Raw genomic sequence first — 144179 nt, forward strand, 5'->3', positions numbered from 1 at the left:
AAAAAACGTTATACGGAGGAAGTCTTTCAGATTTGTGGAGACCTGTCTAGTCTGGAACCACAAAAAGCACACTAGACAGCTGGCAGTTCGAACCTAAGGAATGAACTTAGAGTTAAATAATAATTAAAAAAATAAAAAAGGACGATTTTCGTGGCATTAGAGATACCACCTCTGAAGGCCTTGTCAAACGGGCAATTTACCCGCCATCTTTTACAATCATGCCTTTGAGCGCCTCAGTGGAGTGATCGGTATGGTCTTGGCTTGCCACCTCGGTGGCCGCGAGTTCGATTCTCAGGCATTCCATTGAGGGATTAGAGATGTGTATTTCTGGTGATAGAAAGTTCACTCTCGACGTGGTTCGGAAGTCACGTAAAGCCGTTGGTCCCGTTGCTGTATAACCACTAGTACCATGCAACGTAAAAACGCCATACAAACAAACAAACAATCATGCCTTTGAAGTGTGGGCAGAGAGACCTATATTAAAGTAAGGTTTGAAGATATGTTATTCATCGTGCAGTCAAAAATTGGCACCGGTACTTGTGCACATATAGATCAGGGGGAAAGACGTTCCAGGTATACTACCTCATTGAATTAGTCCAGGAACGAAATGTATCGAATAGACCTAATCATTTTTTGAGATGGTAAAGTTCAGCCCTATGGTATGCAGCCTTGCTATTTGCAATGTACCCAACGTTGCCGTTTTTTCTTCACAACAGTGGCTTTTAGCAGTGTCGCCATACGCAGTTATTCTTTCTAAGTTAGTTATTATTTAATGGTTAGAATGTGGACATTTTAATGGTTAGACTACGCATTTTCCGATGTAGAATTATTTCCATGACGTAAATAAACTACACGTCACTAGCTTAGCATAAAGTATGTTTGACGAAGAAAAGTAAAGGATTTCAATGAAATTCTTTCCTATAAATAAGCAGGATATGTTTTATAACTTTATTTTCATAATAAAACATAAAAAGGCAAAGTAAAAAATCTTATTCCTCAGTGCCGTGGCCTGTGGTCGGAAAAGCCACGGAGGTTGCCAGATGTCACCAAAAAGCCACACTGGTGGACGAAATTCCTCAAAACAGCAACCCTGAATGTAACTATAGTCTGCTTTTTTCCATCTGTCCATCCGCCTGTGGTGTTTGCGCATGGAAACACTGCGTCCCGGACTTTATATAATATCCTATTTCGAATATTAACTTAGTTTTTATTAAAATTTTATTACAAATATCAGTTAATTATATACAAACTTTTCATAATTATATCAATAATATAACATACTAAGTATATTAATTATATGAATTCAAATATTATTCACATACTTATTTGTGAAATGTTTTTCAAGTTCATATGCATTTGAATTATAATACCCATTTTGTGTTCTTCATTTTACATTTTAATATTGAAATTATTTGACTTGGTAACACCTCTTCTCTGCTTTACCACAAACAATTTACATACCCAATAATAAGCATACTTAATGTATTTTTCTTCTTCTTTTTTCTATAATCGAAATCCAACATCAATACTTTTATTGGATACTGAACTTTTATATCACATACCTCTTCAATCAAATTCTGGAACCACTTCCAAATTTTTTTTTAACATATTTACAAAAATAAACAACATGCAAATGATTTTCATTATTAACGGTGTAATTCGCATAGAGTAAATTAATAAAACACTTTTCACCCAAAATTTAGACATAGCGTAACTATTTAAAGCCGGGACGCAGTGTTACCATGCGCTACCACCACAGGCGGATGGACAGATGGAAAAAAACAGACTATAGTAGATTCCCATCAACCGTGCATCTGATATCTAGGCCTGTCCCTTACGACCCTCTTGACTGGCTGTTGATAAGCCAATCACAGGGCTGGAAACTCAGTCTCTCGAGAGAGTTCACATAAGCAGAATGCATGTTCCACTTTTCCTGAGGGATACGTATTTCAAAAGTATCCCCCAGGAGAGGTGGGACATAGATTCTTAAGTGAACTTTCGAAAGAGACTGAGTTTCCAGCCCAGTGACTGGCTTATCAACAGCCAATCAGGAGCGTCGTAAGGGATGGGCGTAGACATCAGATGCACGTTGATGTGAGTCTACTATAGCACTAGTTAGTCAATATTTTGTTATTCAACCATGAATTTTATTCTCGTCTGTTGGGAACTAGTGAATAGGCTGTTCATTCAAGTATGAATGCCGATCATTGGATGCAAGATAACCCCACTGTTAAGTACTTAGCATGAACCTTTGGTCACAATATCATAAAAGAAGCCGGAAATAAACAAATAAATAAAATGATTAGAACAAAGTCAATTCGCGACCTGAATCTCAATACACTGTCATCATCTTATGGATCCAGTTGTTCGAAGTGGAAACATTTTACGGCTTGTATTAAATATGCATGAAGCTAGCTCTCTCTCTCTCTCTCTCTCTCTCTCTCTGTTTACAAGGACAGTCTTGTCATCAGTGAAGGGCACTGCTAACACTAACTTTTCATTTTACCATTTTCTTGAAGTTCCGGTATATTCCTTTTCCCATTTATTGAAGGATATTACATGTCCATAGAGAAGTGTTTGCTTTAGCAGACTGTTTTTTTTCTCTCTTTTTTTTTATCAGCGCGTCGTATGAGAATAAGGGGTGATATACGTGTATGTATATGTATATATATATATATATATATATCTATATATATATATATATATATATATACATAATATATGTATATATATAATATATATAGATAATAATATAATTTAATATATAATAAACATATATAATTGTATATAAATATACATATATATATATTACATACATATACATATATATATATATACATACATATATATATATATAATGCATATGATACAAAATGTATATTAATTTGTTTGTATGTGAATGCCTGAACCTAGGCCGATTGCCAATCTGTATTTCGTGGTGCACAATCTAAAGGTTGCGTAACCTATAAAAAGTTTTGCTGTCAAATAGTCTCTAGACCTAGCTGCTTTTCAACAGTCTGTCGGACTGATTTTGTACATGTTACTACGTAAATAACAGATGAATTGCTTTTAGACCCATAGCGACAGGGATTTGGGCATAGTTGAAGCTTATGTTTTCGATCGAGATCATATTCGCTTGAGTGATTGGCATATTGGGGGTCTTTTCTTTTTAGTAAGAAGACAATCTGGTTGGCTGTCATAAAAAGCTGGCAGAGCGAAAGAGCATTGTAAAGGAGATAGTTTTAAGACAAAAAAGATTTATTTAGAGAGAGACGTTCATACGTCTCTCTCTCTCTCTCTCTCTCTCTCTCTCTCTCTCTCTGCATATACGTATCTTGCTCATACGTCTCTCTCCTCGCCGGCCCTTTGTATATACGTAGTACCATGTTCGTACGAATCTCTCTCTCTCTCTAAGTAGAATTCTCCCCAAGGCTATTTTTCAAAACCGTCGGCATGGAATGGGAGTTAAAATAATAAATTTGCCATCCAGCAGAGAAACGAGGAAAGAAACAAGATGCAAATTTAATACTCTTCTTCCGTTGTCTCCGGTAGCATTGAAGCGGTCATCTCTGTGAGAGAGAGAGAAAAGAATAAGAGTTCTCATTTTCCTTTCAGAGAGGTAAGACATTACGGAAGAACCCACAAAATGTTCGGTTTTTATTTTAATTGGAAGTGCGCCCGAGGCAGTTTTCTTCTTCACAAACGAATTAGTATACGAACGCGCAGGAAAACGCTAAGTTATTCTGTAGACTCATTTTCAACTCGTATTACCTTTTAGGATAGGTTGCTAGACTCATGCTAATGGTCGTTTCCACTATGGGTGCGATTACCGGTGTCGACTAAGTGGCAGATTTACTACACTGTTCGCTGGTTGCATCAGTCAAGGCCAAATATGGTTTAGTAATGTATTTCCGTATGATTAAATCTGTGGCTTATAGCTGGTGAGTAGAACACCGTTAGATACACATCACGTGTGTATGTGTAGCCCATGTATCTAGACCGTGGTGTAGCCTATGCATATGCGTATGCTCCATGTGTATGTATATATGTGTATGAATGTCATGAAATTAGTCAAAAACACCTATTATACGTATAAGTTTAAGACCAAATTTGTCTCTTATTCAGTGTTTGAATAGATCAATTTCCCCACCCGACCGAGGTGACAGATCAACTGGAAGAGTGAACCTGGGGTAGGCCCATAACCACTTTTAGGCCACTGGATGCCTTGGTTTTATAGGGATGAAGTTGAAACAATTGTACTGTAGCAGCGTGTGTGTAGAGACGAGAGACCAAACTCGTTCTAATGGAGTCATTGGACGCACTGTGAAGTCGTGTCGACCATAATTCAGTGCGAATTCCATGTACTCGTACAGCGTAGCAAAATTCTCTCACTTGCTGCTGTATGTAGCCATGTACTTGCAAGAACAGAAAATATTACTGTCCACTTTGCTTAATTTGTATCATGTCTCTTGTGGACAAATTTGTACTAATAATTGTATATTTTTTGTCAATAAAATAACAAAATCGACTTAGACCGATGTCAAATTCACTCGTTATTTTCTTTGTCTGATTTGTCTTGGAATGAAAGCAAGATGTATTCTTTGAAAGATTATTAAATTCAAAGTTTAAATAAGAATGGGTTGATCTCAAGTTGGCATGCACTCTTTTGGCATTTAACGTCAAAAGAAACGAAAATATTCTAGGGTCGGTTTTGATAGCCTAGTCTTAGTAACTTGGCGTCTCTGACTGAACCAGTCGATATGAAAAACAAATCTAAGACAGAACAAAACGACTGTTCAACAGGCTGAATTATTTTTACCTAAAGTTTGTGTAAAATTTTCTTGTGAATATCGCGGAAAATATACAAGTCAATCAGACCACGACTTCGTATATTTCGTTCTCCACTGACTCTTAAAATTAGGAATCGGCTTTTAAATGTTATTCCGACTTCATAGCTCCAAATAAATCTTGGTTTCGTCTAGATTTTGAAGCCGATGTATCTAAACGTATACTAGGTTCTGTTCAAGAAAACATTGAACACGACTCATTTATTTTTTTTTATCTTTTATTAGAGAAGATGTACAATATTTTACAATTTTAACAATTGCATTCAGAATTTTATCCGATGAGAGTATTCTTCTTTCTTGTAACAATACATAACTAGTTTAGACTCTACATATCTTTTTTTTATATCTTAGTTATTACATACTAGAATTTACTGTTTATTAGGTTGTATTTAGGAAAGTGGTCTATTGGAGAGAGAGAGAGAGAAGAGAGAGAGAGATTCAGTCTTTCCTTGTAATCGGCTTATTATTCACGGCTGTCAAAATGCCGGCTCCGGCCACTGGAAGGAGGTTTTTGAACTCTTACTGGTCTGTATTCAAGAGTTGGCTTTCAGTCTTGACTATTTATTCTATTATGTTCTAATTTGATTAATGGTTAGTAACCCAAGGTTAAAAAGCTTAGGCTAATATAGTTATAACTCCATGCTACGTGGGAGATTATCTTTCTTTTTTCAAATATTCCTTATTACCTATTCAGTTTTGGTCATTGTAGCGTTTCGTTGATGGCTTTGCTGTTCACAAACGTCTATTCGCTCGTTGTCAAAAATTCTACATTTATCAGAAACTTGGGTATTGTATGTAATTTTCGTTTTCATGCAAATTCCGTGTCAGTCACAATCGAAGGACTTTTGCTTCTGAATTTAAATCTCTCTCTCTCTCTCTCTCTCTCTCTCTCTTGCGTGTGTGTGTATGCAATATATATTATATATGTGTCTATATATATCATATATGTACATGTATATATATATATATATATATATATATATATATATGTGTATGTATATACAATAATTATATATAATGTGTGTACTATAATATAATGTATATATATATATATATATATATATATATATATATTCTTGCAAGACAATATCCCCTTCGACAAGCGCTGTCAGTCTCCTCCAGCCAATCTGCTTCCCTCTCGTGTGCAAGCAAAGGCAGGCAGGCAGGCCCCCTCCCGGATGTTGTGCCCTCCGAACTATATTTAGCCGCCAGGTACTGCTGAATGATATATAAGTCAAGACCAAATACCGGAGTTAAAGGAGAAAGGGGAACGCAGGTCACGCTGACGCTGCGGAAATTCCCTTATCCGATATTATCTAGGGGCCGAAAATAAACCGAATTGGAAGGCGAGGTTTGACGGACAACGGAGGGTTATGTTGACCCGAAATAATTCAGGTTGGGTTTCCTGGTTCTCTTATAAGACTCATTTTAGGGTGAAAGTTCATTTTAGATCTTGTGTACTAACAGGCGAATTAAAGAGCCATATACGATTGTAGTTTGCCCCATTAAGAAGGCGTGGTTCCAGAATGTGTTTAGCCATTCCGTTTTCTGCAGTTCTTTGGGAGGTTGAGTGGAACGCGTCTATATTTATTTTGGTCTAGCCTATAGGAATTGAACTCGGCCCTTTCGTTATCGCTGTGAGTATCGTGAATTGTGTCTATTTTTTCCAAGTCTTTTTTTTTTTTCCATTTGCAGAGATGCCTCTAGAGTAAAACAAACATGCCGATTACTGTAACAGTCATATTTTGAATGCGGAATCGTGGTTGAATTACTGGTTCAAGATTTTTTTTTTTAATTGCTTAATAAATATACTTGAAAGGCCGGCGAAGATTCACTATGTCGAAACAACCTCCTACAATCACTCGTCTTCCTTCACTTTTATTTTGTGCGCACACGCTTATGCCACTGGATACGTAGGCCCTTCTTTTTCAATACCTTTTATGTACCATTTATCCAGTCAGGGTTGAGTTTTATTTTTTTTCTTCATGCCAGACTTCGGAATTCTACGCTCTTTATCATCCGCCTTTATTTCCACAAAACCAGCCATTTTAAAGACCGCCCCACCCTTTCACCTGCTCCAATCTTTTTTTACCACTAATCCGCATCTCCACATTTGTCAGTTTGATTACTATGCCACATTTACCAAGAATAGTTTTTCTCGACATGGCAACCCACCCCAGCATCCAACTCTCACCCCAACTTTTTTTCTCCATTTAGGATCCACACAAAACTGTTTTTTTTATATAAAAGAGAGAGTTCAACAATCTCAACATCTACCCCTTTACTTCGCTTACTCCAAGTTTCTTCAGCCTTGTGCACACGCCCTGCTCTTTCCCTGAAGTATTCATCGGTGATGTGTCATCTGCAAACATCAGCCATTGTGTGCACTCCTTTCGTGAATCTTTTCCTTTGCAGTGAGCTTCATCTCCTTTCCGAATCACGTCGTATTCCGTGGAAAAAAAGTGAGAGGATGAAAACAAAACCGCTTCGTATTGTTGTCACACTGACCGGTGTCAGAAACGTTTCAATTACTTTCCAATATTAACTTATATTTTACTTGAAGTTATTTTGAAATTGGCCTTTCCCGCCACATTGCATTATTAGTATGTATATACATTGTGGTTTTATAATGGTAAAAGAAATCAGCTTGTGGTAACTGACGTACAAAATAGGTCTGAAACGACTTTGTCGAATGGTACACATTTTAGTTGCTGCCATATTAGGTATTGACTGCCACTTCGGTGGCCGCGAGTTCGATTCTCGGGCATTCCATTAAGGGGTGAGAGCTATGTATTTCTGGTGATACAAGTTCACTCTTGACGTGGTCCGGAAGTCGCGTTAAGCCGTTGGTCCCGTTGCTGAATAACCAACCAATGGTTCCATGCAACGTAAAAACATACAAACAAACAATTTGGTATTTACGGATGTTAGATTTGCATTATACAGTTACATGTTAAGAAAAGCATTCAACGACTTCAGTATTAATATTTATTACTTTGATATGGATAAATATCAATCGATTCATTGGATAGCTGATGACTGTTGCGCCATAAGTATGGATGACGCAGCCGTTTGGCAAAAGCTAATCATTACCTATTAACCGCTGTTCAGAACAGTGAAGGCTTAGCTGAAATGCACAAGACGAGCTTTCCTTGCAATTTATTCGTACATCACCGGTTTATAAATGATTCTGAAGGTTAAATGTAGTTTTTTTTCTGGATGTGTTTTTTATAACAAAGGGAAAAGGGGTGTTTTCAGTTAGCTCTGAAGGTTTTTTTTTCTAAGACCAACATCGTCAGCATCTGTAAGGGCTTCAGAAACCTAGCCCGAACGTACAGAAATTACTGTGTATCGTATCTTGATATTCGCGTCGTTAGATATTGTAGCACTTCCTTGCATTTGGAGCGATTCAGAAGGCTCAAATTCGCCTTAAACTTCCTCCATTTCAACCCTACGATTTTTATCATCGTGAAGTGCGCCCTCTTGAGCAGGGAAAGAGTGCTGCCACTTAAGAGCGAAATTCTATCCGCGCTGCTTTCTCCCATTTGCTCTTGATGGCGTTTCTAATGTTGCTGTTATCTTGTTAAAAATCCACAATTATATATTAAACTATATTTATATGTAAAAAACAAAGACTTTCGGACACCTGAACGGTGTTTTTTTAACGATTTTTTAATAATTTGTTTTCACGAGACTGTGAATTTCTTAACATTGCTGTTATCTTTAGTGCAAATAGATATCAGCAAAGTTATATATACGCGTTAGGGTAAATATAGTCAATATATATGCTTAAATATACACCATACAGAGAATGTAGCTATATATACGCATTCAGCATAGTATTCATATACGTTCAACATACACATTACGCTTTCAACACCACTAATACACATTCACACGGCTTAAGTATCCACACACACAAAGCACACGTGTGCATGAACTATAGTATGCACAATTACACAAGTAACATACACAAATACACATCTGGTGAAGTAATATAAACACAGGTACCTAATACCGCTTGTCCACCCCCTGCGAACCTCTCTCTCTCTCTCTCTCTCTCTCTCTCTCTCTCTCTCTCTCTCTCTCTCTTTGTGGTTAACAGTTACGAAAGTCATTGCTTAGGTAAATGGCCCTGAATTTGAACCCAGTTCCTTAAGAGAAAATAATAATTTGCATTTCTTGAAAGTAAAAAACTTTTTTCTCTCTCTTTTACCAATAGTACTCCTGTAATAACCTCTTTGACATTTGGTCAGTTTAAGAAAAAAAAAAAGTCATATATTTTCACTTTTCTTCGTTGATCTGATATTCATTAGAATTTTTAACAATTGTGAATGCGTTTTCCTCGAAGCTGAGAAATGCTGACAAAACCACCAAATCGTAAGGTATTTTCCTAGATTAATGGAATTCGGGAAAGAAATTTCACCTTTATTATTATTATTATTATTATTATTATTATTATTATTATTATTATTATTATTATTATTATTATTATTATTATTATTATTCAGAAGATGACTTCTATTCATATGGAACAAGTCCACGGGGGGCCATTGACTTATAAAATTCAAGCTTCCAAAGAATATTCACTGCTTGGCGCTCAAGTTATTCATAGAACAATACTAAAAAGAACAATAAACGCAAGTACAGTTTTCAGTTGAAACTCGGTGACATACTAGGAAAACTAAACTAACGCCAGAAATGAAAGTTCCTACTGTCCAATTCAGGTCCAGAGTGTGACCGGTGGAAAGTTGCCGAACCTGTTGACCCTGGTCGTACCTACCAAACATGAACCTCGCCATTGTGGTTTAGTTGTTAGTTGCAGTTAAAAAAAATAACATTACAAAGTCTCTGGGTTTCTTATGATACAAGGTCTCTGAATTTCCTGTTAGTGTTTTATGAATGCTGAATAATATTCTGGTCCCCGTAGGAGGTTAGTGCAGTCAGTGGACCTCATGTGGTACACTGTAGGCATTACTTAACGTTCTTTGCAGCGAGCCTTCGGCCCCTTGCTGCAACCACTTTCGTTCCTTTTACTGTACCTCCTTCCATATTCTCTGACTTCATCTTACTTTCCCCCTCTCCTAACACTTGATTCATAGTGAAACTGCTTTGAGGTTTTCCTCCTGTTACACTTTCCAAACCTTTTACTGTCAATTTCCGTATCAGCGCTGAATGGCCTTAGTTGCCCCAGTGCATGTCATTAAGCCTAAAACCTATAAATCAATCAATAATGTTCTGGTTGATTATGATGCTTTACACTAATATCCCCTTGGCTCTTGCTTCTGTCCCTGGTTCCTTGTATCTCACTTTGGGTAATCTGCAAAGCTCTTCATTAGTTACCTTCTGCGCAGACGGCTTTATTTGTTTACAATTACGTACTTCCAACGAATACCATGAGCATTGTGCTACTTCCATTTATTTCAGTAACCCTTGCTGTGTGTTAGTACTACAAGAATTTCTCAACTCCCTCCAGCATCACCTCTCTCATAAATCTCCATTTCCACCTCCTGTCATTTTATTTTATTTATTTATTTATTTATTTTCAGCTTTAAAGCTTCCCTGCTTACTGTATTCCCTTTCAAGCATAACTTTGATCTGAATAGCCTAGACTGCCTAATATGTCTTATCATTATTTCTTGTGTTACCCCATCAAACCGTTAATTATTGCCTCGCCTTTTCCATTCAGTCTGTAAATTAGCGTGCCATCACTTGTCATCACTTTGTCTTAACTCTCTTCTGCAATCTTTCCCCGATATAACTTTTGAAAACATAATGCAAGCATGACCAAACTTCATGTCGGCGGAAATGTCCAAGTGACTTTAATCTATGACTGCATTCAGCGTGACAAGGTGCTGCTGTAGATCTTCCTCCCTGTACAACGCCCTACATTTTACTTGGTGTTTATGCTAAATAATCCCTTCCTGTCTATGTTAGGCCCCCCCTTCCATTGGACTTCTCCAGTGATGAAATTTCTTGTGTATCCTCTTCGTCTGGCATTTCAGTTTTCTCCGTCGTTTCATTTATCCTGGCCCTTGTGCTATTCTTCATGTCTTAACACTTGTTTTTCATAATTCTGTTCCTGATTTGTTTCAGTTCCTAGTATTCTTGTTTTAATTAATGGATTGCTGCCTATCTCTTTCGTTGTGTAGATTCTCAACCATATCAGTATTGTTTTAATGTTATGAGACATCCCTCGATCGCAATATCAGTTCATTCATTACTGCTCCTCGCTTTTGTTCTTTGGCATTTAGACCCTCCAGTTGAAACGGACTCTGCACAAATGTTGTTCAAATGCCTTTATTATGTCCTTCAACGTTTTCTATTATTTTTTAATCTTTAGAACAGGGGACAGTCATTACAGAAACATTATGGCCATTCATCAATTTTTCCTGAAGCCCTTTTACCTCCACATTCTTGTTTAATCTCAATCTATAGTCTCCTCTCTCTTTTACAACTTTCAGTCTGGTCTTCTTCATTCTTTGTACAGCTTTATCAGTTTTCTTACGCATTAGTTTTTGTTGGTCCTACTTGTTAACCGTCTTACGACAATTCTTTGTCCTACTAACCTTTAGGCTACTTGTCATTTTGTAAAATTATCTTTCGTGGCCGCACTCACTCGTACTCTTTTCGCTAGAGTCGTTTCTTCAGTCTCCGCTGCATCATCCTCCAGACCATTTCAATCATCATGGCGTTGTTGTCTCACTTATTTTTTTTTTATCCTCATTTGTGTTGGTGGGTTTCTCATTCTTCAGGTTCCTTTCTGATAAGCCTAAAGTAAGCTCCTGGTTTCGTATGTCATTTCCAATTCATATATATTTTCCAGCATACTATTTCAGATTATCGTTTCTGTTGCCCTAGTTATTGTTCAAATGGTAATAGTAGTAGTAGTAGTAGTATCATAAAGTCGTTGTAACCGCTCGATATTTCTGTAAATGTTTCTTAATGAAGAGAACAATTTCATTGCACAGTTCAGATCCCGTTTCACCCGTCTCACATTCACTCGCTTTTTACGGCAGGTTCGGGATGCTCGTGTGATGCCATCTTGGAGGATGAACTGTACGACTCCATGGGGTGGAATTTCATACGGTGGAAGGACCTGCATATGTTAGTACTCGCTTTTGTAGGACACAGGAGAACCTTCGAGGTGTAAGTGTAACCTACTTTTACGTGTACATGTGCACACACAACATTAACGTTGGCCAACGCGCGGGCTGATACGCAACACACACACACACACACACACACACACATATATATATATATATATATTGTACACATAATTAAGTGTCGAGAGAAAGTATTATTGACTTTCACTTTTTTATTTAGTATTTCTCCGTCTCAGGACATTTGCTTCGTTTGTTATCTTTCTTGATTTCTGAAAAAAAAAAAAAAAAAGTTCTTCTGTCAGTGTACTAAGTTCTCCCTCGTTACCAAATCTTCAGTCATGTCCACCAGCAGTGAACGAACAAAGTCGCTTTCACTTTCAGTACGAGAAAGCTCAATTTCCCTTTACCTGCTGATTCCAGCCGTTATTTGTCAACTGCTTTGTGAAACCTGTTCTACCAGCATGAAAACTCCGCTCGGTAAATAGTTTTCAAGATACTCTTCACCTTCGCTGGCCTCCTGTACATAAAAAAATCTCTCTCTCTCTCTCTCTCTCTCTCTCTCTCTCTCTCTCTCTCCCCGCGTGAAAGTAAACCAAAGTTCATGGTACTAAACCCTTACCAAAAGTGTAGTGTACTCCAATTTGTCAAACGCCAGCTCGACCCATGGATGGCTGTGAGTGGAACTTTTAAAATTTTTAGATGACCGAGAGGGAATTTCATCTGCATGGAGCCTACTTGCCAATGTCCCTTCACAAGACTTAACTGCTCTCGAAGAGTAAAACCGTACCATCTCGGTAGCCGCGAGTTTGATTCTCGACCATTCCATTGATGGGTCAGAGATGTGTATTTCTGGTGATAGATGTTCACTCTCCACGTGGTTCGGAAGTTACGTAAAGCCGTTGGTCCCGTTGCTGAATAACCACTGGTTCCATGCAACGTAAAAACACCAAACAAACAAACAAACAGCTATTGTAAACGAGAAACAGTAAGGCAACTGGAAAAGTATGTGTGTGCAATGCTTGGCTTTACGCTCTCGGTGGAGATAGGGCAACTGGGAAAAATCAGTCAAGAAATAGGGGCTTATTGTTCATATTAATATTATTGTTTTTGCAAATGTTGTGTAACCAGATTTGGTCTTTTGTCACACCGGACATCGCTTTCAATCCCCCCTTATCCCCCTTGCCCTCTCCCCCCAAAAAAACTACTATTATCACCTGTTGCTATAGGCGAGACTGTTAGCTTGTAGGCTCACGGTCTAGTTATTTGTAGACTAAGACAACTGACCTCTGGGCCTTGATATATTTTCCATGCATGCTCGGTACAATTTTGTCGGTGGTAGCCTTATGCATTTTTGTTACCTCAATGTTGACCTCATTTCTCGTCTCGAAACAGTTTCTTCTTTAAAGTGTACCGTTTTATACAAATGCGTACACCAATATTTACATACTACATAAATGTGGTACATCTTATTTCTACTCTTCATAGAACCTACGTACATATTCCAAGTATCCAAGTATGGGGTCTTAAATATTTTCTCACATATTGGCCAAAGGAGTACAGGGGATTTATTTTCTGGTATTGCCAAGACTTTGACAGAAAACAGTTTTCCTGTTAAAAGGCCTCTGGCGAAAAGCACTGGTTCTCCGTGATCGGAAACTTCTTTAGGATCTCCGTTCTTACACTCGAATCCACGTCACTATTATTTAGAGGAACCAAGTTTAATCCTTTTGTGCTGTATTATATATAAATATCTATATATATATAATATTGTGTGTATTTACGCTGCATATATGTGTGTATAATGCATTAGGGAAGACATATATAGTGTGCTCCGATTAGCGTTAGTCAAATTCCGTGGCAAAAGAGTAACCGCTGGACTTATCTGGGCATTTTCCACCGTAATTGATCGGTAGCCGACTTTGACTTTCACTCGCTGCTATGACCTGTGTTGGGCGACCAAGTAGGATCGATTCCCCTTCGAAGGTCGCTTATATTTAGACTTTTTCGATGGCTGCCAGGCAAAATTGGTTCTAAAACTAGACTGCTGCTGGTAGGGGGGTGTCACAATTCTTGATACTGGGATGCGTGGGTTTATTCCAAACGAAAATAAATCTCTCTCTCTCTCTCTCTCTCTCTCTCTCTCTCTCTCTCTCTCTCCTCTCTCCAGTGTATTTAATCAAACGTTTCCTTATAATGGTTGGCGGTTTTCCGTCAACTCGCTGCTGGAACTAAATTTCACCGAGAATCTTTGTGAAGACGTTTGAAGTGACAAAAAGAAAACTTGCTTGATTCTGATAGAATCCGAATATGAACATCTCATTGTGTTGTCGTTTCGGATTCTTTAAATTCAGAAGTCGGTATTCGTTTTTTTTTCTTTCTTTTTTTAAGAAATCTTAATTTGCTTTCGGTGTATCCTAAATGATTTTTGGCGGCAATACTAAGTGTTACCTCTGACTATGGGACCGATTACATTCCCACCAGTCCTAACTCCTGTGGTTGAACAATTCCCACCAGGCCGAATTCCCGAATTCCTGTTCCTGCCGGTTTAATAACGACCGTTTCTTGACGGCCCATATTCCGGTTACGTTTATTTTTAGACTATAGATCAATAACTTAATGTCATCTAAGAACAGAACGAATCGGGAAGAGAGAGAGAGAGAGAGAGAGAGAGAGAGAGAGAGAGAGAGAATATATAAACCATTATATTGTTTGCTCTGCAGATTGCATTTTCCCGCAGTGGACACTTAATTAGCTGAGAGAGAGAGAGAGAGAGAGAGAGAGAGAGAGAGAGAGAGAGAGAGAGAGAGAGAGTCTTCAACCACAGGACTTCCTGATTAACGTAGAATCCGAGTAATGCCTCGCACATGGATTAATAGAGAAATATTGCGTCCAAATTTTGTAACATGCACATCAATGTGTCCGGTCAACCTTAAAACAAAGTTGAGTTTCGAGAATTTAATCCGCAAATTCGCTCTAAGTTAAAATAGTTGTCACTTGAGAATTTTTATTCTTAAGATGAATTACATAGTATACTTTGTCGAAATTCTCTCTCGGTTCTGCATTGTTCCAATGCATATGTATGCATTTTTCAAAATTGCATACATACACATGATTGTATTTGTCTAGCATGATCCATGCACAGTTACACAAGCATAGCGTGTATATGTATATATATATATTATATATATATATATATATTATATATATATATATACACACATATATATACATATATATATATATATATATATATATATATATAATCATATCATAATGTGTACCCTGATGCATGAAGACATATATATCATACTATATATCCTAAAGTATGAAGCCAAATATTTATCATGTATACTATAAAGTGAAGCCAAATATTTATAATATATATGTGCCCTAAAGTATGAAGCCAAATATTTATAATATATATGTGGCCTAAAGTATGAAGCCAAATATTTATAATAAATATGTGCCTTAAGTATGGAAGCCAAATATTTATATATATATGTGCCTTAGTATTGAGCCAAATATTTATCAAAATATGTACCCTAAAGTGAAGCCATTAATAACATACGCAACTGAAATTTCTATAAAAATATATAATTCCTATGACAATCAAAGAATTAACGGAAAGTATTTGTTATCAAAGAAATTATATCTCCCCCGGGATGACAGTATATACCAAGACATATATATATATATATATATATATATATTATATATATAATATAATATATATATATATATATATATAGGTGTATAGATCATGGGCTTTGATTATTTAAATAATATATATTTTGTATATATATATTTATATATATATATATAATATGTATATGTATAATTTGTATATATATGTATATATATGGATATATATATATATATATATGTATATATATATATATATATATATATATATATATATATATATATATATTATGTATATATATATATGTATGTATATATATATATATTATATATATATAATATATATATATATATGTATAGATATATGTATACTATATATATATATATATATATATGTAACCGTTATATATATATATATATATATCTATCTATATATATATATATATATATATATGTATATATATATTTATATATATGTATATATATGTATATATATGTTTAATATATATTGTATATATAATATATTTATATATAATATATGTATATATATATATATTCTATATATATATATATAGAATATATTATATATAATTATTTGTATATATATATATATTATGTTATATATGTATATATATAATATTAATTATATATATATATTTTTTTTTATTATTATATGTTTCCTAATATATTTATATATATATATGTATATATAGTATGTATCTAAAAATTAAAAGAGCCATAAAAACGCCAAAATGTAGAGAGAAAAGTACTATATTTCAGAGACTGCTGTCTCTCTCTTCAGGTATATGAATGAGAAAAGTTTACAGAAAAGGTGTATTTATACCAAGAGATTCGTCCACAAGTAAGCCAATTTAGGTCACCCCCCGCTGATAATCTTCCTTTAATCTTCTTAAGCGTTGGTTGAATGAACACTGCGTCGACGATATCTGATATCCAATTCCCTTTTGAGATGTTTCAATTACCTGCTTGCCTCTTTTATTTAAGGCCGATTCCATCATTTGACTCTTGTACCGGCAGTCTTGCTGCTATAAATTACACGTGACATATTCCAGTTTATTCTATGGTTATGTTCATTTATATGGTTGAAAATAGCCGAGTTCTGTTGTCCATACCTAACAGAACTCGGCTATTTTCAACCATATAAATGAACATAACCATAGAATAAACTGGAATATGTCACGTGTAATTTATAGCAGCAACTGCGGGGTACAAGAGTCAAATGATGGAATCGGCCTTAATAAAAGAGAAGCAGGTAAGTGAACATCTCAAAAGGGAATTGGATATTCAGATATCGTCGACGCAGTGTTCATTCAACCAACGCTTAAGAAGATTAAAGGAAGATTATCAGCGGGGGTGACCTAAATTGGCTTACTTGTGGACGAATCTCTTGGTATAAATACCACCTTTTCTGTAAACTTTTCTCATTCATATACCTGAAGAGAGAGACAGCAGTCTCTGAAATATAGTACTTTTCTCTCTACATTTTGGTGTTTTTATGGGCTCCTTTTATTAGATGGAATTCTGTTGTTACAGAACATTTTACCAGTCATATGTATGTATATATATATGTATATAAAATATATATATATATATATATATATATATATATATATTATATACTATATATAATATACACACCATATCAATAAACATCCGTGACTCCCTGAGATTTGCCTCTGTCAATTGTGGATCGATGAACCAATCTCCCGTGGAGCTGTGCCATTATTTCCCTGATGATGGGAGGACGCTTAATGGGTTATTATTATTTGTTTGCGAATCCGGGTAATTTGATTCAGAAATCGTCTTGGTATAATCATCTGTCATCGGGAGATTATAATTCTTTGATTACAAATACATTTGGTTAATTCTTTGATTGTCATAGGAATTATATATTTTTATAGTATTCAGCTGTGCGCGTTATTAATGGCTTCACTTCAGGGTACAAATTATAGTTTTTGGCTTCAATCGACGTACATATTATGATAAATATTTGGCTTCATACTTTAGGATATATATAAATATTTGGCTTCATACTTGAGGATAAATATGAATATTTGGCTTCACTTTATGATACATATGATAAATCTTTGGCTTCACTTTATGAAACATATGATAAATTTTTGGCTTCTCTTTGCCATATTATGACAAATAATTGGCTTCATACTTTTGGGTATATATTGTAAATATTTGGCTTCATACTTTAGGGTACACAGTATGATAAATATGTCTTAATACGTTAGGGTAGTACGTATTATGATAAATATTTGGCTTCATATATTTGGGTACAAAGTATGATAAATATTTGGCAAAATATTTGGAAAAAAAAAAAAAACACTCAGTGCATCTCTCCCTTCGACTAATTGGGTGTGGTCTCTTCATAATCCTTGGCTAAGTTTTCTTCTCTCCCTCTCATTTAACGCTTGGCTGTTGACCCTCTTTTTGCATATACTATCAAACCCTATCCGTAAGTAGCCTACAGCGTGGCACTTTCTCTCAAGTCTCTTGGCTATGGCCGTCTCCATATGCATACCTGTTTGACTTGTTTTCCTGTCAATAACTCGCTTGTTTGACCTCCTATCTTGATATGTTAAGAAGCATAACTTGTCACGTAGGCTTTGATTAGAAACTCTCTCTCTCTCTCTCTCTCTCTCTCTCTCTCTCTCTCTGTATTCTTTAGAAAGGGGTTTCATTTCGGTTTGATACCATTCATCTATAATCATTGGATGGGCTTTCATCCCTCCCATATATCAGGTTGTTTGAGAACCCTCCCGTGTATCCTTTGCCATGTTACCTCTCTCTCTCTCTCTCTCTCTCTCTCTCTCTCTCTCTCTCTCTCTCTCTCTCTCATAAATATTTCTGTACGTATATTGGGAACAGTTTCCGAATCAATAAAATATCAATTGTAGCATGGTAATCAACAGCGTCTCTCAAATCTACCCCATGAGTCTCTCTCTCTCTCTCTCTCTCCTCTCTCTCTCTCTCTCTCATAAATATTTCTGTGCATATATTGAAAACGGTTCCCGAATCAATAAATATCAATTGCAGCATAGTAATCAACAGCGTCTCTCAAATCTGCCCCATGAAGACGCTAACTTTTATTAAGAGGCTCTCCGATATTGAATCAGTTCACCGACTGAATAAGCAAAATCCACTATATTTATTCAAGTGTTTTAGTGTGGATTTCAGCATGTGCAGGCACTTGCGTAATACATCGTTATTATCACAATCATCCCATGTTTTGATCATTTACAGACTATGCATATGAAATATATAATCAGCGTCGTTACTACAAGAGCATTCCCTATGAGGAGATACAATGGTATCATTTATTTTATATATATTACTTTAATCTTTCCCGGAGTGTGACCTTGACCGGCTTCGAAGACGTGGCCTTCGAAAGTGGAATCGCAATCAACCATATGACGGCGGAAACGAAAATTCCCAGGCACCACCTGTCACTATGGACGCTCCCCCACTCCTCACGAGAACATAAAAATAAATTGTGGTAATAAAACAAGTAAAAAATGCTGCGATTTTTCTGTACAGCGAATACAGCTGTATTAATCTCTCAGCTGCGACCCATGAAACTTTCAGCTAAGGCCCGGTGGTGGCCTGTGGAGCCATAGGTGGCAGACGCACGATCATGACTAACCATAAATAAAATAAAAACTACAGAGGCTATGGGGATGCAATTTGGTATGTTTGGTGATTGGAGGGTGGATGATCAACATACGAATTTGCAGCCTTGTAGCGCCAATAGTTTTCAAGATCTGAGGACGGACAGAAAAAGTAAGACGGACAGACAAACACATGTCATATTGGCAGACAAAAGCCATGTCAATAGTTTTCTTTTACAGAAAACTAAAAACAACTCTCACTCTCCTAGATAAACCCACTGAACGAACTGCCGTTAATTCTGGGTCAATATACCTCGAGATAATTTCATTGGTCAGTAATTTTATTGAAGAAATAAAAATAAACAAATGCGATCCTGCTGTATCTGGGTTAATGGCGCCGTATAAATGAACAGAAAATCATTCCTCGGATGTCCACAATAAACTGAACATACTTTGCTTAATGTTATCAGTTGAGCTATTTTAATGGTCAACGTCGTAGTCCGTTTAGATACAGTAATTATCTTTCTTCCATCTTATTTTCCAACCTCTCCTAACAATTGATTCTTGGTGCAACTGTGAGGTTTTCCTCCTGTTACACCTTTCAAATTTTTTTTATTTACTGTCAATTTCTGCTTCACTGCTTTATAGGTCCCAGTGATTGGCCTTTGGCCTAAATTCTATGTTCAGTTCAATTCACTACAGCAAACGTGAGATCACTATTGAAAAGGAAACTTATAGAGTGACAACTTCAGAGTAACAAGCAAAAGTAAGTTGTGCTCCTTATTTTCAGAGTTTGGTCTAACACTCATTTCCGAAATAAAATACATAATTTTCTTTAGCATCAACGAATAATATTTTTAATTATTCGTGCGACATTTAATAACAGTAAAATAATGAGAGATTTAAAAGGCGGAAACCCCAACACTCAAGGTCATTAGAGATTTTTAACAGAAAAATTAAAATCCATAAATAATCGTTATCGCTCGTAGATCATTTTCATAAACTAGTAGCCAGAATTTTTGTCATGAAGGAGCGCAGACTGGCACAATTATTCTGTTAGCGAGTATTGGAGGAGTAAATGCACAAGCAAATAGTTAAATGAGTGTGGGAATACTATTAATATTAGTTCGTTCCCTCTCTCTTGCTTTGTTCCTCCACACACACTCACACAGTTACATAACCAGAGCGTATATGCAAGATTCTCTCTCTCTCTCTCTCTCTCTCTCTCTCTCTCTCTCTCTCTCTCTCTCTCTGCGTATCCTTCTAATGTTATATATGTCATTCTTTCTTAGCGTTAAGACATTATTTATTTCCTGAATTGTATATGTTTATATTATCAGTTATCATTGTATCCTGAACGCTGTATTCAATAGGCTGATCTAAATATCTTATCTATCTATACACATACGCCACTGCTAGAGAGAGAGAGAGAGAGATGGTGGTGAGAGCGAGAGATACAAAGAAAAACATGAAAGAGATAGAGAGACAGAGAGAAACATAAAGAGAGAGAGAGAGAGAGAGAGAGAGAGAGAGAGAGAGAGAGAGAGAGCAGCCAGCCTGTGTTAATCCTTCGGATTCCCTGACAGTTCCTCAGATTCAATTGATTGTTTTGTTCCCACCAGGTGGCTGAAATGCCGACGGGTAAATGGTCCCTTGTATGTGGGCTAATTGCGCCTGATTACCCAGGCCGATGCTAATGACAGTATTCTACGCGTCTCTGGAACGCTGCTGTTGGTCGCATTGGAATATTCACGCGTAAAATGCGTGGAATTCGGCCGGCATTTTGGAATTATTTGGCGTCAGATTGAGTTATAATTGGATATTTGTATATGGAATAGAGAACCTGGTATTGAACGATATTTGTGGGTTAATATTTGCTGATTTTATATATATATATATATATATATATATATATATATATATATATATATATACATGCTTTAATAATCACAGTAGATGCAAGCGACCTCATCATATAAGTGAATACCACAAGGAAAATGATAACCAGAATGTCAGTACCGAGCGCTTTCGTCTTTATTCAGTCATTGTTGATGCACAGTGCCTGAATAATGACGAAAGCGCTTGGTATAGACTTTCTGCCTGTCATTTTCCTGTGGTATTCGCTATATATATATATACATATATACAGTTTGTGTATACTTTTATACATAGACACGTATGTATATATGTTTACATATATATATTATATATATATATATAGTTATATATATATACACACACGTGAATAAGCATACATGTATATATATAGTGTGTGTATATATATATATATATATATATATATATATATATATATATATATATATGTATATATACATCATTAAGTGTTAGTTATATATGCGTTTACAAATTAACGTTCGATCAACCATAAAGAATCAATGTTAATTTTTGGATAACCCACGATGATGGGAAAGGAACTGTAAATATTAACAATTCAGAAGTGACAGAGAATTTAGAAGTATTGAATCTCTATTGAATCGATTACAGCAAACACAGCCTTGAACCTTGATTGAGATTAGCTCATTTTCATTTTACATGGGCAGTTTTTCTTTTATTCTTCACATTTTTGTTTTTTTATTTAGAAACTTCCATGTCTTTCTGAGCATTTCTTTGCTGGTTTTGAAAAAAGCCACCTGGTATGGTCGGATCATCAAAATATGCTTCGTCGTTCCTCGCCCGAAAATGTATTGTCTACTGGGATTACAGTTTACGATATATATATATATATAATATATATATATATATATATATATATATATATATATGTTTTGTGTGTGTGTGTGTGTGTGTGTGTGTATGTATATATAATACCATATTATATAATATATTATATATATCTATATATATATATATATATATATATATATATATATATATATAATATATATATATATATATATATATATATATATATATATATATAGTATGTATGTATAAATATATATATATATATATATATATATATATATATATATATATATATAACATATATATATACATATATATTTGTGTGGTATATAGAGAGAGAGAGAGAGAGAGAGAGAGAGAGAGAGAGAGAGAGAGAGAGAGAGAGAGAAATTGTTTGTTTGTTAAATACTAAAAGCAATTTTATCAGAGACTTACTCGTCAATGTTTCCTTCTGAAGTCCCATAGAAGAGGAACAAAGTTGCCAACGTGACCAACGTCGCTTTTGCTACCGGCGTTTTAAAATGCATCTTTTTCTTCAGTTAAGATCCACTGTTCGTGTAAGAGCCGATGATAAATAACAGTTAATAAATACAAATCAGGAGGCGAGCCAATAGCACTTTCACTTTCGATAAGTAATGAACGATTTCAGTGACGCCGCAAATTAAATCAGCTTTTCTCCGACGGGTCTGGCGAATGGGGTCAACATCTTCCCCGCAAGTTCCCAGACGGACAACCTCTTTGCACGACTACCAAAGCCTGACTGACTCTGTGACTGAGAGAGTCTGACAGACTTTGACTCTGGCTGGCTCCCGCATCTTGGCCAGACTCAGACTCCTCCTGTGCAAACGTTTGCTTGTTGGTGCAGTTGTTGAGTAGGCCTACTATATTTGTTTCGGGTTTCGTGTCCTACGCTTGAGAAATGTTGTCCCTGCAATTATCTTCTAACTAGTGGGATGCGCGTTAATTTTTCAACCATTTGTGGACTTCTGAAAATGGGCGTTTATTAATTGTTATATCTGATAATTACTCAGATTGCTATCTTAGGTATGTTCACCTTCAGCTAGATTAGGTACGATCCTTAAACATACGAAGAACATACGAAGGCGTTTACATTATTAACTGTTTGGGGAAGATACCTTTAGACTATATTGACTTATTACGATCGTGCGTGTACGGTTTTTATATACATTTTTTTTTTATTTATTCTTTGCCACAACAGCTCGTAAGTTATTCGTTATGTCAATATTTCGACATTTATTTTAAACCTTTATGGAAACGTGATTTGCGTCGATTAAGTTTTGATTAGTCTACCTAGTATTTTTCTCCCCGAATTTTCTGGGTCACGTGAATATATGAACAAAACCTGATAAGAAGTTGGCATTTAATTCCAGCGTTCCATCCAAGTCTGACCCGAGACTGGAGAGAGAGAGAGAGAGAGAGAGAGAGAGAGAGAGAGAGAGAGAGAGAGAGAGGCTTTGCAACTTGCAAGACCGATCAATCACAGAACAGTTTCAACGAAAGATCTTCCTTCGCAGCAGTCGGCCAAAAAGAAACAGAGTTAAGAGACTAGATAATTATCTTCAAAAGGAAAAGAAGAAGCAGACGAAATATGTTCCCCTGCAAGGAACTGGTGATGACGACATTGCGACGCGAAGCTGATACCGAGAGTACCGTCAATTCAGTAAATTTAGCGCATGAAAGCCGCCATTTCTGAATAAACGAATGAAATTTATGACACTTATACAAACTTATACACGATTCTAGTGTAGATTTATAACACAACTCTACCCTGAGTATGGCTAAGGGTAAACTGGAATATTTCATGCGTTTTCAGTGTGATAATCAGTTAGAGAGAGAGAGAGAGTTACAAGGAGTTACAAGGCTTAGGATGTCTCAAAGACCTGTTGTTAGTCCATCCGAGGAGACATTGTGTGCTCCCTTATCTCTAGGAGAAGGTTTTAGTGTTCCTCATATAAACTCTTCCACACTGTTTCTGTTTACAACTTCTGGTGGCAGTTTATTCCATGTGTCACATATCTTGTATGTAAAGAAGTTCTCATAACGGGATGTGTTGTATCTCTGCAGTTCTAGTTTCCATCCATTATTTCTTGTCTGGTTTTCGATTAACGTAAATAGGTTACTGTCTACTTTTGTCCCCACCCTATCTCTCCCCCCCAACCCCCCATCGTAGATGCAGATGAAACTGATCATGATGGGGAGGGGTCTGGCGGCTGGCAGATACAACAAGCAGAAAGAAGAGAAGAACCTCCCGTTTGGCCGCCGGACCGGAGCCCAACATTCGTGTTTCACCTCGCCCGACACATGAGAAGAGATGTCACATAGTATTCCAATCTGCGCTCATCGGTGACGCTAGATGCCATAGTGGAGAGAGTCAAGTTTCTCACTGGCTCTGACCCATTCATCTCCCACGAACTCCCATGCAGGATTAAACATAAAGTGTCGTTACAGGTTACCTGCCTATTTCAAAACACACTCGACGTTCTTAAAGGCGAGAATTTCGGTCCTAATATATTAGTTTTCCAAGATACAGACTAATCCGGGATCAACCACCCCCAGGGGAACTTACTGTCACTCCAACCAGGGTCATTTCCACCGCAAGTGCCCAGCCAACCGCCCACGCGAGTGACTGCCCACTCCCCCTGGCTAACCCCCCCCATCCACCCAAATGATCAGCGCATTCATCTCCCATCTTCGTGAGTAGCCATGGATACATTAAACATAATCTCTTGGAATATCTTTGGCCTCAAGCGGAACATTCCTCTCCTAAACATGTTCTGTAAAAATTTCAAAGGCATCATTGCATTGCAAGAAACGCTCCTCTGGCCACATGACCTTGCCATATGCGATTCAATTCATGAAGACTTCAGAACCTTCTCGACTTCATCGATGCAAGTTACAGACCAAATCCTAGCCGGTCGCCCGAAAGGAGGCCTTTCTTTCCTGTGGCACAAATCGTTAGACAATACGATAAAGGTGATGACCTACAGGAGTGACAGATTGCTGGGGATTCAAGTGACAATAGGGAACTCTAAAATCCTAATTATCAATGTTTATATGCCATGGGAAAATAACAATAATTTTGATCATTACTGCATGATCCTAGGGGAGTTACACAGTATTATTCATGACTCTCCAGCTGATCATATTTGTATAATAGGGGACCTTAATTCACACCCACAAAACAATTTTATAATGAACTTACTCGCTTCTGTCAAAATCATGCTCTCCAATTAGCGATGTTATGCTCCTCCCTCCCTCCTCTTATTCATATGTACATAATAGCGGCGGGCGCTATTACAACTTCCTGGTTGGACCACTGCATCACATCCCCACAACTTCATGATTCTATTATGACCTGCAATATTTTCGCTATGACCTTGCAACGGGCTACGATCACATCCCATTACAGGTGTCATTCAGTACCCCATCCCTCCCTACGACCTGAACCCCCTAACTGATCGCCCACCAGCGGTAAACTGGGATTTTAAAACCAAGAGAAAACCAGATACTTTAGAGCGACCACGGAAACCTGGTTGCGGTCAATAGTTCACCGGCAGACGCCTTACTTTGTACTAAACACAAATTGTAGAAATGACCACCACAAGAGGGATCTGAATGAATTCTATTCGAACATAATCTCCGCTTTGCTTGCTTCGGGCAGGACTGCCTACAGATTTCGTCAAGGTAATTCTCGTAATATTCCTGGATGGAATGACTTGGTTAAAGATGTGTATACATACTCACGAGAAATGTTTTTTACTGTGGAGTCAAAATTGGTAGCCCCAGGGAAGGGCACACTGCATTGCTAATGAGACAGGCGAGAGCGCAGTTCAAACTTGCTCTTAAGCCACTGCAGGTTATATGAAAAACAACTAAGAGCCGATGCGATGTCTAGAAACTTAGAATCTGGTGATTATCCTGTCTTTGGAAAGATATCCAGTCTTTAAATCCCAAAACTAAAAAGCTATCACAGAGAGTAGGGGAAGCAGTCGGAGACGAAGCTATCGCAAGTATGTGGGGCGATCACCTCAACAATATCTTGAATTGCATAAATGATCAAGATTCCCTAAGGGATGTAGATAACCTCCTTTACCCTTCCTCCTACTGACAACATTCAATTTCATTTTGCAGACCGTTTTACGCCAGGTAACATCAGCGATGCCATAAACAGCCTACCTAATAATAAATCGCCCGGCTGTGATGGTCTTCCTGCAGAGGCCTTCAAACTCTGCCATCCGATAATTTACATTTTGCTAGCTGCCCTATTCAATGCGTGCATAATTCACGGTTTCTTCCAGACCCCCTACTCTTAGTTCACTTGATACCATTAATCAAAAACAAGCTAAAGGATGCAGTTGACCTTGGCAACTACCTCTGATTGCAATCACAACGATCGCATCGAAGATACTTAAGTCGGTTCTTCTAGTGAGACTTCTCCCCTTTCTACACACCACTGACAACCAGTTCGGGTTTAAAGCAAACCACTCAACCGACACCTGCATCTACATACTGAAAGAATTGCTGAACTACTACCTATCATCAGCCTCTCCTGTTTTCCTTTGTTTTGTAGATGTGAGAAAAGCATTTGACAGAGTAAACTACCTGAAGCTCTTCCTGAAGCTGCATAAAAGGGGCACACCCTATATCTAATTGGCATTTTACATTGCTGGTTCTCCACACAGCAATTCTGTGTCAAATGGGGAAACGTATTATCTTACTTCGGCTCCCTAAACGGGCTTCGGCAAGGGGCATTCTCTCTCCATACCTGTTTAATACGTACACAGATGCCTTGAACGTCAAACTGAACTCGCTCCCATCGGATGCACTGTCAATGAAACAACTATAAACAACCTCTGTTACGCCGACGATATGGTTCTGATTTCCCCATCAGTGCAAGGTCTCCAACGACTCATCGACACTTGCCGCCAATATGCAGAGGAATTTGATATAATCTACAACGAAACCAAGACCCAGTGCATGTCGCTGCTCCCGAGATCGCTTAAGCATATTGCAGAACCTCAAATTTTCCTCGGAAACCATCGGCTGGAATTTGTGCACGAATTTCCGTACTTGGGTCCACATTATCACCGACGACCTAAAAGAACGGCAGACATTGAACAGAGGCGTCGTAAACTATGTGCAGCGGGCAACATGATTGCAAGGAGGTTTGCCTTCTGTCACCGAGACGTGAAACTGCTGCTCTTCCGCTCGTACTGCTACAGTATCTATGGGTGTTCCCTCTGGACGAACTATACCCGAGAGACGATGCGACGCATCACTGTTGTGCACAATGACATTCTGAGACGCCTCACAAACACTCCCCGCTACCACTCCGCCACACAGATGTTCATAGAAAACCACCTGGACAATTTAAAAATCATTGTTAGGCGAACAATGTCCAGTCTGGTAACCCGAGTGAGAAACAGCAGCAACTCGCTCATACAAGCATCCTAAGGAGTGAAGCAAGAAGAAAATCAAAATTGTGGGAAAGATGGGAAAATGAGGCCTTTGTCCCCTAAAGGACTTAATCTCTGTATTGGCAAGATGTCATCTGCAGTTTTTGGCATTATTACATTTATTGCTGATATTTACTATCAAGTTAAAGTTTTATTTACATTTAATTTATGTATTAAGCCCTCTGGACCTGACTACTGTAACCACCTAAGGTCTCTAGTTGAAATTTGAGTTATATAATATATGCACCATCTGTTATTACTCTCAATGCATATTTTTTTTTTTTTTTTCTCACCAATATTATTACTGTTATTACCAGTATGATGATTACTAGCTTTTATGCTACCTCAGCTACTTTGTGGATAAGTGCCGATTATTCATTTTCTTTTTCTATTTTATCATGTTCACATGTATCTAGATTGTGTTTGCTACCGTCTGTATTTTTTTGGTTAATAATCAATGTATATGGCCCCGAGCCGAAATAAAGCATATTATTATTATTATTATTATTATTATTATTATTATGCCTTTCAGTATTCTAAATGTTTCTATTCGTTGTTCTCGCAATCGTCGAGAGAGAGAGAGAGAGAGAGAGAGATGTGAGCTGACTGCTAAATCAACTCGGAGATAACATGCGAGCTCAAGAGAGAGAGAGAGAGAGAGACTCTTCTTCACTCCATTGTGACTAATTACTACCCCTGAGTATCTTATTCATCAATTCGTTCGGCTTCTGTGCCTCTTTCGACAATATATTATGTTTGTGCGTCTCACTGCTTTACAAAATGTTTGTCATTTTCCCTAGCGACCAGTTGGGTTGGGATGGGATTTTTCATTCGGAAGTCAATTATGTACTTTATATATATTATTGTCTACTCTAGACTTATGTATGTACATATAATAGTTAGCCAGTTGAACTATCCACTCAGATTCCATTCGTGGTCGGGATGAATGCCGTAATAAAATTCCAGTGCCTGTAAAGGGGATACGTATTGCTATCAGTGCACCTCAGGCAGTGCACTGTAGGCATTACTTAAGATTCTTTGCAGCGTCCCTTTGGCCCCTACCTGCAACCCCTTCCATTCTTTTACTGTACCTCCGTTCATATTCTCTCTTTTTCCTTCTTACTTTCCACCCTCTCATAACAATCAGCGTTGAATGACCCTCATAGGTCCCAGCGCTTGGTCTTCGCTTGGATATGAGATTCCATTCCAGTCCAACAAGATTTCCGTGGGTGTGAGTTACTCCAACGATAAATCAAATTCGATATTTTGGGGTATTTGTGGCTTAAGTTTTGAGCCTATTTAAAAAGTCGTGAGTCATTTCGCGACGAATCTCATAAAACAGCCACGAGTTATATTGATAAGACTAGGATTTCATGGTGGAAACGGTCCTATGCAGTCCTAATAGCGTGATGAAAGAGTCATTCATAGTGTTCACTTGATATTACATAAATTATTCCCTTTGGATGTGAGTAATTCTTGACGGAAAGTGAATTCAATATTATACACACACCCACTATATCTGTCTATCTATCTATCTTTCCCATATCGCTCTCTCTCTCTCTCTCTCTCTCTCTCTCTCTCTCTCTCTCTCCTCAATCTCTCTCTCTCTCTCTATCTATTATATATATATATATATATATATATATATATATATATATATAATAATATATATATATATATAGATGTCCTGTCTACAACTGCATATACTCCTATTTATATTTAAAATGCCGTCACACTCACATATACACACGCACATACGAACGCAAACTAATGCAAGTGTCCCAAATGAATGAAGTGGCCGTATATACTGAAAATAAACTCCTTACACAAGAAATGCAATCTCCCTCTTGGTACGGATATATCACGTAACAGCAGAGCGGCGAAAAAGGCAGTAGGGCGTAGATTGTGAGTGACGACGGAAGACGAAGAAGAAAAAAAAAACTAGCGTCTGCAGGAAAGATGATATGAAGGTCAAGGAAAGCATAGGTGGCGGCGTTGGGGGAGGTTGGTTGGGAATGGCTTTTACGTCGTTTGCATGTATCTGTAATGGAGCATAACGCGAGAAGGAAGACAATTAACGTCGTTTCAAGTATCTCCGATGGAGCATGAGGCGAAAGGAAGAGAAATGGAGGAAAAAAACTGGGAGGAGAACAGATGACTAAAGATACAGGCTGTTTAACAATGTAGGTTACAATACATGAAAACGAGAGAGAGAGAGAGAGAGAATAGAACATTATATATAAAGGCGACAGACAACTGGAGTACGAGAAAGTCAAGATGTTGAAGCCCGCACAAACACGAGTGTATTAGGAATGCGCCTAGCGATTAAAAGGCGGCATAAAATGATTGAATGTGATTGAGAGGGTAAATTAGCATACAGCAACACAAGCCTGCAGGGAAAGGTCAAGACAGTCGAAGAGAGAGAGAGAGAGAAGGGGAATTTCACCATAACGACTAAGGACGGTTTTGCAAAAGCCTGGTTCACGAAACCAAAAAAGCCGTATTTCCGAGATCGCTCTGCTTTAGGCCTAACATATTTACTTGGGACTTCGAAGATTTACACGACATTCCTAGAATATGCATAGCATACCTCGGTTCGTTAGATGCCAGGAAGCTCTTGGGAGATGGAATGAGAAAACACGTCATATTCTTATCGTTAGCATTCCGCCTAGACGCAAACTCTCACAGTCGAGAGTGGCATCATCCTTCACACTCGCAAGACATTTAGGCTTAACGTTTGATTAGAAATAATTAAGCTCCCCTCGTACCAGTGTTGAGGTATAACTAACGTGCACCATGGGGGTAGACGGTTATCTGTTTATCGTAAATAGAACCATAGCTTCATTTTTTATACTCTCTCCTTACACAATATGAAGGGAGCGCATAAGGAATGTATTAAAAGGATTTTAGGATCCTGAAAACACTGTACGCCAAGCATACATACATTGATATTTTTTCTAGTTTCACAGAAAAGAAAAGATTGGTCATATTTTTTAGTTATTTTCGTGTGCAGAAGGCTACCCGAGAGCCAGCGCCTCAGTGACGAGATCGGTATGGTCTTGGCCTGCCACCTCGGTGGCCACGAGTTCAATTCTCGGGCATTCCATTGAGGTGTGAGAGATGTGTATTTCTGGTGATAGAAGTTACTCTCGACGTGGTTCGGAAGTCGCGTAAAGCCGTTGGTCCCGTGCTGAATAAATAACCACTGGTTCCATGCAACGTAAATACACCATATAGACAGGCAAACAAACAAACAAAATACCCGCGAACCACTTGACACAAATCTGACTTAAACCAATACAACACGTTAAGAGGTCTATAAGTTACCCTAGAAATCTCCATTGTTGTCTTTTAACGTTATTTTTTATGCTGACGGTAAATATCAATAGCTGATAGTGAAGCTAATCGTCACTGCGGCCCGTGCTCAGAAACCACCATTAGTTGCAATGGGTATCAGCTGCCAAAATTTACAGTCGGCTCCAATGATACACTATCGTATACGGTGTCTGTATAGAACAAAAAGAAAAAGTATGTGACCACAAGACTCGAAGAAACAGATGACTATAATGATGTGTATAATAAACAAATAAGACGGAAATGACTTTTTTTTTTCATCAGCTCTTGTAGTACGATTTTTAGTCTTCGTTGTAGATAATTATATTGCAGCTACTATAACTGATTCACTTAAGGTAGATTCTCGGATGAGCCTTATTCTTACGAGACGTTTGTTTGGTGGCCGCTGATTGGCTGGTACCGGGAGGTAGGCAGCTCCCAGCCAATCAGCGGCCGCCAAACTAACGTCTCGTAGGCATAGGGATCATCCAAGAATCTACCTTAAGTGAACCAGTTATAGTGTTAAGAAAGTGGTTTCTTCAAGTTCTTTAAGAATGTTGCTTTATATAACTGACGCTTGATTCTTCCAAATTTCCAATCATTTATACTCATGAGTTGATAGCCGTCAATGAATATTAATAACAAAAAGCGTAAGAGAAAACTTAACCACAAATTCCACACGTCGTAGTTTTTGTGGTTTGAGAAAATGCCAGTGGTGTATGTGAAAATCGTCATATTGATGCTTTCAGAGTTTAATTAGGCCACATTTCACTTTTCATCTGTATTTGTTTAAGCAGTTTTTCATCTCGGCAGTGTTTCATTACAGCACTTCTAATATGTATGATTAAAAATGGGTTCGCTACAGAAGCCTTACATATTAAGTACGAAGTATTCCAAGAGCTGCATTGTTACTTTTAGTTCATTATAAAAAATAAATCAACGGGTATTTACATCAAGTAAAGTTGTTATACATTTTTTTAACAAAAAGGATTCCGCTGTGTACATACCGTGCAATAGATATAAACAATCTACACATAACTGAATAAAACTAAATTTACAGTTAATTTAAGAACAAATATGTTAACAACATACATCAGGCAAGGATATTACTGCTTTTCAGACAGTGTTATTGCACTTAGGTCGGATTGATATTCATTCCTACAGAGGTTTTCCCGTTATCTAGTACGTGGTATACTACTCAGTGACGCCTGTGGTCGACCGCAGTTTCATGATTTATATTTTTTTGCTTTTTTGTTTATTTGGGGCAGGGGGAAGGGTCACTCGCCGTAAATAAATGTTCAGGCTTTGTCTATGTAAAAATGATTGCCTTTGCATGGGGGAGAGGCTGAAATTTATAAGAAAATTGACGAATTACAATTGATGGGGTCGAATGAAGTTTGTTAGACAAGTAGCACTCTACCAAGCTTGGCCTGCCTTAACTAGCTTAAACAGGCCTATAGTGAACTGTTAACCTAGTGGGTCGGTTTACCCCAAGCCCAGACAGCTTTGAACAGGGAGCGGGGAAGTGTGTGTTGTCTAGGGGGGGTAGGGGGGGGGGGCATAGTTCAGTTTTCCTCATATTTTGTACCCCCGTCCTTTTCATCTGCTTAGCCTTTCAGACGATATATTTGACTTATGAACAGTTTTTCTTGAAATCAAGGACGTTTTCAAATTATATTTGTATCGATTATTTACGATTTTGTTTTAGAACTCGCATTACCGTAAAAATTAATGTATATATATATATATATATATATATATATATATATATATATATATATATATATATATATATCTTGGGTAGTTTTAAGAACGATAAGATCAGGCTCTTAACACCACCTCCGAACGGGACCTTAAAATCATAGTTCATACTCCATATTTCCGATGTTTAGTATTACTTGGGGGTGTCCAGGAGGGGCGAAACCCCCTCTCTCCCCAGGTAGATCAGTGAGGTTAGGGAGGCAATATCTGGTTAGGTCAGGACACGGCATTCTATAATAGGAAAGGTTTGCCACTTTGCTTCAGTCAGCAGGAACCTCTTCCCGTCGTTCTTCACTTTTACAGTTTGGTATCGCAGGTTAATGGAACATTGATTGTCATTAATGAATAAAAAAATTAAAAAAAAAAGTCATTCCCATATTCCTGTATCTATAGATACACTATTCTCATTCCCATATTCCCGTATCTAGTTACACTATTTGCATATTCTTGTCTTCAATTACATTACGGCGAAACAAAATCTATTACGAGCTGAAACGACCTTTGGCTATTTGTATGGTTTGTGGATGTGTTATTAACACAACAATGGCTGCCATAATATAATTCTTCTTTTGAAAAATAAATTAGAATCACATAGGATGTATATGAAATGTAGATATACAATCAATATTTCTAAGTATGTCATTAAAGAATTTTTAAGCTATACGTTTTGATTTCGATTTATATTGTTTTTGTAGAAATATTTTATCGAAGTTTATAATTATGTTTTTGAAATAAGAGAAATATTCAAATATTGTAAATTAAAGAAATGTAATTGTATTCTTATAATAAAAGATAAAATTTAAAAAGTTCCATCCTCCCGTGGGGCTGGTCGACATAACCTTTGCTCTTGCTTCAAAGTATACCCTCTCTCTCTCTCTCTCTCTCTCTCTCTCTCTCTCTCTCTCTCTCTCTCTCTCTCTCTCTCTCTCTCAAGTTTAATAGGTTTTATGATTATTGCTTTTCATGGGGATTTCCCTTTATTAATTTAATTTTATTAGATTTAAATGAGTTATTAGTGCTTTTATTATAAGTTCCTGATTTTGACTTTTGTGTGTGTATATATGTATGTGCGTATGAATGTTTTTGTTAGTTTGGATATACATATATATCCTTATATATTCTTTTGTAGTGGCGTCAATAACCATTAGCAATTGCGATGCCAGATAATCTTTAATAAATCAAATCAATCAATCTCTCTCAAATTTCCTACAGGGCGATTTTTTTTTTTTTTTTTTTTTGCTTTGAAGATAGATATTGTTATTGGTACTAATATCGCAGTACTGAAAACATGCTCCAATAATAGGAAACGATTTCACAGTTGATATGCTGAATAGAAAGCTTGTGCTTAAAGAGAATCAAATGAAACAAAGACAGCGAGAAAACAATTGAACAAGTATAAGCAAATCCCCAAAAGAAGAAAAATTTGCGCTAAGCAAGCAGAAATTGATAAAATGAGAATTGAGAAGGCAAAGGAAAATATTGGTTTAAATTAACATTTAAATCTTCAAACTTTCAAAGTAACACCATAAACTACGATATATTAGGGGACATTTACGCATTAATGGCATCAAACACACTTCACGTAACATCAGTCACACTTGTAAAGTAACAATAGCACTTCGAAGTATTAGCTTCTTTCGTGATTTTCAGTCACTCATTCACACCAGTGTTGCCAACTGCAGGGTAATTGCCCTACGCGTAGGGTAATATGGGCAAAATCTTAGATAGCAGGGCAATATTTTCAAGTGTAGGGTAATTGTAACAAGGTAGGTTTAGATCAATATGCTTATCAGTATTCATGATATTGCATATAAACATAATCTAAAGATGTATTTGTTATCATAGCCGCAGAACGTTGGGTCATTTTCAGGTATGAAGGGTAATTTCTCGTCTCGTGCAGGGGCGTAGGGTTAGAGGGGTTGGCATCACTGATTCACACCATTCGCGCCACTTAACAGACCTGTCTATGCCCGAACCATACCCATATACCCACGAGAAAGAAAAAAATCTGTACCAGAGTAAGTCAGAAGTTGCGAAATCGACTGCGGTAACCGGAACATCCGTATCAAGAGGTCGGACTCTGCGTGTCCCTCTTAGCCTTGAGAACTCGAACAAGAGGAGAGAAGGTGTGGTGTGGTACCTCTTTGGTTTCACCACTCGGTGATTTTAGTGGATATATGCTTGATGCCCTTAATCTCGGGCAAGGTCAGTGCCAAGACCTTGATCTCGGGTGGCCCCGCGCGCGTCGCGCCTCCGCTGTTATTTTGGAGGCTGCGACTTTAGGAAAATAATCTTGGATTGGATTCGGGATGCACTTGTCGGAGTGATCAGGAAAAGGATTGGCTAATGACGCCGGTATTAATAGAAATTTAAGAAATGATGAGGCGTGTAAAGGTGTTGAATATCATTATTGATGAATACCTGTTATATTGTGCAGCAATATGTTCGGTCATAAACAGATTATGATTTCGTTATTTTACCGAGGCATTTCGTTAACCTTCTCTCTATGATATACGTAGAAGAATGTAAAATTCATTATTCTTAGTTATTATTATTATTATTATTATTATTATTATTAGTTATTATTATTATTAGTTATTATTTTATTATTATTATACTAACAAACTTCACTATATAGCATTGGTCAGATGAAAATTCTGTTGCGTAATGCCTACTATCTCTGATTTTAATAAATACATACATATACACACCCATATATTTATATATATACAGTATACACACACACACACACACACACACACACACACACACACAACACACATATATGGATATGTTTGTGTATGTAAATCATTATAGACAAATGAGTGTGTATTAGGGGAAAGTAAGGTGAAAAAAAGCATGTAATTAAATAAAGGTGAGGAGAAGGCAAGTAAGGACTTTAAGGAGAATAAGGAGCTATTCAACATAGAACCGAATGCAGAGAGCAATGCAATGAGCAAATAGATTTCAGAATAAAATAAGCAAATGGAGAGAGTGGCGCTCTGAAGATAATGCTTTGATGGAGTGAGTATTTGTTGATTGTGGAAGAAATGAGAGATAAGAGTTTGGAGCACGCAAAAGTGGAACGGACTATGAGCCTGAGAATGCTAGTGGAGGTTCGTATTGAGATTTGAGAACGAAGGGACGGGAATTAATAGGTTGAAAAATATACTGACAATCATCGCGGCCAAATCCCCATATGTGTTTTAAATTTTAATTTCAATCCCCCCCTCCCCCCCCCACCCCTTTTTCCCCCCCCCCCCCCCCCCCCCCCCCACTTTGCCCACCAAGAATGACCAGAGGCATTTACGGTAATTACCATCACCAACTAGTCATTTCATATGTCCAACCAGTGTTAGTGGAGCATAAGGCCGCGGGGGAGGGGGGGGGGGGGAGGGATAGAACTACAGGAATTAGGTAACTACTCGACAGGAACACTGCCGTAATTTAAATTTGCGACTATGTTGTTGGTATCTGGTTAGCCCACAAAGCAAGAATAAAAGATGAAAGAGATGGTATAATATTGTTTATCAAATTAAAGATAATGAAAAATAGATATATACTGATAAAATCTTACATGGGTAACTACAGAAAAACATTTACATTAAAATACATAGATTATTTGTAAAAAGTACAAGATAAGATTTTTGTTAAATTCTAATAAATTCAAGTATACTTGGATAAAATTCTGAATGTGATTCTGTTAAATTTAAAAATATTGTATATTTTCTCTAATAAAAGATTTTTTTAAAAGTGGAGATCTAGCGCTGGTCTGCGTAACCGGCAAATGATTAAAATCGGCAAGGAAGATAATTTAGCTTGTCGACAAGGATAACCATAATGCTCTGGGTTTCAGGTGATTACTTTATCATCATGGCTGTCAGTAAACAATTTTATTATAGCGAGGAGGTGGTGGTAACAACAAGAAAATGGCACTTACTCTCCCACAAGACATAATATCCCAACCCGATTTATCTCTTACTCTCACACAAGACATAATATCCTTACCCGATTGATCTGTTGTCGATAAATTTGTGATTACTCCCGTGTTAGAACAACAGTCAAAACAAATGAATAAATAAAATGAAATAAGAAAGAAATAGATAAACACAGATAAATCTTTGATCGATAGTCAACGTGGGTAAACATTGTGATAAACAAAAACGAGCAAACCAGGCTGAAGACATCACATACTGGCAGATAATAATAATAATAATAATATCAATAATAATAATAATAACATAATAATAATAATAAATTCCACAGATGAAAAGGGAGGACAGGATGTGGAACTGTTGCAGGTCATTGAAAGCTTTCTGCTTTGTATTTTAAATAAGATCAAACAGACATGTTAATGTGGATTTACTTTTCAATAATAATAATAATCATAATAATAATAATAATAAATAATAATAATAATAATAACAATATCTCTAGTATTCCTTCTCCTTGAAGGTATCTAGCCAGACCGGCCGTCACCCTTAGAGCATTATTAGTCCGGAAGTTGTCTTTTGACTGGATGTTCGACTTGAAACCGCAAAATCCTTTCAGGAGAGAGAGAGAGAGAGGAGGGGGATGTGGGGGGGTGGGGGGGGGGGTGACGGGGTGCTTATTCTCCGTCCCTGCGCTACATCCTTTTTAAATATGAAATTGTATTTCGTTGCCAGCGCACAGGTTTCATTTTTTCTTTTTTTTTTTTTTTGCGTTCGGCCTTGCGGCTTAAATATGTGATGTTCTGTTTATAAGAGGTCCTTGTAAGTAGGAAAATTATCATTGTAAAATAATGTAAATACTATGGAATAACTGTAAACTTGCAGTGATGCATTTTGTTCTCATAAAAGATAAAAAAAAAAATGTTAGAAACGTTCTTGTTGCGAATGCATAAAAGATAAATAAATTCAGTCTTTGTCTTGTAACGTTGCAATGTACATGAACTGCATTTTCTTCTCTTGATTTTATCATAAAGCCGTTTTGCCTTAAAGGTGGAGAGTTCCGGCATCGTCCAGTTCCTGATAACTTCCTCTCATGCGCTCTTTTATATAATATAAATAATTCGTCAATGACACGTTTGGTGTTCGTCGATACCATCCTAATCATTCTTTATCCCTTTAATTGTTTTTAAATTAGTTACAAATGCAGTTTGGTGCTACTTCGGGTTGTTAGGCCTATAAGCGTCATCTACTCCGAGGTGCTACAAGGAAACTAACTTCAGGTTTTTGAAGTCAAGGATCTCATTTGTTATGTTAAAATTTAGTTTCCGCCGACTTTTCTTTTTATGTCAGAGGAAAAATACTTATAAAATATCAGTCACGTTTTCCAACTGAAAAAATCATTGATTTGGCACAAGTATTTGAAAACTATGGATGCTACATAATAGCACTGCTTTTTTTGGTAATTTACAATGTCTCTAAAGAGCTCATTAAATTTCTTTTCATTTCTGATGTCATAATAAATGCCATTGTGTATTTCTGAAAATCTATTACGGACTTATCGGGAGTCCTCTACTAATATATGCGTAATACACCTACTTGAAACTGAACACCTCTTCTAGATCTGTCAAGCTATTAACAACAATTAATCTTATTAATCAAAATATGTTACTTTCATATACTACTACAGTATTGAATGAAGCATTAAATGTAATTTACCTTAACAATTTTACTTACAGATGATGGCTCCAGCAAAGAAGTGAAAGAGGCGATTCCCTGGAAGGCCAAGGTAGTATTTTGGGTTTAAGGTGCGTCCATACGGTCGAACAATGTCCGACGGACAAACATTGTTACCATATCATAGGCGAATCAGAATGACGTCATGAGCGTTGAAACGATGGAAGTAGATCTGGCAACAAACAGTGGTACCAGATGAGGTTGTATACCACTGATTTTACTCTGCTCAAAAAGCAAAGACCGGCAGACAATTGTTGATTGGTAACAATGTTTGTCCGTCGGACATTGTTCGACCGTGTGGACGCACCTTAACCCTTAGATGCAGGAATGGGTCTATTGGACCCGGACGGTTTTTCGTATCCTGATAACGCTGTATTTTATTCATGTGAGAGCATTCATATTTCATGTAATCCTTGAAAATTTATCATAAAATATGTTTCTTAGTGCATAACACCAAATATTTTAAGGTCTTTGGGACAGGCGCATAATTTCAATGTGTATGCGTAATTTGCAGGAACTGGGTCTCTGAGACCCGGTAAGAGTTTTACTCATTTCATTCGTTTATTTCCACATCAGATATTAATTGATACATGAATAATCTTCAGATTATATTATGTTTTCGTTGAATTATAGGTATAACACTGAAAATAAAATAATATAAAAAAAATTTATAAAAAAGCATAACTGAAGTAATCTTGAGATGCTCAAACCAGGAAGGAAATCGAGATAAGAAATTACAAAGAGTTAAGTTTTTGCTGTTATCGGCATAGTTCTATTAGCAGGCTGTGAAAAGCAATGGGATATCCCAATACGAATTATTTGGTGACCCTCTTTCTAACCCTATTTACAAGGCAACAATGTCCGTTGAAAGATTTGAGGAAATTAGGTGTTTCATGAGATTTGATGATAAAAGATCAAGAGAATTCCGTTTGCAAACTGATCGTCTAGCTGCTTTTAGATATATATGGGACCAGTTCATTGTAAATTGTAGAAAATCTTATATCCCTAGTGACTGCGTGACAGTGGATGAGCAACTCGTTCCTTTCAGGGGAAGGTGTAGGTTCATCCAGTAGGTATATGCCAGCGAAGCCGTCAAAATATGGAATAAAGATATTTTAGGTTTGTGATTCCAGAAGTTATTTTGGGTTTGATGGAATTATTTACACTGGACGACAGCCTGGGGAAGATGTTTGTAAAAACCTTGGCACAAAAATTGTATTACCGATACTCCTAACATCATGAAAAGTGCAAAGAATCGTGAATTTGGTTTCAAGAATGATGTCACAATGGTCAGCTACATACCAAAGAAAAAACCAACTCAGAAAAATGTAATACTGCTTAGCACTATGCATCATGATAGAGATTGAGAAGGATAACAAGAAACAAAAACCATCTATCATTACCTGCTACAGTGAAACAAAATGTGGGGTTGATGTGATGGACCAAATGGTACAAACTTATTCATGCAAAAGGCAGACAAGAAGATGGCCAATGGTTCTTTGGTACAATATGATAGACGTTGCCTGTCTAGATGCTTATATCAATTTTATTTCATAAGATCCAGACTTCCACCCAAACAAGTCACACAAACGTCGACTTCCGAAAGCTGTATTGTGTTCCATGGAAAGATGTGGAGTGGTAACCGAACCAGCTGAGGGATCCTCTCAACAAACAAAAGTGGGGAAGAAGAGGTGTCACAACTGTCCAGGCAAGAGAGATCGTAAAAATGCAACAACTTGCAAGAACTGCCAAAGCCACGTCTGCAGAGAACACAGCTACATTGTATGTTCTAAATGCCAAGTCAAGAGTGTAGTAGGCAGCGCCGTAAAAACTGTAGGTCCTCTAGTGTAGCGTTTCATAGAACTTTGCTATCACTGTAAGGTGTTAAGTTCAGTATGATCTTTCATTGAATGACATGATGTTTTTTTTATATAAAAACGTCGTAACAATACGAATGCTTATCAAGATATCATTTCAAATATAAATTTTTCCACTTTTTTCATCTTTTCAGTGGAATTGTTTTATTTACTGAATTTGGACAAGAATTTAATTATTTTTGTCTTAATATTATGATAAATATTCACAGGAATAAAACGAGTATTTAGTTTAAATCGTTTTAGTTATTACCAATATGAAAAGTCTGTACGAAGGGTCTGATAGACCCACCTGCATTGGTGTCATAGCAAGAGGTGTCTGCATCCAAGGGTTAAGAAACGTAACGAAGACAGGAGTACCACAACACCAGAGGCGTGGGATATCTTGAAAGATCCTACTCACCAATGGTTAGGACTTGATCCATTTAATGCAGTCTACAATGGTGTTAATCGGTTTTAACCGAACCTTCATCCTATCCTCTCCCTCCTACCCTTACAGTTACAGATCCATTGAGTGCAGTCTATGATGATGTCCAGTGGGGAGAACTCAACAATGTGTTCTTTCACAACCTGTGTAAGTTGCAGTTATTCAGTCGCAGGGGACTGAAACTGGCTTTGGGGAGAGAGAGCGAATTCATTCAGGTGTTTCTAGAGTAGTAGAAGACTCCCTACAGGAGAAAGAGAAGGACAGCAGATGGAGCGAAGACAATCCCGTTCACAAACAGGGTTGTTGCACGACGAGAACTTTATATGTATTTGGTGCATGAAGCCCTTGGCAAAAAAAAAAAAAAAAAAAAAAAAAAAAAAAAAAAAACACATCGAGGAAGAGACAAATGGCATACAATGCAGACAATGAATACGTAGCACATATTCAAGACACACACATTCCATTTGGAGGACCTTGACAGTGGGTGAGAGAGAGAATAACTACATTTCTAGAGTCGGCCTTTGCTGTTGGGCTAATATATGATCGTTCATGCTGGCGAAAGTATATTTCCTCAAATAGAGTGGAAATAATGGCCCTATGCTCCATTTGCAGCATGTACTACAATTATCTGAAGTCAAGGAAATGTTTTTCAAGCGCGTTCGCACTGTCATTCTTCAACAACGTGAATTCGTACTTTACAAAGTCTAATCCGTAATTTTGGATTCAAATTAAATATCGTCAAATCAATCATAATGAAGAATATGTTGCAAAAGGAGTTCAAAGACCAGCTGCATCCTCGCCACACACCGACGCCACTCTGTGGCGCCGCATAGTGGCTCGTGTAGTACTCTGGCCTTAATGTTAGTGTGGACCACGGTCTTTCTAGGCCGTGGTGTGGACATAAAAATTTTAACCCAGTTTATACAAAAGCAAATGCCAAACTATAGTGCAAATTTTATACAAATCAAATGTTGATAATATACTATAGCAACATTATAATAGGCAAAAGTCACACAAAACAAACATAACGAAAGTAAACGTTATATTAAAAGAAACATTTTAAGAAAACGTACAAAAAATAGTTATACAAAATCATACTAAAGGACAGGCAAATGGCTCACAATTATTTATTGCGGAATAAATTAGGGAATTTCTTTACAATTTTGGAACAAACGTCATTTTTCAGAAAATTTATTACAGACCACAATTGTAGAAAACAACTGAACAACATAATATGAAATCGTACCACCCAGATGATCCCGTCCGTAGCTTTGAAAGAAACACTCGACGACTCAAAAAACAGTACTTTTCACTCTTGTCGTTTTTATAATAATCTAAACACAAGGGATTTTAGTTTTTCACTCCATTGGTACTTGTTCTTTTGTTACTTGTCTGCGGGAACTGGATGAATGTTTTAAGAGCCTACGTATAACTGTGGATCCTTGCTTAAATTGAATATTTTAATTGAAATTAAGATTTATTAATTATACTATGCGATGCAAGGTTTAAGGAGATATTTACAGTCTGCAGAAATATCTTTTGTCTTAACAAGGCAGTTGTAGTACAGTATTGTACACCATCTCAGAATATTGATTTTTTCTGTTATTAAATTAACGAATATAAAAATTGCAACAGCTTTACAAATTGTATAAGCAATCGGATAGGACCAAATCACTACTACTTATAACGACTATGGTTAAGAAAAAATGAGCACCGTGTTGGTGGATCGTATAGCAATAGTTGCCAGCGTTACGCTATTTTATATGAAGACTGAATCGGCATATTTTCACTTCACTCATTCAGCGAAGGCTTTCAGGCAACCCTTGCCAGTGGCCTGCAATGCATTTCGTTTCGTCTGTCGTCCAGCAAATACCTTCGCATAAGGGCCCTTTACCTGACAGCTGTTGTTTGTCTGTTTTGCATTTACACTATTCAGACAGAATGTGGATTCCAAGTTTCCAACCAAGATATCTTAGTCGCATGTCTAGAGCAAGAAGAATAAGTGACTCCCTGTCACAATTTCTGTCTCGTCTTGAAGACTTGACGACAGTAGTTTCCGACATGCAGTTTGGTCGTTGACTCCTTTACACAAGGATTTTGGTTGCTTCGACATGCCTTTCAAGCAGGTATGCACAGACCGTCTGTTAATATAAAGGGCCCTTTAGTCTTGAAGGGAAGGATTTATTATTTTTGTGATCGGTTTTTTCAACAGCTATAGCTCCACTAGTCTTGGTGTAAACTTCGGCACCAGCAGCTAAAGGTCGAGACGGTATCTGGATGAATTGCTGGTGCTATCAGAGTCAGTGGGTGTTTTAAAAGGCGATCTGAATTACTTGTGTGTGACTTCATTTCCTGAGTCTACAGCTAAACTGGCGCGAGTCCAATCTCGCATCGTCCACTAAAGCGCTTGTGTAGGCTTGAATAGTTAACAAATTTATCGAGCAGTGTCGAAGTATTGATGATACAACCACTGCCTCCCTTTCAAGTTGTTGAATACATTAGGTTCCTGATGTTTTTCCGTCATCAAGCGATCCCAAGCACATCGCAATCATTTGGTTTCGGGTTTCCTACTCTTTTGTCCTCCACCTAAGTAGTTAAGACCAATTTAGATTGACGACTTTGTATGAAACGCCAGATGTTGATTTTCCGTCTTCTTCCATCTTGAACACTTCAGGAGATACGTCTCGGTGAATTTTTACTTTACAATGTAAGGCTCATTATGATTGATAAATACGTATTTAGAACTTATATTTAACAATGGCTGCAATTTTATAGAGAATTTAAATTATTTAAACCATCAAATTTAATTACCTAGATAATTCATTAATTCCCCTTCCTTCGTAAAGGGAAGTTACAAAATTGATCTTCATTTTCCAGGATAAACAAGCAAGGCCTGATTAGCGGTAGCAGATAAAACTATAGAAGAGTAAATGAGTGGAAATTGACTTGACAACGCCAGTATTGTATAAATTATATTTGAGTTTTAAGTTAAAACAGCTGCCAAGGTTACAGAAACAACCGTTAGGGATCAGACAACGACTTTGTATAAGGAAAAATGAGTACCGTGTTAGTTGATCGTAAATAAACAGTTACCAGTGATACTGTTTTGCTGGAAGGCTTTGAATCTGCATATTTTTATTTGACTTACAAAGTCCTTGAACCAAAGTTGAGGGCTGACTACGTTCCGTAGTCACTATTCATCTAATGAGTAATGACTCTTATAGATGCTTCAGCAAAGGCTTCCATGTAAGCCTTTGTGTGTGTTTTGTTTCCTCCGTCGTCCAAGAAAAATCTTGTTTGTCTTGAAAGGGAGGACTTATGGGAAACAACCGAGTGGACTAGCTGTGCCAGTCTTGCCCGCTTGTTGATCCACCCTCCGAAAAAGTACTTTTGGAGAAAATTCTTACTTCGAAAGGAGAGTAGTGGTCTCGGGGTGTTGCTCCCATCACCGATGACTCGTGACTGGTGCCCATCTCCGGTGTCAAGATGTGTTAAAGTACTTTTTCGGAGGGTGGATCAACAAGCGCCCATGACTGGATCAGCTAGTCTACTCGGTTGTTTACCCTGACAGTTATGTGCTTTAGACAGCTGCAGCTCCACAATTTATAGTAGCTTAAGGATGAGATGTTATTTGGATGATAGGCTGGTACTACAACAGTTGCCTGTTGTTCTAAGAAGAGATCTGAATTACTTCTGTGAAGGTTCAATTCATGGGTCTACAAATAAATAAACTGGCACAAGTCCAGTATTGTTATCTTGCACTTAAGCTATCTATTCAGGCTTGAATAGGCAGTTTTTTTACCTGCAGTGCTCAAGTAGTTGGGGTGTTCATGGTACAAACTACTGCTCCATGTCCACTTTCAAGTTTTTAAAGACATCCGGTTCTTGACCTGTTTCTATTACCAAGAAATCCTAAGCCCTCAGAATCTTGGTATCCCTGGGGGCCATATTCTTTTGTCTCCTCACCCTAATTACGTAGTTAAAGCTATTTATGACTGATAAGCTTGTATGAAACACACTGTAATTGATTTTTTTCGTCTTTTACGACTTCTGAAGCTACGTCGAGAGGATTTTGACAAAGCAAATTAAGGCTAAATAGTAGAAGAAATGAAAGTCGAAAACAACTCACTACGTATTTTCCCAGATGAGCCCTTAATTTTATTTTTTTTTTTTTAATTCTACAGAGAACGTTTAACGTTTGCCTTTATTTTCCAGGGTAATAAGGCACGGCCTTGTCAACAGTAGCAGATCAAGTTATTAAAGAATAAGTTAGTGGATTGCTTTGTTGTGGATGTGATTATTTTACAAAATTAAGAGGGCCATACAGTGATACAGTATTAAAAAAAAAAGCCATGAAAAGGAATAATATTACGATGTTGAGCTTGGAAAACTTCCGTGGTAAGTTTAATTAAATCTAAATTAGGTATTTGTATGGTTACATAGGTAGTGGTAGGTAAAGGTAGTAGAATATTTGAAAGCAAAGAGTTTTGGAAAAGCTATTCTAATATTATTATGATGTTGAATATGGTAAAAGGATTTTTTTTATGAAATGCAATTCATTTACTAGTAACACCTTTAGATGATCTGTCCACAGAACTTCCCCTATGTTATTGTTATTCCTTGAACTTGTTTTCCCTTAAACTTTTATGAAAGTATTTTCAGGCACCAGCCTTACTTCGCTGCTCTTTCGGTACATTTAACTTTTTTATTTTACACATTTTTTTATAAAGTGAATCAGTGTTTGTCTTTTCAGAGTAAATAGCACCGAAGTAGAAGAATTAGAGGATAGGGAAAACTAGTAACTCATCCGTCTGCAATTGCATCCTCTTTTGTGGTCAAATACTTGGCACCTGCTCATGGACCGTGTGTCTTGTTTTTTCCATCGTCTAGGAAACACCTCGGGATGAGGAGGATTTAACAAGTTTGTGCTTTGGTCAGCTAAAGTTCCAAAAGTAGCTTAAGGTTGTGAAGGTGTCTGGAGGATTGGCATGTATTAGCAGAATCAACTGTTGTTTTAAGATCTGATATACGTAGTATTTAATGTTGTGGGTCTGCGAATAAACTGGTACAAGTCTAGTTTCGCATTTTTAACTGAAGCTTGACTATCAAGGCCTGAAGAATCGGTTACTTTTTCTCTCAATTTGAAGTATTCTTGACTCAAACAATTGCTTTACTTTAAAGTTGTTGAAAAAACATTGGGTTCCTGTCCTTTTACTATCAGCAAGAGATCCTAAACCCACTGGAATCATGCTGCCACTGGGGGTCATATTCCTTTGACCTCCCATTTAAGTTGTTAAGACTAATTATTACTGAGTTTGTAAAATGCTTAGTGGTTGATTTACTGGCTTCTCTCATCTCTTTTAAGACTTCAGAAGCTACATCTCTGGGGATTTTAAAATTACAAATAAGACTAATTATGGTGCATCTGTATGAAGAATTGTTTTTTATGATGAATGCAGTTTTATATAAAAAATCATCTGTCTAAAACAAATTAAATTAATTTATTTTCCAAGATGAATCCATAATTCCCCTTCCTTCCAAAGAGAAGTTTTAATAAGTCTGTTTTCCAGGATAAACAAGCAAGACCCTTCAAAATTGGCTCAAACTATTGAGAAATAAATAGGTGGAAATGGGCTGCTTGGTCATAGAATTTACAGTAGGAAGATGAGCTGCACAGTAGTATTAGCAGTCAAGAAAGGAGCCTTAGAAAGGAAAACTTTCATGGTATTATAATCAAATTTGATAGATCTGTGGTCATATAACCATAGATACATAAAGGTAGTTGAATGTTTAAGAATGTACATTGGAATTTATATGGCAAATTTTTTTCTTACATAATGTAATTCATTTCTTGCATTTTGAGAGTAAATATCACTGAAGTGAAAAATGTGAGGATGGGAAAAACTGAAACTCGTCCATAGCGTTTGGGGTTGGGTTCCTTTGTGACTATTTATTTAGCCTCCTAGCCCATCTTTCACTATTTATATGCTAAAAGAGAAGTCTTCTGTTCATCATTACCAAGACTTTCGCTGGGCTCCTCCTAAATACTTCAGAACTTTTTCTCTCTACCTGGACAATAGTATCTTAATGCCTTCCATCCTGTCCCAAGAGTGGCTTTGTGGTCATGAATAGCTTTGATTATCCATGGCCAATTGTGCTCAACTGCCTCCAAAGGCACCTTTTCATTCATATGTTAAAATAATAGCACTTCTAATTCCACATCCATTTCCTTGATGGCGCCACAATGACCAAGGTTTCAAGGACTGACATCAGCATTATGGCTGGGTGGTCTCCTTAAGCTTTGGACACTGCAGGAAAGTTCCCTTGTCCCTTGTTAAAGGATGTCGGTGGCGATTACCTTTTTTTTGTGAGCTGTAAGTTCTCTTTCTTTAAGACAGTAGAATAAGATTGCTTCTTCCCAAGCTAAATCTGTGGTTTTTCATGCTTTTTAATTCGTTGCTTCCCTAAGCCTGGTTTAATTCACTAAACAGATTTGTGACTCCCATGAAGATTGCAAACTATCAATCTCCATTCATTGTTGAGGTTTGTGGAAAATCTATCCTCAAACACTTCAGTTCATGTATATAATGCATACAGGAAACAAAAGTATACTGGCAATATTCAACTTACTATTTAATGTTCTGAAGGGAAGGATGAAGTTTTGGTTTTGGATGACCGCTGATTAACCAATCCTACACAGTTATACCATATTCCTGCACTAGGTGTCCCTCCATTTGTATCATTCTTCCTAATGATTATAAGTGACACTGTATCCCTGGATTTGTAACTTATTTCTTAATGATTATAAGTAGCATTAGTGTTGTGTTTTAGGCTCCAAGCAAGTATCTACCTTAATGTAGCATTTTGGAATGCTGCATTGGATGTCTTGCTCAAGATTATGCACACTACTACTTCCCTTGGCTTTGTTTTGCTCATGTTTTTGAAAGAGTATATTAATAGATTTTGTATTGTGGAAGTTTGCTAGTTTATGTCTTTTACAACTAAAGTAATTTTATGCAGAACTTTCTTATGAAACTTAATACTGAATCCTAATAGAGGTAAAAGATAATCTATTTTAGCATATTTTAGCAAACTGCAGTACAGAATTACTTTTGAAGAAAATATGCATTAATCTGAAGTTGGGAAAAAAAGGCGAGTGTTCTAATAATCATAGTCATACTTTTACTTATTATATACATTTATATACATGAATTGGTGATTCACGTTGGCTATAAAATATCCTACTCCTTGGTGCCTCTTCTTTTTCTGTTTGGTTTTGGTTTAGATGGTGAAGGAGGCAAGTCGTCGTCATCAGTGCCCTGAAATAAAAAATGAAAGTTAATGAAATATAATTGAGGCCATATATTAAATAAACCTTTTAATTCAGCTATACTTTAATGCTAAGCAGTTATCACTAACCACATGCTTATTACTCCTTTAAAATGGTTGGAGTGGTAATTGAATAGGTGGGTGAGACAATCCATCATTTGCCTCACCTGCTTTTGTTTGTAGTGTTGGTCCATTTGCAGAAATATTTACCATCACAAACCCCATTAATTTACTGAAACCTATTTATCGATCATGCAAACTTAAAACATCAGTCCATTTGTAAAAATACCAAATTTGTAACTAATTTGTATTTTTCATAACTAACAAACCTGAGGTCTTAACATTAGGATTTACTAGCGCCAAGCTGGAAACCGGTAGAATTAAAATTACACTTGTGAGATCCAGGGACTAATGGCATCTATACCAGGTCACGGGGGGGGCATGTATACCCAGAATGCCCACGGCTACCTGTGACCCATCAGTTATGATTTCTAACCCAGTTTAGACTGCTAGAGGGTGGTTCGAGGTGGGCCTTTAACTGTTAAGACCTCAGGTTTGTTAGTTATGAAAAATACAAATTAGTTACAAATTTGGTATTTGTTCATACACGAAACAAACTTCGGTCTTAACATTAGGATAGACTTACTATTGGAGGGAGGTAAGTCTCTACAACTGACTGGGAGTTTGCCACCTTATCCATTTCCGAATATATAGGGAAATTCTAAGAGAATGGACAATGAACCTAGGACCAAAGATATAAGCAGATCTATTGGTTTCCTCCCACTGGTGTATATACCATTCTACTGTTTACTCTTGTCCCTTGCGACTGGATCCACCTTCACCCCTCTTTTCCTTATTATCCAGAGGGGTGTGTTGCTACTGAGAAGTATCTATCAGCTAAGATAGCTTCACAGTATGGCTGACCATCTCACCTGCATCTAGTCCGTTCCAGCACATGACGGTACTCTCCTTCATATTGCCCGTAGTTAAAGGAGTAGGAAGAAAGTAGTAAAGAAAAAAGACCAGTCATCCCATTCATTCTACTTTCATACCTTCATCTTAGACTAGACGCAAACTGACCCGCCAGGGGCACTGGATGAACTATCATCTTGTTGGGCCGCCACCACTGGACCCAAGGAAAAGGTGTCCAAGGATCTATGGGCAAACATCTTTCAAATAAAATGATGTGAAAGTTGTTTGACGCTTCCACACGCCAGCTTTCAGAATTTTATCCACAGACATGTTCTTCTTAATGCCAGGGAGCACTCACACCACTGATGTCATGAGCTCTAGCTCCACCTGGCTATCTGACCCTCTGTCTTTCTGCAGTATAAGCATTTCTGATCGTCTCCCTTAGCCAAAATGATATTGTATTCTTGGACACTTCCTTCTTGTTCCGTCCTGTACTTACGAACAACCTCTGGCACCCCGGCCTGAGGTGCCTTGTTCTCTTTAAGTACTCCCTTAGTGCCCTGACGGGGCACAGGAGCATTTCAGCTTTGTCGTTGTCTACAAAGTCTGCCAAGGAAGGTATGGTAAAGGAGTCGAATCTGCCGTCTACTATTGTTGGATTTTGGGTCTTTGCCACGAATTCTGGGACAAACTCACACATTATTGATCTCCAACCTCTCGAGTGCTTTATGAGATAAGAGAGGCCATGTAGCTCCCCCACCCTTTTGGTTGAAGCCAGGGCCAAGGGGCCAATAAGAAGACTGTCTTCAGGGTCAGGCTCCTATCCGTGGTACTGCCTTAGTGGTTCGTAGGGGGTTTTGTCAGACTACTCAGTACCTTGGTCAGATCCCAATCTGGGGCTTTTAGCTCTTTTGGTGGGCATGACTGTTCAAAGCTCCTCATCAGCATGGCCAACTCCCATGAAGACGATATGTCCACTCCTTTCATTCGTAAGACTGAGGCTAGAGTAGCCCTGTACCCCTTCACTGCAGATACAGACATATGTTTTTCGGTTCTGAGAAATATCAGAAAGTCTGCTAACTGCTGAATAGTGGTACCGAGTGGAGACACGTTCCCCCTACAACACCAATCACAGTATGCTGACCACTTCCCTTGGTATACTGTCGCAGATGATTTTCTGATATTACCTGCCATCTGAGTTGTGCTTTCTGCGAAAACCCTCGCTCTCGGAGGAGATACTTGACAGTCTCCACCCGTGAAGCGATAGGGACTTCACCGACTGGTGGTACCTCTCCACGTGCGGCTGACACAGAAGGTTGCTCCATGGAGGTAACTCTCTTGGCACATCTACTAGGAGTTCCAGTAGGTCTGGAAACCACTCTGCTTTCGGCCATAACGGGGCTACCAGGGTCATCTTGAGGTTCGAGACCGCATTACCCTGTTCAGAACCTGACGGATTAGACAAAATGGAGGAAATGCGTACACGTCAGATTGTCCCAGGGGTGTTGTAGCGCATCTTCTGCTACTGCCTCTGCGTCCGGGACTACTGAACATACACTTCCAACTTTTTGTTGTACCTGGTTGCGAATAGGTCTATGATCGGTCCTTCCCACAACATGAGCATCCTGTCCACTACCTGTTGGTGTAGGGACCACTCCGTTCCCAGAATCTGATCCCTGCGGCTCAACTTATCGGCCACTATGTTTCTTTTTCCCGAATATACCTGGCCTTGATGTCTACCAGGTCTCTATAGCCCACTGGTGAAGTTGAACTGTCATCACATGTAACTGCCGAGAAACTAGACCCCCTTGCTTGTTTATATAAGCTACTACTGTGGTGTTGTCTGACATCAATACCACTGAGTGTCCCCTTTACTCTCTCCCTGAATTCTTGTAGAGCCAGAAAGCTGCTTTCAACTCCAGCACGTTTATATGGAGTTCTCTGTCCTTGCAACTCCATTTTGCTGACACCATCAACTCCTCCATATGGGCTCCCAGCCTTCTAGTGACGCATCCGAGAACAGCAAGAGGTCTGGGGAGGATTGTTGAAGGGGGTACACCCACTGTCAGTTGTCGTCGTCCACCCACCACAGCAAGTCTTTCCTCACTTTCTGCCGACAAGGGAATTTGCTCGTACGGGTGATCTACTGTTGGTGACCAAAACTCCTTCATCCTCCATTGTAGGGACCGAAGGTTGTAGCCTTCCTTGTGGTACTAGCTTCTCCAGGGAGGTTAGGATTCCCAGCACCACCTGCCACTGTCTTGCTGGCTGTGTCTGCTTTCCCCAGGAAAGGCATTCACCACTTGTTTGCATTTCTCTACTCTTTGGTCTGTCGGGAATACTTTTGGCTTGTGTTGTGTCTATCACCATTCCCAGATATTCCAAAACGTTGACTTGGATCCAGCTGCGACTTCTGCTGATTCACCACAATACCTAGGCTGTGACAAAGCTGCAGGAGGGCCACCCTGTCCCTGAGTAATTTTCTCCCTGGACTTTGCTTATCACCAGCCAATCGTCCAGATATCTTATCAGCCTGATCCCCATGAGCATGCGCCCACGCCGACACGAGGTGAAACATCTTGTAAAAAATTTGAGGAGACGTTGTCAATCCGAAGCACAGGACCTTGAAACTCGAAAGCTTTCCCTGCAAGACTGAAGCGGAGAAATTTCCTTGAAGACTGATGGACTGGTATCTGAAAGTATGCGTCCTTTAGATCGACTGTCAGCATAAAGTCTCCGATTCTGACTGCTTGTAGAACCGTTTTCGGAGTTTGCCATCTTGAAACTGGTTTTCCTTATAAACAGATTTCAGCGTTGACAGGTCTATTACTGTCCTCCACTCCCCGTTGGCTTTGGGTACCAGGAAAAATCCATGCTGTAGAAGCCTTTTGTCGGACTGCATACTTGTTGCACAGCTCCTTTTTCCATCATCTTCTTCACTTCGTCCTGCAGAATAGTGGCCTTCTGAGATTTGTGGGCATAAGTGACGTGGGGTTAATGGTTGATCTGTCAGGGGCGGGTTTACCTCGAACGGAATCAAATACCCGATCCTGAGAACATCCACCACCCACTGCTCTGCCCCTAGTTCCTGCCACACCTTCCAGTGATTTGCCAGGCAACCCCCCACTGGTGTGGCCGAGTGATGGGAGGCGCCCATTCCTATCTTCTTGAGCCTCTCCCCTTCCCCTATTGCCCCAGTCCTCTGTGTTTCTATTGTGAAAGGGCCGATGAGTTATCCTCTTTGGGGAAGAGGGTCTTGTGACTATTAGGGATGCTATGTCCTCACTGGTTTCTTTCGAGACATCTGTGTTGTCTTCCCTCCAAAGGAATAGTTTGACTGTTAGAGGTTTTCCTAACTGCCTGTTGCACCAACCTATCGTTAGTGTCCATCCTTCTTCTATCTATCGCTTCTTCCAGTATGACCTCTGGCAACAGTAGTTGCGATTCCAAGATATCCCCATTCCTCATTGCTAACAGGGAATCCAAATCCACATTGCGGCTTAGTCTAGCCAATGCTGCATCTCTCCTCATTAGCAGGATATTTGCCCAAACATTGGCACTTACGTTTGTCAGGTACACAATCGCCTGGACCCTGACTGCAGTAATCTAATGAACAATGGTTCATCCACTACTTTCCTTGTTGCTTCCGAGGATGCAATTTCGCCACTGCTGTTGACCAAAGGTCTAACCAGGACGCAGCCTGAAAGACAGAAGAAGCTGTTGCTTCTAACGTGGCAGCCTCTTGGTACGTCATCGAAGGGCACTCCATTTTAACCTGATCCAAGGTTAATCCAGGCCTTAACCTTACAACATTAGTTTCACATTTTGTCTAGACAGCAAAAGGGACCTTCGGTGTCGTATAATATTTCCTTTGCTTTATCATTGGAGGGGGAATAAATTTAAATGATCTATTAGATCTTAAGGAATTATCCCTCCCTGCAATCTTTGCGTTTACGTGTTGCAAGACCGATTCCGCATGACTCGAACAAGGCAATTCATACGACACCTTGGTATCCCTCTTTAGTCCAAACGCCATGTCAATTCCAGGAGGAAGCATACTGGCCGGTGTTTCTGTCTTCTCCGAAAGGCTATTGAATTGACGAATCAAATCAATAACCTCTGCATACGAGGCCAGAAACTCTTGGTTTTCTCCTTCCTCCGGCTCTAGTGTACCACTCTCCGTCACGAGAGATTGTCTCGCCTCTATCTTTCTGACAGACGGCCCGGAATTCCACGGCCGCCTGCCCCTACGGCCGCGGCCTCTTTGATCTTTGCTGGCCGCTGTTGGCTCGATCCCAGATAGTCAGCAGGGGAACGAGAACGTCTCACTCTTTCTCTGCTCACGGATCTAGAGCGAGAATCTCGTCTAGATCTCCAAGAGATGAAGGCTCCTTAAGACAGAGGTAAGTTTCGTTCTCTATTAAGCATTGGCATCGGGTTTTCGCGCAGTCGACGAGCCCGGTCCTCAGGCTTCTATCCAGACGGACACTGCCTTCCACGAACGTAAATCCGCGAGGTTGCCAACTCTCTATTTTTCGTACTTTTAATAGGACCTTATCGTCCTTCGTACGTATTTTGAACGGCCTTACGGGCGAAACTGGGACCTGCATTCCATCCTCTGCTGCACCTTTCGCCGCCAACGTCGATTTTACCAGAGGTATCGCAGTTTTTGCGATCCAGAACTGGCAACTCCGCCTCGGCCGCTAGCTCGCCGGCCGTCACCTCTCTCGCTTGTTCGGACTCTTCGCGAACGGCTTACGTCTGCCAACCTTGTGCTTAATAGCCACTGATTTTCCGACCTTCTTGCTGACTTGGAAATGACAGTCTTCGTCCGAAGAAGAGGAAGAATTGATTCTTCTCCTCTTGGACCGAGGATCCGCTAGGAACTCCCGAATCCTCCTCCAACGCTTGACTGGCGCTCGCCGTGAGTTATCGGACTTAGCGATGACGCCGAACTAGAGGAAGAAGAACGAAGAAGGAAAGAATCACACTTTTTCTTTTTGTCTCTCTTATTCATTCTCTCCTCTATATCCTGTAACTTCTGCATTACAGTTTGCATTGACGGATCAGAAGGTCGTATTAGCGTCTGGGTGCAGCGAAAGGCCGAGAATCGTCTGTGACGTCATCACGCCTGCCATCTCAGAGTGTGAACGTATGTTGTGACGTCATCCCTCTCGTAGGGAGAGACTGAGAGGTTTCTGCCTGGTAACCGCACGTTTGCTGCCAAATTACCTCCCACGTTCTGCATCGCTGTAAATACTGAGTGGGATGGTGAAGCAGCGGCATTAATTTCCCATAAATTGCAAGCCCGGGGGATGAGGAAAACATTCAGCGCTGCCGGACCCTGCTGGAACCGTGACGTCATATAATGCGCAAGCAGACCATCCAAGGTTGGTACGCTGGTAGGCCTAGCGCTGACCACGTACCATCTAACCTATGCGCTTGAGTGCCAGGAGCCTGGAACAAAGATGGCGGATCTCCCCCTCTACTTGCTGGGAACAAAGGAGAGTGCAAATTATTCATAAAATTACCCAAGGCCCCTCCTGACGTTTCCGATACAGAACCGCTAGGAGAAACCGAAGGGGTAGAGACAATCAAAAGCAGGTGGAGAAACATATGGAGCAGTCTGGTTTATTACCGATACAAAAGAAGAAGCCGGTAAGGTTTGGTCATCCAAAGATGGCGTCACCCCCTTTCTTTGTATTGGCTTTTCCCATAGAACGTCTTCCACTGTTCCACCGACCAACCGCGACAAACAGAACACGGATTAGTAACCGTACATACGTTTTCCCTGCACCTACTACACGTTGGATGAGGATCCGTCGACACCGAAGTTAGGAACCTAGAACAAGGGAAGCCACTGACTCCTGGGCATTTCCTTTGTCTCCTCTTCGAAGCGGTAGACGATCCCGATGTTGAGGCAAAATTCTCCATCATACCACGTATACACTCTTACCACACACTGATCACACTTGGAGAAGAAAAGGAATGAAAAATAAAAAATGAAATGGATAAAGAACGGGCAAACTGAAAAACCGGTCCTTTAAATGAGATAGACAGTAACACGTCTTATCTTAAAGGCGGTAGGAAAAATAACTGATGGGTCACAGGTAGCCGTGGGCATTCTGGGTATACATGCCCGTGAACCTGGTATAGATGCCATTAGTCCCCTGGATCTCACAAGTGTAATTTTAATTCTACCGGTTTCCAGCTTGGCGCTAGTAAATCCTAATGTTAAGACCGAAGGTTTGTTTCGTGTATGAACAAATGAAAATTAGGTGGCTCAGGTACAGTAGCAACATGCATGGGGTCTTCATATATCAGATAGTTAAAATATTTTGTGACTGCAGTGGTTAACAACACCCTTGAATCCCAGACTTTTGGAACTGGTTAGGATTGCCACACCTTTCCAGTCCTTTTTTTGGTTAGGATTACCACGTCTTTCCAGTCCTTTTTATAACTGCATTTCATTTTTTTCTGACACTGGTGAAAACCTTAATACAGTGAACCATCCTTTGTATAAAAAACAGCAATGGCAGTTTTCTTTACTAGAATTGGTACTTACTCTAGTTTTTTATGTACTTAATTACTTCTCATTACTGTCCTATTAGTTTTGCAATAATATCCTATTAGTTTTGTAATAATTGTGAAAATTTTATTCCGCTTAGTATTTTGAAGTAAGTTTGTCAAACTAGTGATTGCTAGTTAGAGTATATAGGTTTCAAGTAAGCAAACAATTTTCATCAATCTGATATTGTAGATCCTTCACTAAATGTTACTTTCAATTAATAATGGGTGAAGTCTGAAATTTCAATTATTCCATGTCAGATGCAGTATTTCTGTAAAAAATTAAATTTTTGTTTTAATGGAAAAGGATTTTGTATTTAAGCATTTATAGGTTTTATTACCATTGTTACCATTTCAAATTGCATTATACTTTTTTTTGGAGATTTTCTCATATGTAGCCTGTAAATACTTTTGGTACTGTGTTCCATGAGTTTGTATATCTTCAGGAAGGAGCAATGAAGCATGTTAAGAACTGGATCTCTGGTTCCTTAAAGATGTAAGAGAGCAAGAGCAGCCTACAAGACCACAGAAGATAGAGAACACCACCTTTTGTGATAGCTGGCTGAGGATGCTGACATCTTAAGAAGAAGAAACATCAGCAGAGGAGGGCAAAGAAAACGAAAGGATTTCCTTCTTCACTTGTTGGTAGAGACTACTAGGAGTCAACCTCAAAGAAGGACTATGATTGCATCAATTGATGAATTCAGCATCAAGGTTTCTTCAAACGGACTGAACATATTGCTGCCATAACTATCATTGGCCCTTCTCAAAAAGTGAATTATGCTAGAGGAAGTGTTCCTAACGATCACTCCTAGAAAGAGGACAGTTCTCTGATTGGACTACCATAGGAGTGGGGCCCTTTGGTTATGGTAACGTTGGCCTTAGGTCCTAACTGAAGCTAGGACAAGGACCTGTCTTCCTGGAAAAATGTGTGACAATGGCAGACCAACTGCAGCTTAAAACAATGGCACAGAAGCAGGCAACTTGAAGTAGCAGCAGGAGCCAAGCATAGGAGGAGCTGATGGTATAAAAATTGCAGTCATAGTTAATAGAGCGAGAACTGTGGTCTTAACTAGACCTGCAGGATTATCAGAGGTAGTGTAGATGTTACAGGTGTTGTAACTTTTAGAAAGGCATAAGAAATGTAGGGTAAGTGGGGGCCACACTACGGTAAAAACAAGAGGAGAATGAACCTTGACAGATATTGGATAATCTCATGCAGCATACCGGTTAGCACTACCAAACAAATTCCTGACTTGTTTGGTAAGTGTGCTGCACAAGATTATCCAGTATCTGTCAATGTTCATTCTCTACTTCCACAGTCTTTGACTTGTTTTCAACCTGTTTGTGATGGGGATGCAGATGCAACAATTTGCTGATATGTTTTTGACATGTTTTTGCTGTAGTGCGGCACCCACTTACCCTACAATTCCTATGCCTTTCTAAAAGTTACATCTGTAACATCCACACTGCCTCTGATAATCTTGCAGGTCAAGGTAAGACCACTGTTCTCGCTCTATTAACTATGACTGCAATTTTAGTACCATCAACTGCCATACTTATTTATCAGCTCCTCCTATGTTTGGCTCCTGCTGCTATTTTAACCAAGTTGCCTGCTCCTGTGCCCATTGTTTTCAGCTGCAGTTGGTCTGCCTTTGTAACACGTTTTCCCTGAAAGACAGGTCCCTTTACTAGCTTAAGTTAGGACCTAAGGCCACTGTTACCATTACCAAAGGGTCCCACTCTTAAGGCCAAGCAGAGAGAAATGTGCTCTTTCTAGGAGTGATCACTCCTAGAAAGAGCACATTTCTCTCTGCTTGGCCTTAAGAGTGGGACCCTTTGGTAATGGTAACAGTGGCCTTAGGTCCTAACTTAAGCTAGTAAAGGGACCTGTCTTTCAGGGAAAACGTGTTACAAAGGCAGACCAACTGCAGCTGAAAACAATGGGCACAGGAGCAGGCAACTTGGTTAAAATAGCAGCAGGAGCCAAACATAGGAGGAGCTGATAAATAAGTATGGCAGTTGATGGTACTAAAATTGCAGTCATAGTTAATAGAGCGAGAACAGTGGTCTTACCTTGACCTGCAAGATTATCAGAGGCAGTGTGGATGTTACAGATGTAACTTTTAGAAAGGCATAGGAATTGTAGGGTAAGTGGGTGCCGCACTACAGCAAAAACATGTCAAAAACATATCAGCAAATTGTTGCATCTGCATCCCCATCACAAACAGGTTGAAAACAAGTCAAAGAAACACTTCCTTCAGCATTCACTTTTTGAGATGGGCCAATGATATTTATGGCAGCAACATGTCCAGTCAGTTTGAAGAAATCTTGATGTTGAATTCATCAATTGATGCAGTCATAGTCCTTTGAGGTTGACTCCTAGTAATCTCTACCAACTAGTGAAGAAGGAGATCCTTTCTATTTTATTTCTTCGCCCTCCTCTGCTGATGTTTCATCTTCTTAAGATGTCGGCATCCTCAGCATTCCACAACTACTGTGGCTATTCCAGTGTTGGAGAGTTTCATATAATTAATGACAATTTTTTCCTTCTGTGTCTGGAATGGTCTCATGACTTTTCCAGGTCATCCTTTAGACTTTGTTTTCCCTGCGACTGCTTGCACCATTATTTATTTCTACATTTGCATCCCTTGCTGTGATTCTAAGGACAGTTTCATCTGCTCTTGTTGTTAAGGGTGTTTTGATAGCCCTCATAAGGTGTGTCCAAATATCAGTAAAATACGTCATAACACACACCAGCCACTTTTAACACACCACAAACAGCACGAACTGTAGTCTTGACCAGAACTGCAAGATTATCAGAGGCCGAGACGGCACCTGGCGTCGAGGCAGAACCTCTGGCGCCAGGAGAGGAGGTACCGGTGTTAGCCAGTGCGGAAGGAGGGACGGGGCCCGTTCCCAAAGGAACAGGAGGACCAGCGGAAGTCCCAACTGTCCCACCGGAGTGGGACAGACCCTTAGAGGTCTCTGAGCGAGACTTCTTAGGGGGGGAGGAGGCTACCTTCTTCTTCTTCGGCTGGGGAGCCTCGGAAGTCGAAGGGGAAGAGGCGGCAGAAGACGACGGCGACACCTTCCTCTTCGCCAGTTTCCTCAGGACAAGCGACAGGTCCTCCATCCAGGACGGAGTTGGGGCAGTAGCCAAAGCAACGCGGCACAACTGCATCTGTCCGGAGGGACCTGCAGGAGTAGCAGTGGAGAGAACGCTTCCTCGAGGAGGGCTACGATCTCTTGAAAGAAAAGGATTAATTAAAAGCGGGCTGGATGGCCCCCCTCCACCAGTCTCTGCGTGCATGGACCCACGGGAATGTCACGTCAACCCTGGGCACTGGACGATCGCTGCGAATGATCACCGGTCTGGCGAGAGTCACCCGAGCGACTTCTACCATCTTCCGCTCCATGCCTAGGTCATGACACGGTGAGCATACTCAGCAGTCTGGACTCGGTAATGCTCGCAAGATGGCGGCCAAGACAGTTCCCAGTATCTCCATGGTCCCTGTCTGCTTCCTCCCCGAGGAAGGAGAGACGGGCGTCATTCCCGAAGGAACGGGAGGACCAGCGGAAGACCCACATGTCTCACCGGAGCGAGACAGACCCTTAGAAGTCCCGTGACGAGACCACCTTCTCTTTTATGGCAAAGCCTTAAAAGTCGAAGGGGAGCAGGCATGAAGATTTCGAAGAGGAGGATGACGACACTTGACGAGCTCTCTTCCTCTTCGGTTTCTCCTTCTGCCAGACTTCTACCATCAGGAGTAGATAAACCTCACAGAGCAGCGCGACAGCTTCGTCCAGTGACATAACTCCCAGGTAGTAGTGGTAATAAATATGATTATCAGCAGGGGATCAGTGCACACACTCGAGGATCGGTATGCAGCATGCTACGAGCCATAGGTACAATTCCAAGGTTAGGATAACCAATACGAAGAGCATCCAACCAATACTGCTGAAAACAATCACCACTAGTCTGTAAAATAAGGAAAAAAAAAAATTAAAAGTAATGAGGATACTCCTCACACATCCAAGGGCACCGCCCTCCTAAGTGAGAGGAGATCCCCCAACATCAACACCGTACGCCCATCCTTCTACTTACTTCCGATAGTAAGTGAAAGGAAGAAGGAGAAGAGAAATTACCAAAACAACAAAACACGGACAAACCTTTGAAGTTCGCTTGGTAATTCCCAAGCGTAAGCATAATTTTCGGATGGATATATGTCCCGTTACAGGATCAATATCACTTACGTTAAATACATGTCACATCCTCACGATAAATACATATCTCGTCCTCGTGCAGCCAGTGTTAAAGGGCGAAAGAATGTAAATAATATGTTGGCATACCTTAGCCGCTGACTCTTAACACAAGTAGAGGGGCGGTTACAAAGGCTATCACAAAAAGTGGGTTTGTATATTAATTGAAAAATGACAATTTGTCGAAAATTGCATTTTTCCTAACTATACAAACCTGAGGTCCTTTAACAATAGGAAGTAACTAGCGGCAGCTGGAACGGTCATAAGCTTCGAACAAGGGAGTTCGGTAGTTAACTGCTTGTCCGACAGTGCGCATGCCATGCGCCTGGGAGGTGAAGAATCACTTTTGCTTTAGGCCCATGCAAAATAACGCAGAGTGAGGGGTGGCATGAGGTGGGACTATATGTAAAGGACCTCAGGTTTGTATAGTTAGGAAAAATGCAATTTTCGACAAATTGTCATTTGTTCCGATACATAATACAAACCCTCGGTCTTTTAACAATAGGATGACTCACTTGGTGGGAGGAATCTGAGTCTTTGTGAACAGACTGGTGTTCGCCCAACCTTGGAATGCCTCCCTGGTCGTAAGAGCGAGGGAGGGATCCAAGCCTCTGTCCGAATGATCGGGGTGTGCACCGCAGGATCAATGGTCAGACCTCTGGACCAAGTACTAAGAGAGAGGCAAGCGTATCTCTTCGTACCAACAAGCAAGAACATGTTCCTGTTTGCAAGAGGCAACATAAAGTTATGGGTTTGTCTCTTGTTGGCTTCCACTTCCCCCCCTTGTTGGGGGAAGTGGTGGATATTCGCTCCCATCCCTAGTGAAAGGGATAGGATGGGGCTCTGTCAAGTAGCTCACCTGCATCTCGTCCTTATATCCAGCAGGGTGACGACCATATCCCTCTACCCACAGGTAGAGGGGGAGAAAAAGATGGGAAGAGGAGCCAGTCACACTCTCATTCACTCATCCATTCTTACAGTCACACCAGGACTCGATGCTGTTCAGCCTGCGAGGGTCTGGGTTCGCTACAAGTGTTGAGCAGCCACCACGGGTCCCAAGGAAAAAGATCCAAGGACCTGTGGGCAATATCCGAAGGTAGAAGGAGGTGCATGTGGTCTGGTTGAACCAGACCCCTGCCTTCAGTACCTGCGCCACGGAGAAGTTCTTGCGGAACGCGAGGGAATGTACCTCTTCTAGGTCATCCCGGTGCTAACGAAGAGGTGTCAATACTCAGCCTGGGGTGTCAAGTTTCTTCAGATAGCGCCGTCGCACCCTCACAGGACAAAGCAGCATCTCCTTTGCATCGAAGGCGGTGAAGTCCATTAGGGAGGGGATTGTGAAGAACTCGAACCGATCCTCAGGGACCAAAGGGTTCTGAGTCTTCGCTACGAAGTTCGGTACGAACTCAAGCGTCACGGATCCCCATCCCCTGGATGCTTGACTTCGCAGGAAAAGTCATACAGTTCCCTTAGGGGAAAAGAAAGGAATAGTCGCATGAACTATCCCTCTTCTCGACTTCGGTGATGTCCAGTACCCATACTCGTTTATCCGTCTGCAGCGAAGTGTCTCGCATTCTCGTATCCCAATGCAGCGAAGTTCTTCTTCTCGGTAGTGGATAGGACATCGACACTCCATGGTGGGTGTCGATGGTATGGGTACTGTGACAAGCCAATAGGACGAAGTAATGATTGATCTGGAAAGACCGAACTAAGTCTACAGTGTAGTTCGTAACTGACTCGGGCGCTCTGACAGGCGACAGCTGCCGACTGACTGCGTTCGGTAATCGGTAGAGAGGCAAGTTGTCCAAGCATTCGAGTAAGTCACGTGACCTTCGTCTTTTAAAGGGTTATGCCGAGAGACCAAACAAATAGTGTATTTGTTTGTCACCGATGCCGGACGGCAAGGTGATGATTCTCTTAAGGCATGTGCCCAACAGGCGAAAGTCGATTGCCTTCTAGAGACCGAGGTCCCTGAAGTCAAGACATTCTCATAGTAGTTGAATCTCAGCTAAGGAGAAACAACACTATGTGCCGTTGAAGACGAAGGTGGACATTGAATGCAACCTACGTCTTCACAGCCGAATCGAGAGAAGGATTCTCAAGATTCTGAACCTGTGCTTACAAATGACTGAAAACGCTAACCGCTATTTCATTGCTGTCCGGTGAGGAGTCGTAGTTGCAATGAAAGCAGGGCGTTTTCAGTAATGAAAACACAGGGAAGTACTGCCTGAAGAACTGCTTCTCACGGGCTGAACATTTGGAAGTAGAGCTGGCAGGTCGGGGAGTAGGCGATGTCTTGCGATACATCTGTTAATTCGGGGTGAACAATGAACAATTGCACACCTACGAATACAAGATATTTTGAAGACAAACTCGATGTCTGCAGAAATCATTCCGCATTATCGCAGTGCGATGCAGCAGGAGACTAGTACAGACTTCTGTTACCGTGCGGTAAACAGAAAGATGAAAGAGTCCAAGAGATATCTCTGTTGAAAATTCTCGCAATGTCGAAAGCAATGAAATAGAGCGTCACAGCAGTAGATGGTCATTCATGTATGCGAAAATCCCCGTTAATCAGAGACCTAAGTCCGTGATTGTTGGGCAGAGATACAGTTCGGTAGTCAATCAATGCAGGGGAGAGAGAGACATAACCGACCATGCATCTCGGAGAGCCAGCTGGTACTGAGCTGCTATCAGGCAGTTCAATACACAGTAGCTCTCGCTGGCTCGTCATCCTGAGTTGCCAGGTAATCCATTCCACGAAGGAATGTGTTTGGCTAGAACCATCGAGCATAAAAAATATGCTCGAGCAATTATATTTAAACGAAACGGTTTTCGGTAAATACAAAAGCTAAAGTTGGTGTTGTCGTGACAATACCATAAGTATCCAAAATCGAAACTGGTAACTCCTGGGAGGTTGCAGGCAGCCCCGAGTTGCAGTTCAAACACCGTACAGTGGTACCTTGAGATACGAAAGGCTCAACTTACGAAAAACTCGAGATACAAAAGCCAATGCGAAAAATTTAACGGCTCTACATACGAAAAGTTTTCAAGATACGAAAGGTTTCTGAAAGTCCGAGATTCGCCCGGATAACAATTTTGAAACTCGCACCGCCATCTTAGTACTAGTAGACTCGCCACCATCCTCCTGCTCTCCCATTGGTTCCTGATGCTAGTCACTGCCATGAGATCCTTCTCTCCTATTGGACAGCATCCCTCCCTCTTATACGTACGTGGTGGCGTGCCTATCTCGGCTTCTTCGTACCAACATCTTTATCGTACGCACGCAGCATTTGCTCGGTCCAATGATTTCGCTTAGTAACGTAAATTCATTAGTGATTTCGTTGCAGTACTATTATCGTGTTTGTGCGAAAACTTTATTATGTAACTTATACGTAAATTACGTACAAGATAATGTAGTCATGGGTCCCAAGAAAGTTGAAATTCACGGAAAGAAGCGCATGCTCTCTTTGGAGACAAAGATGGAGATCATCAAGAAGTACGAAGCTGGTATGCGATTGAGTGTGATCGCAAAGGAATACGGCCGTAATCCGTCGACAATAGGCACCATTCTTAAACAGAAGGATGCCATCAAAGCAGCTACACCATCGCAGGGCTATTTTGTCCAGCAAGAGGACCTACGTGCACGACGAGATTGAACGGCTGCTCCTTGTCTGGATAAAAGACAAAGAAATCGCTGGCGATACGGTAACAGAGACGGCAATCGCCCACAAGGCCAGCGCTATTTTCGGCGATTTGATTGCGCAGGCGGAAGACGACGGCGGGGAAGGGACTTCAACGCCAACCCCATAGTTCAAGGCTTCACATGGGTGGTTCGAGAAATTCCGTAAACGGACTGGCATCCATTCGGTGGTGCGTCATGGGGAGGCTGCCAGCTCGGACACGAAAGTGGCCGAAGCATTTAAGAAAACTTTCGATGAGATGATGACCAAGGAAGGCTACAATTCTCAGCAGGTTTTCAACTGTGATGAGACTGGCCTTTTTTGGAAAAAAATGCCACGTCGGACATACATCACGGAGGAAGAGAAGAAGCTACCCGGGCATAAGCCTATGAAAGACAGGCTTACGCTCCCACTTTGTTCCAACGCCAGTGGGGATTGCAAGGTGAAGCCCCTACTAGTGTATCATTCCGAGACTCCTCGAGCCTTCAAGGCCCACAAAGTGCTGAAGGAGAAGCTTCCAGTGATGTGGAGGGCTAATGCAAAAGCCTGGGTAATGAGGCTTTTGTTCACCGAGTGGGTAAATCTGTTTCGGCCCGACAGTGAAGAAATTCTTGGAAGAGAAGCGCCTCCCCCTGAAATGTCTGCTGGTGTTGGAAATTGCCCCTCCCCACCCTCCTGACCTCGAGGAAGATATCCTAGCGGAGTATTCCTTCGTTAAGATTCTTTTTCTTCCGCCCAACACCACCCCTCTCCTCCAGCCCATGGACCAGCAAGTGATAGCGAACTTTAAGAAGCTGTACACGAAACATCTTTTCAAGAGATGTTTCGACATCACCGATACCACAAACCTCACCTTGCATCAACTTTGGAAGGAGCATTTCGACATAGTCATTTGTATCCGACTCATCGACCAAGCTTGGCAGGAGGTTTTGAGGCGAAACTTGAATTCCTCGTGGAGGAAACTCTGGCCTGATGCTGTATCTGCCCGAGACTTCAAGGGATTCGACATGGGCGAAGCTGGTGCTGCAGAGTCCGAAACAGTTGGCGATCCCGAAACTGTTTCCCAACCAGATCTTGACGAGATCGTTGCATTCGGCAAGTCCATGGGGCTGGTCGTCGACGAGGACGACATCAACAACCTTCTCGAGGAGCACCAAGAGGAGCTTACGACGGATGACCTGAAGGGGTTGGAGGCCATGCAACATAACATCGTTCAAGAGGAGTTCTCTAGCAGCGGCGAGGAAGAGGAGGAGGACCCTATGACAACGGCAGAAATTAAGGATGTTCTAGCCGCTTTTCATAAAGTGCAATCGTTTATCGAAAAAAAAGACACCCCGAAAAGGCTCACACAGGTCGTATGCTTGCGCAGTTCGATGAAGTTTGCCTGAGTCGTTTCAGGAACATTGTGAAAAGTAGGCAGAAGCAATCTTCCTTGGATCGTTATTTTTTAAAGAGGCCTTCAGCATTAGCAGGAGTAAGCAAAAAGGAAGAACCAAGTGATAAAAAACAGAAAGTTCAAAGCAAAAAGGAAGAACCAAGTGATGAAAAAAAGAAAGTTGAAAGCAAAAAGGAAGAACCAAGTGATAAACAGAACGTTGAAAGTGGTGATGAAGTTGAAATTCTGGTAAAAAAAAAAAAAAAAAAAAAACCCTACGTAAAAGTAAAAAAAAAAAAAAAAAACAAACAAAAAAAAAAAATTTATTTTTAGTTTTTTGTAAAAGTTAAGTGTTACAGTTTTGTTAATGTGTTTCGTAAATTTTAGTTTTATAGTTTTCCTTTAATTTTTTATGTGTTTTCGTAAAGTTAAGTGTACGTACGTACGTACGTTATCTGCCGTTTGTCGTCGTCCTCCTCTGCCGCCACTTTCAGAGATAGCCTCACTCGAAAGGTAAGCTTCCACATTTTACGTACAGTATATTTCTTGTTACCATGTACACCAATATACACTTTATTTACAGGTTATTTTGCATTATGTTATTAATTTAGGTATTGAATGGTCCAAATTGTTGCAGTATTTCATTGTTTATAGGTCAATTTAGCTTTATTATGAAATTTACTGGGGTGTTTTTGAAGGGCTTGGAACGGATTAGCCATTTTACATGTAAAATGTGGTCCAAGATACGAAAACCTCATGATACGAAAGGCGCCTCGAGGTACTCCTGTATATGCATAATTATTTAAATACAAAAAATAAACCAAAAGGATCCCACCGGGAAAAAAGCTCAACGACCAGTCATCGGAGCTCACAAACACACATCACATCTTCATCAGAAGACAGCCAAAAGCAAAGTGGAGTGTTTACATCCGGGCAGGCTAGCCTGCCTCACGGTAGTTACTGCCTAACCACCTTGTTCAAGATTCAATGGCCGTAATTCCAGCTACGCCGTAAGTACATTCCTATTGTTAAAGGACCGAGGGTTGATATTCATATCGGAACAAATCATTTATAATGAACGTAGTTGATGAAAATGAGATTCGCAAGCAAATAAGCTGGGGAGATTCTGGTTAAAGAGCCATTGTTGACAGCACTAGAGAGAAACTGCAAGGGTAGCTGGTGAGTACTGATGGCTCTGGACTACAAGGAGATGGTGTGTCTGGAAGTATTTGCAAGACTGTGAATGTAGGCACAATATGACTGATGGGGTTGTTTTGAAACAAAACGTATATTTACCTATTTCTTACTGTTGTCTAGCTAATATAAGAAAGCAGTACTATAGAGGACTGGTATCATTCTCCTTAAGTTACAATTACTGTATTTTATTACTAACTTGTTTAATCAGCCAACAGACCAGTAAGCTAATTTATTTAGCTCTCACAAGGCAGGTATAAAGAATCTGCATACTGTATCTCAAGTATAAAAATCTTATGATTGAGTTAACTGGAAATGGAGATGCTAACAAAACTTTTCAATAGATTAGTTTCTAAAGCATGACATTTTTGTCAATTATATTTTGAACAACAAACAAAAATGTTAATACAATACGTTACTTTAATAAACTAAATCCCCAAGAGTGGTTTATTAACAGTGGCTCTTGAATAGCACAATAGGTCTCTGCAACATAAATTTTTCTAGTTGTATTGCTTTCTCCATTTAATTTTTTGTCCTTTCCCTCTGGTCTCTCGTTTAACTTTGCAATACTCCAATTTTCACTTCTCGTTCAGAACAAATCCTTTGGGGTCAGCCCTATGAGTCTAGTAGAGATGGGACTTGGCCTTAGGTACAGCCCATTTCCTCCAGCTCAATTTAAAATCTATGGAAAGTTCTAGTGCTGAGTACTAACAAAACAATTACAATAAACATCCACTGACCATCTCCTGCCATTCTCTTTGTAATTCTGCTAGCATTTTTGGTGACAATAATCCCTGTGCCAATAGTCTGTCAGTGAGTCTACCACGACCAATGCTTCCTTTCTCCTTTCTGTCCCTCTGTATTTGGCTTCGTGGCATCTTCAGCTCTGGAAAACAATAAATCAGTATGAACTATGAACTATGAGTTCTTCAGCTCGGGAAAACAATAACGCAGTATGAACCATGAGTAAATCAAAACCACTTCCAATGTAATTTCAATAACATTGATAGGCAGTTAAAACTGTAAAACAGGCAGCTAAAACTGTAAAACTGGGTCTCTGGCAATTTAATTTGTTCCAGGAAACATTGCTTCTAATAACCACATTAACTTCAGTTGCTCTCAAGTAAAGATAATGGTTGTGCTCCTCAGTTAGGGTATGATGTTTCTGAAAAGCTGAAATTTAGCACTCACAAAAAATGGAGTACATTTCAGAAATGTAACAAAATATTGCAAAGTACACAGCAGCCAAGAGAGAAAGATTCAACAAACTTAAAAACAAATGAGACTTAAGAAAATGAGGTGCTTTGGACACGAGATTGGGAATGAAGCAACTGGTAGACATGGAAGATGTAATACTATATAGAAGAGATGGGATGGAACTCATGAGCTGCATAATGTGAAAAACCTACCATAACATATATTAATGATAACAACGATGAATAGTGCTAACCAATTCTCATGGAGGAAATATGTAAATACACTGGATAATGCTTAAAATTATTCTCTTGTTTTCAGTCATCCAGGGAATAATAGAAAATTATTCTCTTGTTTTCAGTCATCCAGGGAATAATAGATATGTTATTCCTACTTGATTGCTCTAATGAATGGCATAATCAACTCGTTCTGAAAACCTATGGTGACAGCACATTCAATAATAAATGTCCAGGAAAGAGCATTCAACTTATTAATATTATACCATCTGCAAGCTCGAAACTGCAAAGTAATCCTCATTTCATATAGTAAATAAATTCTACATACTGGTAAAAAGTGAGACTACAATGAATAATTAAACCATGATACATACGTCCTTTGCTAGAATTCTTCTTTCTTTGGTCCATGATGAATGTGTCTTCACTGTCATCCAAGTTTGAAATGCGAGTACCCGATTTCTGTACCAGAGTTGTTATGTTGGAAACACCATCTTCTATCAGTTCATCAAGTTCTCGTTGAAGATCTCGGACAAGGTCTGCATCAGGGAACATATCAGAGAACCGATAGCTGGAAGTACAAGTTTTTATTAAGAGCATTAAAAATAACCATGCAGTAAATCACTTATTATTCTAATGTGATGATAACCATGTATAAATCTATCTTGCTTATCTGTTGAGACAGAACCAAAAACATACTGTTTGTTACACTTTCATAACTTCAAGTTTTATAAGTAAACTTTTTTTTTTTTTTTACTGTACAATCTAGAAATGTAATGGCAACTAATAAAACTAGTGAACCAGATGAAGGATTCCACAACAATTGAGGGTTGAGAGGTCTGGATTCAACAACAAATGAAGGGTGAGAACCGAGACAAGAAATAAAGCTTCAGTTCTAGGACCACCCTCTGGGAAGATAGCAAAGGAATCCAACAAAAATAAAAGACAATAAGCAATTCAGTTTCTCTACAAACTGGATTTCTGAGCTTAAAAAGGTGTCAGTTTCTCTACAAACTGGTTTTCTGTGCTTAAAAAGCTAAGACAATGGATAATGTCAGAAGGCTATATATAAAAAAAAAAAAAATTCATATCTGCATAGTAACAGTAAAGGGAGAAGAGCAAGTCTTACTAGGTAGGTAATTATTGTCATCGCAATCTTAATAGAATTTTCCCTACAGAAGCTACTCCATCAGTGAAAAAAAATTTTTGGAGCTAACATGTGATGTTCTTATCATTAAGTATTTTCCAGTAACTATACTAACAAAGGCACAAGAACCAATACGTAAAATTTTGTCCAGTTCACTGCTCTTTTAAAGCTTTTAAGCATGATTTTGGTATATGAATACTTAATACTGTCATAATTTAACAATTTTAGAAAGGCAAGCGCAGCATGAGTTCGCTAAAAGACGTGTCATAGTAACTATCATTTTAAAAACTTTCATCAATATATAAAATTTCATTTTCACTAGTATTACAGTATCTCACTTTTGTAATTCCATACAGCTAAGTGTAATTAACTTCTTAAGTCTTACCTGAGCCATAAGTATAAATCAAACACATCAAATACTTCTTCTAAGTGGACTAGTTCAAGAATAGTACTTGGAGGAGAGAACGGCCATTTGATGTGGTGACAAAGCCAGTCTAAACTTACTGGTTCATTTTGAGAAAACTGACGAACAAACTGGAAAGGATTTTTTAGAAAGTTTAAGTAACTGTACCTGAATGAATTTTCCACTTTAAATCTATTTATGATTAATGGATTTGTAACAACAAAACAGATCAAGTAAATATTTGATATAAGATGTACTTCAACACAACTGAACTCTTCACAAAACAGTAGTATTTTTTATTTAAAGGATAAACACTGCAAAAAATCTTTAAAGTCTATTGAAAAATAAAAGACAAACTTCCTTACCTTCAGGAACATTGCACACACAAAAGGCATCTTTTTATTGATTGGAGCACAGCAAAACACATAACGAGCCCGTAGTTGTAATGGAATGTGTTGAATTAAATCGGCTAAAAACTTGAAATCATCCATAATACACATAAAATATGAGGATGAATCCACTGTACAAAGGCTCACAAAAATATCCTGGAAAAAAAAACAAAATTTTATCATTATTAACAAAAATGTGAATGATTAATTTTTCCAGAAAAACAGCAGAAAAGCATTAATGCTAGAGACTAACTACATCAGTGCTAGAGAGATTGAGTTAATTCACAGCCATAAGAGCAACAAATATTCTCTAAGGCAAAAGATATAAAACTAATTAGATACACAGCAAGAAAATCAACAAGAGGGAAAAGCTATCTTGACCAAAGGAGAGTTTACATGGAAAACTATAACTGTAACAACATGCAGAGCAATGTCAGTGCTGTTTTAGAATTTACTATGCAATTCCAAGATAATATAGTTTGATCTGGAGTACGGAAAGTATAAATATGATATTGTTAGTATACAATAAAGTTTTGTACATACTTACCTGGCAGATATATACTTAGCTTAGGTCTCTGACGTCACGACAGAAAATTCAAAACTCGCGGCACACGCTACAGGTAGGTCAGGTGATCTACCTTACCCGCCGCTGGGAGGCGGGTGTAAGAACCAGTCCCCCTTTCTTGTCAGGTTATTTTCTTCCACCTGTCTCCTGAGGGGAGGCTGGGCGGGCCATCAATCGTATATATCTGCCAGGTAAGTATGTACAAAACTTTATTGTATACTAACAATATCATTTTTGTACATGAACTTCCCTGCCAGATATATACTTAGCTGATTGACACCCTTGGTGGAGGGAAAGAGACACATACTTACTTAGAAAGTGGGGACAACACATGTTAAAGGAATACATAATATAAACCTCTGGTTCTTACCTGATTTAGGCAAAAGACTTGATAGTTACTGTCTATTAGTCTGCGTTGCCTAAAGAGTCTCAGCGAGGGCGTGACCTATGGCTGAAGAACTCTTTGGGTCTACCAATGGGAACTGAGTCCACTTACTTGGCAGAATCCAAGCAGGATCTGGCCAATGGGGATCAACCCGCTTACATGCCAGAGCCTATCACTACCAATTGCAAGGAGCCTCAAGCACAACGGATCACCTAACCAAATACTAACATTAGTATACGAAAGAAGGAGCTGCCTCCTGCAACCTCCTTCGTACAACCAAAAAACTCAAACTTAAAACTAACAGGGAAAAAGGATTAAAAAGGATGTGTTTCAGCTCCCTGCCCCAGCACTGAATCCGCCGATACGTAGGGAAGGGCCTAGCCCAAAACACTTATCATACGTAATCGATACGTCCTTTAGGTAGTGATTAGAGAAGACTGATTCACAACTCCAAAAAGTGGCCTTCATAAGGTTTTGTAATGACAAATTCTTCTTGAAAGCCAAAGACGTCGCAATGGCCCGTACTTCGTGCGCCTTGACTTTCAGAAGGTTAAACTGTTGCTGATTGCAAGAAGTGTGTGCTTCTCTAATAACATTCCTGATAAAGAATGAGAGTGCATTTTTAGATAAGGGCCTACTGGGGTCCCTTACAGAGCACCAGAGATTGCTCTCATTAGCAGCAAGTCTTTTCTTCCTCTGAAGATAATATTTCAGGCTTCTCACCGGGCAAAGAGATCTCTCCTCTTCTGTCCCAACTAAGGAGGATAAGCTTTTGATTTCGAAGCTCCTGGGCCACGGCGAAGAAGGGTTTTCATTCTTGGCTAGGAAAGCCGGAAGAAAAGAGCAAACCGCGGAGCCTCCTTGGAAACCTACCTCACCTTCTAGAGCCTGCAGCTCGCTGACCCTCTTCGCTGACGCTAACGCACAGAGAAAGAGTCTTCATCGAAAGGTCTCTGAACGAAGCAGCATGGGGAGGTTCGAACCTTGAGGACCTCAGGAAGAGCAGCACAACATCTAGATTCCAGCTAGGCACTAAGGAGGAGGTTCTTTTAACCGTTTCAAACGATCTGATTAAATCATGGAGGTCCTTGTCCTCAGATATGTTTAATCCTCTATGACGAAAAACTTAGGAAAGCATGCTCCTGTATCCCTTGATGGTGGAGACAACCAACCCGCATTTTTCCCTCAGGAAGATAAGGAAATCTGCTATCTGAGTCACAGAGGTACTGGAGGAGGAAACTTTATGAGTCCTGCACCAGCGTCGAAAACATCCCACTTCGACTGGTAGACTCTAGATGTGGAAGGTCTACGTGCATTGGCAATAGCCCTTGCAGACTTTGCCGAAAAGCCCTTAGCTCTGACGAGACTCTTGATAGTCTGAATCCAGTCAGACTGAGAGCGGGGAGGTTTTTGTGAAACCTGTCGAAGTGGGGCTGTTTGAGCAGATTGACTCTTAGAGGTAGGGATCTTGGGACATCCACCAGCCATTCCAGTACCTCTGTGAACCAGCCGTGGGCGGGCCAGAACGGAGCTATCAACGTCATCCTTGCTCCCTCTGACGCTGCGAATTTCCTTAACGTTTCCCCTATAATCTTGAAAGGCGGGAACGCGTAAAGATCCAGATTCCTCCAATCCATCAGGAATGCATCTATTGCCACTGCTCTTGGGTCTGCAATAGGGGAGCAGTATAGATCTATCCGCGCATTCCTGGAGGTCGCAAATAGATCGAGATGGGGCCTGCCCCACGTCCTCCACAGCTCCTGGCATACGTCCGCGTGCAGAGTCCACTCTGAGGGAAGGACTTGATTCCTTCTGCTTAGCAGATCCGCTCTGACATTTCTTTCTCCCTGTACGAACCTGGTGAGAAGCCTTATGTTCCTTTCCTCTGACCACAAGAGGAGCGATCTCGCTGTCTCGTACAGGGAGAAAGAGTGAGTCCCCCCCTGTTTCCGAATGTAAGCCAGGGCTGTAGTGTTGTCGGAGTTGATCTGAACATATTTCCCTTTTACGAGGGGTTCGAAGGTCTTGAGAGCTAACCAAATCGCTGTTAGCTCCTTCTTGTTGATGTGCCAGGACACCTGATCCCCCATCCAGGTGCCTGACACTTCTCTCGACCCGAGAGTAGCTCCCCAACCTTTGTCCGAAGCGTCTGCATACAACACTAGGTTGGGGTTCCGAACCTGCAAGGAAAGGCCTTCCTTGAACAATAGAGGGTCTAGCCACCAACGTAGATCCTCCTTTATCTCTTGCGAAATCTTGAACGCAAAGTCCAGACCTTGAGATTTCCGATCCCAGTCCTCGTCAGGAAGAACTGTAGGGGTCTGAGGTGCAACCTTCCTAGAGAAACGAATTGCTCCAGCGAGGAGAGTGTCCCCAACAGACTCATCCACTCCCTCGCTGTGCATACATCTTTCTCTAGAAAGATTGCTACCTTCTCCAAACCTCGGGTTATCCTCTCTGGGGACGGATACGCCCAAAAAACCTGAGAAGCCATCAGAATCCCCAGATAGATACGCTCTTGACTGGGGATTAGCTGTGACTTCTCAAAATTCACTAGCAAACCCAGAGAAGCTGCTAGATCCAACGTCACTCGTAAGTCCTCCAGACATTTCTCCTTGAATTTGGCCCTGATAAGCCAATCGTCCAAGTAGAGGGAAATCCTCACTCCCTCGAGATGAAGCCACTGGGCAACGTTCTTCATCAGTCCTGTGAATACTTGGGGGGCCGTGGAAAGGCCGAAGCATAGGGCCCTGAACTGAAAAACGTTCCCTCCCCACATGAATCTGAGAAATTTGCAAGAAGAAGGATGGATCGGTACATGGAAGTAAGCGTCCTGAAGGTCCAGCGACACCATCCAGTCCCCGGGACGAAGAGCTGCTAAGACTGATGACGTCGTCTCCATAGCGAACTTCCTCTTCTTCACAAAGACATTCAGGGCGCTCACGTCCAGAACCGGTCTCCATCCTCCTGAGTTCTTGGGAACTAGGAACAGACGGTTGTAGAACCCCGATGAAAGAGGGTCCTGAACCATCTCTATTGCCTCTTTCTCTAACATCAGCTCTACCGCTAGAGCGAGGGCTTGATTCTTAGTGGGTCTTTGTATTTGGCCACCAGTGCCCTTGGAGTGGTGGTCAAGGGTGGTCTCGAGATAAAGGGAATGAGGTATCCCCTCTTGATAATCGCGAGGGACCAGTTGTCCGCCCCCTTTCGTGCCCAGACATCTGCAAAGTCAGAAGTCTGGCACCCACAGTTGTCTGGAGGACACACGAACTACTTCTTGGCCTAATAGACCGGGAGAAGGTCCTTCCTCTTCTAGGTGGTCTCGAACCTCTGGAGGAAGAAGAGCGAGACGAAGGTCCTCCTCGAAAGGGTTCTTGCCTACTTTGAGCCTCTTTCTTCGTCTTCTGTTGAAACGAAGGTTTCGGAATTCTAGCCGAGCGAGCTAGCATATCCTGCGTCGCTTTTGCTGATAACGAGCTGGAGATATCATTAATAGTCTTCTTGGGGAAGAGTTGCGGGGAAAGCTGTGAATACAGCAAGGAAGCTCTCTGTGCGTGAGAAACCGCCTTGGTAAGAAAAGAGCAGAAAACGGCCCTCTTCTTTACCACTCCTGCACCAAAAGTGAAGCAATTTCCCCGGAACCGTCTCTCACTGCCTTGTCCATGCAAGACAGAACTGCGTGGAGGTCTTCAGGCGAAAGAGTGTCTTGCTCTTGAGTCCTCTTAGCAAACACTCCAAGGGTCCAGTCAAGAAAGTTAAAAACTTCTAAGACTCGGAACATTCCCTTCAGAAGGTGATCCAACTCGCTCATACCCCACGTCGTCTTCGCAGAATTCAGCGCCGAGCGACGTGCGGAATCAACCAACGAAGAGAAGTCCGAGTCTGCAGAAGAGGGAAGAGTTAGACCCCAACCCAAGGGCTCTCCTGACTCGTACCAGAACCCCATCTTACCCGTCAGCTTGGACGGGGGAAAAGAAAAAACTGTCTTGCCTTTCTCTTCTTTTGAAAGCAACCAGTCGTCAAAGTTCTTCAGAGCCTTCTTCATAGACACTGTAGGCTTCATCTTAACGACTGAAGACTTCTTAGCCGTATTGGTCGTTGAAAATAAGGACGGAGGAGACGGAGGAGCAACGGCCGAAAGAGACTCCCCAAAATCTTGCAAGAGGAGGTCTGTAAGTCTCTTATACGAAAAAACCAAAGCATCCTTGGGCAAATCTTCCTCCGAATCACCAACAAATTCTTCCGAAGAATGACGTCTAGAAGCTCTACTGCCCGAGGAGAGCTAATCCTTGGAGAGCGCCTGTTCGGAGAGCGCCTACTAGGCAAGCGCCTACTGGGAGAAAAACCACTGGGAGAGCGCTTACACGGGGGAGCGCCTACCAGGAGAGCCCGCCTACCAGGAGCGCCTACTTTGAGACGCCCTCCCAGGAGAGAGCCTACTAGGAGAGCGCCTAGTTGGAGAGCGCCTACTAGGAGAGCGCCTACTTTGAGAGCGCCTACTTGGGGAGCGCCTGCTAGGAGAGCGCCTACTTGGGGAGCGCCTACTAGGAGAGCGCCTACAAGTGGAGGCCCGTCTGTCGGAAACAGATTCTAACTTCACAGAAGAGCGTCTGGATAAGGGAGAGCGCCTATCAGGCTCTCTGCGCCTGCTAGGCTCTTGGCGCCTGCCATCCTCAATACGCCTGCCAGGCTCTTGATGCCTATTGAGCTCAAAACCCCTGCCAGGCTCTTGACGCCTGCCACGGGGAGAGAAAACATCCACAGATGAATCCCTGTCAGAAGCGCGGCGCTTACAAGGCTCTGAGCGCCTATCCAATCAGGAGTGATCTAACGGAGGAGAAAGCTTCCGTTGCCGCCTACCAGGCTCTTGGCGCCTACTAGGCTCTCGACGCCTACTAGGCTCCGAGCGTCCGTCAAAAGGAGAGTGGCCACCAGGCGAAGAACTCTTCCTTCGCTCCTGACGAAAACGAGGCTCTGACGTCTGTCAAGCTCTTGACGCCTAACTGAAGAGGAGCGGAAATCCTGAGGAGAGAGCCTGTCTGGCTCCTTACGCCTTACATGCTCACAACTCTTGCTGGGAAAGAGGAGAGCCTACTCGGAGAAGAAAGATCCCGAGCTCCAGCCTGCACTTCTGACCTCCTACTAACAGGCTCAAAAGCTTCTCTAGCCAAAGGAGATTTAGCCGAAGGAACGTTCTTAGACTTCTTCACCGGAAGTGAGGCGTCCTTCGACGATGAGAAGTCCCGGCAATAGACTCCGCTAAAGCCGCAATCTGCGCCTGCAGACCCGCCAGGATACGCGCAGGAGATCTCTTAAACTCCTCTACAGGGGACGAAGTCCGAGAGCGAACAGGAGAAGCGTAACCGGACGAAATCTTGGTTCTCTTGCGTTCCACTTCTGGCTCTTCCGCGAAGGATTCGGGGCTGGAAGGAAGGGCGCAAGATCCTTCCAGGGCCTCTTGAGAGGGCGAGACGACTCCGAGGCGCTCCATCTACGCTGAGGAGAAGGCGACGACGATGACGAGAAGCACTGGCGCAATAACTCCTTCTTGGTTCGATCCAAGGCAGCCTGGGAACGAGCAACAGGAACTGCCGAGGGGACGCCTGACCGGTGGGGGTTCTCCCTAACCTTCCTGCGGCTTTCGACTTTCCTTCCTCCACTGGGTCTGGGAGTCTGGAAGAGGTCTAGGCCTGGAAGCGTTAGTGAGCCAGTCAGACGCACCCTCCACTGCACTAGGGGCACTGCACTGATCACTTGCACTATCATCACTCTTACCTTGTCGAGAGCGAGCGAGGCTCTCCTTACTCCTGATCGAGGCTCTCCCAGAAGCAACTTCCGAAAACGAATCTTCGGGTTCAAAGCTGGGCGCAGGGGCTGAAACTGGAGAAGGAACTACTTCTACTACAGGATTCTCAGCGTCAACTTCACTCACCCTCGATCTACTAGAACTCTTTGAAGAAGCCTTGCGCACCCTATCCTTCTCTAACTTTCTCACATAAGAAGAAAGAGCCTTCCAACCATCCTCATCCAAATTCTCACACTCTTTGCAAGGGTTAATAAAAGAGCATTCATTCCCTCTACAAGACGCACATACCGAGTGAGGATCTAATGCAGCTTTAGGAAGCCTAACTTTACATTCCTTCTCTGAACAAACCCTAAATAAACTAGGTTTCTTAACTTCAGAATCATCCATGATTATAGATATTGTAAGAGAAATCCAAAAGAAAAATCCAAAAAACAGTCCAAAAAGCGTATGCCAAGCCAACAAACAAAGGGTACTTCACCAAAATCCAAATCGTCGGCAACGAGAACGAATTTTAACTATCGTAAGGACTGAACAACAGGTGTTGTCCAGCCGGCGACAGAAAATAATCTGACAAGAAAGGGGGACTGGTTCTTACACCCGCCTCCCAGCGGCGGGTAAGGTAGATCACCTGACCTACCTGTAGCGTGTGCCGCGAGTTTTGAATTTTCTGTCGTGACGTCAGAGACCTAAGCTAAGTATATATCTGGCAGGGAAGTTCATGTACAAAAATGAAGTTTTTATTGATGTTGATCAGCAAAACTAGAGGAAGAAACCGAAACTGGCATTAGTAAATGGTTTCCACATCATTTACTTTCAACCCTACAGAAATTCTAAACTGCAAAGTATAAAATTACAAATTTCTTCTGCACCTTAGAAAAATGTTACAATGAACAAAATTTTAGATGGAGAGGTATGGTGAAAGGGGAATACCAAGTACTGTTTCTTCATTATTATTTTTGGAATCTAGAGTTCAATAGGTGCACAAGTATATTAATTTACGTAAGCTTGAGCATCACGTATACAAGTATCTTCAGATGACTGAAGATACAGTTGTACCAGCACATTCGAATATATTACCGAGTGATGTTATATGCACCTTTTATTAACAATGCTAGAAAAGGCTAAATGTGTCATTTAACTCGTCAATTTCTTTAAATCATGACAGTTGTTCTACTGAAACTCAGCACTCATTTCAGTCATTTTCGTGTTACTATGCATTACCATGAGATTGGAGAGTGTGTAGCTGGGTAGATGATATGCAAAGAGCTCTATCTGATCAGCAGTTGGATGGAGTCCTGCGTGTTCAATATCCAGTGGGACATTTCCTAAAAGCCTCCTCAAAGTTGGTAGATCTTCAGACTTCATGGTTGTAACATAACCCTGTAAATAACAACTACTATGGGTACCTTAAAAAGTAACAATAAACAATGATAATTATATTAGTTTTATATACAAAATACTAACACTATTATAAATCCTGTGTCTACATACAAGGAAATTACCTTAAAATACAAATGACTTCACTTTCAGAAACTGCTCGGCTTATTAGCATTTTTAAGGACAATAACTTCCCTGTGGAAACTTTAAGAAACTGCAATAAAAATCTACTATAGTACACTCACATGTTCCCACTGTGTTCCATAGCGGCCTGCACGTCCAGCTATTTGCAAAGCTGCTGATACGCTAATGGTTTCCATTTCCTTCTCTCCCTTCTCATTTATTGTGGGTTTGATGAGTGAATAAAATACAATGCGACGGATACTCCTGAATGAAAAATCCAGTACAGTGGTAACTGAATCACTTTATGATGTTTAGTAAAAAAGTCATAAAATGATTATATGCTACAGTAGGTATATATCATAACTCCCATGTTAACAAAACAATCTGGAACACTGTTAATGACATTTACTCTCAAGTTCATCCATATATTCTCAGCTATGTACAAAGGGATACGACCCTCATAAAAGTTCTTTCCATCAACACCACGGTAACACACATTACAAATGCACCACCATAAGGTTAAAATTAAAAAAAAAATAAAAAAACTGTATAACATAAGTTTCTGAAGTAATATCATAAGCCTAACTAAAGTCATTACTAACACCATGAATGATTTTGCATGAGGTTTTCCCTTTAAAGTGGTTAGGAGTCTCAATGAGTACTAATGGCTTTCACTTCCATCTCAGAAACTACTGAAATTCCTATTTGCTCTACATGCTCATCTTAACACTTTCTACATTATTTTCTGGGCTATGCTTGTTAACCATATTACTACTCTGCTAAAGGACTGTTCCTTCCTCCTGATCAGATAGCCAAACATTTCAATCTGTTGAAATCTTAATTTAAGTTCCTGTCACTAAATATATGTCCTTACTACTTCTACCACACTTCAGTTATGGAAAATGCAAAAACAACAATCAAAACAATGAGATAAAACTAGATAAGGATATTGCAAATCAGAACAACCATACTGGTGCCTTTATATTACCATATCCAAGATGCAATTCCATGGTTTCTTCAAACTAACAACTTTATAATTAATATGGTAAATACTATAACTAAAGGAAAGTATGAAGATCCTGAAAAAAGAGTATGGACCTTTACATTACTTGGAAGGAAACCTGAAATTTTATTGGAAACTACCCAAAAATCAATACTTCTACAAAAAGTTTGTCTACATTTAACATATTTGACAATACTCCTAACTAGAATTCAGGAGTAATATCATTACCACTTATTTATGACTTAAATTTGATTTCTCACTACTTGGCTCTTATACTAATTTAATGTTGCTTTGTTCGAATTTTTGCAACCAGCTTCAAAACAATTCTTCAGACAAGCTATTTTAGTCTAGAAATGTGACTTGGCAGACTCAAAAATAAACTAACATCATCATCATCATCTCATAATTAATTTATTAACAATTACAGTAATAACAATAATAATGTAATCTATTCTCATAAGGCTAGGCAAAAATATTTGTTCCCAAATACAGAGGAAAGACCAGAGAAGGAAAAAATGCAAGCAGTTAGACACCATGAGATCAAAGGCAATAAAAGCAAATACCTAGTTTTCTCTCAAGTACACTATACACAAGAGACTGTAGGAAGTAAAGCAACATTCCTGAAGGTTGAAGGTTGGAAAATTACAAAACACATTCTATAGTTTACTTACAGATTAAGGCCCATTCCTATGGCATCTGTTGCTACTAAGACTTTACAGGAGTGATTTGGGTCGTTAAATTTGTAAGCTTGAGCCAATTTGGTTCCAGGAGGCAAACCTGTAAACAAAACAATTTAAACAATTATCTTCATAACAAAGGTTTAAGTCTAGTTTCCTGCCTGAGACTCCCCATGCATGTATGTAAAACTAAAAGCCAATTGTTCTAGAAAAGGCAACTCAATAAAAAAAAATATCCTATGCTTTGTAATTTACTTGTAATCAAAATATATTTAACCCATGATCTATTTAAGAGCGTGTCTTTACGTGCAATTTTTAAACATTTATCGTGAAACATCTTTAATAGCATTTTAAAAATACCAAAAATAAACTTGACTAATGAACACTAAATATTTAAGTCAAAAGCTTAGTTACACTTGACAGTCATTAATTAATTAATAAATCTGCTCAAATACAGGAATCCTAACAATAACTGTTGTAGCTATTTTCCAAAGGGTTTATAACTAGAGATCTAATGATGCAGTTGGCAGTACAATCTCATATTTTAAGTTTTTAGACTCAAAAGAGAAATATTAGTGTTATTTACGCAGTACAAGTTTAGGAAGGTCGAGCATGAAGAGTCAGACAGAATGAAAATAAACAAATTTAAAAAAATAATTTTCCAATGAAATTACTAAAGAGATAACACCTATGTTTGCTAATGGTAACTAAAAGAATACAAAATCAAATTGCAAGGTTCACAGATTCAAAAATTCAATACTCAGAATTAGTAAGTACGTAAACTACTAATTTAAATCTATATTCAAACAAGGCTGCATCTACTATACCTCCATAAATAACAGCTACCTCATGACCTCTTCTTTCAATTTCCCTCGAAACATAATGGATATCTCTCTTGCTAAAACATACTATGCAGTCACCAGGATGAACATTATCTAGGTTTTGCAGTCCAGAATTTTCAATACTTAGGGGAGTCAGCCTCTTATAACGTCTAACCTGAAAATATACAGGGCCATACAAAAATCCCTTCCAACACTTCCTTCTTAACTAGACTACTATGTTTATAGCAAGTTTTTTTTTCATAAAACCCCATTAATGATATGACCATTTTCATGTCCTGAAAGTGCTTAGATCCACATCTTTTGTCTGTAATACAGGAGATAGTTCACAACACATAAGTTACTTGGATCCTCAGTTACATCTCAAGCACCTTCCTCACTTTTCCAATAAACTATGTACGGCAGCAAAATTCCTGAAGCCGAGAGCAGACACCTGGCTCATGGCTACAAAATCAGGAGCAAAAGACCCAATTCTAAAGAGACAATGGATATAACATCTTAAGACTGGGATGTCCCTTAAGGAAGAGTCTCCTACAAGCCAAAGCTTCAATACTTGATAAAAACAATGTCTTGAAGCCTTAACTGCAGACACGGATCGTCTCCTAGGAAATAGGTAAAAGATGGAGACTGCCAATACTGGAAAAGTGGTGTAAGTCATTCACTGGCCCACTGCTTGGTAATGAAGAGTGTCAAGAGAAGGCAGAAAACAGTGGCTAAAATTATAGCAACTTCAAAAATCTTGGACCTCTGAGGTCTAGCCTTGTGAATTCTGGGTGTAAAGATGCAGGACACCCTGGTTAGCATGAGATTGATGATGTGATGCATAACATCTCATTCTAGGTCACTGGAGATTGTGCTGAAGTGAAATACAGTACAGGGACAAATAGTAAAACATTCAGTCTTCCTAACAAACAATAAAAGCCTTATCCATCCATATTCACTATCCAATTTTTTACAATATCTGATGAGTTCAACGCTGGACGAGTGGCTTTCAAGCTCGGCTGCCAATCCGGTAGTCTGAAGTTCGATTCCCTGCTCTGCCAACGCGGAAACAGAGGAATTTATTTCTGGAGATAGAAATTCATTTCTTGATATATAGTGTAGTTTGGATCCCACAATAAACTGTAGGTCCCGCTGCTAGGTGACCAATTTCTTCCTAGCCACGTAAAAATATCTAATCCTTCGGGCCAATCCTAGGAGAGCTATTAATCAGCTCAGTGGTCTGGTTAAACTAAGATATACTTAACTTTTACAATATCTGACGACGTTTCTTGTTGGACGAGTGGATTTCGCATTCGGCTACCAATCCGGTGGTCCGAAGTTCGATTCTTGGCTCAGCCAAAGTGGAACCAGAGGAATTTATTTCTGGTGATAGAAATTCATTTCTCGATATAATATGGTTTGGATCCCACAATAAGCTGTAGGTCCCGTTGCTAGGTGACCAATTGGTTCCTAGCCACGTAAAAATATCTAATCCTTCGGGCCAGCCCTAGGAGAGCTGTTAATCAGCTCAGTGGTCTGGTAAAACTAAGATATATACTTAATATTTGACACACCTTACAGTGGTAACTGATTGGGTGGATGTCATTTGACTGTCTTTGAACTTATGTATTATGCTTGCTGAAGCATCACTAACGCTTTCTACTTATGCTTGCTGAAGCATCACTAACGCTTTCTACTAATGCTTGCTGAAGCATCACTAATGCTATACTACCTGGAAACTAATGCTCACTCTTATAATCAGGAAAGCCGTAAAGGGATAATATTTTAACTTACCTCTACTTCTTCTCCGGCGGCCAATGCCAATTCTCTGATTATATCAATTGCACATTCCTCGCCACAAATATGAACTTCCCGGGCGCAGAGACCGAGAAATGCTCTTGTCCAAGCCCAGCCCCTCTGAGGATCTCTTACCATTTGTATTTCATCAATGACAGCGACATCATCTGATCACAGAAAATTACTTAACTGAAGTTTTGTAAATTATTTATCAAAATGAATCTAAATGAATTTTTTCTTTCTCATAGGTAATTTTCCTGTTTATCATACTAAAAAGTCTTTTAATAATAAAAAGCAAGTGCATGTCATATCATTTTTTACTGTAACATTCAAAGAATTTATCAGATTTTCAAAAGAATACCAAACTATGCGCTAACATGTTTGTAACAAAATCAGTAAGTACAGAAGAGTACTGTAATACACTTACATACAGTATTTACAGAGGCCATTTCTACAGTACAAGCAACATGGTTTGCAGCTGAGCCATCTGTATAGCCAAATCTTCGTTCTTCTCCAGTTACCAGGTCACAAGGTGTACCCTATCAAGGAAAACATGTTCATATCTATACTATATTACCACTATAACAGATCAGTCTCTGCCATTGGCCATAATGGAGGAATATTCTGATTTACAGTTGACTAAGGAAACAACATTATGCAACAAATTTCCTATTTTGATTATAAAAAGCTATCAAATAATTAATCACCACATCTTAGCAATACGTACTTAGTCTTATAGAACTATGGAAAAGTACACAGTACAAGCAAAAAACAATAACAACAAAATAATATATTTCAATGTAAAACCAAAGATGATAAAAGATATTTAACAGCAATTTCTACATGGAGTGTGTGTACAATACAAATAAAATTTTTACCATACCTTCTCATTGCTTTTGTGGAAAACTTCTGTGGCTAAAAGTTTGAGAGGTCCACAATAAACACCAGAGTCGGCACACAAAAACTGCTGCATGGCATGGTATGTTTTACCACTATTTGTTGGCCCTGCATGAAAAATGATCTTCCTATTTAAAGCACGAGCTTCTGGGTACCTGTTGAATAGGAACATGCATTAAGTCATAAAAATAGTAATTTGTAACAATTAGCACTATTTTCCACCTATAAATATAACTAACCAAAGCACACACAAATACACTCACAATTACATCTAAAATATAAAAATATAAAAACATAAAAAGCTTCAATTATCACTACAATTCCAATTACAAAGAATCACTACAATTACAAAGAATCATTTGACCAAACTTGATATATTTCTTAATTATATGGAGTTTCTATTTTAAAAGTGTGCTTATCATTTACAAGTGACTGACCAGATAGATATAGGGAATTTTTTAAATTCTAACATAATTAATGTTCAACCTTAAGAAACATCACAGATAATTTCAATAAATACATATACATACTAGTAATACTAGTGTTTCATCATTCAATGTGCCATCAAGTCCCAAGTATTAATGGTACAGTGTCTTTTTAGAGGTTCTTCTTGTCATATAAACATGACCATTAACCTGATGCTGTCTAAAACTACAAAATTTTTTACACAAAACTAATATATGATGTCATACTTGTTTGTAGAGATATAGATAATAATAAGGTTTTATCAACAGCTACATAAACTGTAATATATAAAATCTCTTACCAGTTGGGAGGAGTTGAAAGGTCGGATATTTTGCAAAGCTCATCAATGCAATTCAAGTGAGGAAAAGTTTTCAGTGCATGTTTTCTAAACTGGGGATATATATCATGAATGTGAGCAGCACCCTGCAATAATACAAGATATAAAATTATATGACAGAATAAAATCATATGAAAGAATAAAATAAATTGGGCCTAAGTGAAACTAGCTTCAACTCTAAAATACAATTTTTTACTGAAAACAATGAAACCTACCGTAATAACTACAGTAATAATACCTATCATCAACTCTCAAGCTTAGAAAATAAAAATTGAAAAGAAACACACTTCTATTGACTAAAATATAAAAAAAAAAAACAATTAAGACCCCTTACCTGTATGATGTCACTTATTATTATATGCAAATCAACAGGTAACGATTCCGATTCAACACAAAATTTCCGAAAGCTGATAAAAGTCTGCTGATACAGGTAATCTGCAATGAAAAATTTAAAATCAAAACAGAGGACATTATTTGCTATAAGGAACTTTATCTAAAAGCTAGTAACTGCATTCTGTACTAACAAAGCATAGAAGTGTTGCAATACAGTCTTCTACCCACCCTATTCTGTTTCTGAATTTGCAGGCTCACTGATTTGTGGATTTTTCTATGGAACATATATACACATTTGTGGAAAATTAAGTCTATTCGCAGTATTTTTCATAGAGAAATATTCACTATTACTGTATTTTCATATCCTTTTCCCAACTAAATGCATTTTTTATGATAAAACTATTATAATACTCAGGTATAAGTGTTTTTTGAGCGGTTTTTTGGTGTTTGAACAATCGAATAGGCAGTTACTTATAAGCGTTTCTAAAGGGGTGTCAAGTATTCACGGATTTTAGCAATTGGCAGGGAGTTGTGGTACACCTCCCCTGGGAATACAAGGGGGCGACTGTATATCTGTTGAGCACCACAACTCGATAAATTTGGCTTTAGTAACTTTAAGATACACATATCAGTACTGTACTCCTAGAATATAAAAGACTTCCTGATGGGTAATTTTACCCATGATATCTATATATTACTGGTACTATATTAGTAGTCAACTCCTTGTCATTATATATACTTGTTCATTATGACTAAGTATCAATTGGGTATTTCAATATGATAATGAATAAAGAGTAAGCATGATGTTCATATATGAACAATTCATCCCAATAGATGAAAAAGAACACTCAGTCCCTGTAGCCTATACTTATGCTACTACATTTACTATATACAAAAATTAATAGTTAAATATCTGCTCAACATTGTTACTACCTTGTACATATGCTTCCTAGCAGTGATCATCGATTGTTTTAGGAAGCAACATGTGCTTTCCATCAATGTACAAGGGAATGAAGTACTGATAAGAACCTTAATTACTTACATCATTAAACAAGCAGCTTTTAATTTCTGACTGACTAACCAAACCTAAATCCTTCTGCACTAAATTATTATATGTATAGCAACCGTACTCTTCCCAAGCAACAAAGACTTAATAGAACTTACTATCTAACCCATGCTCACGAGCCAGTTCTCTGATATCTTCATTGCTGTAGAAACGGTTCAAGACTCTCAGAATATCTTCTTTTTGTAGGGGCCCAGTAATCTCTGCTCCAACATTGATTTCATCAGATCTCGCCTATTCCAAAAAGCTGAAGAATTAGTAAACACTACACGAAATATGATTTTAAAAATTTATAGTATTGGAAGAAAAAAAAAAAATTTCAAAATTTGTATTTTTCCTAAGTATATATAAACCAGAGCCATTCACGTAAGAGTATCTTTCAGCAAAAACTAGAACTGGTTGTTGAAACTTGGTAACAGGGTAGTCAACTGGTGGTAGGGTTAGTAGGGGAAATCCCTGACTCACCTAATATCATGGACCCTTTTCCCCTTCACGATCAAGGAAGAGGCAGGGTGGATGAGATGGGATTGTACTAAGAGGCTCTGGTTTGTATACAGTATCTATGAAAAATAGTTAATTTCAAAAACTGATTTACTCCTGTTGGAATACAAACCACAGTCTTTTATGAAGGACTCATTCCTTAGATGGAAAGTCAATTCTCAACTGATTGGCAAGTTAAATCTCCACCCAGAAATGTCATGTTTCCAGTCACAATAGTAAGCAGTCGAGTGTTGACTCTTGAGACCTCCTATTCAGTCTGGCACTTGGATGACAGAGTGATAGGGCCCTGAGCCTGAGTGAGATGTCTGAAATCTTCTGTTTCTAGGAAAACCTTGGAGAACCAAATGTGAACAATACAATCTTGTAGCCCAAGTTCACTCCTGCCTGCTGCCAATGTGGAATCAAAGGAATTTATTTCTGGCGATTAGAAATTCATTTCTTGATATAATGCAGTTAGGTTAGGATCCCATAATGAGCTTTAGGTCCTGTTGCTAAGTAACAAATTGGTTCCTAACCATGTAAATAAAAATCTAATTTTTTGGGCCAGCCCTAGGAGAGCTGTTAATCAGCTCAGTGGTCTGGTTAAACTAAAATATACTTTTTAACAAGAGATAACACAAGTTTGAAGGCAGCTGAAATCTCATCAATAGAACTAAAGTCCTCAGATTATAGTAAAGTTCTAACTCACCCAACCTTATTTAAGAGTCGAAAGGCTCGCATCTTATAAGCTGAAGCTCAACAATGGTGAGCTTGTGGTTGATTGTGCAGCTTACCAGCACCTGCTCCCAATCTAGCATGTGCTGTACTCAACCCAAGATGCAGCCTTGCTGAGTGAGGAAAAAATGAACGAAGAGAACCCAGTCACTATCATTCAACCCCAGTTTTATGCCCAGTAAGTACCTTTAGCAAGATGATTTTCTGTCCAAAAGGAACTGGGTGACTCCACAACCTGTTGTGTAGGCACAACTGGTCCCCAGGAGAAGGTATCCAGGGCCATATGGTTAATGCCCCTGTTGCTTTAGTTTGACTTCTGGCTTCTCCCAGTTTCACAATCCCCAGGTCATGAAAAAACAGGGGAAGGTGATCTCTGTTTCAGAGCAATTGCATCTCCAAGGGTGCCAGAACTAGCCATTCATCCACATAATACTGCAAGTATATAACTTGTGAATTGGGGACAATCGGACATCAAAGTTAACACTTGTCTTGACACCTGCAGGGCTGTCGCCAGGGAAGCAAAGCTTTGAACTGGTAATCTATCCATTTGCAGTTAAAGTGTAAGTACTCCAGATCCACAGAAATCATGATGTTACCTTCTCATAACGAACTCAACGGAGACCATGCTGCCCTGTCTGCCACAATTGAATGAAAGGCATCCCCCTACTCTTTCAAGATGGAGAGGGGAATGCTACCCTCAGTGTCTCCTTACCTTTTAACTGGGGAGGGGGGGAAAGAGCTACGGTGGCTCCTTGCCCTTTCTAGAGGAAGAAGCTGAGGTTCCTTGTCTCAATTTTTCCAGAGGATGGACCCTCCGAACACCAAACACAAAAGGTGTGGCCAGCCCTGAAGGCTTGGACACAGTTGCCTTCATTCTGCTGGAGGGTTTGAAGGAATTCACCATTTAATTGCCTTGTTACCTAGTGGCAACAAATTATTCCAGTTTAGTCTGAAGAATACTCCCACATAAAAGGTAAAGGTTTATATTACGCAAAAATAATTCTTGATGAAAAAACAACTTGGATTAAATTCCATACACCTTGTAATAACAGCATCTTCAGCTGAATCTTTAAATAACTTACCATTAATTCCACATACAAATTAACATTTAAAACCAAAATCTGTCAGTAACAGTAATTGCATTTGCCTGAAGAATTAGCATGCACTTCAGTATAAAGTAATTTAATTTCAAGAAAAAGCATTTGACTTCCTATCCTTGACTACTCGACTAAAAGTATTGTACCACAGTGATTTAGTAACAAGTTCAAACTTCTATTGTGAAACTTCTTCAGAACTGTTAAAAACAAAATCAATCACTATAATCTTTTAACATGAGGGGGAACTCAGATGCACCTTTCTCATATAACTACAAGATCACAAAAATGGCATCAAAATTACATAGCAAGCCCCACGTTGAGAAGTAGTTGTTATAAATAGTCTGAGATCAGTCCAATGTTTAAAAAGCTTGATGAAAAGTAATCCAAAGTTACATGAATCCTCAGCTCCAGTTCAATGCCAGTAAATAACCAATCACTTAAAATAACAATTTCTACTATTCATATACAGAAAACTTGAATACCTTGACTGGGACGGGAATAAATAGATGCGATATATCATCTCTGCCAGATTTGTTATGTTTACATCTATTGATACAGTGGAATGAAGGATTAATTTTCTTTACATTGCTGGACAATGCCAATCTGTAAATAAACAAGAAAAATCTTTCAAAAAATCATCATTCCTTTACCATAGCTTCAATATACTTCTCTTACTTAATAAAACTAACACAATACATAATTCTTAAATGCGGTAGAGATGAAAATGCCTAAATGGATGTGGGGAGTGACAAAAATGTGCAGGATCGAGAATGAAAGAATAAGAGGTGCTTCTAAAGTTGTAGAACTATCAAAGAAGGCCCAGGAAGAATACTGAAGTGGTATGGTCATGTGATGAGAAGGGATGAGACGTGCAAGGAGGAGAGCGATGCAAATGGAGGTGCCTGGTGGGAGAGCGAGAGGAAGGCCGAAGCAAAAGTGGATGGATAGGCCGAAGCAAAAGTGGATGGATATTGTTAAAGAAGTCCTCAGACAAACGATTGTCTGAGGACAGTGTGTATGACTGAGCCAGGTGGGGGAAAGCTGTCAGAAACATCAACCCCACATAGAAGTGGGAAAAGATACAGATGAACATCTGGAATTAAAGTAAGAAATATATTAAATCCTGACAATGTAGAGGGTAAGTATTTATGCAATAGTAGGTATAGCCTTTAATGTCTGTTGGGAGGGGGACGGTGACAGCAACTTAGACCAGGTTAGGTTAGCCAGAATCACTGCCTTTGAATTATGGAGCTCAAGATTATGTTAGATTGTGGGCAAAGATCCACAGAAGCAAAGGCCATCGATCCAGATACAGACCCAGCTCCCTAACTAGCTTAGAATGCATCCTTGTAAATATAATTGCTACAATATTGATAAATTTGCACTTTAATGATTAACACATTTTGGAATAAAAAATATCATATTCCTAAGTTTTAATGTACTATGCTTTTAAAATTTCTCATGGTATTATTACAGTTACAACCTTATGGGAAATCTATTATATCAATATTTTTCCCGAGTAAAGCACGTGATAGCAAAACACTTCTTCTCAATAAATTACTGTCGCTAATGCATACTTACAGAAAAAAAATATTTGAGGTATTGTAAGTCTTGACCTTTTCTAAGTTCAGTGTATATCTTTCTATGGGTACACGTGGTAGCTCTTGTTAGTTTGTATATCTGTTTTCATCTTTCTTGGCTCCTCCCCATTGCGTAATGTGACAATATTTTCCTAAATGCGCATTTCCTCCTCCCACTAATGTCGTTCCTCCAATCAAAATACAGGGATCTTTTCAAGAGTTATTATTGGCTTCCTGCTAGTAATGTCACTCTTCCAATGAAATTACAGTTTTTTTTTTTAAAAGGGTTATCCTTGGCTATTTTTTTCCCCCTTATAATTTTTTTTCGTCTATGACAATGTTCACACATAATCAAATTATCATTCATTTCTGGCCCCATTCTTAAGAAATTTTTTGTAGAAACTATCGTAAGGAAAGGCTTGCGGAAATACTGGACGATTCATTTTTTCTCTTATTCTTATCCTAAGGATCTGTTTTTCATGCAATATACCATTGTAACCAATAGTATTTTGTTTTTTCCTATTTCATTGCGGGAGAAACACCTGATTGTCGTTTGTTTTCGCTTTAAAACTATAGGTACAATGAAAATACTGAACTCTGATTGGATGCATTTTTCATTATATCCAATCACCTGCGATTTTGAAACCTACTGGTCTCTATAGGTTCAGCAGTCTCGTTACTTAGCTGTCATGGATCCTCCGGTGCAGGTGTGCAATTTATGTCGCTATTCTTATTTTGAGGTGATTGCTCGATTTCATGGTACTCAGGAGGTTGTGAGTAGGTTTCTTCAAGAGCATTCAATATTACCCATAAGTGTTAAGTGTGCTAAATGTGATTCACCTTTACTTTTCCGTGAGGATAGGCATTTGTGTTACTATACAAAATCAGTAAAAATACCTAAAACGAGTAAAAGAGGTTTGTGTAATTATAGTGTTAGTGACTGTAAGGGAACCTTTCTTCACGGGTCCCACCTTCCCCCGTGGAAGTTAATTTATTTGTTAATCACTGGTTGCATAAGTGTTGAGACCACCATTTTGTTATTAAGGGGCTTAGTATATCTCCCTCTACTAGTGTAGACCAGTGAAACTTTTGTTCAGAAGTGACTGCATATGCTTTTGATAATCAAGAGGCTATTGGTGGTGATGGTGTCTTCGTTGAGATTGACAAATCTCATTTTGGAAAACGTAAGTATGACAGTGGAAGGCCTCTGAGTGACATATGGGTGCTCGGGGGTATTGAGAGGCAGTCCAAGAAAATATTTATTGTGCCTTTAATCGACCCATTACCATGGAAGCATGATGCAGCTACCCTCATCCCTTTATCAGAAGTACATTAAAGGGGGCAGCATTGTTTTTAGTGATAAGTGGGGGCTCATAACTGTCTGCAGTCTCTCGGATACGATCACCGTACTGTTAACCATACAGAAAATTTTGTGGATCCTTCAAACCCCGACACCCATATGCAAAATATTGACCGTATTTGGCAGGAGCAAAAGGAGTGGATACAATGGCCTGGTAACTGTTGTGAATACTTCAGCCAGTATTTATCACGATTTATTTTTATACACAAATGCGCCAAGGAGGAGCTGCTCCATCATTTTTTCATTACAGCCAGCCAATTGTATCCTCCACAATCTGAGGCACAACATGTTCCCGTAGGCATAGATCATTCACAAGAGGCTCAACCACAACCTTCCACGTCTTCATCGTCAGGTTCCATTTAAGGTATGAAGTGACTTAGCAAAATATATATTTAAATTTAGCCCGGGGTAAAGGGGGGATCGCAGGGGGGGAGGGGCAAAGTGACACCCCCCCCTCCCCCGCGGTAGGTAAGGAAGGAGCTAGGTAGGACATGGGTTTTAGGATAGGTTAGGTGGGATGGTTAGGTTAGCTGGTGTTCAGGTGATTGGGATAGGTCTAGGGTCTGTGACCAGTGTCTTCTAGGTTAGGTTAGGGGTTTGTTAGGTTACCTGGTTTAGTTTAGGGATAGGTTTAGGTAGGTCTAGGGTCTGTGACTGGGGGCCTTCTAGGTTAGGTTAGGGGGGTTTGTTAGGTTACCTGGTTTAGTTTAAGGATAGGTTTAGGGTTTGTGACGAAAGATTAAGGTCTTTAGTATACTTAACTGCTATAAGGATTTGTTATCCAACATAAAAAAAACATTTTTTTATTGGAAATATCATTTTACCCCACCCAAAATCCCGGTTCCCACCTGGTGTCCCCCATAATTGTTGGGATTATGTAGGGTCTTTCTAAACAGAAATCTTATGGAGGAGTTATGGAGTTCCATTTGACAACGTCTTTGGGTGTGTGTGTGTGTGTGTGTGTGTGTGTGAGAGAGAGAGAGAGAGAGAGAGAGAGAGAGAGAGAGAGAGAGAGAGAGAGAGAATTTGGTGGTTGGATGGTTAGTGATTGGATTGGCTGTTGGAGAGTTCTGGGTTGTCTGTTGGTGCTGTTGTTGTTAGAGTTCTGTGTTTTGAGTGACTGTTTTTGGTCAGTCTTTGGTGAGAGCTGGTGATAGACAATAGTGTGGGCAGCAATCTGGTGATGCATTGAGATTCGTTTGAGTTGTGTTTTGTTGATTTGTTTTTGGTTATTGTTAAGTTTCGTGTTGTTAGTGTGATGCCTTTTGTGATGTTGGTGATTGGTTGTGCAGTGGTCTTGGGTTATGATTGTGTTCCTTTTTTGTTGTTGTGTTGTTGAGTTGTGGTTGTGTTTCTTGGTTGTTGTGTTGTTGTGGTCCTTGATTGTTGTGTTGTTGAATTGTGGTTGTGTTCCCTGGTTGTTGTTGTGTTGTTGTTGAGTTGTGGTCTTTTGTTGTGGTTGATATCTCTGTGAACCTCGACCGGCAGACAGCACAAGATAGCCCGGAGTATATAGAGTGGTTGGGTAAGTACATGTGTTTTGAGTTTTTTGTTTCTTGTGTTTTTTTTTTTTTTCTGTGTGTAGGTAGGTCAATTGTCCTGCATATTCCGTAGTGTGAAGAAGAAAGTGTGACTGAGGGTGAGTTGGGCAGCTGGAGTGATTAAGTTTATGTGGGGGGGATTTGCCAGCTTGTTTTTTTTAAGCTTGTGATCCTACCCCAATCTGTGCTTTTACAACTGTTCATTACAACATGAGACAAAAACAATGAAAACATGGAAACAAACACAGATTTTTCTGGAAAAACTCGTTGTTTTAACTCCAATTACATAGTAAATCTCTAAATTGGATGGTTTGCGGTCAAAAGAAACATTATATCTGTTGGAACTACACTATTTCTGATGCAACAAATATATTTTTTATTCCAGTTTTCCTATAATGGTCAAAACTGTAATTTTACCTTTCTCATATTTGTTTTATTAGCAAATAAGTACTTTCATAAATAATACAGGACCTTAGGAACAAGGGAATTTTTGAGTGGAAGAGAACACAAAACAAATGAAAAAATGAAATGGCTACATGGATGGATTAAGTTAAGTTAATCCATCCATGTAGCCATTTCATAACCAAGGGGGCAGGCTCCTTAACTAGCAGGGGTGAGCTTCATGCTCTGTCATTACCTAGCCCTTAGACCCCTACTTTACTTCGCCTTGGGGACTGTATCCATACCTAGCACTTGACCCCCTACTTACCTAACCTAAGGTGCTGCAAATGAATACCTACCTAGTATAATAAGGTTGTAATCTAGCAAAGTAAACCAAACCTACATAAACTTACCCTAACCCAAATGAGAAGTACTTAAGGAGGCTAAATAGGATTAGTAGGTAGCTATGTACCTGTTTATCTAGCCTAATATACTAGTAATCCCAAAAACCTCACCTTCCCACTGCAATCCCCAAAATTGTAGGATTTACCTAGGTACACAATGAGTTCCAATTAGCTACTGCTAAAACTAGCCTAGTATCCACTAGCTAATGAAACGGATACCATAATAAGAGTAAAACTTTACTTTAGTTGCGCGGCCTGATTCCCGCCAGTTGCCAATCAGGACAGGTGACTGCCTTATTTGCGGGGTTTACCCCTAGTTAATATAGCTAGGAGGTACTAGCTAGGTAGTACTACCTACTAGTAGTATATACCTATACTACTCACTTCCTACTTTTCTGGCTGATGAATTTTTTTTATCGATTTTGCTGAAAACCCTGTTTGCCAAAGGGGTCCCTCATACTACCTAGCCTAGGTAGCCTAATTGCTGAATATAAGAGTAGCCTAAATAAAAATTATATATTTCTGTGATTGACACCAACAAAACCAGTTAGAAATAAATAAAAGATAATCTAGGCTAAATTACCTAGGTACTACTACCTAGTAGTGCTAATACTACTAGGCTAGCTAGCCTAATCATAGGTTTCGTGTAGATAACAACTTACAGTGGCCTTGTTCCTTGCTTCCTGCTGAGGATTTGACGATCAGGGAGAAATTTGTCATCATGGTTAAATATTCCGGATGCTAATCCTCGTACTGTTTGTGAATTTGCCGCACACCTGTTTTCAATGCACAGCAAACTTCTGGACAAGTTAACAGGGTTCTTCCACATTGCTCGGATTTGTCCGCAATAATAGAAGTAGTAGTAGTAGTAGTATTTGTAGTAAACACCGAACGTCATATCCGCCTAACTATTTGGGATATGTAACAGCCCATCCCTAATCGAAGCTTTCTTCCTTGGAAAGCTGTTACAGCTCATTGCTTTTAGTTTCAGTTCTTCCTTTTCTCAGTCGTTCCACCTCCCTTTCTTTGCAGTTTCATACAAACTTTTTTCTTGTCCCGGTATCATTCCCCTTCCCCCTACAGAGGATATTTACCCTCAGTTCTCAGATCTTTCTTATCAGAGGATTACATTCCCTTTTCTGTACATTCTCTTGGTTGCTTCAGTAATCTTTGTTGTTATATTTAGATATCATACAATGCACATTAATGTATCTTTTGTTTTTAGATAATACACATTTTATTTTATGCTGTATTTCCATAGACTGAGAATAACATTTTCAATCACGAACTCATTCGACATAATGGTTTTCTATAGGCTATCGGGCAATATCTATTTTGCCTTATTTATTATTATTTTTACATTAGTGTTATTTTAACTTCAACAGCAATGTATGTTTTATATGTGTGTTTTTGTGTGTGTGTATATAACACTTTGAAAGAATAAAAAATTGAGGACAAGGGATGAATTATTTTAGAAAAAAAAAAAAATAGATGTAATGGTGAAAAAAGGATTGGCTGGGAATATAACTAATCTTTAGTTAGTTAGAGCGGCGCATACACACACACACACACACACACACACACACACACATATATATATATATATATATATATATATATATATATATATATATATATGATGTTAATGTGAATTAGCTAAATAAAAATAGTCTAATTAAAAACATTTGCTGAAGAAAAGGTGGGCTATATCAGGAACTGTCAAACCTGTCAACAATTATAACTTACATCAGAGACAATAAAATATGAGAAAAAGAGCATTTCCACTTGAAGGCAAGGAAAAGTGTTGCCTCGAATGACGTCATGAACGTCCGGATATAACTGGTAATTACTGCGTATATTCGAAGAATAAAGTTCCTTATATAGACTATGAGCCAAACATATATAAGCTTATATATGAGCTTGCAAGTAAAGACGACGATAAACTATGAAATAACAGATGACACACTTAAAAATGTAATAAAATATCTTTTGAAACAAAAACAATTATTTATTATTATTATTATTATTATATTATTATATTATTATTATTATTATTATTATTATTATTATTATTATTATTATTATTATTATTATTATTATTAAATGACAGAAAAGCCATGTTAAAGACTATGTTCTTAAGTAACCTTGAGGATTCGCTACTTAGAAGTTTGCGAATATGGAAGGAAGTACTACAAAAGACCATTCTATATACCTTGCAAAAGACAATGCCAACGTGCTTGACTTCCAGAAATGCAACAGCCAAATACCAGGCACAAGAGAACTCATTTGCCTAAGAATTTTATTTTTGATGGCTAAATCTACAAATGTTTAAAAAAAATGAAAGATTACTTCTTTTCATTTATGGAAATTTTCAAAGAAAAATGTGAAAATTGGTCTTCCTGCTTATATCTACAGATGTTTCCACAGCTTCCCATTGTGTCCTTCAAGAACATAACAATGGCTTTGTCAGGTGCCGGATATTTGCTTGCAGAGTTTCTGAACCATGTTGGTTACTTTCATCCAACGATCTCCGGTGTGTGTTACGCCTCAGTACTGATAGCTCACGTCATATTGAAGAGTCAGCCTGAAGGAAATACTCCAGGAAATTTGGATGATGAACAATGGACTGAGCAGGAAGACCAGTTTCGAAGCGGGTTAGCTCCCGTGAAGGTAAATGGCAATACAGAATCTCACAAAAACATGAAAGAGAAAGCTGCAGAGAATCAGCCATTGAAGATTTGGCCAAAATCGTCTGCTAGTGTAACACACTTTTCGAATGAGGCCGAGCTAGAATGTTACGAAATCTCTCAAGACATGGATGAAAAGGAAGAAGATATCGACGACTTCGTCGCTCAGAAACAGAGTGTGTGTGTTCAAGTTGTGAACCAGAAAGACAACATTCTTTGTACAGTCGATGGACCAAGGCTTAGTAAAAGAGAGTCTACAGATAATAAAAGTTCTCTGAAGATGCTGCAAGATTTGCCCTCTCAAAATGTTAAGTGTTGCCAGACCTTTGATGAAACCAGCTTTAAACCAGAGAAGTTAACCAGCAAGAAACCTTTTCTGAGGGCCCCAAGAGTAGACTGCAGTACTATCTATCAGCAAATTAATCTAACACTGGCAGCCATCAACAAAATAGAGTTCAAGGGTGACTCTTCACCGGTTGGCACATCCGGTGGAACCCAGATCAAAGCACAAATTGGAAGCAAAGGTCTTCCTTCCAAGATACCTCGGGTAGTCTGCAATCCTGTGTCAAGCGAAATGTGTAAGATGAGAGCTGCCCAAAGATGTTTCGAGAATTTTAGACATGAAAACAAAATTCGTCTAAGACGAATACTCTTGGAGTCTGTAAAGGTGCAGAGGCTCTTCAAGGTTAACTCTGTCACATAAGGATTAATCATTCTCATGTGTCTTTTTAAAAACCAAACCCATGTTATTTTCAAAGGGACAAAAATTATTTTTAAGAACCCAAGGATATAATAATAAAAATTATTTTGCAGAAGTTATGATTTAATTATTCTCTTGGAAGTTCATGTAATATTTTATGTCACATAGGAAGTTCATGTTAAATTTTATATCACATAGGAATTTCACGTTATATTTTATGTCATATAGGAAGTTCATGTTATATTTTACGCATGTTAAATAAAAAATAATCCATTGCTAGTGGTATCATTTAACAGACCTTGGTAAGATAATAGGTTTTAAAGTGTTGCCTCTTGGCACAGATTTATTACCAATTATTCTCAAAGTTAGGCAGAAGAATTAGTACAACCTGGGAACACACTACAATAATAATTCGAAGAAATCACAGGTGAATTTTTGCTATTTCTATCATTGTAAGTTTTCACCATATCTTATGAATATACACTGCCGATTTTTCCATATTTATCACTCACTCAATTATACTTGTACTCGGGATAAATGCATAAATCCCCCAGTCTATTTCGATGTTACGTAACCTCCAGTTTGGCCACACCCCTTTATTGCTGTCATGTTACACACACACACACACACACACACATATATATATATATATATATATATATATATATATATATATATATATATATAGTATATATATATATATATATACATATATAGATATATCTATCTATATATATATATATATATTATATATATATATATATATATATATTAGATATGAGCCAGTCATAAAGAGGGCGTGGCCAAACTGGAGATTAGGTAACTTCGAAGAATATATATATATATATATATATATATATATATATATATATATATATATATATATATATTGCTACTTTTAAAATGCATATATCTCTTCTGTGACTGTATAAAATGTTATGTAGAATTGTGCAACATTTTTTCAGATTCCTAGATAGCTTAGAGATAGGATGTTTTAAATGTGTGTTCAGATTTCGCATAACATAATATTGTAAAAGAATATATATATAACGTAGAATGTAAAAAGAGAGAGATTTTCTTTGTCCATTCGAAACTATGATTGTGTCCCTATTATGTCAGCATTGTGAGATTAGAGGAACTGCAAGATCCATTTGCATTCCTAATCTGTCAACACGTTTGATAAGCAACCTCGAATCTTCATTTGTGTTTTGAGAATCTGTCATCATGTGTGATAAGGGTTTCTGCTTCGGTCGATCGAGTAGAGTACGTGTCTTTTCTTTTTTAACAGACTGGTCTCATACGTGTATGTCTTTGTCAAAGCCACGTGCAGGTTACACATTTTGTGAGTAAATTTGCGTAAGATTTTGAAGCTTCTAGAAGAATTATTGAGCCAAAAACGTTTTGTGTCATATCCCCTGTCCAGCTTCCGAGAGGAAGAGATTTCATTACATCCTAGATACTCAAGGCGTTAACATCTCTCTCTCTCTCTCTCTCTCTCTCTCTCTCTCTCTCCCTCGACATCCTTGAGATTATATTAGCGTAATGTAAATTGGTCACTCGTAACTTGAGGATTTCATATTTGATATTTCTTAGAGTTTATTTAGTGTTATATAGTATTTTTGTGGAATCTGAACAAACATTGTTTCGTAACGGTGCCTGGTTTTTGTGAAAGTGAATTTTTTTGAAGGAAGAAGTTGGTATACTAAGGTAAAGTGTGTTATATTTTTATTAGTTGCAACTAATATCTAATGGTTATGATGGTTTGGTAAGAAACTAATAACGGATAGGAACCGTGGTTAACTAATAACTAATAACAGAGGGTTACAAAGGTTTGGTAAAAACTGATGGTTAAAATGTTTTGAGTGAAAAGATATACACTTTTACCCATTGCAAATTTTTGTGTTTTGTGTTTGTTTCGTTTTGTGCATTTTTTTCATTTTCTTGTTGAAGTGTGCCTTTTTATTTTGATACTGTCCACATTTTTCTGTATTTACATTTGCATTCACAATTTAATTGACTTAGTTATTTTCATTGCTTAATCATTGCACATTTAATTAAATTTAACACTTGTGAATTAATTTGCATTTACTTAGAATTCTTTTCAAGTTTTATTATTGTTTAGCACTTGTGAATTAATTTCAAATTTTCAATTATTGTCTAACACTTTTGAATTTCAATTGAATTAATTTTCTTGAATTTTGTGATAAATTAATTTTGATTTAATTTTACTTAATTTAATTCAAGAATTAATTAAACTTTACTTTGTTTTCAAGTAACAGTAATTTTCCCTGATGTTGTGAATTTCACTTATAAACTTTGAGTTTAATAATAAATTTTTGTATTTAAAATTTTTATAAGTATTTCATTTCTAACCAGTATATTTGCATTTGATTATATTGATGATAGGTAGAAACATAGAGTGGTAATTGATCGGCTTTCCTTCAATTTACTTGAAGTGACTTAGAACCAGGGAAGTACTTAGACTTCTGAAATCAGGGAAATACTTAGACTTTAAAAGTTGTTGATGGAGTGATGCCCTTTGATTAATTTAATTACTTACAAGATTACCTCACACCTGTTTTGATGAACTTAGTCTGATTTTCTGCAATATTGGTAAGTTGTTAAGGGATCACTGTTGCCTTTAGAGTATTCAGTCGTTTAATACCTGTGATGAGAGTTCAGGTGTCTGGCTTTTGTGAGGTAACAATAAATGAATGGTAAGCGTAGTAACCAGATACTTGGCACTTCGTAATAATATATATATATATATATATATTATATATATATATATAAAGGTATAAGCCACGAAGAAAAAATAAACAACGGAGTTGCTACAAGATCTTTCGACTCAACGTCCAGTTTATCTGCTGTGTAGGACGTTGAGTCGAAAGATCTTGGAGAAACTCCGTTGTTTATTTTTCCTTCGTGGCTTATACCTTTATTTATGGATTTATCACGTTCCAAACTTTCGTGATTCAGTTATACATATATATGTGTGCGTGTGTGTATATACATGTGTGTGAGGATAATCCTTGTTTGCATTTTCAAGAAGCTAGCTATAGCAATATGGTAAGTAATCAAATAAACAAATAACACTATACAGTGTAATAATGGTATGACGAAGACTAATTTATCATAATAACTGATTAATATCCTTTATCCAACAGGATTCTGTTTATTTATTTATTGTCCCTGGTAGGCACGATGTGTTTAGAGGTTAGGGTAAACTAGCGACAAAACGAACCTGTTGAAAAATGTTATACAGCAAAAAATACATAAACAACTAGGAAAAGCTAGTTTATAAACTGGGAAAGCTAAATAAGGCAAGATGTACCAGCAGATCTTCAGCCCAGTCTACACACTATGAGTAAACATAATAATTCATGGTGAAATGGCGTCTTCAACATGTGGACTTGCAGGCAGCTAGTCCCATTGTAACACGTAATCTTCGTTATGCAACAAACGATACCTAGGGACCATCCCTCATCTTGCATCCCAGTACAAGTCCCCTAGACACCCTACACAACGGAGAACCTCCTCCCTCTATAGCATCTTATTAACGCGATAAAACAATAAAGAAAACAAAATTCGTTAGCCTTTGACATAGCATTCAAAGTAGGTGGTGGATGCCGTCTAGTGGTTGCACAAACTAATGATAAAACAACTCTGATCTCTTACTTTTTTTAAAATACTTGGCAACTTCTAGCGTGGTGTTCAAAGTCAATAAAGGGTGTCTGATATACTTTACCGTTTATACCAAAAACTTAAATAATTTAAATAGAGACGGCATAACATTGTTTGATCTGTATTTGTATGGTGCTGCATTAAAAGGAACCGACAGTCTTAAAAAAAAACACAAAATATAATACTGTTGATGTTATGAAAGACGATCAAGTTTAAGAAGAGAGAGAGTGGGAGAGAGAGAGAGAGGAGAGAGAGAGAGAGAAAAACGAGAGAGAGAGAGAGAGAGAGATAAAGAAGAAGAGGAGAGGAGAAAGGAAGAGATGAGAGAGAGGTCCAATTTCAAGTGATTACCTCTGCCTCTGGCTCCTCAAGTACTCTCACCCAACTTGACAAATTCTCACCCTCCTCTGCTTTAGAATAAATTTGGGTAATGTTTCGACTGTACATCTAAAGCCAATTAACTGTACATTTTACATAAATTCATTAGACATAATAGCAATAGTAATTATAACACATGCAAAGAGCACATATCCAGCTGGGTAGTAGAGGGACCTGCGTCACATATGTGGGATATGCCGCAAACGCTGTTCGATTTATACAGACACACACACACACACACAGACACACACACACACACACACATATATATATATATATATATATACTATATATATATAATATATATAGATATATATATATTATACATTTATATATAATGTGTGTTAGATGCTCCATTGTCCTTCAGATTTACTTTTGGAAGCACTCCCATCGAACCTTTATATATATATATATATATATATATATATATAATATATTATATATATATATATATGACTGGTAAAAATGTTCTGTAACAACAGAATTCCATCTAATAAAAGGAGCCCATAAAAACACAAAAATGTAGAGAGAAAAGTACTATATTTCAGAGACTGCTGTCTCTCTCTTCAGGTATATGAATGAGAAAAGTTTACAGAAAAGATGGTATTTATACCAAGAGATTCGTCCACAAGTAAGCCAATTTAGGTCACCCCCGCTGATAATCTTCCTTTAATCTTCTTAAGCGTTGGTTGAATGAACACTGCGTCGACGATATCTGATATCCAATTCCCGTTTTGAGAATGTTCATTACCTGCTTCTCTTTTGTTTTATTAAGGCCGATTCCATCATTTGACTCTTGTACCGGCAGTTGCTGCTATAAATTACATGTGACATATTCCAGTTTATTCTATGGTTATGTTCATTTATATGGTTGAAAATAGCCGAGTTCTGTTGTCCATACCTAACTGACCGTTTGTGTTGTATTAATCTCTGGGGAAGTGATTTACCTGTAAATCCGATGTAAGATTGGTCACAGTCCTGGCATCTTTAAAGTATCCTGACCATATAATTGAGAAAGCAATTCAAAAAGCAAACGTAATTTTCTACCGACCCCCTAAAGACAAGACCAGAGACACACCCAACAATAAAATAAAAATTCCCCACCTGGAGACGATTAAGAGAGTAACTCACACCCTTGGGAAATCCAACCCTTTTGCATTTTACCTACCAAATACCTTAGCCAAATCCCTGATTAACGTCCAACAAAAGACATCTCCCAAAGACTCTGGGGTATATGAAGATCCCATGCCAGGACTGTGACCAATCTTACATCGGATTTACAGGTAAACTCACTTCCCCAGAGATTAATACAACACAAACGGTCAGTTAGGTATGGACAACAGAACTCGGCTATTTTCAACCATATAAATGAACATAACCATAGAATAAACTGGAATATGTCACGTGTAATTTATAGCAGCAACTGCCGGTACAAGAGTCAAATGATGGAATCGGCCTTAATAAAAGAGAAGCAGGTAATGAACATCTCAAAAGGGAATTGGATATCAGATATCGTCGACGCAGTGTTCATTCAACCAACGCTTAAGAAGATTAAAGGAAGATTATCAGCGGGGTGACCTAAATTGGCTTACTTGTGGACGAATCTCTTGGTATAAATACCATCTTTTCTGTAAACTTTTTTCTCATTCATATACCTGAAGAGAGACAGCAGTCTCTGAAATATAGTACTTTTCTCTCTACATTTTTGGTGTTTTTATGGGCTCCTTTTATTAGATATATATATATATATATAGATATATATATATATATATATATATATATATATATATATATATAAGATCTTTTAACTTTTTGGTGGCATAGCTTTTTAACAAAAATCTTTATATTCCTAAAAAAAAAATTTCACAAGCACTTGAAGGTTCATCTCCCAACACGCTTTTTTTTTTAACTTTTTACTTCATATTAGTAATTTGCCGCATGTAACTAGTCTGGAAATTCCGTTCGTTGAATAAAAGAGCATGTTTTACCGTATTGTCAATTCACGAGTAAACTAACGCATTGTTTTCGGTTCCACAGCTTCCACTGTAGGGTCATTTAATTTCATACTTGAGTTTTAATTTGCCTGTAACAGTTTACTCCATCAAACTGAACACTTTATTTTCCATATATTCGCTCATGGATTCTATTTTCGTCATGTAACCGCTTACTTTATAGTCCCCACGGCTGCGTGAGGCAACGCGGCAGCTATTTTTAAGCTGAAGAAGCGCTACCAACGAATTTTTCTGACACATGACAGCAACATCATCTGATGTTGATGCCCGCTGTCTGAAATACTATGCGAATACACATACGATACGTACCTCTACACACCCAAACTCGTGAATTCAAATTCAAATTAAAAAAAAATTATTGACAAAAAAAGGCGTCAAAAGGAGTTGTTAGTCTTGCTAGACAGCCCACTCAAAAAATCAATGACGTTACGACCAGTTTTAACAAATGAAAAGGCTTTCTACATAAATTTCGAAATTACAAAAAGTGAATGAACACAAACAAGTCAGTAATGATTGTTAATGTTAACAGTAATGATCGTTATTGTTAACGGCAATTTAAGTAATGGCTCCACCTTCGAACAGTTCAAGGCAACGAACTTCCGATTGGTGTATTAGATTTTTTTTAAAGCCTAAGACGCTTTTTATCACATGTAACTTGAAAGCTGTTAATCGTCAACTTGAATTCTTTGTGCATATTTTGCATTTTCAATATCATCGTATATAACTAACAAAAATGTTAAGAAGCTCCCAGTTTAACCATCGAGGTTACTCATATTCATCCTTATGACTGCATTTTTAAACAAATGAAATAAACTTTCAATCGATCTTAGATAATAATTTATTATTGATGTCAAATAACAATATGATATCATCTTTAAGGAATTTATCCACAAATTAACTGTTCAGTTGTTTAGGTAAAGTATATAAGCATAAATTTGTAAAGCCAAAACCATCAGGGGCAGAAATCACAGTTAAAATATTGTCCTTGTGAAGCTGGTTAACAGTACTGTATTGAAAACGAAAACACAAACAAAGGAAATAAAAACTTCTTAAAAACATGCAGGTTATGCAGGCAAGCTCCCTATACTATAGTCCACATAGAACGTAATCTTGCGAATGCAATAAACGATAAGTACGTACTTGACTTCATGCCCCCTTACGTCCCAGCATAAGTTATTTAGGTATACATTCTAAAAGGTCGAAACTTCCTCACCTTGGAGCACCCCAATTCGGAAAAAAAAAACTTTCTAACTCTTGACTTTGCGTTTAAAGTAGGAAATGGATGCCCTCTGGTGGCTGCACAATTAAATAGTGTTCAAGGAGAAAAAATAATAATAAACTTGACGTTTCACTTTCTAATTTGTGGTAACTCTGGCAGGGAGAATGAAGTATTTTTTTATTGCTATCTAGTTTTTGTACAAAGAAATAAAAAACTCTCTTAGAATAGAATAAAACTTGAGGTATGGTTTCTTACACTAGGAAAAATAAACGTGACCCTAAAAGCAATTGATTTTATACCGTGACAACCATTTTACCATTGATACTGAAAACATTTCTGCACTTTTTAAAATTTTTGCAGAATGAGGAACATGACTAATTCGTAAAAATGGGCACATTTTAATGGAGGCCTGTCGATTTCTTTTTCATATAAATTGCATAGCAACGATCCATATACGGCAAAACGAATGCTTCCTACAATTTTAGTCACTTTAGATGATAGTAAAATGATTTGTTATTGATATCGCTTATAAGTTCATCTGTCTTTTTCTTATATGCCGTCACCAACTATAATAAGACTAAATTGTAATGAACTAAAATACTTAATATACGAATTTTAAAAATGCTTCGTTTGTTTTATATGGTTAATCTTTATGATAATTATGATATACATAGGTTTACCACCTAACTGGATAACCCTGACCCAATCACAGAATAATTTTAAGCCTCACATGCATATATATATATATATATATATATATATATATATATATATATATATATATATATATTATAAGCCCATTTCTACAAATGTATTAAATCCCACGTATACAGTCCAGTCCTGGCTGGTCTATCCCCCTCCTCAATGACCTCGCAACGAGAGACGAAAATGGAGTTTTCTTATGACGCGGGAGTGAGGGTGTTTGCCAAGAACCTTGAAAAAAGAATGAAAGTTCTAAATAATTAACGGTTTAGGCACTACACATTGCTATATATTAATTTAGTCATTTTATGTAACCTACGGTTTTACAAAGTATTAGGCCCTCATTTTTATATATTTGATACATCACCATAATTTCAGGGACGTATGAATAATTTCTTAAATTCGCAATAACTGGTCATACAAACGGGAATTCACTATAATACTATTTACATGTATTTGATCATGCAACAAATAAACCTCCCCCCCCTCAAGGTCACCAGTTGATAGCGTAGCGGGAATATTTTATCTTGGAATCAGTCATTAACTCCGGTATATTGCAATGATTAACTACACAAAAATGCATCAGTTGCAGAGAGAGAGAGAGAGAGAGAGAGAGAGAGAGAGAGAGAGAGAGAGAGAGAGAGAGAGAGAGAGAGAGAGAGCATAACATTATGCTCGTAGCTTAATTTACCGTCGATGGTTATAAGTGGAGTGACTGAAGTCACACCGTCGCTTATTCAGTGGAGTGACCATTCATAAATATTCTGCTATCCGGAAACAGGAGTGCACTTTTTGTATTTTTTAAGTAAATGTAAATAAATGTGCCAATTATATTTTTGTTATTCTGTTCACGATCAAAAGTTTGAAATTGGCATACTTTCTTGACCTGTCAAGCAGCCTAACCTTAATACTTAAAAAGGTAGGTCAAATGTGTAGGGTTACACCACTTAATCTCACACTCTCAGATATTTGCGCGATCCTCGGCTGTTGCTCATAAAGTGTCATCGATTATATACAATTGTGTTATTTTGGAACTAATCTTGGCCATCTAATAAGAACATTTAGTGGTTGTTACGCTTTATCAGCTGGTTAGGAGGATTATCTTTAAAGCTCCCGCTTACTCGTGACTTTGACGTCATTAGTGTCACAACCCAGTGTTTACCAAAAGTATAAGTAACACAAAGATCATAAGTACAAGTAACGGATACTATATCAGAAGAGAGATTCAACGCAGGACCAAATCAGCGTTCCATTTTCGATGCTCTTTTGTTTTAAGTCATCCCGGATTGTGCAATATTTTTGTTGAATTCCTCCGTCTATAGTGGAGACGAATGATTCAGGACCAGGGAAGGCCGTAGCAATCATGTCTTCGACATCGGCGTTACAGGTAATTCTGGAGTGAATTCTCATTCAACCATTAAAGAAGCACATATCTGTGTACCAAGTAAGGTGCAAGAATTTATGAGGGCCAAACAAAATGTCCTGAGGACTGCCTGCGAGGGCCACTTTCTTCGTGTCTGGGCCCTCGGCTATTCCTGGCCTGTTATCTTTCTGCATTTTTTTTATTTGTTTTGCCAGGCTTACGTCAGTGATGCCCGTGTTTAAACATTTATAGGGGTAGGAATTCATTGAAGATACCCTTATGATGATATACAAATTGTCTGTTGTCCTCTGTTACCTTTTGTCAATGACGGCCCACAACCAGGTAGTAGGCTAGTACCTATGTTAGGCTAGGCCGTCATAAATGTCCTAACGTCATACACGTATCTGATAAATTAACAGTTTTACGGTGTCAAAAACTTTATTCCAATAACACACACAAGATTCTAGTAAGCTAACTACTGCATATGAACTTACTGAATAACAGGTATCCTTTTGGAACACTGCAGTCTCATTTTGAAACTAGGCTAGGTACCTACTTCTAGTATCTCGAAAATTAACAAAGGTAATAAAAATGGTGCATAAAGAGTTAAAATATTGGTACCTTTCGTTCATAAAACCTACAACTTTCTGCTTAATTTTTGGACTGACATCAATTAGGGTAGAACATCACAGCAGGCCAAGCAGGCCACCTACAATCAATGCAAGCCACCCTCCGAAAAAGTACATTATAACGCGTCCTGACACCCGAGATGGGCATCAGTCGCGACTTGTTGTTGGTGAGAAACGGAGCTAAAGACCTCTACTCTCCTTTCGAAGTAAGTATTTTCTCCAAAGTTAGAAATTAAGGCCAAATTTTAAGATTTAAACAGAGGTACTGAAAATGGCGCCCCCCACGGCAGTGGAAATCTCACCAAAACAAAAGCTTTAGAAATTTTACTTACAACTAAAAATGTTTCGAAGATTGACGCCATCTCGATGTTTACGGAGTCAAGCGCTTGTGTCAACAAACTTTCCATTTCCTGTGATAAATCCGCACACCACTTGTACCCACAGACGCTGGAGCACTTTTATCACAACAATCGAAACACGATTTCTCACCAACAACAAGCCAGGCGTAAACAGCTGTTTGGGTAGAAGATGACGAGAAGCGTGCTCTTAGGCTAATTTTTAATAAGTAGTAAAACCATCAATATTTTACATATTTATGATGATTAATTTGAAAATATTCGTTATTGATAAAGTAACTCGACTCTGACTCAAATTTAAGTAATTATTTTTCTGAATTAGAACGTTCTTTCAAGTTCTGTATTATGACGTCACGACATCTTGACTTTCGTACCTATTGTAAATAATTGCTATACTCAACTGTCATTGCAGAACAGTTACCAGTTATTCATGCAGATTGTTATCAGCTATACATGTAATTGTTATAATCGTAATGCGCATATATATCTTTATTATTTACTTTTTTGGATATATGAAGATGTTTTACTGCTGGATTATCGCCGTAGTGTGACGCAATCGTTTCGGTCCATGGGCCTCTGTCTGTTTTCGCACCATAAGAAATTATGGGGCCGAATTTGCAATGACCAGAAAGTCGTTTAAAAGAGGAAAGTTCCAGAAAGTCGTTAAAAGAGGGAAATTAGCATTGAGGGGCATATGTTTTGACTGAGAAAAATACAAATTTATTCAATAGCTAGCTTGTAAAAAATACTTGGTTATAAAAACTTGATTGACAACTAAGCAGCATGTCTACTATGGGTTTCAGAGACAGTGCAAGCACGTTTTTGGGCAATACCTATTTCTGTAACGAACACTCTTAACAGAACGAGATTTTGCTATAGTGCATTACACCCAGTGCCGTAATTTATAAGGGTATCGTGAATCACTAATCGTAAAGAATAACGACACTTGTTCCTTTCCTTGTACCAAGAGACAAAAACTCCATTATGCAGAAATGGATACGAACAGCGTATAAAGCTCCACCTACCCTCTCCCCACCCCCCCCCCCCCCCTCCACCGCCATCCCTTTCTTCTTCGTTCCCTCCGCCTCTCTCTCTCTCTCTCTCTCTCTCTCTCTCTCTCTCTCTCTCTCTCTCTCTCTCTCTCTCTCTCTCTGTTGCCATTCGGCATGTGTTGACCCTCCAAACTGGGTATAAGAACTACACACAAAACGTTGAAATTGGTGAAATTAGGCTATGTATTGGAAGTATATATCATAAATATTAAAGCAATTTTATCATTATTGCATTACTATGACAACTAGAATTCATGAAAACAGTTTATAACCTGTTAAGCGTCACCCACGTAATAATACGTTTACCGCGATCTACTCGGTAGCGCCTTCAACGGGATATTACGTTCAAGACTTTAACTGTGCTTGTCAAGCCGTCAGCCCCGTAATAATACGTTTACTCGTAGAGAAAGTGTAGGAACATCATTTGGTAACACTCTCAGCACATGGGAAACTTATTTCCAGCCTGGCAACTCTTTCTTGGTGGTCGCTTATGCTAGAAAACTGCCTGTCCCTGTTGGTTTTCTTTCAATACGCTTCGGGCGTTTATCGAGGACAAATTGGATTTCGCGTCTTTCACAATGAATGTCCCAAAGAGGAGGCATATTTCTTCAGGTGAGATCAATCAAATACTAGATGAGGAGTGTGATATTGATAACCTATTTGATGATGAGAGCTCTAGTTCTGAATCCTCCAGTGATGATACAAACTTTTCTTCCAATTGCAGGTGAAGTGAAGATGACTTTTCTTTGCCGAGTGACTGGACTCCGAGAGAGAGAGAGAGACCGAGAGAGAGAGAGAGAGAGACCGAGAGAGAAGAGAGAGAGAGAGAGAGAGAGAATTTCCTACAGTTAATTACAGTATGAATAACAAGCATAAAAATCAATATTAACTTTGAAAAACTATCATCAGTGCTATGATCGCTGATTACAAAAAAAGCGTGACGGTAACGTTAGCAGCGAGCTCATCAGGGCGACGCTTAACAGGATAATAATGGAACGGCGTATGTGTGGGAAAGCCCTCCACTAATGTGGGCATACTATGATTTTGCCATTCTTAGCATGCAAACATTAAAAAGCATGCAAACATTAAAGGTTACATTTATTTCTGGCATACGATTATTAAAGAAATTCAAAATCCAAAATACTAATAAAGACTGAAATCAATGAAAAGTGCTAGCAAAAACAAAAAAGCAAAAAAAAAAAAAACGTAGTCGTTCCTCTGCACTTTTCCGTATTCGTTCCTCTATGGTTTTCGGCAGCCAGATGTACGAAAACGTTAGAAACATTTGATTTTATCTACTTTAGAAATATCTGTAATTTTTCGGGGTAATTTGGTTGCTATATTAAATCAAAATTTTTAAATAAAGTAAATTTAAACTAAATAACGAGTAAAGTAAACAGTTTAGGGAATAAAACTTTGCAGTTTCGTCGTCTGTCGTCGTCTGCTGTTCGAAATTGTGTTTATGGCGCGCGCGCTTAGAAACCAGGAACAGCAATGGGTTTAAAGTGCAATGTGGAGTGAACTGAGACCAAAATGTGTATAATAACAATCAAATAAGCACTGTGGAGTTTCAGTTGTGATGGCAGTAAGGATACCGCCGATTACAAGGTAAGAATGAATTCAGTTCCAACCATAACCCCGGGAATAACAAGTTTCATACTTTCACTAATATAGGCAACAAAATGTTGTTTTATTGTGCTGATTACAACTGCAATCTTGAGTAAGATCAATAAACGTTACATACATACGCTAACATTGTTCAAATGAGTGCTGGGAAGGCTGGGGAAAGATGGTGGCCGTCACTGATGAGAACCGTCCATGCAAAACGTAGCCGCCATATTGGATTTCAAAACTGCCTTGAAAACATATTTTACGAAGAGCTCACATGCTTATTTTAGTTCGTATGGGGCTTTCATATATCACAATATGTTGACGAAACTTCAGTCTTTTAAATGGTATGCTTAGAGTTGCAATTGTATTCATGTTTCACCAATTAAATATAGAGTGAATAAGACCCGTCTACCGTGATGAGGGTTGGCCTGTCGTGATGTTTCCCCCTATCAGTGCTAGCCTGTTCACAAAAAAAATGCGTTTATGGCATATCCTCTGTAAAGTTTTTTAGATGACATCATTCGATGTCATGTCATCAGAATGACACGCCTTTACCAATTAGCCTATGTTACTCTGCAAGTACCTTAGGTCTCAACTTTTGTCAAAGCCACAGGTCTTTGCAGTCAAGCCCCGCCCACTGCACACCAGTCATTAACCAGCTCTCGGAAGGGGAATGACATCATGCTAGTAAACGGTCCAAATGATTACCAGCACAGATTTGAGTTCTCGGGATTGTGGAGATGCAGTTGATATCTAGTATGATAAGAGTGATATAGGCTACATATTAAGTTATATAGGGTAAAAAACCGCATGGTACAGGGGTGGACCATGTACGATCAATGTGTACAACCCCAAAAAAAGTACATTATAACGCGTCCTGACATCGGAGATGGGCATCAGACGTGACTTGTTGTTGGTGAGAAACGGAGCTAAAGACCTCTACTCCGGTGTCAGGACGCGTTATAATGTACTTTTCTTGGGGTTGTATACATTGATTGTACATGGTCCACCCCTGTACCATGCGGTTTTTTACCCTAATGTCATTATGAAGGTCCTTGACCATTCTATCTATGCACCTTTTTTATTTCTTAAATAGACAAGCATCTTGTGGTTCTGCTTAGGTCACATTAATTTTAGTGAAGCAGAGAGTTATGGGTACTGCCAGTTCTGACATTAGGGAATTAACAAATCATAATGCTGCATGACAAATATTAATATTGTGAGATTGGGCCTGCATTTAAATTTCTTATATTTCGAGGCAATGAGAGGACAGAGGTCTACACTCAAATTTTTATATTTTGAGACAGGGCATAGGCCTACACTTCAATTTCTTGTCATAAACAGTTTTCTATTTGTAGCCTATATGTTGGAAATAGGGTAGCTTTTAGTTACTGTAGCTTTGACCCCACAATATGAAATGTATGTGCATACTGTGGAATGTACACATAAGCACATGCATAGTGTACACATGTTGATGACCATAGTAAACACATACGTGTATGCATAGTGTACACATGTTGATGACCATAGTAATTATAACACCACACATACCAGAGAATAAAAGTGAAACTTGTGGGCATGTAGCCAGTGGCACGCATAGACCAATGATAGTGGCTGTCTCAGCCTGCTACACAACTATCAAATCGCAGTTAATAAATTATATAGAAAATATATTTCAAAAAGGGCCTAACAAGTTTTATTACTGGAATGATTTAAATATAAGGCTGCTGTGGCATTTTTGTGAAAATGAAGGCTATGGTAGGAAGGCATAAGATAAATAATGAAATAAGAAAAAACAAATGATAGATGTAAATGACATGTATTAGATAGATGTAAAAGACATGCACACATTTCAGAGGTTGTTAGTGTCAGGAGAAAAGGTATCAGTTATCTCCACACTTCAATATAAACCTTGTTCTGAGAAGACATGATCACCAGTTTAAGCATTTCATTTGATAAGTTTGAGTTCAGGTTAGCCTGTATGTGCAAAATGGTTAGGGCTTTGGTTTTTCTCAACTCTTTCTGAAGGGTCAAACTGAGATGATGGTGGAGAAGAGGTGTTGTGATAGCCAGAACACTTAAATCTATTGTTCAGTGTAAAGGGAACTGCAGCCAAGCCATCAGAGGTTGCCATATTTTTCGTGTCTAGTACCAGTAAGGCTCAGATTTAAACTCCAACAGGAAGCTTGGGTTCTTTATCTTTATGAAAGGTTTGATAATATATGAAAGTTTGGTCTAATGACTGGGCTTTGAACCATTTTGTTGTACCATGATGAGAATGATGAGAATGGTTTGAAGTTATAGACCACATTTCAAGGGCCCTGCTTCTGTCCTACCTTCCAGGATGTTCCAAGCTTTGGGCAATGGTGGAAAAGATTGTGTTGCAAGTTATAGCCGACCTGTCTTTTGCTTGGGACTGTCAACTTTTCCTGGTTGAGAAGTCAACTGGGACCTTAAGACTAGTTATTGGTCTCCACTCAAATGCATTTGTGTCGTAGTCTTGGCTCAAGATGGAAATAACTCATTCTGTGATAGACTTCATCTGAAAGGGCAACTTCATACTATCAGTGGATCTGAATGATGCATATTTCTAGACACCCATCTATGAGTCTTTCATGAAATACCTGTGCCTTGTCTGTGAAGGAATTGCATACCAGTTCAAAGATATGTGCTTCAGGCTGGCAACAGCCTCTAGGGTGTATACATATGCAAGTGTTCACTTGGATGTTAGCTTGGCCCCTCTTGTGTGAGTTACGTCTTTTATATTATCGACGAGTAGGTAGTTCCGGTGGTCTCAGATGCACAGTTGCTTTCTCACACTTTGTCACCATGTGGGAATCACAATAAATTGGAAGAAGTCAGACCTCGGCCAAGCAGCAGGTACTCAACTAGGCATGCTCATGTTAAAGACTTTGAGCAGCAACTTTTTCCAATAGACACTCTTGTCAGCAAGCACAGGGAGGGGACTGCATGCCGTTCTTGTCTCAACAGGAACAACCAATGCTGCTTTTGCAGTTTGTTTTCAGTTACCTGTAGTTCTTTAAGAAGCTAGTGGCCAGGAGATGCCTTCATCAGTGTTTGTGTTAGTGGCAACTGAAGCAATATTGGTCGATCTCAAATGGCCCACCTCACCCCATGCCCTTGAGCTGAGAAGTGAGGGAGAACCTTGCTTGGTGGCTTGACGATGGAAACCTTTAAACTCAACCTCTGGAGATACTTCTGTTTTCAGATTGTATAGGAGGTTACAGGAGTCAGTGGTCCTGTTCTGAAGATTGTGACTGGGAGCATGGCATTTTTGGGTTCAGATTCAATTTGCCAGTTACTCGAGATACTATTATCTTCCCACTTAAGGCATCTCTCCTACATTAAAGGCAGTGGTTTTTATTTTGGTAGGAACAGGTACAATATTTTTAGTGTAATTTACTTTTTTCCCCAGTTGTACTAGACACTCCAAGGAGATACTTGTAGTCTAACCATCGGGCTAAGTCCTGTCTTACTTCGCAGAGAGGAAGGGATGGTATGGGGAGATCTTGTGTCAAAGACCAGAACCCCTTAAATTGCACAAATTAAAGGAGGAGGAGAAACTTCCCATGAAGAACTGGCCTCCCCTGTGATGACAGGTGATCATGTAGGGCTTTGTAACTGCGAAGCTGGTTGTCCCTGCTGTATCTGTTAGCTGTACAGATACGTATCCTTACTTGGATGAGAGATTGGACTTTTGTAGAACATTCAGCTCTCACGCTGTGACAAAATCTGAGAAGTCAGTCCTGTCCTAGAGACACTGAGACACCAGGAGAAGTACCCTGAACGAACATGTCCTAGTAGAAACCAAGGTGAAGTCAGATGAAAAACTTGGGGAGAGGTGAAAAGCATACAACAAAGATAGGCATGCTATCCCCTATGTAAAGACCTCAGGTTTGTATTTTAGGAAAAATACAACTTACTTGAAAATTTGACTTTTTATCATACTTAAAAATTTGTCGTCATTTTATTATAATCCCACCTCAATCACCTGGTTTATGGCAGGTAAGGTGGTACCCCACCTTTTGATAAGTTTCAATTATTGTTTCCAGCGCATACTGAGGAATATTACATAAAAGTGCCTGGTTTTTATATGTAGGAAAAATACAAAATTACTTTTAAAACTGCGTTTTCTCGTACATAAAATTTTTTATAGCTTTTAAATATTACTCAGATACTACATGTGCATCGTATTTAATGAATTTTTTTTTGCCTTCTGTTGTATAGTATTTTACACACTGCCTCTCAATACACTTATAATGCCAAATGTTTTTCAATCTTTCAGAAAGCTATTGAGCTTGTAACAAAAGCAACAGAGGAAGATAAAAACAAGAACTATTCTGAAGCATTACGTCTCTATGAATCTGCTGTTGAGTATTTCCTTCATGCCATGAAATGTAAGTTCTGAAGTGTTCTTTGTATTCAGTTTGTGTTGTTTCTTATTTGAAAATTTAGTCAAAGCTTGTTTATTTTACAAGAATCTGTCATTTTGGAAGAAATATTAATTTTTCTGTAGACAGTCAAAATGCAATCTGTTATGCATTTTTTAGGTAGTGAAGTTATGTACATACAGTAGCAGCTACCTAGTCCAAAATGCTAACAGAGCTACTCTATGCAATCTTGAGAGCTTGCTGGAGTATTTGACTTGGTTACTTTCTCTAAAGAGCTGATTGCGGGTAAGCTAGAAGTGCCTCGGGTAATACTATTATGCTTTAATTTCCTACCAAGTACATCAACAATATATTTTTTGGACTGCTTGATATGCTGTATATATATCTGGCTATTGTTGCAACAGAGAACTTATTTTTTTCACTAAACCCCTATATGTTACAATTGTATAGGAACCTTGGTTAGAAATTAGGGTTTACAGGAAGGATCCAGAATTGCGATAGCACGAATGATGTGCGATGTATAAAATGTAAGATATGCAGCAAACTTTCCCTTCCCTGGAACCCCCCCACCCCCCCACAAAACCTGACCCGTCTTTCTCTAATGTAACCTATGGTGCTAACTCCTTAAATAGACCAGGCTTTCCCCAGCCTAACCTGACCTAGAGGTCATAAATCATACAAGTGAAATATAGAAATTCATATCAATTTAACCTTGTACACCATGTTTTAACTGGCAAGTGGGCCATCTCTTGTCTCCCCACTAGCAAATTCCTAACCTTATGGTGGGATGGTCAGTTAGAAGGCAAATATATGTTCAGTTTGTCTCAATCTTGGTAATTCAACAAAGTTTGAATAGGCATTATCAGTAATAGGGTTTATGGTACCTCCAGTTAGATAGAAGTGGTTTGCGTTCAAGTATGTTATATATATTATTATTGGCTAGAATTGCACTTGTGTATCAATTGCTTTTAAAAGTTCATTTTAGTTTTCATATGGTATGCCTTTTAGTTACAGTGGTACCTCGACATACGAAAGGCTCAACTTACGAAAAACTCGAGATACGAAAGCAAATACGAAAAATTTTACGGCTCTACATACAAAAATTGCTCAATTTTGTACATGAACTTCCCTGACAGATATATACTTAGCTATAGTCTCCGACGTTCCCGACAGAATTTCAAATCTCGCGGCACACGCGACAGGTAGGTCAGGTGGTCTACCTTACCCGCCGCTGGGTGGCGGATGTACGAACCACTCCCGTAAGCTTGTCAGATTTTTCTCTGTCGCGGGAACGATAACAACTGTTGTCGGTTCCTCTCGATAGTTTTTCGATTCTCGCTTGCCTGGAGTTAATTTGGACTTCTTTTGGTGACGTATTCGCTTTGTTTGGCTTGGCATACGCTGATTGTGGACCGGTTTGATTTTGAGTTTGAATTTCTTTAACGATGTCTGATCTAGATTCGGTAGTTAAAACTTCGGTTTTGTTTAGGGTTTGCGTGAATGAAGGATGTAAGGTGAGGTTGCCGAAAGCTTCGGTAGACCCCCACACGGTTTGCATGAAATGCAGGGGGAATGAATGTTCTTTTGCTAACCCTTGTAGTGAGTGTAAGGGATTGAATGAAGAAGAATATAAGGCTCTCTCTTCTTATGTTAGGAAGTTGGAACGTGATAGAGTGCGTAAGGCTTCCTCTAGAAGTTCTAGCAGATCTAGAATGAGTGAGTTGGATGTGGACCCTAATAGTACTAACGTAGAATTAGAACCTTCTTCCCAAGTTGCAGCCCCGGCTCCCCGCACCGAAGCCGAAGATTCGCCTTCGGAGGCGGCAGCTCTGAAAGCCACGAATCGTTCTATGGATCAGAAGATTCGTCAGTTGGAAGGTAAGGAGAGTGTTAGTGATCAGTGCAGTGTCCCCAGTGTTGTGGAGGGTGCGTCTGACCGGCTCCTTAGTGCCTCTAGGCCTAGACCTCTTCCAGACTCCCAGTTCCAGTGGAGGAGGAAAGTCGAAAAGCCGCAGGAGGGCTAGGGAGAGCCCCCACCGGTCAGGCGTTCCCCTCGGCAGATCCTGAAGTACGCTCCCAGGCTGCCTCGGATCGCTACAAGAAGGAGCTCCTACGCCAATGCTTCTCCTCTTCGTCGTCTCCCTCTCCGAAGAGAGGTTGGAACTCCCCGGATGCGTCGCGCCCGTTGAAGAGGGCTTGGAAGGCTCCCTGCAGTCCTTTGGCTTCTAGTCCGGAGGTTTTCCCGGAAGAATCGTCGGTGGAGGCGAAGAAACCCAAGAAATCCTGTGATCGTTCTTCTTCTCGCGCTCCGCGCTCGGCGCCTGCTTCCGAGGAAGAACAAGAAGATTCTCCTACGAGAGTACTCGCTGGACTTCAAGCTCAGATCACGGCGCTAGCAGACTCTCTAGCAGTTAGATCACGTAGGAAGAAGGACGTTTCTCTTCCGATCAAGAGATCTAGGCGCCGCTCTTCGGAGGATCGTTCTCCTTCATATGGGGAGGTTTCGTATGAAGGTGGGGGCTCGCGTGAGCGCCCTCGCTCGCGTGAGCGCCCTCGCTCGCGTGAGCGCCCTCGCTCGCCTGGCTCTCTTTCGATTTCAAGGCGCCAAACATCGGTAGGACGCTCTATGGAGAAAGAAGTTTTTTCTCCAGATTGGATTCCCGCTTCCGGTAAGCGCACTGCACCTGCTCATCACGCGATTTCTTCAACTCCCTCGCGTGAGACTTCTCCTCAGCAGCCTCAAGATTCTAGAAGGCGCCCTTATACAAATAGGCGTTTTATTGTAGTGTCTTACCGAACAATTATAGAGCCGTGATTTCCACGAGCGGCAGGATACTAAATTCAAATTTAGCGCGTCGGCGTCGCCAACACTGGTGGTGATGACGTCATCTCCCTCCACTCGCGGGAGAACCAGGTACAACTGCCCAGGTGAATCCAATTCTTTTCCTGCCGGCGTCCGGTGAACATCGGTGGTCGGTGCGGTTTGGATGACTTTGCTTCGCTTTTTTTCTTGTGAAATTGATCTTCGGAATTGGTGAAGTACTCTTTTTTGGCGTTGTTGTTATTTTGCTTTTTATTTAGGCGTTGCCATGTCGGATTCTAGTCCGTCGGGAGTTAGGTTTTGCATCTCAGGATGTAAAACTAGATTATCCAAGTTAGAATATGATTCTCACACTAAATGTGTTAAGTGTAGGGGACAGGTTTGTTCAGCAGATCGAACATGTAACGAGTGTAGTGATTGGACTGATTCTCAATGGAAGTTTTTTAGTTCATACTCGGAGAAATTAGCTAAAGACAAAATTAGAAAAGCAGCGCTTAGGGAAAGTAGACTTAGCTCCGCTTCGTCTTGCGATGCTTCTGTTCCTTCTGTTTCTCCTCAAATTGTTATGTCTCCTTTAACTACACCTCCTATTCCTCCTACTAATCCCGCTTCTCCGGCTTCCCGTGTAGTTTCTTCCGACACCATTGCCAGTCTGGAATCGAGGCTAGATCAGAAATTTTCGGTACTAGCGAATACGGTTTTGCAACTTGGTAATTCAGTTAAGACGTTTTGGAGAAAGCGGCTTCAGGTAAGAGTGAGTTGAGGGTGCGTCTGTCTGTCCTGACACGTCTCCTAGACAAAGGTCACTGTCCAGCTCCCCCGCACCGGGGAGAAGACATACCGGAAGTCCAAGGGAGTCGATCGGGATTTGCCCACAGACAGGCGCCTCTCTTGTTGAGCCTGTTGCGCCTCAACAGGGCTCGGTTAAGCGTTGGAAAGGTGTTGCGGTCAGACGCCTTTCGAATGATTCAAGCGATTCGTCTCCGGTCGCGCGGCGCTCTTGGCGAGATTCGCGTTTCGCGTCCCTTAAAGAGGCGTTCAGGCGCCGATTCTTCGCCTCCTCCAGTCAAGCGGTATAAGGAGACTGAGAGTAGGGTTGCGCCGCGACCATTAGCGGCCTCGTTCGTCGCCTCAATCTGTGCCTTTTTCGGCTCCATCTACTAGTAGAGATTGTGGTTTTAGCGCTGTAGCTAGCAGTTCTAAGGGTGTTTCTTTAGGCGCTTTTTCGTCTGTTACGCCTGATGCGCCTGTTTCGCCTCGAATTTCGGCGGCTACGAGCGAGGCGCAAGTAGTTTTTCCGCCTCCTGCTGAACATTTAGGCTCTTCCAAGCCTACGTTAACTGTTTTTGATTCGTCTCTGGCGCCTTTGCGCAAGCAGTTAGAGATGTTAACCAACTGGATGAATGAGTCCAAGGGTGGTTCGAAACCTTCAGATCCGGTTGTAGTTCCGTCTACTTCTTCGGCGGTATCGGAGAATGAAGAAGAAGTAGAGGAGGAGGATTCACATCACCTCTCGTGTTATTCACGTCTCCTTAGATTTCTTCTGGTATCTTATCCAGATAGATTATTTGAGAAAGCGGCCCCGCGCTCCCCAACTTCGACTTTTTTGATGAGGAGGAAAACTTCAGACCCTCTCCTCCCAAAACTTGTTCTATCTAAAGCGGTTAGACATTCGTTGAAAGAGACGGAGAAATGGATGTCTATGAAAAGAGACTTAGGGAAGGCTCTTTTTGCTTACCCTCCCTCTCTAAGTTGCTTCGTAAGAGGTATAGGTTTTATGTAACTGGGGGTAAGCTCCTTCTCTGGGAGTCTGCCTCCTCCCAGGGAGACTTCTCCAGTTTAATCGACTCCTCTAGAAGATCTGCTTTCGCCGCAGCGAAAAGTTTTCTTTACAGCGCCTGAGTTGGACCACGTTGTAAAGAATCAATTTAAACTTTTGGAAGTCTTTAGCTTCCTTGATTGGACTATTGGCGCTTTAGCGGCCAAGATCGAAGACTGTCCTTCTCTTTCTCAGGAGTTAGCGGAGGATTGGATTGGTGTTCTGTCCTGTGCGGACAAATCCATTAGGGATGGATGTGATGAGTTAGCTTCACTCATCGCCTTTGGTACACTTAAGAAAAGGCAACTTTGGTGCTCCTTTGCTTCTAAAAGGGTTACGTCCCAACAGAAGTCTGCTCTCTTGTTTGCTCCTTTTGTGAAAGATAACCTCTTTCCAGTACGATGTAGTGTTGTCAATTTCGTCTGCGCTAGATAAGAAATCTACTTCGGATTTACTGGCACAGTCTACTAAGAGACCTAAAGCTCCTGTGGAGACTGTTCCTTCGGTTTCTCCTCTGACCCAAGCGCCTTTTCGAGGGAGAAAACCCAAGCGCTTCTTTCGGCCGAAGTCGAATTTGCGACCTCAGTCTAAGGCCTCGGACAAGGTTAACAAACCTTCCAAATGAAAGCTCGGTTCTTCATGCACCAGTGGGAGCCAGGCTGGCGCTGTTTTGGGAGGAATGGGAAAACAGAGGAGCAGAAGCCTGGGTAGTGCAAGTACTCAAGTTCGGCTATCGTATTCCTCTCGTTTCACCTCCCTCGCTCTCTACCTGTGCCAATTCCATTCCAGGCATACTCTCCGGGCTCAGACAAATTTCTGGCGCTAGCCGCAGAAGTGGAAGCGCTTGTTCTCAAAGAAGCGATAGAACAGATAGAAGGGGATTTTCCTCCAGGCTTTTACAATCGCCTTTTTGTAGTTCCCAAGTCATCAGGGGGCTGGAGGCCGGTTTTGGATGTGAGCGCCCTGAACTTGCATGTCCAGAAAACAAAATTTCATATGGAGACCACTCGTCGTTCTGGAGTCCATCAGACAGGGGGATTGGATGGTCTCTCTGGACATGCAAGACGCTTATTTTCACATTCCGATACATCGCGAATCTCGGAAGTACCTGAGGTTCATGTTCGAAGGCAAGGTGTTTCAGTTTCGGGCGCTTTGCTTCGGACTAGCAACCGCTCCTCAAGTTTTCACCAGGGTTCTATCCCCGATAGGAAGCTGGTGGCTGCACATATTAGGAGTAAGAATCTCCCTCTATCTGGACGATTGGCTTCTCCGGTCGGAATCAGAGAGTCGGTGCATGAAAGACCTTGGAAACAACTCTGGATCTTGCCAGAAAGTTAGGAATTTCTGGTCAACAAACAGAAGTCCCAGTTGGTTCCATCTCAGAGCATCCTTTATTTGGGGATGATTCTGAATGCTCAAGTTTTTTCGGGCTTTTCTGTCCCCGAAGAGGGTTCAAGGCTGTCTGGAGACAGTTCAGGAGTTCTTGGACAAAAAGGTATTAAGTTGTTCTGCCAATCAGTGGATGAGGCTCCTGGGCAAATTGACGTCAGTGGAGAAATTTGTGACGTTGGGAAGACGCCCATGAGACCTCTGCAGTTTTTCCTGAGAGCCTCTTGGTGCAGGAAGACACAACCAGACTCGATTACCTTTCCTGTCACAGATCAAATAAAAGAGGACCTAAGGTGGTGGCTCTCTCGAGCAAGGTTGGAAGAAGGGTTAGATTTACGACCCATCCTCCCGAACCTACAGTTCTTTTCCGACGCATCGAACACAGGTTGGGGAGCCACTACTGGGAAATCAACGGACTTCAGGAGCTTGGTCGGAGAAGGAGAAGAAGTTCCACATAAATGTAAAGGAACTGTTAGCAATTTTCTTGGGGCTCAGACAGTTTCGCGGAGCTTAGTAGAAGGTCGAGTAGTGGCAGTGCATTCCGACAACTCCACGGCTCTCTCGTACGTGCGGAGGACAGGGGGGGACTCAGTCTTTCTCTCTGTACGAAGTAGCCAAGGATCTCCTCCTGTGGTCAAACGAAGCGAAGGTTCAGCTAGTCCCGAGATTTGTTCCGGGAAAGATGAACGTCCTGGCGGACGAGTTAAGTCGTCAACAGCAAGTGTTACCTCTCGAGTGGACTTTGGACAACAAGATTTGTCAGAAACTTTGGCGCCTTTGGGGACGACCGTCAATAGACCTGTTCGCGACATCAAGGAACAACCGTCTTCCTCTCTTTTGTTCGCCAGTCCCAGATCCTCTAGCTTGGTCGGTTGGACGCAAATGCTGTTGGATTGGTCGGGTCTGGAAGCTTATGCATTCCCTCCGTTCGGTCTAATAAGAGAGGTGCTGAACAAGTTCATGTCGCACAGCAATGTAAACGCTAACGTTAATCGCTCCCTTTTGGTTTTGGCCCAGGAACGAGTGGTTCCCGGACCTTCTCCAGTTGTTAGTAGACTTCCCCAGACTTCTTCCTCCAGAGAAGTGGCTTCTCAAACAACCTCACTTCAAGAGGTTCCACCAAAACTTGTCCGCTCTAGCTCTGACAGGGTTCAGACTGTCCGGAATCTTGTCAGAGCGAAAGGATTTTCAAGAAGAGCTGCAGAAGCTATCGCTCGTTGTAGGAGAGAGTCTTCTAACAAACTCTATCAAGGGAAGTGGAGAATCTTCAGAGAGTGGTGTAGAAGTGCTAAAGTCTCTACTTCTGCGACCTCTTTAACTTAGAAATAGCAGATTTTCTTCTATTTCTTAGGAACTCTAAGAAACTGGCTCCTTCGACGATCAGAGGATATAGAGCCATGCTCTCTTCGGTTTTTCGACATCGAGGTTTGGATATTTCCTCCAATTCAGATCTGTCGGACCTCATTAGGTCTTTCGAAACCACTAAGCTCCCGCAAGATACAGTGGCTTGAACTTAGATGTGGTGCTTAAGTTCCTCATGGGGCCACGTTTGAGCCTTTGAAGTCGGCTTCACTCAGGAACTTGACTAAGAAGGCACTCTTTCTTATTGCACTAGCTTCTGCTAAGCGTGTCATCGAATTGCACGCTATAGACAAAAGAGTCGGTTTCTCTCAAGGCAATGCTGTATTTTCGGTTTCTTTCTTTACCTTTCTAGCCAAAAATGAGAATCCTTCTAATCCTTGGCCGAGGAGTTTTGTGGTAAGGAACTTATCTGATTTGGTTGGACATGAGGAGGAGGAAAAGGCTCTCATTTGTCAAGGTCAGGCATATTAAGCAAGTATCTGTTTGCCACAAGGGTATTAGAGGACAATCTTCTAAGCTCTGGACCTCGGTTCAAAATCCCTCTCGTCCTCTTTCTAAGAATGCTATATCGTTCTTTATTAGAGAGGCTTATCAGGGGAAGCTCCCTCGCAGTCCGAGAACGACAATCTTTCCGTTCTGAGAGTTAAAGCTCACGAGGTTAGAGCAGTGGCAACTTCTTTAGCATTCAGAAAGAATTTATCTTTAGCTTCGATTCTTCAGAGCACGTTCTGGAGATCGAATTCGGTTTTTGCGAGTCATTATCTCAAAGAGATAGAAACGGTTTTCGATGAATTGTAAAACGTTAGGTCCGGTGGCGGTTTCTGGCATGGTGTTGGGAGAAACGGCACAGGGGTCGTCACCTCTATGCTAACTTTTCACCTTGAATAGGTTGTCGAGTTCAAGGGAAGCTGGGGGTACTGAGTACCTGGGATACTCACCAGTCTGTTAGGTCAGATTTTACAATGGTTGGGTATATGTGTTTTTAAATCTGGTGTTGGTGACAAATGTTTTGTATGATTGAATTTCTGGTCTTAGCCCAGGGCAAGGGCAATCTTTGTTGTTACTATCCTCCGTCAGTCAGCCTTGACTCGCTTGAAACTACGGAAGGATTCCACTCCTGTAGAGGCTAACTTTGGTCAAATTCCAATTCCTCTACATTAGTAAGAAGAGCACCGACCAGAGGCAGTAACAGTCTGCTGTAGCTCTCTTACAAGGTAAGGTACAACAGACACCTTGAGTGTTTACTGGTATTGCAATAAATGTAACCATTTAAAAATACTAGTGGTCCACTGAATCCCACCTTCCCATAAATGTGTAATCAGCTCTATAATTGTTCGGTAAGACACTACAATAAAAATGAAATTTTCATTATTAAAATGAAGTTTTATTGTATACTTACCGAACAATTTATGATTATACCCCACCCTCCTCCCCTTAGGTGGACGGACGGGCAGAAAGAATTGGATTCACCTGGGCAGTTGTACCTGGTTCTCCCGCGAGTGGAGGGAGATGACGTCATCACCACCAGTGTTGGCGACGCCGACGCGCTAAATTTGAATTAGTATCCTGCCGCTCGTGGAAATCACGGCTCTATATTGTTCGGTAAGTATACAATAAACTTCATTTTAATAATGAAAATTTCATTTCTTCTTCCAGATGTCACTCTCCTCGAGTGTCGGATCGTGACTTCTCTCCTGACAGGCATCTAGAGTCTGGTAGGAGTCCGTGTGCATGATAGGACGGCCTACTGTTAGCCGCTCCCAGCAAGGTAGGCGCCAAGAGCCTACTGCACATAGATCTCCTAGTAGGCGCTCGTCTCTTTTAAGGCGTCATACTCCTGATTATTCTCCTAGGGGCAGACAACAAGAGTCTTTCAAGCGCCCTTCTCCATGTAGGCGCTCTCCCGCTTCTAGGCGCACTTCTCCTGACCGTTTGTCTCTTGGTAGGCACCAGGAATCCCGGAAGCGCCCTTCTCCAAGTAGGCGCTTCGTTAGTTTTGAACAAAGCGCCCTTCTCCTGAATGTTACCCCTCTTGTTAGACGTCAAGAGTCTCGCAAGCAGCCTTCTCCTAGTAGGCGCATTTCGCCTTCTAGTCGAACTTCCGTTGATCGTACGCAACTGGGACAGGTATGGAGAGCCGCGCAAGCGCTCTGCTCTCGATAGGCGCTCTTCTACCTGGCAGCCGCTCGCCTCAGGATAGGCGCATAGAGTATAGTAGGCGCTCGCCTCCTCGTAAGCGCCCTGTGGATATTTCCGAGGATTCTCGGAGTAGGAGCCCTACCTCTCCTTCGGCTGAGATTCCGGATACCTCGAAGAGGGAGTCTCATCGTAGACATCCCAGATCTTCTCATCGTTCTCCAGTGGATGTGAACTCTTCTAAGAGAGGGCGTTCTCCAACCTCTCGCTCAACTCCTGCTAGGATCCCTTCGTCACCTAAGGATCTTCCGCGCTCGCCTCGACAAGACGTCCTAGAAGGTTCGGATGAGGAACCGAACACTTCTGCTGCTGTCTCTTCTTACAAGAAGCTTACAGAGCTACTTTTACAAGTTTTTGGGGATTCCCTTACTCCTACGGCTCCTCCTTCTCCTCACTCACTTTTTTAACAACGGCGAAGACAGCGAAGAGTTCTTCTTGTGTGAGGATGAAGCCAACTCTTTCAATGAAGAAGGCACTGAGGAGTTTTGGTTCCTGGATGGCTTCCAAAGAAGAAGCGGGGAAAACGATGTTCGCCTTCCTCCTTCGAAGTTATCAGGACGCGCTGGTTCTGGTACGAAACAGGAGAGCCCTTAGGATTGGGTCTACCGTCGTCGGCTGATTCGGATTTTTCGGCGCTGGTAGATTCGACAAGGAGAACTGCCCTTAACTCTGCTAAGACGACTTGGGCAATGAATGAATTGGATCATTTGCTCAAAGGTATGTTTAGAGTGCTAAAAGTATTTAACTTCCTTGATTGGTCGTTGGGAGTCTAGCCAAGAAAATTGAAGTGCCAGAGTCAATTTCGCCAGAAGATCTTATGTGTGTTTTGTCTTGTATGGACAAGTCGGTAAGAGACGGAGCGAGTGAAATCGCCTCCCTTTATGGGGCCGGGATCGTGAAGAAGAGGTCGGTTTATTGTTCCTTCTTAACGAAGTCGGTCTCCCATGCTCAGAGGTCTTCTTTGCTGTTTGCTCCTCTGTCTACGCAGTTGTTCCCGAAACATCGAGTGCAGGACATTTCGAGGTCACTTTCGGCCAAAGCCACCCAGGACCTTTTGGCACAGTCGGCAAGAAAACCTCGCCCTTCCTTCCCTACCAAGGCTAAGAAGGAAAAGGCAAGTGTTCGAGAACCCTTTCGAGGGGCATCTTCATCAAGAACCTCTACGTTTAGAGGTCGTAGACCTTCAAGAAGGTGGTAAGACTTTCGCCAAGTCTGTTAAAGCCCCCAAATAACTTGCAAGTCCTTCAAACAACGGTGGGCGCCAGACTCTTAGAGTTTGCAGAAGTCTGGGCCCAAAAAGGGGCGGATCCTTGGACCCTTTCTATTTTGAGGAGAGGTTACCTCATCCCTTTCGTCGAAAGACCTCCCTTGACGACCATCCCAAGGGAACTGACGGCCAGGTACAGAGACCCCATTTTGAATCAAGCTCTCCATCTAGCAGTAGATCAGATGCTGGAGAAGGGGGCTATCGAACTAGTGACAGACCATCATTCATCGGGCTTCTACAACCGCCTTTTCCTAGTTCCGAAGTCCTCAGGGGGATGGAGACCGGTGTTGGATGTAAGCGCCCTGAACTTCTTCGTAGAAAAGAAGAAGTTCACGATGGAAACACCTTCATCAGTGCTGGCAGCACTTCGTCCAGGGGACTGGATGGTTTCCTTGGATTTACAGGACGCTTACTTCCACGTACCGATCCATCCTTCCTCGAGGAAGTTTCTCAGATTCATGATGGGGGGGAAAATTTTTCAGTTCAGGGCTCTGTGTTTCGGCCTCTCGACGGCCCCTCAAGTGTTCACGGGGATTTTGAGGAATGTGGCTCAATGGCTTCATTTGAAAGGGGTGAGGATATCCATGTACCTCGACGATTCGGCTAATAAGGGCCAATTCAGAAGATCGTTGTTTGAAGGACTTACAAGTAACTTTAGAATTGACGAAGGCTTTGGGACTTCTCGTCAATTTCAAGAAGTCATCACTAATTCCCGAGCAAGAGTGTGTGTATCTCGGGATACAGATGAACTCTCTGAGTTTTCGGGCTTTTCCCTCGCAGGAAAGGATAGCCCGAGGATTCGAGAGAGTAACAACCTTCTTAGGGAAAGAAGTATGCACAGTGAGGGAGTGGATGAGTCTGCTGGGGACGCTCTCCTCTCTGGAGCAATTTGTTTCCCTAGGAAGGTTGCACCTGAGACCGCTCCAATTCTTTCTTCATCGGAATTGGAGTCGTCGTTCTCAGGATTTGACGTTCTCCCTGTCGTTATCCCAGGACATCAAGAAACATCTCTTATGGTGGACAGATCCCAACCTCTTTGCGAAGGGACTGTCTCTTCAATCACAGACCTCCCCCAACCTGGTGTTGTTCTCCGACGCGTCGGACATGGGGTGGGGTGCAACTCTGGGAACCAGCGAAGTGTCAGGTACCTGGGTGGGGGACCAGGTAGCCTGGCACATCAACAGAAAGGAGTTGATGGCTGTGTGGTTGGCTCTGAAGGCTTTCGAGCCCAAAGTCAGAAGATCGGTAGTGCAGGTCAACGCGGACAACACTACAGCTCTGGCATATATCAGGAAACAGGGGGGGGACGCATTCCTTCTCCCTGTACGAGACAGCAAGAGACCTTCTTCTGTGGCAGAAGAAAGAGGAATCAAGCTTCTCACCAGGTTCGTGCAGGGAGAAAGGAATGTAAGAGCAGATCTCCTCAGCAGGAAAGATCAGGTCCTTCCCACAGAGTGGACCCTTCATCTGGATGTATGCCAGAGCCTGTGGAAGTATGGGGCAGGCCACACATAGACCTCTTTGCCACGTTAAAGAACAAGAGGCTGGATCCTTACTGCTCTCCGATATCGGATCCAGAGGCAGTAGCAATAGATGCTCTTCTTCTAGACTGGAACGGACTCGACGTCTACGCGTTTCCCCCCTTCAAGATCCTGGGGCTAACCATCAAGAAGTTCGTAGAGTCCGATTCAACGAGAATGACCTTAATCGCTCCCTTTTGGCCGGCCCAAGAATGGTTCACAGAGGTATGGAATGGTTGGTGGACCTTCCAAGATCGCTCCCGCTAAGGAGCGATCTACTCAGACAACCCCACTTCGAACAGGTACCGCGGAACAAAAATGTCCTCGCTCTCAGTCTGACTGGCTTCAGACTGTCCAAAGTTTGGTCAGAGCGAAAGGCTTTTCAGCAACAGCTACTAAAGCAATCGCAAGAGCGAGGAGACCTTCCCACCACCTTGCGTGTATACCAGTCAAAGTGGGATGTCTTCAGACGTTGGTGCAAGAGGAAGAACATTTCCTCTTCCAGTACCTCTGTGACCCAAATTGCGGATTTCCTTATTTTCCTCAAAGAAGAATGTCATCTGGTTGTGTCAACTATTAAGGGATACCGCAGTATGTTGGCGGCGGTATTTCGGCATAGAGGCTTAAATATATCCGATGATAAGGACCTGCATGATCTTATTAGATCATTTGAAACCATTAAGCGTCCTCATATAGTACCGAACTGGAATCTAGACGTAGTTCTACAATTCCTTGGATCGTCTAGATTCGAACCTCCTGGCTTAGCCTCTTTCAAGGATCTGACGAAGAAGCTATCTTCCTTTTGGCCCTAGCTACAGCTAAGAGAGTGAGTGAGCTCCAAGAAGCTATTGAGGGCAATGTAGGGTTTAAGGAAGATTCTATGGTATGTTCGTTTCTTCCAAGTTTCCTTGCAAAGAATGAAAACCCATCACGCCCTTGGCCCAGGAGCTTTGAAGTTCGTAGTTTATCTTTTCTAGTAGGGGGAGAGCCCCCTGAAAGAACTCTTTTGCCCTATGAGAATTATTGATATTTCCTAAGAGGATTTTTTTGGAACAACTTAAGGCTAATCAAGATGTGCTTTGGTGCTCCGTAAAGGACCCCACTCGGCCCATGTCGAAGAATGCTCTTTCCTTTTTTCTGAGAAGCCTTATTACAGAGGCACATGTTGCCTGTAAGGAAGAACATTTTAGACTACTGAAAGTGAAAGCTCACGAGGTGAGAGCCATCGCAACTTCGCTTGCATTCAGAAAAAATATGTCTGTGCGGAACTTGATGGAGGCGACTTTTTGGAGATGCCAATCGGTTTTCGCAACCACTACCTACGTGATGTAAAAATCACATATGATAAATGCTTCGCCTTGGGTCCTTTCGTATCGGCGGATTCGGTGCTGGGGCAGGGAGCTGAAACTTATCCTGTGTAAATTTTTTATATGTTCCCTATATTTTATATTGTTGTTGTTTGGTTGTCTAAAGAAAGAGGTTGCAGGAGGCACCTCTTTTTGTCGTAATATTAACCCTTTGTACTTTGGTTAGGTGGTCTGGTTGGTTTTGGCTCCTTGCAGAGGTAGTGGTAAGGATCTGTTAGGTAAGCGGACAAGGTCCCTCTAACAGGCATCCGACTTAGGGATTTCTACCACAATAGGGGATCACATATCCCAGTGGTAGATCCGAGAGTCTTTCAGCATCAGGTCACGTCCTAGCTGTAGCTCTCCAGGCAATGCAGACTCAGAGATAGTATCTATGAAGTCTTCATCCTGAAAAGGTGAGAACCAAGGTTTTTATATCCTACAACATTAGTTGTTTCCCGTCTTACCTGTATTATTGAGCTGTCTCTTACCCTCCACCAAGGGTGCCAATCAGCTAAGTATATATCTGTCAGGGAAGTTCATGTACAAAAATGATATTGTTAAACTACAATAAAGTTTTGTACATATCTTACCCTGGCAGGATCTAATGCCGATTAATGGCCCACCCAGCCTCCCCATCAGGAGACAGGTGGAAGAGAAAAATCTGACAAGCTTACGGGAGTGGTTCGTACAATCCCCGCCCACCCAGCGGCGGGTAAGGTAGACCACCTGACCTACCTGTCGCGTGTGCCGCGAGATTTGAAATTCTGTCGGGAACGTCGGAGACTATAGCTAAGTATATATCTGCCAGGTAAGTATGTACAAAACTTTATTGTAGTTTAACAATATCATGTTACGAAAGGTTGTTGCTGTAAAGTCCCGAGATTCGCCTGGACCACCAAGAACTATTTTAAAACTAGCGCCCCGCCAACTGAGTAAACTCGCCACCATCCTCCCGCTCTCCCATTGGTTCCTGATGCTAGTCACCCCATTAGATCCTGCTCTCCTATTGGTCAGCATCTACCCCTTGTGCTTTATGTATTCTATTGGTAAAAGGATGCTGTAAATTGAAAAACTTACTCATGCAATACATTTAATAAAAAAAAAACATTAGGTAAAGATAGAATAAAGAATAGAAATGAATGGTTATTATACTGTTTGGTAATTTCAGTAGTTGAAGAGAGATAATGAAAATTTATGGCTTACTGTGTACTAGGAAAAGTGATTGCTTGGCGATCGTTCGGTACTCGTAAGTGCTGGATGTAAACAGAAGTTTGGAATCTTTTTTTTTGTTTGTTTGTTTATTATAGTTAATGGTTACTTAATAATTATTTGAAATGAGTACATGCAATACATTTAATAAAAAAAATTGTGAATTAGATATCATAAAATATAAAATAAATCAGACTGCTATCATCGAGGCCAAATATGCTAAAATCCTAATATATGCAGTAAAAATGGGTTTGAGCATTACATGCAGTTGAATATTACTCAAGTATGTACGTACAGTATTTTGCCTCTTTGGAGTCATATTTCTAACGTCGGATCGGCGTCATGACCCTAGAACGTGTTGTAGGCCTGGAAATATAATTTACTGGGGTGTTTTTGTAGGGCTTGGAACAGATTAGGCATTTTACATGTAAAATGCGGTTCAAGATACGAAAAACTCATGATTTGAAGGCCGCCTTGGAACGGATTAATTTCATATCTCGAGGTACCACTGTACAACAAAATTTGCAAGCAGGAAGGGAGATGAACAAATCCACTGTGACATTACAGTAGTATGACAGTTAAATTCTTTTTTTTTTGTACATGAAAACTTACCCAGCAGATATATACTTAGCTATAGACTCGGTCGTCCCGACAGAATTTCAAAACTCCCGGCACACGCGACAGGTAGGTCAGGTGATCCACCATTCCCGCCGCTGGGTGGTGGGATCTGGAACCATTCCCGTTTTCTAAGTCATAATTTCTCTGTCGGTTGAACGGACAACACCTATTGTTCGTTCCTCCATCTTGGATTTCAACTCGTTTGCCGAGAATTTGGATTGGTTTTTTGGTGACGTATTCTGTTTTTTCTCTGGCTTGGCATACGCTTATTGTGGACTGTTTTTCGACTTTGGTATTGGCTACTCTTTCACGATGTCTGACGCTAAGGCTTCACCTATGTTTAGAGTTTGTAGTAGGGAAGGTTGCAAGGTTAGGCTACCGAAATCGGCGGTAGATCCTCATAATGTTTGCGCTAAATGCAGAGAGAATGAATGTTCTTTTAATAACACCTGTATTGAGTGCGAAAACCTAACAGAGCTTGAATGGAAGGAGTTATCTTCATATGTTAGGAAGCTTGAGAGAGATAGAGTAAGGAAAGCTTCAGCTAGGTCATCTAGTAGATCTTGTTCTCTAGAACAAGAAGTTGTTAACTCTCCTACTACTAACGATTTTCCCTTAGCCACAGCTGCTTCTCCCTGTACTGAATCCAAAGATTCTTCTTCAGAAAGGGAAAATGTGAAAGCTTCTATCAAGAAACTACAAGCTCAGTTACGAGCTCTAAATGAAGGTAAGAGTGGTGATAGTGATTTACACAGTGTCCCCAGTGCAGTGGAGGGGGGCGTCTGACTGGTTCCTCATTGCTCCTAGGCCTAGACCTCTTCCAAACTCCCAGGACCAGGGGAGGAGGAATGTTGAAAGCCGCAGGGAGGATGCAGAACATCCCCAACGGTCAGGCGTCCCTTCGGCAGATCCTGTTGTAAAGTCCCAGGCTGCCTTGGATAGCCGCAGAAAAGGCATCCTAAGGGAGTGTTTTTCGTCTGAACTCTTCCTCCTCCTTAAAACGAGGATGGAGTTCGGCCTCTCAATCGCGCCCTTTGAAGAGAGCCTGGAAGGCGCCAAAAGGAGACGCGGCTGATTCCAGCCCAGAGCGTTTTCCCGAGTATTGGCCCTCGGAACTAAGAGACGAGCAGGAGGAGCCCTCTCTTCAGGATCCAACGAAGAAGTTCCTGATTAATCTGCAAGAGCAGTTGTCCTCTTTAGTAGGCTCCTTCACTAAAGATTCAACAAGGAGGAAAGATGTTTCGCTCCCTGTTAAGAGTTCCTCTAAGCGCCCCTCTTCGTATAGGAGAGAACCCCCACAATCTCCAAGGCGATTATCGCCTTCGTCGAGAGACTCGTCGGACAGGAGTTGTTCTCCTGACAGGCGAGTCCTTTCGCCCTATAGGCTTTCTTCTCCAAAGCTCCCTCTGGTGGACAAGGCTTTGAATCCTGGCAGACAGGAAGTACGTAGCCTCTCTCCTGCGAGACGCCGTGAATCGAGCAGAAGTCTCGATCGGTTTAGGTTCAAGGAACCTGAAGAGAAACTAAACCAATTCAGGTATCAGGATCCTTTGGGACTACAGGACCAGGAGCCAGTCAGGCGCAAAGAGGCAGTGAGACGCAAGAAAGGGTGTCAAGAGCCTCTCAAGCCACAGGATTCAGGACGTCAGGAGTCTGCTAGAAGGCAGGAGTCAGGACGCCAGGATCAGGGCGCCAGGAGTCAGGACGAACCAGGAGTACGTTAGGCGTCAAGAGGTCAGGAACGCCAGGAGCCTGTTAGGCGTCAGGAGTCAGGGCGCAGGGATCCATTCAAGCGCCCTGAATCAGGGCGTCAGGAGCCTATCAAGCGCCGCGAGTCTGGTGAACCTAAGTGCCTAGGCAACAAGAGTCTAGTAGGCGCAAGAATGTTTCGGACCGACAGGAGCCTCATTCTTCGTATAGAAGTTCGATCTTTCAGCGCTCCCCTTCTCGGGAAAGGAGTACTTCTCCCGGGAAGAGCCCGATCACTCCCAAACGGTCTCCTTCAGTGGATCCGTTGGAACAAGTATCGGACGAGGAGGAGCCCGTAGATGTAGCAGTTTCTGACTACAAGAGGCTCTCTTTCTTTGCTTCTCGAGGAGTTCGGAGACTCCCTTCATCCTGCTGATCCTCCTTCACCAGGATCATTAATGTCGAGTACAAAAGCTCAACAAGTCGTCTTCCTTCGTCAAGATGCGCCCTGCTCTCTGTATGAAAAAGGCTTTAAAGACCTTTTCGGAGTGGTTAACCTCAAGAAGGGAAGTGGGCAAAACAGTTTTTTCCTGCCCTCCTTCCAAGTTAACAGGGAAACCGGGAAGGTGGTACGAGACCAAGGAACCCATGGGGTTAGGCCTCCCTTCATCCGCAGACGCGGATTTTGCCTCTCTAGTGGACTCCTCCAGGAGGAAGTCTTTGCTTTCTGCTAAAGCAACATGGGGCATGTGTGAGCTGGACCACCTTCTAAAGGGCCTCTTTAAGACCCTAGAAGTGTTCAATTTCATGGACTGGGTATTGGGAGCATTAGCTAAGAGAGCTCAGGACACTGACTTTGTCTCCATGGAAGAACTTTCAAGCGTCCTGGCTTGCTTGGACAGAGCGGTTATGGACGGTTCCGTAGAAGTTGCCTCACTTTTCGGAACAGGAGTCTTAAAGAAGAGATCGGTCTTTAGCTCTTTTCTAGCAAGAGCCGTATCACCTTTACAAAGAGCATCTCTTCTTTTTGCACCTTTGTCCCCTCATCTGTTCCCACAGGAGACTGTTAAGGAGGTTGCAAAATCTCTTACGGAGAAGGCAACTCAGGATCTCCTCACTCACTCAGCCAAGAAGTTTAGGCCGGCCGTGCCTATCGAAAAAAGAGAGAGACCCTCTTTTGTACAGCCCTTTCGAGGTGCCTCCTCTTCTAGGACCCCTCTTAGAGGTCACAGACCAGAAAGAAGGAGTAGACCATCTAGAAGGTCCTTCGGGAAGTCTAGATGAACAGGGAGTCCTCCAGACAAAAGTAGGCGCCAGACTACTCCAGTTTGCAAAAGTCTGGGCGCCAAAAGGGACGGCCGAGGCGGATTCCTTGGTCCCTCTCGATCCTGAAAAAAGGATACTTGATCCCCTTCAGGGAAAATCCTCCCTTGACGACAACTCCAAGGGAGTTGACTGCAAGATACTCGGATCCGGTCCGAAAACTTGCTATTTTACAGGCAGTGGAACAGATGATTTCCAAAGAAGCGGTAGAACTGGTTCAAGATCTCCAGTCTCCAGGATTTTACAATCGGTAGTTCCTGGTACCGAAAGCATCGGGGGGATGGAGACCGGTTCTAGACGTCAGTGCCCTGAATTTCTTTGTTTTGAAGAAGAAATTCGATGGAGACGTCTTCCTCTGTTCTGTCCTCGCTTTCTTCGTCCAGGGGACTGGATGGTGTCCCTGGTCCTTCAAGATGCGTATTCCATGTGCCAATCATCCGGCAGCAAGGAAATATCTAAGATTCATGTTCCAAGGGAAACAAGTTATTACCAAGTTCCTCCGAGCGATGTTTTTGTTTCGGTACTTTTCGACTGCCCCTCAAGTCTTCACAGACATCATGAAGAATGTAGCTTATTGGGCTATATCTGGAAGGGATCAGGATCTCATTATATTCTGGACGATTGGCTAATAAGAGCCCAATCGGAGAAAAAATGTCTAGGGGGACCTTTTACTTACTCTAAAATTGACAAAGTCCCTGGGACTTTTAGTCAATCGCGAGAAATCCATGCTGACTCCCCAGCAAAGTATTGTCTATCTGGGGATTCAGATGGATTCTCAGGATTTTCTAGCGTATCCTTCGCAGGAAAGGAGAGAACGCTGCCTGGAAAAGGTGGCAGTCTTCTTAAGGAAAGAACATTTTTATACATGCGACTTACCAGGCAGATATATACTTAGCTATAGACTCCGTCGTCCCGACAGAATTCAAAAACTCGCGGCACACGCTACCGGTAGGTCAGGTGATCTACCATTCCGCCGCTGGGTGGCGGAATCCCAACCATTCCCGTTTTCTGAGCCAGATTTTCTCTGTCGCTGAGGCCGGCAACAACTGTTGTTTGGTCTCTCCTGATTGGAATTCTGCTCTTTTGCCGAGAATTGGTTGGACTCATTTGGTGAAGTACTCTTGTTTATTCTCGGGATTGGCATACGCTTATTTTGGACTGGATTAGGACTTGGATTTGGTTTTTTCTATTAAGATGGCTGAAGTTAAAGTAACACCTAAGTTTAGGGTTTGTGCAAGGGAAGAATGCAGAACTAGGTTGTTTAAAGCAGAGGTAGATCCTCATACGCTTGTAGTAAATGTAGAGGTTCTGAATGTGCGGTTGATAGAACTTGTGCTGAATGTGAAGGGCTTTCGGAGCAAGGATGGAAGGATTTAGCTTCTTATATTAAGAAAAGAGAGAAGGATAGAGCTAGGAAAGCGTCAGCTAGAAGCTCGAGTAGAGCTTGTTCTTTTGAGCCTGAATCAGAAATTAACAAACTAGATGATGTTTCTCCCATAACCTCAGCCCCTTCTCCCTGTGTTGAATCTAAGGGTTCATTTTCAGAAATGGAAAAAATGAGATCCTCGATCAGGGAGCTTCAGGAGCAGCTTAAAGCCATGGAAACACAAGGTAAGAGTGTCAGTGAATACAGTGACCCCAGTGCAGTGGAGGGGGCGTCTGATCGGCTCCGCATTGCTCCTAGGCCTAGACCGCTTCCAAACTCCCAGGACCAGGGGAGGAGGAATGTCAAAAGCCGCAGGGAGGATGTGGAGCATCCCCAACGATCAGGCGTCCCTTCGGCAGACCCTGAAGTATCGACCCAGGCTGCCTTGGATAGCCGTAGAAAAGGCATCCTGGAAGAGTGTTTTTCTAGCGTCGGACTCCTCCTCGTCCAGGCGTGGATGGAGCTCTGCTTCGAAGTCTCGTCCTCTGAAGAGATCGTGGGTAGCGCGAAAGAGACGCTTTTGATTCAAAGCCCAGAGCGATTTCCAGAGGATTTTCCTTCGACTAGTAAGAGGGCGAGAAGACCGTCTCCAGCGCCTCAAGATCCGACAAAGCTTTTCCTGCTTAATCTACAGGAGCAAATATCCGTCCGTTGGTAGGCGCTTCTACATAAGGATTCGTCTCGAAGGAAAGACTCCTCCCTTCCAGTGAAGAGATCAAAATTATCTTCTCCTGGTAGGAGAGAAGTTCCTCACTCTAGCAGGCGCTCGTCTCCGGAGAGACTCTCTCGTTCTCCCTTTAAACGATCCTCTCCTATCTATAGGAAGAAAGTTCCCAGCGGTAGCCGCTCGCAGAGCAAGCGGTCAGCTACGTCTCTTAGGAGAAGTCAGGAGTCGGACTCCTCTTCTGAGGATCAGGATAGGCGTCAAGAGCCTAAGAAGCAGGAGCTTGTGAGAAACATAGAGTTGACAGAGCCTAGTAGGCGCCAAGAATATTACAGGCGTATAGAGCCTAACAGACGCCAGGAGTCTTGTGAGAGGCGTCAAGAGCCTACAAGGAGTCACGACAAGCGCCAGGAGTCAAGCAGGCGCCAGGAATCAAGCAGGCTTCAGGAGTCGAGCAGGCGTCAGGAGTCGGGCAGGCGTCAGGAGTCGGGTAGGCGCCAGGAGTCTAACAGACGCCAGGAGTCGAGCAGGCGTCAGGAGTCGAGTAGGCGCCAGGCGCCTTGTACGAGCTTAGGGCAGAGTAAGACCCCTTCGCACTTTATGAGTTCTTCGGAGAGTAGGAGCCCTTCACCTGGTAGGAAACAGGTGCCTGAGAGAAGATCTAGTGCGTTTAAGAACTCTATTGCGCCTTGTAGTAGCAAGGATTTGTCACACGGACAACGTTCTTCTTCGTTTGACAGAAGTCCCTCGACAACTAAGAACCGCTCTTCTCCGAAAGGATCCCCAGGCAGCCGAGACTTAGAAGAAGTCTCGGATGAAGAATTCACCTGTGGATGTAGTAGTCTCTGATTATAAGAGATTGTCCTTGTTGTTGTTGCAGGAGTTCGGAGATAATCTTTCAAACCAGCGGATCCGCCCTCTCCAGGATCTTTGCTATCGAGCACGAAGTCTCCAAAGGCATCCTCATTTGTAAAAATGCGTCCAGCCCTTGAGTATGAAAAAAGCGTTCAAAGGATTTGGAGAATGGCTTAAGAATAAAAAGAGAGGCGGGCAAGACTGTTTTTTCATGCCCTCCTTCAAAGTTGACGGGTAAACCTGGAAGATGGTACGATACCCATAACCTATTGGGCCTTTAGGAACTTGGCCGTTCATCGGCAGACGCAGATTACGCCTTCCTTAGTTCGAATTCTTCCAAGGATGCTCGCTCTACAGACTACTATCAGCAAAAGCTACTTGGGGATGTGTGAACTGGACCATCTACTAAAGGGACTCTTTAGGACGCTCGAAGTATTTAATTTTCTGGACTGGGCTTTGGGAGCCCTTGCGAAGAGAGCCAAGATCCCGAATTTGTCACGATGGAAGAATTATCGAGCGTGTTATCGTGTCTGGACAGAGCGGTGATGGACGGTTCGGTGGAAGTGGCTGCTCTTTTTGGATCGGGAGTTTTGAAAAAGAGAGCAGTGTATGGGTCTTTCCTGTCCAAGTCAGTATCTCCTCTACAGAGGTCGGCCTTGCTATATTCGCCGCTTTCGAACCACCTTTTCCCACAGACACGGTGAGGGATGTAGCAAAATCATTAGCTGGAAAAGCCACACAGGATTTACTGACACAGTCAGCAAAGAGGTTCAAGCCTGCGGTTCCTTTTCAAAAGAAGGATAAAGCACCTCTCAGCAGCCCTTTCGAGGAGCCTCTTCCTCCTAAGAACCCCTTTTAGAGGTAGAAGACCGGATACCAGAGGAAGACCTTCCAGGAGGCTGCCAGGGAAGGCAAAATGAAGAAGAAGTCCTCCAGATAGCGGTAGGCGCCAGGACTGTCGAAATTTGCCAGAGTCTGGGCGAGAGAGGGCGGACAGCTGGACCCTCTCGATCCTCGAGAGAGGATACCTCATCCCCTTCAGGGAATATCCTCCCTTAACAAGAACTCCAAGGGAGTTAACAGCGAGATACAACGATCTTGTCAAGAGTCAAGCTCTCCTGCAAGCAGTAGAACTTATGTTGTAGAAAAGGGCAATAGAACCGGTTCAAGATCTCCATTCACCAGGTTTCTACAACCGTCTATTCCTGGTACCAAAAGCCTCGGGCGGGTGGAGGCCGGTTCTGGACGTAAGTGCGCTGAACGTCTTTGTGATCAAGAAGAAGTTCTCGATGGAGACCTCTTCCTCTGTACTTTCTGCTCTTCGCTCCAGGGGACTGGATGGTATCCCTGGACCTTCAAGATGCATATTTCCATGTGCCAATTCATCCGGCATCAAGGAAATACCTAAGATTCATGTCACAGGGAAGAGTGTTTCAATTTCGAGCGCTTTGCTTCGGACTTTCGACGGCCCCGCAAGTCTTCACGGGTATCCTAAGGAATGTGGCTCATTGGCTACATTTAGAGGGGATCAGAATCTCGATGTATTTGGACGACTGGCTAATACGAGCAAAGTCGAAGCAACAGTGTCTTGGAGGACCTTTCGATCAACATTAAAGATGACGCAGTCATTGGGACTCCTAGTCAACCCCAAGAAGTCCCAGCTGGATCCCCAGCAGAACATAGTTTATCTGGGGATTCGGATGGATTCTCGGGGTTTTCTAGCGTCTCCGTCAACAGAGAGAATAGAACGCTGCCTTACAAAGGTGTCGGGGATTTCTAGGAAAGAACATTGTTCCGCGAGGGAGTGGATGAGTTTGCTGGGAACCATTTCCTCGTTGGAACAGTTCGTTTCCCTAGGGAGACTGCACCTAAGACCACTTCAGTATTATCTGAAGGAGAACTGGGATCAAAGTTCCCAGGACCTCGAAGAGTCATTCAGGATAACGGACAAGGTCAAACAAGATCTTCGGTGGTGGTTAGACCCGAAGAAACTCGGTCAAGGAATATCCTTGCACATAAAGAGCTCCCTCCGAGCGTTGTTTGCAGACGCATCGGACGTAGGGTGGGGAGCAACGTTGGATTCGCAAGAAGTGTCGGGAACTGGGAAGGAGCTCAAGTGTCCTGGCACATAAACAAAAAGGAACTGAAAGCCATTCACCTAGCTCTCTTGCACTTTCAAGAACAGATATTAGGATCGATCATTCAGGTCAATTCAGACAACACGACAGCCCTAGCATATATCAGGAAGCAAGGGGGAACTCATTCATTCTCCCTTTACGAGACAGCGAGGGAGTTGTTGCTTTGGGCGCAAGAGAAGCAGATCTCTCTTCTAACGAGATTTATTCAGGGAGAGAGAAATGTTCGAGCGGATCTGCTAAGCAGAAGAGACCAAGTGCTCCCCACCGAATGGACTCTCCACCCTCAAGTGTGCGATCAGTTATGGGGGTTATGGGGAAGGCCGAACGTAGACTTGTTCGCAACCAACTGGAACAAGAGGTTGGAAAATTATTGCTCCCCCATCGCGGATCCAAGAGCAATAGCGATAGACGGTCTCCTCATGGACTGGAAGGGAATAGACGGGTACGCTTTTCCCCCCTTCAAACTGGTAGGGGAAGTAATAAGAAAGTTTGCCTCCTCAGAGGGAACGAAATTAACTTTGATCGCTCCCTTTTGGCCAGCCCTAGATTGGGTGACAGAGTTGCTGGAGTGGATAGTGGATCTTCCCAGATCGCTCACACTAAGGAGCGATCTTCTCAAACAACCCCACTTCGACAGGTATCACAAAAACCTCCCCGCTCTAAGTCTGACTGCCTTCAGACTATCGAAGGACTCGTTAGAGCGAGGGGTTTTCTCGCGAAGCTTCAAAAGCAATCGCAAGAGCCAGGAGACCATCCACATTACGGGTGTACCAGTCGAAGTGGGAAGTGTTTAGAAGATGGTGCAGGACGCATGAGCTATCCTCTTCCAGTACCTCTATAATCGACATTGCAAATTTTCTTCTTTACCTTAGAAGAAAGTGTGGCCTAGCGGTATCTACGATCAAGGGGTATAGAAGTATGCTGGCCTCGGTGTTTAGGCATAGGGTCTGGAGGTGTCGGACAATAAGGATCTACATGACCTTATTAGGTCTTTCGAGACCTCAAAAAGTCAGATTAATAAAAATCCCAGTTGGAACTTGGATATAGTGCTGCATTACTTGATGTCTGAAAGATTCGTACCTTCCAATAATTGTTCTTTAGGGATTTGACGAGGAAATCTCTATTCCTGTTCGCCTTAGCCACGGCAAAAAGGGTGAGTGAACTTCAAGCGTTAGAGGGCAGAGTGGGGTTTAAGAAGGAGGCTGCAATTTGCTCTTTTAGCCTCTCTTGGCCTTGGACCAAGAACGAAAACCCATCAAAAATCCGTGGCCTAGAAGCTTCGAAGTGAAGGCACTCTCTTCTCTTACGGGGGAAGAAAAGGAAAAGACCCTTTGTCCAGTAAGAGCGCTAAAATTTATCTACAAAGAAAGTCTCTTTTGGGAGGTACGCAGGAAAGTCTTTGTGTTCGGTCAAAGATCCTACAAGGACCAATATCAAAAAACGCCCTTACGTTTTTTCATTAAAGACGTTATTAAGGAAGCGCATCTTAAATGTGGTGAAGAACAATTTAAACTCCTCAGGGTAAAAGCACACGAAGTGAGGGCCATAGCAACCTCAATGGCTTTTCATAAAACGTGGTCCCTTCAAAATCTAATTGAATCCACGTATTGGAAGTGTAACTCAGTGTTCGCCTCTCACTATCTAAAGGATGTGAGAGTTACTTATGAGAAGTGCTTTTCACTGGGAGCATATGTTGTCCGCGGATTTAGTGCTGGGAGGAGGAGCTGAGGTTAATCCTAATTAGTTAGGTTATGTAATTTTAACATTATGGTGTTTGGTTTTTATGGTTGACTGAAAGAGGGTATAGGAAGAACCCTTTTCAGTTCTTAGATTTAACATGGTTAGAGAGGTCAGGTGGTCGGGATTAACTTTTGGTCTCCTCGTTGTGCATTATGTAAAGCCTAAAGCTCTGTCATGTAAGAGGGCTAGCCCCCATTGATAAGATACAGGTCAGGCTCTGCCATGTAAGCGGGTAAGCCCCATTGGTACGATCCATGCAGGTTCTGTCGCGTAAGCGGGCTAGCCCCCATTGACATGATCCAGAAGGGCTGTTCGGTCATAGGTGGTTTACCTCACTGAAGCTCTTGAGGCAGCAGACTAAATGACAGTAATCATGAAGTCTTCAGCAAAACAGGTAAGAACCAAGGATTGATATCCTACAACAATTGTTGTTTCCCGTTATTAGAATTTTGTTTATATATATAGCTGTCTCTCGCCCTCCACCAAGGGTGTCAATCAGCTAAGTATATATCTGCCTGGTAAGTCGCATGTATAAAAATGATATTGTTAAGATACAATAAAGTTTTATACATACTTACCTGGCAGATATATACGATTAAGGGCCCACCCAGCCTCCCCTCAGGAGACAGGTGTAAGAGAAAATCTGGCTCAGAAAACGGGAATGGTTGGGATTCCGCCACCCAGCGGCGGGGAATGGTAGATCACCTGACCTACCGGTAGCGTGTGGCCGCGAAGTTTTTGAATTCTGTCGGGACGACGGAGTCATATAGCTAAGTATATATCTGCAGGTAAGTATGTATAAAACTTTATTTTGTATCTTAAAAACAATATCATTGTTCCGCGAGGGAATGGATTGAGCTCTGGGGACCCTCCCTCCCTCCGATGGAACGGTTCGTTTCCTTAGGAAGACTACACTTAAGACCCCTTCAATTTTATCTGAAGAAGAGATGGGATTGGAAGTCCAAAAATCTGGGAGAAACCTTTCCGATCTCGAAAGGAATCAAGGAGAATATACGCTGGTGGTTAGATCCACAAAAAAACTAAGCAAGGAATCTCCCTTCACTTTAGAGAACCCTCGCCTAGCGTTATTTGCAGACGCCTCGGATTCAGGGTGGGGGAGCGACCCTAGGTTCGGAAGAAGTGTCAGGCACTTGGGAAGGAGAACAAGTGTCCTGGCACATAACAACACGAAAGAACTAACCATACCATTCATCTAGACTCTAGTTCATTTTATTCGAGGAACAGGTCTCAGGTCTGGGGATTCAAATCCACTCGGACAACACAACAGCCCTCGCATATATAAAGAAACGGGGGGACGCATTCCTTTTCCCTGTACGAATCAGCAAAGGATCTGCTGATTTGGGCTCAGGAAAGGAAGATCTCTCTTCTCACAAGGTTTGTGCAGGGAGAGAGAAATGTCCGGGCAGATCTGTTGAGCAGAAAAGACCAAGTCCTACCCACGGAATGGACTCTCAATCCTCAGATTTGCCAACAACTGTGGCATCTGTGGGGAAGGCCCAATATAGACCTGTTCGCGACCAACGGGAATCACAGATTAGAGAACTATTGCTCCCCGATCTCGGATCCACAAGCAGTAGCAGTAGACAGCTTTCTGCTAGATTGGACAGGCTTGGACACATACGCCTTCCCTCCTTTCAAGATAGTAGGGGAAGTATTGAGGAAATTCGCTTGCTCGGAAGGAACAAGAATGACCCTCATCGCTCCCTTTTGGCCAGCTCTCGATTGGTTCACAGAGGTGCTGGAGTGGTTAGTAGATTTTCCAAGATCGCTTCCACTAAGGAACGATCTTCTCAAACAACCCCACTTTGACAGATTTCACAAAAACCTCCCCGCTCTAAGTCTGACCGCCTTCAGACTGTCGAAGGACTCGTCAGAGCAAGGGGCTTTTCGCGCAAAGTGGCGAAGGCTATTGCAAGAGCCAGAAGATTCTCCACCTCTAGGGTGTATCAGTCGAAGTGGGAGTTGTTTAGAAGATGGTGTAAGGGGAAGAAAATATCCTCTTCCAGTACCTCTGTAACTGAAATCGCAGATTTTCTTCTATTTTTGAGAAAGGACTGTAACCTGGCAGTATCAACAGTAAAAGGTTACAGGAGTATGCTGGCCTCAGTCACTCGACATAGAGGACTAGATCTGACCAGTAATAAAGATCTCCATGACCTTATAAGGTCTTTCGAAACCACGAAAGACCATATAATCAAGAAACCTAGCTGGAACTTGGATGTGGTCCTCAAGTTCCTAATGTCGGAAAAACTCGTACCGTCTCACACAGCTTCATTTAGAGACTTAACTAGAAAGTCCTTATTCCTCTTTGCTTTAGCGACAGCTAAGAGAATTAGCGAGTTGCAAGCTTTGGAAGGTAAGTGGGTTTTTAAGAAGGATTCAGCGATTTGCACCTTTAAAACACTTTTTCTAGCAAAGAAACGAAAATCCCTCAAAACCTTGGCAAGAAGCTTTGAGATAAAAGGACTCTCTTCACTAACAGGAAGAGAACTAGAGAGGACTTTGTGTCCAGTCAGGGCACTCAAGTTCTACCTGAAGAAGAAAGCGTTGCTAGGTGGTACAGAAGAAAGTCATTGGTGCTCTGTAAGAGATCCGAAAAGATAGATTTCAAAGAATGCCCTTACGTTCTTCATAAAGGATGTAATAAAGGAAGCTCACCTTAATTGCAATGAAGAGCACCTCAAGGTTCTCAGAGTAAGAGCGCATGAAGTGAGAGCCATAGCTACGTCAATGGCATTTCACAAAACATGGTCTCTTCAGGCACTTATTAAGTGTCTACGTTTTGGTGGAGATGTAATTCGGTGTTTGTCTCCAATTACCTAAGAGACGTAATGATTTCTTACGAAAAGTGCTTTGCTCTGGGAGCGTATGTTTCGGCGAATTCCAGTGCTGGGCAGGGAAGGAAGGAGCTGAGGCTAATCCTTCTTAACTTACTTTAGTGTTTAAATTTGTCTTTATTGGTGGTTGTTTTTATTGGTTGATTGTTAGAGGGAATAGGGGACCCTCTTGCAATTCATAGGTTATAACAGTACTAACGTGGTCAGGTGATCGGGATTGGCTTCAGTGCTCCTTGTGTTTATTTATAGAAACCTTAACTCTGTCATGTAAGAGGGCGAGTCCCCATTGATATGACAAAGGTCAAGGCTCTACCATGTAAGTGGGTCAGCCCCCATTGGTACGATCCAGAGTAGGCTCTGTCGCATAAGCGGGCTAGCCCCCATTGACACGATCCAAAGAGTTATTCAGCCATAGGTCCATACCTCGCTGGGACTCTTGAGGCAGGCAGACTCATCGACAGTAGTCATGAAGTCTTCAGCCCAATCAGGTAGGAACCATGGATTATTATATCCAAGAACATATGTTGTTTTTTCCCTGTTTTGTAATGTATTTACTATTAGTATTATCATTATGTTTTAGCTGTCTCTTACCCTCCACCAAGGGTGCCAATCAGCTAAGTATATATCTGCTGGGTAAGTTTTCATGTACAAAAATGATATTATTGTTAAGATACAATAAAGTTTTGTACATACTTACCTGGCAGATATATACGATTAATGGCCCACCCATCCTCCCCTCAGGAGACAGGTGGAAGAGAAATTATGGCTTAGAAAACGGGAATGATTCCAGATCCCGCCACCCAGCGGCGGGAATGGTGGATCACCTGACCTACCTGTCGCGTGTGCCGCGAGTTTTGAAATTCTGTCGGGACGACCGAGTCTATAGCTAAGTATATATCTGCCAGGTAAGTATGTACAAAACTTTATTGTATCTTAACAATATCATTTTTCTTTTTCCTTAAGCCACAAAAAATTTATATTAAATTCTATACATTGCTTTAGGTTAATGTAAATTTATGCAGGAAAGAATTGTATGGTCTTTTGATGTCACTCGCCTTTGGTGTGTGTTTCTAGAAACAAGCCATCAAGATGGCTAGTAAGCTAATAGATAAAAATTAAAAAAAAAAAATTTTCTTTTATAGATGAAGTCCCAAATGAACGCGCTAAGGAAAGCATCAGAGGAAAATGTAAGCAGTACCTTGATAGAGCAGAAAAGCTCAAGGACTACATAGAAAAGAACAAAGACAGAAAGAAGCCTGTAAAAGCAGGGGAAGGAAATTCAGGGTAGGTATCAAAGAGAAAAACTATCTTGCACCTGTTTCTCATGTAGAATTTGAACAAATGTTTTGAAAAAATTAGTTTTAAAGAAGAGAATTTTATTGAAATAAGTGATGAAGGCATTTTATTGGAAATTTGATTTTGTACAATATTAAGGTTTTAGATCTGTTAAGTCACTTGTATACATTTCTGATCAGGAAAAAAGGTGGAAAAGATTCAGATTCAGATGATGAATCAGATCCTGCCAAGAAAAGGATGGAATCCAAAATGGAAGGTGCTATTGTTGCAGAAAAACCCAATGTAAGTTGGGATGATGTGGCAGGCTTAGAGGGAGCAAAGGCAGCCTTGAAAGAGGCTGTTATATTGCCAATTAAATTCCCACACATGTTCACAGGCAAGAGACAAGCTTGGAGAGGCATCCTGCTGTTTGGGGTTAGTACCCTTAACGTTAAGGTATCAACAAACGCTGTAAAACATGTAATACATTGTGAGGACCTGTTATGTTTATGGGGTGTCATGCTATTATTTTTTGTTTGTTGTCCTTATAAAAATAAAATCTGGATTTTCAGGCCCTCCTCTATTATTAATTTCTTTTTGTATAGCCTCCAGGAACTGGTAAAACTTACCTAGCTAAAGCTGTTGCAACTGAAGCAAACAACTCAACATTCTTCAGTGTTAGTTCAGCAGATCTGGTTTCAAAATGGTTGGGAGAATCTGAACAGCACGTGAAGACACTCTTTGAAATGGCTCGTGAACATAAACCATCCATTATCTTCATTGATGAAGTGGACTCCCTCTGTGCCTCAAGATCAGAACAAGAGTCAGAGTCTGCCAGACGAATCAAGACAGAATTTCTTGTACAGATGCAGGGTAAGTTTGCTGTTCCTTAACCACTGGACGTGGCTTAAATGTCTGCTGGCATATATTAAAGCTTTTTATATACCTAAGAGGTGATTCTTAACTTGTTCCGTAGTAGTTGCACTACAGTAAGTTAACAAGGCACTTTTTTTTTTTTTTTTTTTTTTATACACTAAAAGATTTTATCTTTGACAACCCTGCACAGTTTTAAATATAATTTTAGTAACTTGTGGAAAACATAAGGTAAGGTTGGATGCTATATCTCCTTACTTGAAGAATTTGATTAACTGATGTTGTGCAGCGTTGGAAGCTGATGTCAGGTTCTGTTTCTTTTACCAGGTCAGATCTTTATGAACAAATAACCGTAAGGCAGTAGGATCATTGTGTATTTCTAGATATAGGCCAAAGGTGGCCAATTGGAGAGGGTTTGATATAATTTGACTCTGTAAGACTATAGCATTATAAGTTGTGATAATAATGTAAAAGTCAGTATTGTACAACAAAGCATAATGAAAAGCATTCAAACTACAGTAGTTTTACCAAAAATTAAATAGAAGACTTAAGAAATAAGCACCTTCCCAAGTAGAAGAACGTAAAGG

General features: G+C 40.4%; 3 protein-coding genes and 1 long non-coding RNA gene across 4 annotated transcripts in view; 2 read left to right on the forward strand and 2 right to left on the reverse strand.

The window, feature by feature from the left end:
- Positions 1–22714, reverse strand: part of LOC135200806 (angiotensin-converting enzyme-like) — a 139679-nt gene extending 116965 nt beyond the window's left edge. The window contains exon 1 of the mRNA XM_064229464.1: positions 22378–22714. Within this exon, the coding sequence (XP_064085534.1) occupies positions 22378–22469 (92 nt within the window). The 5' untranslated portion in view covers positions 22470–22714. The remainder of the gene's footprint in view (positions 1–22377) is intronic.
- Positions 22715–38175: 15461 nt separating this feature from the next.
- LOC135200543 (uncharacterized) lies at positions 38176–45792 on the forward strand. Its single transcript, XR_010311309.1, has 3 exons — positions 38176–38231; positions 44696–44878; positions 45234–45792. It is a non-coding gene; the product is annotated as an uncharacterized LOC135200543 (long non-coding RNA).
- A 1845-nt stretch (positions 45793–47637) lies between these two features.
- Positions 47638–93267, reverse strand: LOC135200807 (ATP-dependent RNA helicase SUV3 homolog, mitochondrial-like). Its single transcript, XM_064229466.1, has 17 exons — positions 93059–93267; positions 87613–87733; positions 84920–85052; positions 83757–83857; positions 83387–83508; positions 82607–82775; positions 82151–82262; positions 81721–81890; positions 79933–80101; positions 79100–79205; positions 77548–77689; positions 77147–77305; positions 69146–69325; positions 68763–68911; positions 67608–67801; positions 66544–66689; positions 47638–47799 (listed from the first exon to the last, which is right to left on the reverse strand). Exons 1-17 carry the CDS (start codon positions 93223–93225, stop codon positions 47722–47724), a joined length of 2418 nt encoding a protein of 805 aa, XP_064085536.1. The 5' UTR covers positions 93226–93267; the 3' UTR covers positions 47638–47721.
- Positions 93268–105029: 11762 nt separating this feature from the next.
- Positions 105030–144179, forward strand: part of LOC135200808 (vacuolar protein sorting-associated protein 4-like) — a 116300-nt gene continuing 77150 nt past the window's right edge. The window contains exons 1-5 of the mRNA XM_064229467.1: positions 105030–105165; positions 113096–113207; positions 142587–142728; positions 142920–143154; positions 143325–143592. Coding sequence (XP_064085537.1) covers positions 105142–105165; positions 113096–113207; positions 142587–142728; positions 142920–143154; positions 143325–143592 — 781 coding nt within the window. The 5' untranslated portion in view covers positions 105030–105141. The remainder of the gene's footprint in view (positions 105166–113095; positions 113208–142586; positions 142729–142919; positions 143155–143324; positions 143593–144179) is intronic.

The sequence above is a fragment of the Macrobrachium nipponense genome, chromosome 27 (assembly GCF_015104395.2).
Source record: "Macrobrachium nipponense isolate FS-2020 chromosome 27, ASM1510439v2, whole genome shotgun sequence".
Lineage (NCBI taxonomy): Eukaryota > Metazoa > Arthropoda > Malacostraca > Decapoda > Palaemonidae > Macrobrachium > Macrobrachium nipponense.

Excerpts from the sequence above, each read along its gene's own strand:
- LOC135200807 (XM_064229466.1), bottom strand. The coding sequence starts at position 93,225 with ATGTGGAAGAACCCTGTTAACTTGTCCAGAAGTTTGCTGTGCATTGAA. Across the intron at positions 83,509-83,756 it reads TAATAAGTGACATCATACAG|GGTGCTGCTCACATTCATGA; the intron begins GTAAGGGGTCTT and ends GTATTATTGCAG. Across the intron at positions 80,102-81,720 it reads CCGCCGGAGAAGAAGTAGAG|GTTAGACGTTATAAGAGGCT; the intron begins GTAAGTTAAAAT and ends GTATATTTTCAG.